Source organism: Sus scrofa, chromosome 8 (genome assembly GCF_000003025.6).
Source record: "Sus scrofa isolate TJ Tabasco breed Duroc chromosome 8, Sscrofa11.1, whole genome shotgun sequence".
Classification (NCBI taxonomy): Eukaryota; Metazoa; Chordata; class Mammalia; order Artiodactyla; family Suidae; genus Sus; species Sus scrofa.
The window spans coordinates 2,789,609-2,928,608 of record NC_010450.4 but is presented as its reverse complement, the minus strand read 5'-3'; the positions used below and the strand labels follow the sequence as shown (position 1 = coordinate 2,928,608).

Genomic DNA, 139,000 nt, shown 5'->3' with positions numbered 1-139,000 from the left:
CAGCGGGGGCCAGCACACACCCAGGATATATTTAGCCCTCCGCTGGCACCGGGCCGGGGGCAGGCATTCCCGCAGAGGACACCGCCGTGCAGACCAGCCCCCGGCTCCTCGTCAGCCACCGTGGAATCTGCTCCCGAGCAGAAGTCCCCTGGTCTATAACAGTGGACTAAATTACCCCAGGAGCATGCACACACACACACACACACACACACACACACACACACACACACTCACAGGCTTAGCTCCTCTGTGAATGTCCCCTCCCAAGATAGAGAACGCCAGTCCGGGAGCAGGAGCCGGCAGGTGCCAGCGGGTCAGACGGCTGCTCTAATCAAGCCTCTTGAGACCCAGTACCGAGCAAAATCCTGTTGCCTGCCCGTCCCCAAAACAGAGAAGCAGGGACATAAAAATAGCCAAGCATCAGGGGAAAGGGCAGGGCTGCCCATAACCCTTGCATTTCAATGTATTTTCTTCCATTGAGTTTTTTCTGCCTATTTTGCAGGAAAAAAACGGCATCAAATTGTGTACGCCACTCTCTGTCAGTGGCAAAGACGTGTGCATCACCCTAGCTGGTCACGGTCAGTGCCAGACTGCCTAACACGGCAGCTTTTATCACCAGTGTCAAGTGCAGGCTAGGAACCCCGGGGTCCCCCAGACCCGAGCAGGGCGCCAGCGGGGTCAGCGCCGTGTTCATACTAAGACTGAGATGTTACCTCCCTCCATTCACAGAGTTTTCTGGAGCCAACGCGTGTGACAGAACGCAGGGCTGGGTCTGCGTTCCAGCCGCATCGGCTAAGCCAGCCCCTAATGAGATCTTCCAGACGCAAAGCAATGCCACTCTGTGCCCTGAAGATCCTCTTAGGTTAACAAACAACGGGCGTTATGCTTAGTCAACGAATGAAATGCTTTGCAAGTCTCCATCTGAGCCTCCGCGACACTGAACATCAATGAATACAACACAGGTAAACACAAGCTCTTTGGGGGTCCTGGGTAAAGGGGTCCTCGGAGGTGGAGAGCTGCTGCTCCGGATGGATGGCAACTTACGGACCCCACGTCTGTGGCTGGACAGTCCCTTTGCAGACCAGGGGACCCCTGCAGTGACCGACTTTTTACACACAAATCGTAGGTGTTTCAGAGCCCTCCTTCGGAAGGTTCCAGAAAGCTGCCTTCTTCCACCAAAGGGTATGAATGAGTTTACGGGCTCCATACCTCTTGCCTAACTGTCCCCTAGAGTCACGCACGCTGACAGCCATCCTGAGGGCACCCAGCTCAGGGGACGCGGGCTGTTCCATTTAGTTGGCTTCAGAGTAATATTTTCTGTCCTAGGAGAGTTCTCTCAAACGCTCAGCTGTTCAGGAGACCCCACAGGGAGGGGAAAAGGTCTCGGTCCCAGAAACGGAATGTGGAGTTCCCGCTATGTCGCAACGGAATCGCGGCGTCTCTGCAGCACCAGGACGCAGGTTCAGTCCCCGGCCGGGCACAGTGGGTTCAAGGATCCGGCGTTACCACAGGTGCGGCGTAGGTTGCAACTGTGGCTTGGATCTGACCCCTGACCCAGGAACGCCATATGCCACAGGTGGCCAAAAAAGAAAAAGAAAAGGGGAAGAAGAAGAAATGGAATGTTCGAGAAGCTGCCTGGGGTATGCTGAATAATCGCCCCCACCACCAATAGAGCCACACCCCCATCCCCAGGGCTGGGACTGTGACCCTGTATTTTATGGTTAAGGGGCGGTCTTTGCAGATGTGGCAGAGGGACCACATCCCTTGAGATGGGGAGCTTGTTCTGCATGATCCGTGTGGGCCCTACCTGCAGTCAGAGCATCCTTAGGGAGGGGGACCGAGGGAGAGCTGACCCCCCCACACACACGGATGGGATGGAGATTTGAAGATGCTGAAGACGCTGCGCCTTGAGGTGGGGGTGAGGCAGCCCATCCAAGGAGCGAGGTGGCCTCGGGCGGCTGGAAAGACAAGGACGGAGCCTCCCAAGAGCCTCTGGAGGGAGCTCAGCCCTGCCAGCGGGGACAGGGACTCTGGACTTGGCACCTCTAGAACGGTGAGAGGATAAGTTTCTGCTGGTTCTATGGCACAGCGTCACAGCAGCTGCCTCCCATTGGCCACCCCGGGGGTGGGGGCTGACCCCCCCATCAACTCCGTGCCCTCTCCAAGGGCCCACAGGGTGCCTCCACCGAGGGGCCCACTGAGGACGCGCTGTGGATGTGCTGCCTGTCATTTTAACTCAGTCCCTTCAAAGGCCACTGGCTCCTGCGCTGTGCTCCACAGGCTGCTCTCAGAGAAGGAATCTGGGGTGCTGGGAGGTGGGGGCCGATGGAGGAAGGGGAGTGGCTGCGGCGGCAGGGGCAGAACACGCTCTCGAGGGGCAGCCAGCTCGGCGGGGGGCCAGCAACACTGAGGTCCCCTGGGCGGGGCGACCTGTCAAGGATTCTGGAGACAGCTGGGGGGGCGGGACACTGGTCGGGCCACCCTCCGTCCTCAGCACTCAGACACACCCCAGGCCCTCTCTGCACCCCACGCCCTCTCTGCGCCCCACGCCCAGTGGAGCTGGTCAGGGAGGCGCCCGGCTGGACGCTGGGCTTTTGCACACATATCGCATTTCCTGATTTCCAGGCACGTCGGGGTTTCTGTTCGAGGGAAACGAAACTTGTAACCCTGCACCCCGCAACTGTTGTCCAAGCGCTTGGCAGACGGGGCCGAGTCTTGAGCTGGAGGAGAATCCTGGGGTCAGGACCACCAGCGAGCAGGCTCCGGGGCCCAGGGGGCCCATGTCAACGCAGGCTTGGCCAGAGCAGCGGCGAGAAGGCACGGGCTGCAGGTGCTGGGCCACCGTTAGGCTCGCGCCCACTCCCCCGCCCCGACGCCCCCTCACTGCCCAGGCTGGTCCCCCCACCCTGTGGGGCTCGCCCCCTTTGGGTGAGACCGGGCCACCTGAGCTGGCGGAGGGCGTGGTTCCAGAACCTGCAGGAGTGGACAACAACTCAAAGCTCCTTGGGTTCAGACGCGGATTCTGGGAACAGCAGGAGGCCATGTGGGCATTGGATCCGCCTGCAGGCCAGGCTACAATCCTGCTCCAGAACACATCCGAGTCCAGCTTCGGTTTCCTTTATCAGTAAACTGGGAACAACCAGGAGACATTCAGAAAATCCACTAGGGTTTGCGCGCACCCCCCTCTCAGAAGGGGTGCAGCCACATGGTGTGTGCCTGGCGGTCCCCAGCCCAGCGGGTGACCCCACAGCCCGGGGGGGGGCCTCCGTGGTACTGTCTCCTCTGCCCCAGCACGCGCTCGTTCAAGCCCCCGGAGGCAGAGGCAGCCTGTTGGAGCAGGAGGCCCCACGGCGCAGGCATCCTGAAATGACACCAGGTCACGTGGCTGAGTAGCTCCCAAAAAACCTTCCATTTGCAAAATAAGGCCGCCTGCCCGTCCTTGGCTCAGGGCGCCTCCCTGCATCTGCAAAGCCAGCAGTGCCTCTGCTTCCACCACGGCATCCGCTTGTCTCTGACTGCACCCCACCACTGCCGCCTCCCCCGAGGGTCCCTGAGACCACGTGGGCCCCACCCCACAGACTCCCATCCCACAACCTTTAACTCGCTCACATCCCAAAGCCCCCTTGCCATCGAAGGTGACACGTTCACAGGGCCTGGGGATGAGGACAGGCACAGCTCGGCGGTGGGGGGCTCTGTCTGAGATGAGGGGTTTCAGAGGGGGCAGGGCCTTGCCCCGGGTCACACAGCAGCCAGGACCAGGCACAAGGTCTCTGCAGGAAGCCCCCCCAACCCCAGTCCTGAGGAGGGCGGACCCTAAAGGGCTGGAGTTGAGTCCTGGGCGGTCTGGGTTCGGGTGGAAAGGCCTGAGAGTTAGGAGGAGGCACCCCAGGACGGCGGAGCAGGACGGGAGAAGGTGGCAGGAGAAACACAGCAGCTGTGTTGGGGCGGTAGCGAGGCTATTACCCCGCACACGGCCAGAGCTCTGTAAGCAGCTGCTGAGGGAGTAAACATTCTAGAATAGCTGTGAGCCCTCCAGGGGCCGCTGGTGGCTGGGGACAGAGGTGGCCCGACCAGACTGAGGCTGCACCCGTCCTGGGCCCCCTGGGGGCTCTGTAGATCCTGCGGCTGTGCAGCGACACCCACCCTCGCTACGCCCCTAGGCTCCCCTGTACGGCTGTGGACAGCTGCACAGTACACAGTGGGGGTTCGGGACCCCAGGACCAGCCTCTGCCCAGGATGACAAAGGCACCAGTGCCCCATCAGTTCGGAGGTACACTCTGCCCGGTCCCCCAGCAAGACTGAGCCTCCCAGCCCACAGTACCTGACCACCCATCCAAATACTCCCTTGGCTACCCCTCCCCGACTTGTGCTTCCTGGGCCCGCCTCCCAGGTGGGCCACCTGCACCCACATCCTCGTCCCTGAGAGTGGAAACGGTGACAGCTACAGGTCAAGGGGGTTGGACCATCTTCAAGCATCTGCAACTCGGCTGCCAAACTGAGGTGGGGGCCACGAGGGGTGTCTGCCATTCTTCTTCTTAGAACGTCACACCCAGCCCCGCCACCAGCTGGGGCCTGGGGGTTGTGGTTTTCCAGCACGACCCTGGGGCTGCTAATGTCTGGGGAGAAGGAAGAGGTCAGAGAGCAGCCTGGCTGGGAGCCCTCGACGGCGGGGTGAAAAGGCCGACAGACTGAGCGTGAGGCAGGGACCCGAGCTCCGTCAATCCTGTCCTCTGCCGGATGGCGTGCACGGAGCACCTGTCCCGAGGCAGCCCGTGCAGGTTCCAGCGGGTGCACACAGCTCTACGCAGCCCAGCCCTGGGCCCAGAGGCCCGGCGGGGACAGCCGGCACGTTTCACTACAGGGACACGGATGCTGGCTTCTGCTGTGCTGGCTGGAACCGGATCATCTCTCCATCCCTCGTCCTGTGCGTGATGAAACCCAAGCCCCAGGATGCTGTGGCGCAGGGTGCCTGCTCCGTGCAGGAGGCCGGGCGGGGCACCGCAGGGCACGTGGTGAGGATGGCCGCGCAGGAGGCAGCTGCCAGAAGGCTCCCAGCTGGGGCCAATCACCAAACACCACCTCTTGGGAATCACACGGCCGCTGATACCCGGGGCAGGCAGCTCTCCTGGCCCCGGGCACCGGGCAGGAGGTGTAGACAGGACTGGTTGGATGGGGCAGGGGTGGGAGCAGAGCAGCAACAGAGGAAGAGCTGTGAGCCGATGTAAGCTGACGCCACGGCGACCTTGCAGGGCGCAGCCTCAGCTTTGCCCCGAGGCCTGGACAGCGTCCAGCTGTGATGAAAACCAACCCAAGCCCTCGACAGCACAGCCCATGAGCAGGCCTGAAACACAGGTGCTGTTATCTCTGCCTCTGAGGTGGGGAAACGGAGGCAAAGGGACATTATGTGATCTGGACACAGGGACACAGGTGACAGGGACATAGCAGCGGGTGTCCTGCCCCCAGCGCGACAGACTGGACTTCCCAAGCCATCAAGACGGCCTCCCTCGTTGCTTAGAAATTGTCCGCTCAGGCAACAGGGGGCATGAAAACCCCCAACGCAGCATTTTGCCACAGAAGCTATTGAGCACGTGCTGGCTCGCCACCAGCCTGGGGGCCCCGGGCGGGCAGAGGCGCCCCGCGGGCCGAGCTGCGGGCCGAGTCAAAGGAAATCAAGCAGGGAATTCACAGCACACCTTCCACCCGCCCAGTCCTCCCCAAGGCCATGGACTCAGCCGCTCTCCTGGCCTGGGGACCAGGCAGACAACCACAGATGTCACCTCCCTGCCCGGCTGTGGAGAAAACCCCTTTTACAGCAGGACCCTCCGCGTACCGGGCAGATTGCCTTGGCCGTGAACTCGTCAGATGAGGTCCCTGGTGCTGGGGCTGTGGGAGACCCCTCATGGCCACCATGCGTCCTTCCCTAAAATGATGGCTGAGCCGCAAAGCGGATGATCCATCTGGGGACAATGGGGGGACCGGGTTGTCAGAAGCAAGCAGGTCACACCCCGGATGGCGGTGGCCCACGTTGTTACAGGCCCAGAGAGGGAAGGTGGCTGGCCCAAGGTCACACAGAGGTCTGGCAGGTGTGTGGGGGGAATCCAGGAACCTTGGGCGGATGGGGCTGGAGCCAGAGGAACTGGGGACAGCTGCCTCCCAGTGGGAGCAGTCAGCTCTGGAAGGCCCCAAGGGAGGGCTGGGCCAAGGGTCAAGGTTACAGGGAGGCAATGGACCTGAGCTGGTGGCCCGAGCTGTCTCAGGGTGCATCCTGGGGGCCAAGCCATGATCCGGCAGGAGCCCCATTGGAGGAGAGGGAAGAGCACGCACTGGGGCAGACAGAGCTGGGCTGGGTCAGGGTCTGCTCTCCTGGATGTGCCAGCAGGCGCCAGCCCTGGAAATGGGAACAGGTTTCACGGCTCAGGGCAGAGATGGGCTGTCACACACACCCCCCCGCCACTGGAAAACATTACATCATGATGGCCCCGGTGGGTCAGGCCTTACCCATCCCGACACTCAGCCATGTGCCGCCACGTTGCCATCACAGCCGGTGGGGGGGCAGTGCCAGAGTTCAAACACAACTCTGTCATTCACACACGGCACCACGTGATGCCAGGCACCCGACGGGCCCTCCTGGGCACCCCCGTGCCCATCTGCGGGAGGGGACACCCGAGCGGCTCTGAGACGCGCTGTGGGGATCCCAGGAGCACCAGGCCCAGGGCCCGAGGGAGCCTCCTGCGAGCCTGACACCGAAGCAGGGCGCTGCCCAACACCCTAGCGACCTTGGCAATGGAAACCTCCTGCGTAAACAGAGACGCCCCACTCGGGTTGCTCTGCCCGCGTCAAGCGGCAGGAGGCCCGCGCTCGGGGCAGCCCAGCTCGGCTGGCACTGATCTGACCAGTCCCCCAGGCAGCTTGCGGATCCATGCGACCGCAACAACGGGCTCATCATCAAAACGTATGAACACCACCTGCCTTTTCACGACGATTCTAACGGCTTTTCCAGCCTCTCCTGCCAGCCAGGCCCTTGGCGCCCTCGGCCCCTACGGAGACCCCAGAAGAGGCGCATCAGAGGCACAGGGAGGCTTGACGACCCTGCGCTGGCAGATGGCAGAGCTGGGAGCTGGGCCCAAGAGACCCAAGTTCAGGGGAGGCCTGGGCCTCCTGCCGAAGCCCCGGTGCCTACAGGGCAGGGGCTGTGTGATCTAGGCTCAGGGCCCCGGCAGCTGGCCTGGCTCTGAGGACCAGGGCGACCCCTCCAGAGGCTGGACCGCCCCCCCCAGCCCCCTCCTTCCCCACCGACTTGCCCATCCATCTCCTCTCACCAGCTCACGGCTCTCTCACGACGCAGACAAGGCTCCGGGCCGGTCAGGGTGTTGGACAGGCCACTTCTCCACAGGGAGGGTCACGCTCCCTTTCCTGGAACTCCTTCCAAGCGCTCAGCAAAGTCAGGGCTTGGGTCTAGAAAGTACGCCCTCTCCTCCCAAACTACGTCATCTGTGGAAGCCATAAAGCATCCGAGGGTCTCGGGGGGCAGGTTAGGAAGTGACCACGGACAGGAGGGCCACAGTCTGGAACTGGAGAGCACCTGCTGCCTCCTTCTCATACAGCTTCGGATCACTTTCTGGGTCAGGATCATTCGCCTTCGTCCGCACCAAACTCAGGTGGAGTCGAACACGCGGAGACCAGCGCCACCACCTATGCTGCAGCCCACGTGCTGCCCACTGCCACCTCGTCCCAGCCAAGGACGGTGGCCCCTAAGGATGCAGCCATCCGGCCCTCACCGAGGCACGGATTTCCAAACAGCACGGTCCCCACCTCAGGTCCAGAAGCATTGCCTTCTTGCTACAGGGGATTTCTCTTCAAAGAAGAAAAGCACATACAATGGAGAAAACTGCGAAAAGAGATGCAAAGTATCAAGAGGCGGGGCTGGGGGGAGACATTACTGTGTAAAATAGATGATTAAGAAGCACCGACTGTCCAGCACCAGGGGTCTACTCAGTACTGTGCAATAACCTACACGGGAAAAAGTCTCCATATATGTCTACGTATGACCGACTCATTTCGCTGTTCACCTGAAACAAATACAACACTGAAAATCAACTCTACTCCAATACAATTAAAAATAAAGAGGCAGAGGAGGGCTCACCGGCTCTTTCACCGCCTCCAGCAGAGGTGGACACCACGGACATGTCCACATACTTCCTTCCAGGCTGCTCTCTCCTTCACTGTTCTGTGAGTCGGGTCGGAAGGGATGGACAATTTTGGCCTCAGCTGTTCTCTAAATTAAGCTTTTCTGAAGCACTATCTCCTAACATGAAGAACTCCCGACACACCATCACCGAGAATGTTCCCGCCACCCCCAGAGGGCACGTTTCAGGAGGATGAGGGTGCTGTTGGCTCTTGTCTGTGGCCACCCCCCACCCCCACCCCCGGAGCAGGGCTGAGCACACAGCAGGTGCTTACGAAGCGTCTGTGGACCGGATGAATGACACGTGTCTAATATCCCACCGCCCCCTCCACATTTAGCCGGTTTCTGACATTCCACTGTTGCTAAGAACGCCAAGGTGAACATTTCTGTGGCTCCAGCAGAGCCCGTGCTTGGATTAGAAGTGCGTCTCTCTGTTCCAAATGCCGGGGCTGCGCCAACCAGAGCCGGGGACCGGGGCTGTGTCTGCCGCACACTCTCCTGGACCCCGGACAGCTGCCTTTCCTTCTCCAGGCTATGGTTTCTCCTCTTTGTGGGTGGGTTTAGACCCCTCCCAGCTCCGTGATCCTAACCCAGCAGTCGTGGGGCCAGCCAGCTCTCCACCTGGCCGGGCACGCCTGCTTTGGGCAGAACTGCATCCCCCCAAATCCATAATCCAATGACTGTGTCCTTATAAGAAGAGATAAGGGCACAGACACACACAGACGGGGATCATATGAGGACATACAGGGAGGAAACGGCCATTTACAGGACAAGGAGAGGCCGCAGAAGAAAGCAAGCCTGCCCACACCTTGATCCCTGACGTCCAGCCTCCAGAGTGTGAGAAGTTAAATTTCTGTTGTTTAAGCTGCACGGTCTGTGGTTTCTTTGTCACGGCGGCCCTGGATGACTGGTACACCCCACCCCCCAACAAACCTCCGATGACCTGGGAGATCTTAGCTGCCAGACCCACAGCCGCTGCGGGCAGACACACAGGCTCAGAGGGCCCGTGGACCTGGTGCCCAGTGGGGGCAGAGCTGGCCCTGCAGCCCCTCCCAGCTCAGGTGTTGACTCTGCCCCCACTCTGCCCAACCCTGACCATGGGGGCTGTGATGTTACGAAGCCACCACCAGACTTACCATCATCTACGGGGCCCCACCAAGCGTGGCCAGCACTGTGCGCAGAGCTAAAGGATTCCCCCCTGCCCCCCACAGTGGGGAAACCGAGGCACGAGGTGCTCACAGCTAGCGTCCGATTTGGATGCCGGCCTGTTTGATACAGAGTGTCATCTCCTTCCAGCTGGCCACGGTACTGCTTAAACAAGTCCCTGACCACTGGACGTTGACAAGCAACGAAACAAGGAGGCAGCTGCGTGGACCCTGATGCCACACCAGGGCCATCTCAAAGGCGTCCTGGGTTAACAGACTGAAGGACACATGCTGGGGAAGCCTCCCGCCCGGGGTGGGTGTACAGGTCGCCTCGGCCTCTGACCATCGGCTTGTGTGGGCAGCTGGAGACTGGACCACATGAACCCAACCACACCTGCCAACGCCGCGCTCCGGCATGATGCCAGGCTTCGTGGGGAGGGCCATCAGGGGACGTGCCCTCGACGATGGAAGCCCCCTGGCCCGCCAGATGTGCACAGTGGCTGGACATTAGAAGCCTCGTGCCAGGCACCAGGTACCACCTGCCCTCCCCCACTGTGCCCGTGGGTGAAAATTACTGCTCTGCAAACCATCCATTGGAGGCAGGGCCGGGCCAGGAGCGACAGGTGGAGGGGGGAGCATGCCCACTGGCGGGTCAGAGGGGCCGGATTAACTCAGAAAGGTTAAGGTTTACTGACCACCACAAGCTACCAAAGGAGGACCTCCTACGTGTGTCTCGCCTGGCCCTTACCCTCTCCAGGGAACCGCATCGGAAAGCCGAGTTCAGGCAGGTGCCAGGGTTGTCCAAGGCCATCAGGGGGTCACTATGATGCAAAGCCCAGTCTCCTCGCTCATTCCGACCATGGTCCCTCTGGCTCCTGGGGGCCCCCATACCCCTTCTCTAGGGACAACCCCCAGTGAGGAGGGGGAGATACTGCGCTCCTCTCTGGGCTCCTGATTACAGGAGAGACCGGAGGTTTCAATTACGGTCAAGGAGACCCTAAAATTACCCCAGGTGCACCCCTGCCATTATCCCCACCTGCCATGAGGTAAATGCGTCTGGAGGTTCTGCCAAGTCTAGGGGTACCCTGCTCCCCAGCCACCTCCATAGAACAGGTTGGCTATTTCAGAAACCCTCTTCTGGAGAATTCTGCCTCCCACAGCCTGCCATTTGCTCTCAACCACTCTCCCCACTCCCACTGCCAATGCGATGGCTCCTTCCTCAACTGGGAGGGGGAGGGGACAGCTTCCCCCCAGGAGGAAGTCCCTGGAAGCTACACTCCCAGCACCAAGCACACAGGAAGTGCTCACTAAATGCACGGGCTCTCCCAGTCCACTTTGCCCTCCTGGGGAAACGGCGGTCCCCACGTCCCCACTGGTCTCTGCACCATGGCCAGGGGCCATACCGCAGGCTACGGCAAGACAGGCTCAGGGGAAAGAGCACAGAGTCAGAGAGCACCAGGTTCGAATCCTGGCCCCTCTGCAGGAGCTGAGCCAGTGACTCATGCCTGGTAAGCTTTGGTCGCACCCTGAAAAATGGGGTGACGGCCTCTCCCCACCAGGGAATGTAGGAACAAGCTCTCAGCCCAGATCCGGGCCCCAGAAGACTCTCAAGATGGGGCTCTGTTGGCTCTCGACTCCCCAAGAGCCAAGGACCCCAGTTCTAGGCCTCAGTTTCCCCAAGCGCTTTAGACAAGGCTGGTTTGTGGCGACATAGGATTTTCCAGCTCCTCACAGAGGCTGTCAGATCCGGTGGGTGCGGCGCCAGAGGCAGCAGTGGGGATACGCAGAGTGAGGCGCCAGAGAGAGGCCGCGGGCAGATCCCGGCGGGTCGCACACACCTGCGGGTTCCGCGCCCCCAGATCCGCCCGTGGTGGGCCCAGGGCGCCAGGGGGTGGCCCGACGCCCCCGACACAGGCGATGCGGAAACCGCGCAAGGGCGGCGCCCCCTGCTACAAAGGCCCCCATGTCACCACCCCTTTCCGTGGCAGGGTCTACCTCGGCCCTGCGCCCCCCGTCCGGACCCCGGCCACCTCCTGCAGCCTGCGGCGACACCGGACGCTACGGAGAAGCAAAGGAGTGGCGCCTTCCAGACAGCCCAGCGCAGCGCAGCCACCCCGGCCGGCGCTCTGGGAAAGGGGTTCCCAGCCCGCGCTGCAAAGCTAAGCGCCCGGGTCGCAGGGTCAGAGGGCTTCGCGCGGGACCCTCGGGATTGCAAGACCCTGGAGTAAAAGTTAGGAGGAGCCGCTGGGCGGTTTCCCCCAATCTGCAGCCACCCCAGCCCTTGGAGCGCCGCGATCCAGCTCGGGGATGCGCCGGTCCCTCTGTCCCCACACTCACCTGCGCTCATCTCCGCGGCAGCTGGCAGTCGGGTCGTCGGAGCTCTGCGGCAGCCGGATGCTTCTGCCCGCAGGTGCCGCGCCTGCCGGGGCGAAGGTCCACCCTTCCCTCCCGCCTGCGGGTCCGCCGGTCGGCGTCCGCCCGCAGCGCCTCCGCAGCCCTGGAGCGCCCGCCCCCGGCCCCGCCCCCGAAGGCCCCGCCCTCCAGGCGGCCCCGCCCGCCCCGCCCTCACCGCCCCTCGGGCCGGGAGCACCCTGGGAAATGTAGGCGATGCGTCCCACTCTGCTCCACGTTAGGGCCCCAGCCTCCACAGGGTCGGACTACAGTCCCGGCAGGCTGCACGGCCCGCGCATGCGCAGACGGGAGACGCCGCTGCGGCCTCCCGCAGCCACTCGTGGGTCTCTGCGGAGCTGTCACCGCGGCCTGGCTGGCGGCCTGGCTGGCGGCGGCTCTCAGGAACCCGGGAGTGGCAAGGAGAGTGAAAAGCAAGCCTGGTGCAGCTCTTGTGGAGTCGTTGAGCTGCAAAGGGCCAACCCGCTCCGTTCCCAATTTGCAGAGGGAAACTGAGGCAGGGGCGAGGGGCAGCCGGATTTGCACACGTGCCGGGGCGAGGTTTGCGCTCCTGACTCCAGGTCTAGGGCTCGCCGGCGGCTTCCAAAGCGCTGCACCAACTGGGCCTTGGTCGGTCTGGCCCCGGCGGCGGCGCTTTCTGCGGCCACAGAACCCCTTCCCTCCCCACCAGTGGCCAACTGCCCTCTGTGACGTCAGGCGCCCAGGACAGGACTTGGGTCCGCGTACAGGAGAGGGAAAGCCCCGGGGTGGGAGCGGACCCCACTGGGCCGCTGCTATTGACGGAAGGGGACCGCGGGTGTGCGGAGCGGGGCTGGAGGGGCGTTCAGGAGGCTAAGTCCCCAGATCCAACCTTGCTTGGGGAGGGAGGGGCCTGAGCTGGAGACGCTGTCAACAAGGGAGCGAGGGCTGGCTGCAGAAGATGTGGAGCAGACACTCTTCCCTGGGTCCCAGCAGCACCCCTCTACCCCGAAGGGGGCCAGGAGCAGAGGCCAAAGGATAGTGGCTCCTGGGCATACCTAAAGTCCTGCAGAAGCAGCCATGGACAAAGCCCAAGCCCCATGACGCACCCTAGAATCCCAGAGGCCTGGCTGGGTGGCTGTCCTGCAGCTGCAGGATGCCAATGCCTGTCCTCTGGGGCCTTTTGCCCAGAACTCAAGTGGGATGTGATGATGGAAGGAGCACTAGAGGGGGTCCCCTCTCGGTGGTCCCTTCCCTTCTGTGGGCATCAGGGCCCCATCCGTAAAGTGTCTGAGTGAAGGACCCACCACGGCCGAGAGCATTAACATTGGGTAGTTAGTCCTGGCTGGGGCAGAGGCAGGCCGCTAGGGGAGGGGGCCTGGGGGTCTGACCGCCTGGCGGAGAGCCTGGCTTGCAGGTGGTGGTGTGTCACTCTGTGCCTTGGCACGCATCGTTAAACTGTCCCGGCCTCTCAGGATACTTCTGAGGATCCCATGAGCTAACGCGTGCTGTGCCCCGGCATGAGCTGAGATCAGTGAATGTCTGATATTATCAACCTGTTATTATTCTCAGTGTTATTATTCTAAGGGCCTGGCACAGGATGGGCACTCCACGGATGTCTGTTGAATAAAGGGAGAGACGGATGGAGGGAAGGAGAGAGGGTGCCAACCCCCAGCACCTGGCACCTCCGGGCCATCACCCTGGGCAGCACTCACCCGACATCAGACCACCCCTGCCACCACTCGCCCACTTTAGGAAGTTCTGCGTCAGGCTCCCACAGCGTCTGTGGATGGGCACCTGCTCCCAAGTCCCTCTGAGTCAGAACGTGGGCGTGGGTCACCTCATTCCTGGCTGGTCCCAGAGCTCAGCCTGCTGGGGGTGTGGGGAGGCGTTCCAAGGCCTCCCGGTAGAGCCAGCCCCACCTCTCCGAGCAGGCACCTCCAAACAGGGCAGGACCCCAGGGACATGTGGTCTCAGCTCATTCATTCACGAGGGCAGAAACTAAAGCCCAAGTAAGTCCTGCCAGAGTCACCCCGCAAGTTAGTGGCAAGGGAGGAACTTGACCTAGGTGTCGATAGCCACACTCTGCCCCCTCTGCCAGGCTCGGGAATGCCAAGGGGACCAGGCCTGCTCACTGTCTTCTGCCTGCACAGAGAATGCCCGTGGAGACTGGCTGATCTGGGTAGTGGAACCAGACTCGGGGTGTCACCCTTGGTGCTGTGAGCCAGGCGTGACCTCGGGCAGCTTGCTCACCCTCTCTGTGCCTCCGCTTCCTTATCCTTCCAACAGCCTCTGCCCCATTGTGTTGGGATCACACGAGGAAAACGAACACCGCACTTCAAAGTGCAGAAAGCCAGGGCTCCATGAATGATAGTTACTGTATTTGCTAATGAAACAGACCAGAGAGCAGGATGTGCCGTCACCAGCCCATAAAGCCTGTCGTCTTTTCTTCATCTGTCTCCCATCCGGCCGGCCATGCATCCATCCATCACGTATTCAACACCTTTAAACTGGGCGCTGTTCTAAGGAAGAAAACGGACACGTCTGTTTCATGAGTCATGTGACTCCTTGTAGACCATGCTGCCACCTGCTTTGCACGCCGGCTTTGAGGGCAGGGTTATCAGAGGGGCTCCTTGACCCAAGGAGGTCCCAGGCAGGCTAGCAGTCCAACCGAGACCCCTTCAACATGTATTAGGAGTGCATTCAGGAGTTCCCTGGTGGCCTAGAAGTTAAGGACTTGGCATTGTCACTGCTATGGCTCAGGTTACTGCTGCTGTGACTTGGGTTCAGTCCCTGACCTTGGAACTTCCTCATGCCACAGGCATGGCCCCCCCAGAAAGGACTGCACACGGATATCGAGAGGAGCTGCTGGGCTTTGCTGGCTGAGATGCGGAAGGAGGTGGCACGAGGCAGCGGACTCTTCCCTTGAGGGCCCCACCCTTCTCCTCCTGCCATGCTGACACCTCCTGCAAGTAGACGGGACACAGAGTAGGGGTCACACCTTCTCCTCGCCACCCCACCCCACCTGAAGCGCTTATCAAACGTTCCCGAGAGCATTTCACGGGGTCCCTCCAGCCCCTCGCAGGTGGGTGCCCCGGCAGGGGCCCCGCGGCCTCGGCCCCATCATTCCTGCCTAAGGGCTCACAGATTTCCTTTGGGTGAGTCCCTCCACGGCCCTTGAACCAGGGCTGGGTCTACCCTACAGGCGGGGAGAGGGGACGGCGAGGCCTCACCCGGGGAAGCACGAAAGGCGGTGGTCTCCCCGAGGCCCTGGCGCCCCAGGTCCCCCGCCTCCAGCCTGCAGTGCTGGCCATGGCCCTCCCGGATGGGCCTCGGGGGCCCAGCCTGCTGCCTCGGGGGCTCTCGCAGCCCCCTTTGGGATTGGGCACTTCCACGTCTCCCTTCTCTGTGACCCGGTGCCCCCTTGTCCAAACGTGGGCTCCAGGGAGGCAGAGGTGTAATCTGGGGTGGGATGCCCGAGGCCTGGGTCATCCGGGAGGGGTGTGTGCCCAGTGCCAGCAGACAGGTGCCAGGGAACACAGGAGGCCAGGTGCTTCTGGGAAGAGCCCAGGTAGGACCCCAGAGAAAACGTGGGGTGCTCCACCCCCCCACCACCTCCTCTAAGTTTCTGGAACCCTTCTTAGGGGCTGTGGATTGTTCTGGAGGCTGCAGAGTATAGAGAGTGCAGCCTCAAACCCCTGGTCCAGCTGGTTCTAGCATCAAGCCTCCTACACCAAACTCTGCTTCCCTGTGGGCACCAGGCTCTGATTTGAAGGTCCCATTCCTGGTAACCCAGAGATGATTGGAAAACACAAAAATGAATGCAAACAATATCACTTCTATATGGAGTCTAAAATTCAGCACGGGAGTTCCCATCGTGGCTCAGTGAACACAACTAGTATCCATGAGGTTGCAAGTTTGATCCCTGGCCTCGCTCAGTGGGTTAAGAATCCAGCGTTGCCATGAGCTGTGGTGTAGGTCGCAGACGTGGCTTGGATCCCAGGTTGCTGTGGCTGTGGTGCAGGCCAGCAAGCTGCGGCTCTGATTCAACCCCTAGCCTGGGAATTTCCATATGCCACAGGTGCGGCCCTAAAAAAAAATGTTTATTGCCCTTTTGTGGGGGCTGAAGTTCTGGGAAAACACAGGCTGATGGGCAGTGGGTGGGGCTGGCACAGGCCAATGCAGACCCAGTGGCAACAAACATGACCAGCACGGGCTGGGGCAGCTGGGGATTTGTGTTGGGTTTCATGAAGCTGGGAGGGGCTGGGAGGGAGAGGGCCCAGCGACTGTGGGCCAGAGGGCTGCTTAAATGGGGCCGAAAGCCTGGGTGGAGGGGTTTGGTCCGACCCTCGGGGGAGCAGCCTCAGGCTCGGGTCGAGGGAACCAAAGGATAAACACAAAACCACACTGAGGAGAAGGTGCAGGGCCAAGCCCGGTCAGATGGGGCAGTCACGACCCCGGGGCCATTCTGTGCCCCGAGTCCTCCATTCTCACACCCATTTCACAGATGGGGAGATCGAGACTTTAGCTTTGCCCAAAGGCGTACCATCCCCAAATGGAAGAGCTGGGATGCACACCCAGGCCCTTCTGCAGGGAGAGCCCAGGGGCTTGGGCCTCCAACCTTCCTGGACCTGCGATGCCTGCAGGGCACCGGGCAGGCTAAGTGACAAGTCTGGGGGCACTGAGCCGAGGATGAGGAGCTTGGCCCAGGTGAATCTGTCCCTGTGGATGCAGAGCATGCCAGGCCCTCTGCCCCCCATGCTAAGGGGATGCCTGTCCTCACCTGAAGGCCCAGTCCCACCCACTGGACTCCCTCGGGGATTCTGACCTTGGAGAAGACTCCCTGAACGCCCAGCTAAACCAGGGGCCCCCTTCACCCCCAGAGGCCTTGATGTCTCTTGATAATCTCGCCATTTGTCTCCTGACTCTCACCAAACATCAGGCCACTCGGGCAAGGCTGCGTCTGGCTGATCAAGGGGTGTCCGGCACATCTGGGGTCTCCAGGCATGTTGGGGTCTCCAGCTCGTCTCCAGAGAGTCCCAGGGCCTCAGAGCCCCCTGGGGTCTTCAGCTGGAGGAGAGCAGCCCTGAACTCCAGGGTGAGCCTGCATCCTGCTGCTGTTCCCTCTGACACCTGTCACTTGGCGTCACAAAAGGGGCAACGGAAGAGCCCCCGGAGCCCCGCCCTCCGTTCCTGACCTTGAGCCGGGGCAGCTGAGGCTCCCCTCAGTTTGCTTCTCACGGAGAGTGTGTCGCGTGGCTGGGCTCCCCTGGGGCCTGTCTAGAAAGGTGTCACCCTGAAACCCCAGCCTGCAGGCACCTGGCAAGTGGGAGGCCCACGGAAGAGCTGCGTCCAGGGGCCCCGGGTCACCGGGCACCTCCAGGCAGTCTCCCTTCAAGTCTGCGGGTGGCTGTCCTGTCCTCACCTCCAAATACAGCCCAGAAATTGATTCACTTAACAGCCAAATGGAGGAAACAAATGAAATATGATTTCATTATGGGATCTTTCCAGCCACTCAATAATTTAAAAACCAGGCCACATGAAACCAGGAGCAAAAATAACATGTGACTCACATCTTGGAACCTCGCTTCCTCGAACACGGGTCCACACACCTGGATTGTCCAGTGGATTCGGGTCCAGCCTCAACATTGCACACCCCCCGCCCCCCGACCCCGTTTACCTGCATTCTCCCAGCAGGAGGGAGGGGAGACCTACCTCGCATCTCCGTAACAGCCGAGTCTATGCCACCATTTGAACTGCCCGGTTACCTGAGTAGGATCCGCAGACCTGCCAACATTTGCTGTCACAGAAAAGTCGTGAGAGGGGCTTCATTACAAGGGTTGGAATGAAGTGAGCTGCAGGGGCTGCGTCTGGAAAAGGCACATACCAGGCCAGGCTTGGATTTTTGGCTGGTGATCACAAAGCCACTCCTCTAATTAAATGTTGTGCCTGGTGACAGAAACAGACCCGAGGAGTGAGGGGTACGTGACTCAGAGAGACAGTGACAGGGCAGGGCCAGCTCAGAGGTGGGCCAGGCATTTATTGAGCGCCTACTGTCCTCCAGCTCCTGCACTGGAAATAAGAGATGAAAACAATGGGAGTTCCCTTCGTGGCTCAGCGGGTGACGAACCCGACTAAGATCCATGAGGACGTGGGTTCGATTCCCGGCCTCACTCAGTGGGTTAAGGATCCGGCCTTGCCGTGAGCTGTGGTGTAGGTCACAGATGAAGCTTGGATCCTGCGTGGCTGTGGTGTAGGCCGGCAGCTGCAGCTCCAATGAGACCCCTAGTCTGGGAACTTCCATATGCCACCTGTGTGGCCCTAAAAAGCAAAAATAAAATAAAATAAAATAAAAAAAGATGAAAATGAGCTGGTCTGGGTCAGGGGTCACTAGAGCGTGAGGTGGACAAGCATCCTGGGACCGTGTGACAAAGGACACGGAGATTTGCTCTCACTGCCTGGAGGCCAGATGCCCAAGGTCAAGGTGCTGGAGGAGGCTCCCGGCTCGCCTTCCTCTAGCCCCTGGCAACTCCTGGCCAGCCGTGGTGTCCCTGGGTTGGGGGCGGCAGCACCCCAGCCTCTGCCCGTCTTCTCCGTGTGTCTCTCCTCTTCTTAAAGGGACCCTGGGGCAGGGACCGTGCTCCACGGGACTCCTGACTCCAGTTTCTGAGACAGTGCAAAACTGGGCGTGTACACGCTCCCCGGTTTTATAGAGAAAAGCTTCGTGTAGCAAAGCAGGTGGGAAAGCTGGGGCAACAGAGCAGGACACAGGGATGAGCAGAAGGGAGCGAGGGCAGCAGTCCGGCTCCCAAGCCCCGCCCAGGGTGGGGACATGGCAGCCCCACTCCGCCCCCGCAGAGCCGGCTCTGTGTCACAGCATTGAAAACAATTGCTGAAAAGCGCCATCCCTGACCCCGACACTCTGGGAACCGGCTCCCTGTCCCCTGGGCTGAGGCGAGCCCGGCTCCACCCACGGCCACAGCGTCCACCCCAGGGCTGCTTCCCAGAAACGCCCTTCCTGTCTGTCCCTTTGTGTGGCTGGACATGGAGGCCTGGGCGCGGACCGTGGGTCCAGGGCACGTGGCAGGTGATGAGCGAATTTTCCTAAAAGGATCTTAGTCATATTAGCCAAGACGCATATTTTTAAAAGGAAGGTGGAGTTCCCGTCATGGCTCAGTGGTTAACGAATCCGACTAGGAACTATGAGGTTGCAGGTTCAATCCCTGGCCTCACTCACTGCATTAAGGATCTGGCACTGCCGTGAGCTGTGTGTCGCATAGGTCACAGATGCGGCTCAGATCCCACGTTGCCGTGGCTGTGGTGTAGGCTGGGGGCTGCAGTGCTGATTAGACCCCTAGCCTGGGAACCTCCATACTCCTTATGCCGTGAGTGCAGCTCTAGAAAGCAAAAAAAAAAGGGGGGGGGAGTTCCCGTCATGGCGCAGTGTTTAACGAATCCGCATAGGAACCATGAGGTTGCAGGTTCAATCCCTGGCTTTGCTCAGTGGGTAAGGATCCAGTGTTGCCGTGAGCCGTAGTGTAGTTTGCAGACGTGGCTCAGATCCCTTGTTGCTGCGGCTGTGGCGTAGGCTGGTGGCTACAGCTCCAATTAGACCCCTAGCCTGGGATCCTCCATATGCCGAAGGTGCAGCTCTAGAAAAAGACTAAAAAAAGAGGAAGAAGGAAGGTAACATAATTACATGGAAAAAAACCGCTCATCACCCACACTTCTCCGGAAACTGCACAGAGCAGGAGCTTTATTTGCGCAGCAGGGCCAATCAATCTCTTTCCTTCACTGCCCCCAGGTGGTGGAGCCCTCTCATTACAGGCGTGCTTCCTAAGGAGCGCCCATCCTCCTGCCTTTCCAGCCTTGTATTTATTTACTTTTTAAATCTTTTTTCTTTTGTCCTTTTAGGGCCGCACCTATGACACATGGAGGGTCCCAGGCTAGGGGTCTAATTGGATCTGTAGCCGCTGGCCTACACCACAGCCACAGCAAGGCAGATCTGAGCCATATCTGCGACCTACACCACAGCTCACGGCAACGCTGGATCCCTAACCCACTGAGCGAGGCCAGGGATCGAACCCACACCCTCACGGCTCCTGGTTGGATTCGTTTCTGCTGTGCCATGACGGGACCTCCATTTCCAGCCTTTTAAAAATCTGTCTTCATTTTAAAAAATGTTTTCTCTAAGTGTGGTTGATTTAGTGTTGAGCCCGTTTCAGCTGTATGGATGCACATATCCATTCTTTTTCGGATTCTTTTAGGTTTTCTCGAAGCACTGTTGGCTTACAGTGTGGGGACCACTTCTGCTGTACGGCAACGTGCTTCCGCTGTGCACGTACACACATGCATTCTTTTCCAGATTCTTTTGCCGTATGGCTTCTCACCCAGTATTGCGTGGATTTTCCTGTGCGACTCAGCCCATCCCCATTGACCATCCATCCCATATACCATAGTGGGCCTATGCCAATCCCAAACCCCCAAGCCACCCCTCTTCTCCCCTTTGGTAACCATAGGTTTGATTTAGACATCTGTGAGTCTACGGGTTCGATCCCTGGCCTCTCTCCGTGGGCTAAGGATCCAGCGTTGCCATGAGCTGTGGTGTAGGTCACAGACACAGCTCAGATCCTGCGTTGCTGTGGCTGTGGCATAAGTCAGTGGCTACAGCTCCAATTAGACCCCTAGCCTAGGAACTTCCATATCCTGTGGGTGCAGCCCTAAAAAGACAAAAAAAAAAAAAAAAAAGAAAGACAGAAAGAAATCCGTGAGTCTGGTTCTGTTTGTATCCTTTGTATATTTTAGGGTCCACAGGTAAGTGCATCATACGAGATGTTGCCGGCTTTTAGATCCAGCCCGCGACAGGAGTGCAGACGCTGCTCTGGACGTAGAGCCCTATTCACCTGCCTTCAGCAGGCGACACAAAGGAGAGCAAGACAGGTGCAATTTCTTGTCAGCCTTTAGCCACCCCCGCACCCTTTCCTGATACCTGAGGTCTCGGCTGCAGAGGCCGCAGGGTCTGCCGTCATGCTCTAACGCAGCACGTGTGCGTGGAGAGGCGGGCCAGCCAGTCTGCGTTTCCTTAGTCTGTGTCTCCTGACTGGTGTTTAGCTAACTCACCTTTCTCTTGCTCCCTGCTCTTTCAGAACACCAGAATTCTGTTCAGAATCCACCATGCAGCCCCAGGAAGGAGACCCCATGGGCTTCCCAGGAAGCTGGCCCCAGCTCAGAAGGTTCTGGTGCGTCTAAGGGTGGCCCCATTCTCTGGAGACAATGATCTGCTATGCCTGGACATGGGACTTTCTCCTGGGATGGCATGAGACCCAATTGAGGCCAATGGGATGTGAGCAGGGTCTGGCTGAGAAATGCTGGAAAAGGTATTCCTTATCATTAGGGGAAAGCTCCAGAAGACCCCTCTCTTCTAGGCTGGAGGTAGTGGTGGGGGATGTATTACAATTTTGTCCTCATATCAACAGTCAGCCTGAGAATGAAGGCACCACCAGGAGGAAATCATGGAGAAATGAGGCTGGAGCTCCTGGATCAAGCCAGATCTGAGACCCACACACTCTTGGATTCCCACGTCCTTGAGCCGAGAAAGACCTTTTTGTTTGAGCACATGGACTTGAGTTTTTTGTTATTTATGACACCCTCAAATCCCCTAAGGCATTTGTGATGTGGTTAAAATGACATTACATTGAAGTGTCCTAGGCAGGATCTCCCTCTAGATGGCGTGGTGCATGGATTGCTCCCAACTTTTGTGGACGGATAGTCCAGGAAGCCCTCCCTCACCGGCTTCCTGGCCTGGCAAGCGAGCTGGGGGAGTTCCTGAGAGCCTCCGGCTGACCTGGCCCTTCATCAGGGCTAGAGAGGAACGTGGCACCTCCCAACTCTTCTCCAGATGACTCAGCAAGAAAAGAATGTCCGCGGTGCCTCAGGGCCACGCCTTGGATGTCAGTCAACCTGCCGAGAGCTGGAGGCACATGCAGCGTGGAGTTCTCCCTGGGTCTCCAGTCCTCCCCAGGGGGCCGGGCAGGAGGTCAGTGTTCAGTCTGCGGACAGCAATGGGCAATATTGTCTACGTAGCCTCCTCAGGAAGAGGCCTCTGACCAAGGGTCCCATTTTACAGCAAAGGAGGTGTGACCTTGAGTCTGGGACCATGGGACCTGCCCGGAACATTTCTGGAAGCTGCCAGCCATAGACGAGGTGCCCTGGGGGTGGGGCCCTGAGTTCCCGAATGCAGGACAGGCTCTGAACCAGCAGGTGGCGCACGTGGCCGGACCCAAGGGGAAGGCGTGCCTGGCCCTGCCCCCCTGGTCCTCGTGACCTGCTCAGCGCTGCAGTCCTGCGCCGGGTGGACTAGCCATCCCACTTCAGGGTGGGCAGGGGAACGGTGGTGCTTCCAGCAGGGCACAGAGCAAGGGTTCCATCAAATGTGAAACTGTCTGCTAGCGGGGACCTCAGACCAAGGGACCAGGAGGCAGAGCAGCTCTTGTTGGGGGCCGGCGGGGGACACTGACCCTGACTATGGGAGGAGCTAGGACGGTCCTACAGGGTGCGGGAGGAGAGGACCACCGCAGCGTCCCGGCTCTTCCACCCCAGGGTGGCCGCCCACCAGCCGAGTCAGGAGGCTTGCGGAAGGCCCCCAGGAAGGCTGGCGAGGGTCTGGGGGCAAGAAGTGCCGGCCAAGGGCGGGGGGAGGCGGAGCCGTTGGGCGGGGACCTGTCGCGATCCCCTGACGGTCCGTAGGACGGCCTCAAGGTCTGGCCTTGCCTGGGACGTGCGCAGAGCTGACGCTGGCCACTGCCCCGCAGAAGTCTCTTCGATTCTGCCCTGGGCTTCGCTGACACGTGACAGGGGTGTCTGCAGGACTGCCCAGCCTGCCATGACAGCCAGGCCTCTCTTGACCAGGGGCCACCGGCGTCAGGGCCCCCCCTGCCCCTCGAAGGATCAGATGGGCATCCAGCCCCAGGCGCCTGCAGGGGGACCAACGTCCTGATGTCCCTTCACCGCGGTCCCCGCCTGTGGCCCTCCCCCGCCCCTAGAGGGCGCTTTCACAGTTAACGTCCTCTTCAAAGCCCTGTCCCCTTTGGCGGGGGGGGGGGGGGGGTGGCTAGGGAGGGAGGGCCAGGCTAGGACAGGGAGGGACCGACAAGCAGAGGAGGAGGATGCTGGGGCGGGGGGGGGGGGGGTGAGGAGCCCCAACGCCAGTGCAGACCCCTGGTGAGGGGGTGGAGGCGCTCCTGGAAATCCCAGAATCGAAGCAGCTGAATCTTAGGCCGAGCTGTTCGAGTGGCTGTGACTGTGGACTTGACCTACGGCAGGAGAGAGGGAGAAGGCAGGTCACAGTGTAGGGGTGGGGGGAGGGGGAGAGGACAGAGAGATGGGGGGGTGCGTGGGGGAGGGAGGCAGGAGCTGTGTGATGGGCAAAGTAAATACAGAAGCCTTTCTCCAGCTGAAGTTCCCAGGCCAGGGATGGAACCTGTGGCTCAGCAGTGACAATGCCGAATTCTTAACCTGCTGCACCGCCAGGGAACTCCTCTGTGGCCGAGTTCTGTACCGGGGACTCAGCGATTCATGGGCTGTTTTCTCTCGGGGGTTGTTGAGCCCAGGACGTTCCAGAAGCACAGGGTAGGGCTGAGTGTGTGTGTGTCTGTGTGTGTGTGGTGTGTGAGTATGAATTCGTTAGCACGACAGGTGCCCGAGGGCACCAGAGCTCCATTTTCCCAAGGATCCTCCACGAGGAGGAAGCCTGAAGGGAAGGAAAAATCAAGAGCTTAGCTGGGCTCTGGTTCTGGAGGCCAAGGCTTGAAATGGGGCCCGTTGGAGAAAGGGCTCAGGGGACCCCATCGAGGCTTGGTCATGGAGAGTCTTGTTCATGCATACGCAGGTCGGCGGCAAATAGCCCCTCTGGAGTTCCCGCTGTGGCTCAGTGGGTTAAGAACCTGACATAGTCTCCATGAGGATGCGGGTTCGATCCCTGGCCTTGCTCAGTAGGCTAAGGATCCGGCGTTGCTGCAAGTCACCCTCTCTTGTTCACAGTGGGGACAGACAAGACTTCTCTGGAAGGAGCTTCTTACGCAAGGCTCCGGCAGGCAGGATTTCTTTCTCAGGTTTTAATTCCTAGTGCAGGCACATTCTTCCTGGCCGCTGTTGTCAATAAAAATACCTAACGGATATTAGGAGCTGAAAACTGGTCATCCTTCTGCAACGAATACTTTCCAGGAGGCAGCTCGGCTCCGGCATTGCCACGGCTGTGGTGTAGCCTGGTAGCTGCCGCTCTGATTCCAACCCTAGCCTGGGAACTTCCATGCACCACAGGTGGGGCGGTAAAAAAAGAAAAAAATAAACAAAAACCAAAAAACAAATAGCGGCTCGAAGCCTTCGAAAGCTGAACTGACCTGGGGACCGCTGTCCACAGAGGCGGGACCGGGACGCAGGGCCCAGGCCACTGGCTTGACCGCCTCCGGGTAAAGCAGTGCATGCGGAGTTCAGAGCGGTTAGAAGAGGAAGAAAATAGTTTTGTATTTTTGTGGGGCAATTACGTGCATTAAAACTTACAGAAACAGACACCAGAAAAAATTATACTGTATATAACATTTGTAAAAATAATAACAGCAGAAACGAGTGCCCCCGCCCCCGACGTGCTGGGCATTCTTAAGCTTTATAATAAACCTGTGTCACCTCTGTGCCACTATGGATTCACCCAGGCAAGGAAACAGGCTGTGAAGGGAAGGGCCTGCCCAGGTCATGTGGCAAGGGGTCAGGGCACCTGAAGACCCAGGACCCCCCGGAATTCTGTGAGGCCTGGCACACAGTAGGTGCACAGGGCTGGGCTGGGGTCTGGAGTGGTGGCCGAAGTCCGTCCAGCTGTCCAGCCGTCCAGCCCGTCCACTGTGCAAGCAGGGTGCGCCTGCCAGCTGGGGCCTCATTCCTGCTCTGTGGCTGGTCAGCCAGGATGCTCTGTGGTAGCACTTACCTGGCCAAAACCGGATCTGCCCGTGGCTGCCCCCTCGGAGATGGAGGCTGAGAGCAGAGGTGCCAGCCGGACTGGCAAAGTGGCCAAGAGGAGGCCAGGCTACAGGGAGGGAGAGGGGCTGCCACCTTCTGGGGGTCCTCTCTCCCCAGCCTCTCTCAGGTCTCCCGGGCCCCTGTCCTGGGTGCCCAGAAGGGGTGGTTCTCTGGGTGTCAGAGAACCAGGCTCCACCCGGCTGGGCCACTGCTGAGCTGTGTGACCCGGACGAGTTTCCAGATCCTGCAGAGCCTCCAGGGTGGTGGGGGAGGGGCGTGGATTCTGGGGAAGCAGCTCCGCCCGCCTGGACTCGGTCCCCAGAGCAACGGGCACCACGGTGCCCCCAGCAGCCCCCGAGGTTGCCAGCTCCACTTCACAGAGAGGACACAGAGACCTCCCCCACCATCCACGGGAAGCCAGCAAATGGCAGGTGGATTGGTGCACAGCCCCCCGTGTGGCCGATGGCGCCGGAGCCACCCCCTCTGCCTCCTGTCACTCCCTCACTGAACCACAAACAGCCCTTCTGGTGTCTGTGTGCTGGGCGGGGCGTGGGCTGAAGAACCTTGGGATTTTTAGTGGTTTACAACTGCAAACATCTCTTTTTTATTAGAGTATAGTTGATTTACGATGCAATTTCTGCTGTACAGCAAAGGGACCCAGTCACATGCATACCTTCTCCTTCCCGTGTTATCTTCCGTCATGGTCTGTCCCTGAGCTGAACAGCAGGACGGCCTTGCCTATCTGTCTAAATGGAATAGTTGGCACCTGCTAACCCCACACTCCCCGACCAACCCACTCCCTGCCCCTTGGCAACCACGAGCCTGCTCTCTACGTCTGTGAGTCTGTTTCTGTTCTGTAGACAGGTTCATTCGTGCCATATTTTAGAGTTAGTTTCTACATGAAGTGATATCATACGTATGTGTCTCTCTCCTTCTGACTTGCTTCACTTGGTATGAAAATCTCTAGTTGCTTCCATGTTGCTGCAAATGGCATTCTTTATTTTCTTTTTCTTTTTTCTTTTTTTTTTTTCTTTTTTGCTTTTTAGGGCTGCACCTGCAGCATATGGAAGTTCCTAGGCTAGGGGTCGAATCAGAGCTACAGCTGCCAGCTTACGCCACAGCCACAGCAAAGAGGAATCTAAGCCAGGTCTGTGACCTACACCACAGCTCAGGGCGATGCCTGATCCCCGATCCGCTGAGCGAGGCCAGGGATCAAACCTGCATCCTCATGGATACTAGTCAGATTCATTTTCACTGCTCCACAGTGGAAACTCCCAATATTTCATTCTTTTCATTGCTGAGTAGTATTCCATTGTGTACATGCACCACATCTTCTTAATCCACTCATCTCTCGATGGACACGAAGGTTTTTTTCCATGTCTTGGCTGTTGTGACCAGCGTGTCTATAAACCTGTGGGTCCATGTATCTCTCGGAATTATAGTTTTGTCCAGATATACCCACAGGGGTGGGATTGCTGGATCCTATGTAGTTCCACAAACATTTCTCACCCCAGTTTCTCTGACTCAAGGGCTCTTGTGAGTCTGCAGTCAGGGCATCAGCGGAAGCTGTGGTCTCATCTGAAGATGTGCTGGGGGATCACTCCTGAGCTTGCTCACATATGAGCCTCATTTTCAAGATGACCAACCTGAGGCTTAGAGAGGGGAAGTGTCTGACTCAAGAAAATGCGGCTGGAAGCATCAGACCGGACATACTTCTTTCTTTCCACCCACGCTGCCTCCTCTGAAAGGTGGGTGCAGCCAGGACGAGCCCAGTCCTGTCCAGGCGGGAACGGCACCTGCAGTTTCCGAGGGAAGGACACCTGCTCTGGGTCTGATGGCGGCTCTCCCCTGGGGCTCACCCCTGCTCCGTGGATATTGCCGCTCTGAGTCCTGGCCTGGTGGCTCTTTCCCATCCTACCCCAACCTCACGGATGCTACCTCGGCTGGGAGGGGGCACCTGCTCTGGGTCTCGCCAGGGGTCTGGGGGCAGAGGAACTGGGACGCAGCCCAGGTCTACCCACTGAAAGCCCCTGTTCTCCCTCTCCATCAGTCAACTCCCTGTCTGGACTGGCAGAGACGGCTGAGAGCTAGTGCAGGGCCATCACCTAACCTGGTCAGCTGATGGCTCCCCAGGCACAGGCCACTTTGCCGCTGGCCACAGGTCCTGCCTATGGGATCAGGACCCCCTGCCATACTGGTGCTCACCCCACTCACTGACTGGGTGCCCTTGGGCTCACTTTTAGCTCTTCACTCTAAGCAGGACACCCACCTCCTAAGGCTGCTTTGGGGTTCCCAGGTGAGTAGTGACCAAGTTAGCGCAGGCTGGGGACAGTGGCGGTCACCACAAGCCATTACTCTGCGTTATCTATCACAAAATTCTTAATACTAGTTTATGACGAAGAATCAGGAACTTAACAGGGAGAACCAGGTGACCCCAGCTCAGCACTTCCTGGGCAGCCACGTCCCTCTCACCGTGGAGGGGCGATTATAGGAACACAGCCTGGGGACACTCCTACAGAGGCCACCGGGCAGGTCCCAGAGAGGTGGTCAAGGCGGCGCTTTGTCATCCACTAGAGGGCAGTGGTGGGCAGGGGCCGCCCCAAGGTTCGGACAGACCTTGAACTTGGTGACCTGCAGGGATTTGGTCTGAGTCTAGAGAGAGGGAACCAGAGAGGAGGGAGCTGCTCGAAGCCGCTCAGGGAGAGACTTGCCCCCACCCCCGGCTCCCTGGGGCTCATCCATGTGCCTGTTCACAGTGGGAGTTTGGGGGAGACACACCGGGAGCCGGTGACGACGACACCTTAAATAATCAAAAACTGGAGGGAGGGGTCTGGGTTGCGGAGCCCAGGGCCGCTGAGCGCAGAGGCTCCAGGAGCCTGAACTGCGAGGGCCTGCTGCCAGAGCGCCCGTGTTCGGGCTCAGAGACGCCTTCATTTATAGCCGCCAGCCTGCACCAATGCTAGATCTGAGCCACCTCTGTGACCTGCACCGCAGCTCACAGCAGCGCTGGATCCTTAATCCTCTGAGCGAGGCCAGGGATCGAACCTACCACCTCATGGATGCCAGTTGGGTTCTGAATCCGCTGAGCCACATGGGAAGCCTTGGCTTTCGTTTTGTTAAATCAAGATTTCCAAAATGGTCTTTAAAATGTTAAGGCAATAAATTTAGGACGTGAGGGATTTGTTTTTAAGTGAATTCCAGGCTCCACAGTGCCAGTTCCATGGCGAGATGGTTTGACACCCCACGCACACCGGGAAGCCCTCGCGTTTCTTGTTCCAATTCTGAGCCCATCAAATTAGGTTCAAGACGGCTGAGGTGAGGCTGCTGTGTCGCTGAGGGAGGGAGAGGTGTCAGCTTCCCCGCGGGCCCAGCCAGCACGGCCTCGTGGGGCCAAGAGGAGCGGTGATGCCGGCGGCCTGGCGGGTGGGCAGGTGTCTCTCCAGACCCATGGTCCCCAGAGAGCTCCCAGCCTGGCCACTTCCCATTTGCAAGTGGGGAAACTGAGGCCCAGAGAGCTGTGTGTTTCCTGCAGTGGCTCCAGGGCTGAGAATGCAGGGCTCCTGACACCTCGGCCCTGTGGGAAGAACCCCCGGGCCAGGGTGAGGGCAGCCTGGGTGGTGGGAAATCCTGCAATGGGACCCGCAGCTGGAGGACTTTCTGGTTATCAGGTCTGGAGTCCAAGCTGCTGGGCCGCTCTGGGCTTCGGTCCCCACGCCCTGGAAACAGGCACTGGCTGGGGCAGGAGTCCTTGGAATCCAGGCCTGAGCCAGGTGCCAGGCCCGCTGCCCAGCCTGAGGAGGGTGGCTGGGACCAAGCCACCTCTAAGCTCCTGGATTGGTCCCCCATCTAGTGACCCGCACCCTCCACTGGCCACTGGGTGAGCTGCAGCCGGTTAGCCGAGGCCTGAGAGCTCGGGGTGAGGGCAACTGAGATTTCCAGGCTGCCAGGCAGGTTCCTGGGAACTAAGCCACCAAGGCTTGGCCGCTGGGCCCCCACTAGGCCCTGAGAAGCAGGGTCACAGCTCAGGGCCCCCAGGGTGCCAACGCAGGAGCCAGTGGAGCCCTGGGAGCCGTGGCCTGGGAGCTGGCCCTCCAGGCAGGGGCAGCAGGCCCTCAGCCTTCTGGGGATGCTGGCCGGTGCACGCAGGCTTCCTGACTTTCCAGCACGGCCAGATCTCTGGTGTCAGTGGGCAGGAGCTCCCGTCAGTTACTGAAAAGGACTCAGAGGGCTTTACGCCCTCCGTCTGGGGGCTGAGGGCAGCTGACAGCCTGCGACAGTCAGGAATGCGAACCCTAAGGCCTGAGCTGTGCTCCACGCAGAGCCCCAGGCCTGGAACAGGGTGGACCAGGTGAGCCTGAGGATTTGAGGAAGAGAGCCCAGGTTTCTGGACTGAAGGGAGAGGGTAAGACCAGCGTGGCCAGGCTCCCGGGGCAAGAGCGGGCGGGCGGGTGGTGCGGCGGCCTAGGCCGAGCTCTTGAAGCAAAAGCCAAGAAAGCTGGCAGGTGCATTGTGCCTCGTTCGTTCATCCGCAGGGGTGACGGGAAGGGCGTGGCCAGCGCCTGCCCAGCCCCAAGGCCAGTTCCCTCCCCGTGACAGCGGGAGCACCTCGTGTGGCTGAGTCAGAACCACCAGGACACCGGATAAAAATGCACACCTGGAGTGTGAGTGCATGTCTGGGTGTGTGTGTGGATGTGTGTTTATATGTGCATGTGTATTTGTTTGTGTATATATTTGTGCATATGCATGTACATACATGTGTGTATATGTGTGTGTGTATTACCTGTGTTTGTTCGTGTGTGTGCATGTGTATGTTTGTAAGTACACGTGTGTGTGTATACGTGTGTGGGCGTTGTTTTGAGCCCTCAGCACTCACTAGCTCACTTATTTCTCGCAAACACTGGTGAGGCGGACCAAATATCTAGCGTTCTTCCATTTCAAAGACAAGGAAAGGGGGCACAGAGAGGTTAAGACACTAGCCTTGAGTCACCCAGCCAGTTCTGGCAGCAGGGGCCCCGCCTCTCATGGTTCAGGGGTCTGTGGAAGGGCAGGGGAGCTGCGTCTGTCACAGGCCCGGGTGACCTGCCCACCGATTAGAATGTCGCCAGACGGAAGTGCCATGTGGGACAGAGGGGCTCGGACTTGTCTCATGACAGGGGCCGCTTGGGACCCTGTTAAAAATCCAGGTTTCTGGGCCCTGTCTGGGGTGGTGCTGACACACTTGGCCCGGAGTTGGCAATCTGTAATTTTAAGGAGGCCCCAAGTGACTGGTGAGGAGCTAATTTGAGACAGATGATCTCTGGACCCCCTGCGAGACCTGCTGCTGGCCTCACATGGCACAGCGCACAGCGGTCGCTCAGCGAATATTTGCTGAGCTCCCAGCTGCAGAAACCGGCCCCAGCAAGAGCGGCCGGCTCTCCTCAGCCCAGCTAAGGGGTGGCCCTGGCGGCCGTCCAAGGACCAGCCTCCTTCCTCTCTCAGGCACGGGGACCACGGCAGTGGTGTCTGTCGCTGGGTGTCCCCACGTCCCCCGGCTCACAGGCCCAGTCTGGGCGCCGGGCTCCTGCTCCTCCCAGGCCGGCAGCCCCTCCCCGCCAGCTCAGCCGGGATGGCTGACTTCTGATGGCAGATAAGGAGGAGGAGGGTCTCCGAGGAGACCAGCCGGCCAGGCAGGGTGGCTTGGCCTCAGGCTGACTTCTCAGGCCTCCTGATTGGAGCCTTGGGGGCTGGCTGGCTGAAGATGCGTCCTTCCCGCCCTGCACAGGCATTGCATGCCAGGACCAGCCTGAAAGGCCGGGACCCGGTGACAGTGGTGGCAGCAGCTGGCGCAGGGCCCTGGGAACCTCCCTCCGTCCCTCCCTTGGCAGGTACGTTCCAGAGCCCGGGTGGCTCTGCCCCAGAAGGAGCTGTCCCTGTGCGGCATCCCCAGCCCCATGCTGAGGCTCACCTGTTGGACAGGTGAAGCCAGGGGGTGGGGTGCATGGACAGAGGGTAGCGTTCGGGTGGCTAAGGAGGAGAAGCGGTGGTGAAACTGGACCTTGTCCAGGTGGCAGTTGTGACCGGAAGCTGCCGCTCCGCAGGTGGGGGGAGGGGAGGGCTGGTGAGGGCCGGGGGACCACAGCCTCCATGCTTCCGATCCTGACTGAGCCCCCGGCCTGCGAGTAAGTGACCGCCCGCTGAGCCTCTGTTGGTCCGTCTGCAAAATGAGAGCGTTTGAGCTGGGGCCCAGCAGTGTCCACGGGGGGTCAGCAGCTGCAGCTGGCCCTGGGGAGCAGGAGGAGGCCTGGGCGTGGGGGTGGGGGCCTGGCATCCCCTTGCCCCCAAGGCTGTCCTGTCCTCCGTGGACATCAGCGCGGGGGTGGGGGGTGTCTCTGCAGCCCTCCTCACCCGGCCCCCATCCCAACCTCCCAGGCGCCAGAGTCCCCACCACCCTGGGGCCAGCCCCTCTTTCCCTCTGTGTCGGGCCTGAGAGTGTTTTGAATGGGGAAGGGGTGACGGGGACAGAGAGAGAGACGGGGCAGAGGTGGGGGCGCTGAAGGTCCCCCGGGTACCGTGCATTTCTGCACAGACCGAGGGGGTGGGGGGGCGGCCGTGTGGCCCCGGCGAGGCCTTGCACCTCTGACCCTCAGCCGCGAGCCTGGCCCCCCTCCTCCGCCCCCATGGGGACTGTGGCCCCAGGCAGGGTTTTGTTCAGGGGACTCTCAGCTGACGAGGAGGGGCCTGTCCTCACGCCCGATTCACAGAAGGGGCACAAGCAGCCTGAGATCAGGCGGCTGGAACTGGGGTCTCCTCCAAAGGCCCATCACAGGTGTCCCAGCGCCTCGGGACGGCAAGGGGAGCCAGGCTCGGCCCCTCTGCACCCCCCCTACCCCCCAGTGCAGCTGAGGGAGGCGTGGCACAGAGAGGCTCCTGAGCTGGCCCAAGGCCACACAGCACTTGGGCCCGGGACGTCCCCCTCCCACCAAGTCCCCTCGGTGTCTTTGCGCTTTAATTGTTCTCTCCTCACGACCAGCTGTTCCGCTTTACTGGGCCTCTAAAAAAACAAAAATGGATTTAGGGCTCCAGTCGTGGCTCAGTGGAGACAAATCTGACGAGTACCCATGAGGATGAGGGTTTGATCCCTGGCCTCGCTCAGTGGGTTAAGGGTCCTGTGTTGCCGTGAGCTGTAGGTCACAGACGTGGCTTGGATCTGGCGTTGATGAGGCTGTGGTGTAGGCCAGTGGCCACAGCTTCCATTCGACCCCTAGCCTGGCAACTTCCATATGCTGCGGGTGTGACCCTAAAAAGACAAAATCAAATCAAATCACAGATTTGATTTTTTAAGAACACTTTGAGGCTTAGGGAGTTCCCACTGGGGCAGCCCCAGGAGGCAGGTTCCACCCCAGCCCAGCACAATGGATTAAAGGAGCCCGTGTTGGTCGAAACGCTGGCTCTGATCTGATCCCTGGCTCAGCAAGCCCATATGCCCGTGGGGCAGCCAAGGGGAAAAGAAAAGAGAAAAAAAAAGAACAGGTCTAGATTTACCACAACCATCGCAAATCCAGCGCAGAGTCCTAAGCCCCGCCCATCCCGCACATCCTTGGAGCAGAGCCTTGGGCGCTGATTTGATTTTTTTTTTTTTTTTTTTTTTTTGAAATTTGGTTGGGTGTTTTGCAAAACGTCCCTCCGCTAGGCGGTATCTGATTGTGTCTCGTGACAGACAGGGGTGGCGGTTATGATCTAACGCTGATGGGTTTGGTTGTCCAAGTTCTCCCGGCTTTGGCGCCTGGGAGCCCTTCCCGGTGGCCCCGTGTCCCTCTGACACCCCATCACTGGGGGATTTCACTCCCTCCTCCCCTCATGCATTCATTCTCTCACTCATTCGTTCCTTCCCTCCCTCCCTGGTCCATTCATGCACGTCCTTCCTTCTCTGCCACGGGTCGGCCAGCACGTGTGTCCCACCCCAGAGTCTTCCCATTTCTCCGAGGGTCCTGAGTCCTTTCTGGGGCTTGGTCTTAGGAACCAAGATCTGTCCGCCGTGGGCGTGCCCGCTGCTGCCTTTTAAGACCTCTCGGCTGACGGAGCATGGGGTTATATATGCGTGTACAAACCTGTGTATAAATACACACTATGTGCACACTCACGTGTGTGCCTATCCATGTAGATACACCTGGTGGTGCAGTGGGATCTGGCACTGTTGCCGCTGTGGCTCAGTCACTGCTGTGGCGCGGGTTCCATCCCTGGCCGGGGAACTTCTGTATGCGTGGGTGTGACCCGTCACTTGTGACAAATCTACCCATCATAGCAGAAGATGCCCGTGATGGGAGAAAGTGGCTGTGGGTAAATGGGATGCGCTGCATTGTCGTCACAACTTTTCTGTAAATTTAAACTATTTTACATTGAAAGGTTTTTGTTAAAAAAAAAAAAAAACCCCAACAAAACAGCAAAAGAGGAAGAGCTACTTAAAAAAAGTGGAGGAACTAGGAGTTCCTGTTGTTTTTCAGCAGTAACGAACCTGACTAATATCCATGAGGTTGCGGGTTTGATCCCTGGCCTTGCTCAGTGGGTTAAGGATCCAGGGTTGCTGTGAGCTGTGGTGTAGGTCGCAGACATGGCTTGGATTCCACGTTGCTGTGGCTGTGGTGTAGGCTGGCAGCTCTAGCTCCGACTTAACCCCTAGCCTGGGAACCTCCATATGCTGCAGGTGCAGCTCTAAAAAGAAACAAAAGGGGAGGTCGGAGGAAGGGACTAGAGTCTCTGTCTGCATCTGCCTGGGCTCAGACCTGAGCCCAGAGCCTGAGGGCCTGCTGGCTCCGTCCATGTGTCACCCAGAATTTCTCTCCAAGAGTCACGGCCACCCACGCTCCCATCTGAAACCTCGGCTCCATCTCCTACATCGGACTATTGCCACATTTCATGGATAGAACGACGGAGCTTGAGAGAGGTTAAATAACTCACCCAAGCCACCCTGTTAGCAAGAGGCCAATCTGGAATCAGGGTAAAAGCCAATGAGACGTCGGCAGAGCACCCACCCTGAGCCGGCGTCAGGTTAGAGTCTGCATTGTGGCTGGCTCGGATGAAGGCACCAGAAAGAATGGAAGATTCCAAGAGCACCAAGGGGGAGGGGGAGGCAGTGGGAGGGTCGGTGCCCACAGGAGGCAGGGGGCAGAGGAAGATGCAATTCATGCCCCTCTTCTGACCCCTCCCAGAGTGGGAGAAATCTGGGAGGGCTCCCAGAGGAAGTGATGGTCAAGCAGGGTTTGGTAGGATGCGTAAGAGTTTGCCAGGCAGCCCAGGGAGCAAAGGAGGCATTTGGGTCCTGGAGCAGCTTGAGCCACGCCCTCCCGTGAGAAACGGGTGAATGTGTTGTTGTGTGGACTGCTCCTGTCTTCCTGCTGCCTGGCCCAGCGTGTGTGTGGGGGGTGATGATGGGAGACCCGGAGGCAGGGGTGGGGGTGGTCCCGGGCCTCTCCTGGCCCCCCTGGGTCCCTGCCCCTCTGGCAGGGATGTGTGTTTCCCGTGTCGGGAAACCCTGGGGCCTCGCCTGCCTCTCCCTCAGTTCATGATTAGACAGCAACCAGCCCTCCACTTTGAGAGGAGCCCAACCGACCTCCCATGAGCCCGCTCCCCACCCTCCTGGTCCCTGAGTTCATCACCAGGGCCCCCAGCCTGGAGGGCCTTTGTCCTCCTTTGGTCACTGTTGCCCAGGTGTGGCCTGTCACCCCATCCTGTCACTCGGTGCCCTCACGGGCTCGTTCCTCTCTCTTCCTGGTCAGACCGCAGGGGCTGGCTGGGCCGGTCCTTCTTGCCATGGCTGTCACCTCCCTTCCCACCTCCCAGCTGATCTGGCCCTGCTCTCTGCCTCTTTGCTTGTGTTGGCACTTCTGCCTTGCTTGCTCTGACACCCACCTGTCCTTCAAGGCCCTGCGCAAATATCACTACCTCCAAGCAGCCTTCCTTGACTGCCACGCCAGTTAATCTCACCCTTCACCCCACCCAGCAGCCACTCAATCCGAGTCCGAAGTTCTTCTCATGGTGATTCTGGGGGTGCGGGCTCAGGGAGGAAGGCCTCGTGGGCAAAGCCCTCTTCTCATCTCAGCCCATTAAGGACACCCGCTCCTGACACGGCCTCTCCCTGTCCGTGTTGGCCGTGATCCCCTGGCTGAAGCTCCCCTGTGAAATTACCCTCCCCTCCTCTTCCCTGCAGTCCTCCTGCGGCACCCCTGGGGCAGGGGGTGTGGGAGCCCCTCCAGGAGGGCAGGGTAACTACAAAACCTACTGGGAATTCCGCGGCGGCGGGTTCATCTCTTCCTCCTTCACTGAGTTATGAGCCTTCTGCTTCAATCACTGTGAACTTGGGGCTATTTTATATCTGAGGTTACAATCCAATAAGGCTTTATTTTATTGCTCAGATTTTCTGCGATTTGGCCATCGGGAGCTCTTCAGTCAGCCCCTGTGTCCCTTTGACAAGTCTCATCATTGTGTGTGTGAGTCAATCAGTTTATTAGCTCTCCATCTATCTATCTATCCATCCATCCATCCATCCACCCATCCATCCAGCCAGCCAGCCTTCCATCCATCCCACTTTTTACTTCCTGACCCTGCAAGGTGCTCCAGGCTCATCGTGTGCATTTCCTGCCAGAGAATGCGTCTCGCATGCCCAGGCCTGGCTTGCAGCCCCTCCTCAGGCAGCCCCCTGACCATCTCCAGGCATCCCTGGGGCTGTGTGGTGGCCTGACCTCTCTGCTGTCCCCATGTCACAGTTGCTCCCTCTGTTTCCTTGCTGTCTGTACCTCTAGGCCGAGTGCTCCATCGGGCAGGGCCATCTGATTCACCCAGGTCCCCAGGGTCCGGCACTGGGCCCGGCGCAGGGTGGGGCTGGCAAGGCTGTGGCTGGGCAGTGCTGCCAACAGCCAGGTCCCGTCCCCATCGGCTGTAGTCATCGCTCTCCTTTGCAGGCTCCCCTGCCAGGTGGGTGCTGGGTCTGGGCAGACAACCCAGGATAGAGTGGCAAAGTGCTCACGGGTTCAGGCCTGGGCAGAATCTGCTCTTGGCCACCTCAGCTCACACTGTACGGGGTGAGTGTGCTGCGGGCAGGACTGGCCTGTGAGGAGCCAGGACCACAAAGCTGCCCTTTGTGAGGGCAGGAGGGCTTTGAGGGGAGGCACCTGCAGGCCATGCCCACCTGCGCAGTGACGGGAGACACCGGGCTCACACCTGGGCTGGTACCAAGTGGGTGGGTCCCCAGCCATGCCCCCCATGACGTGGCCTGTGAAACTACAGCTAGGTGGCCAGGCCCGTGAAGGGCACAGGTGTGGAGTCCACCTGCTGTGGGCTGCTGCTCTGAGTCTACAATGGCCCCATGGGTGTGACCTGAGAGGGTCCCTACCCCCAGCTGCCACCCCAAGAGCCAGGAAGAAAAGGCGGATGACCAGAAATGGGGCAGGAGGAGAGGGGTCAGCGCCTGGTACGGCTCTGCCCGGTTCGAGGCGGTAACCCGGGGGCTGCCCCTTCTGCGTGTCTGGGGCAGGCGGGGTCTGGGAACATGGGTTCAGGTTGAGACGGCTGTTTGTTAGTCACTTAACAAACACTTGCAGACTGCTTGCCGGTGCCCTCGAGGGTCCTTGAGGGTTAACCTGGGGCAGCCTGGGCGGAGACCGCAGTTGCAGTGCAGACGCGCTCAGGGCCTTGGGGATGGAGAAGGGCAGTCTTGACTGCGTTAGCAAGGCCTCACAAGGAGACAATGCGGGGACTTTCAGGGGACAGACAAGAGTTGAGGTCACAGCCTGGAGGAGAGGGTGCCCAGGAAGAGGACATGCTGACGTAGGGTGTGGGGGGCACAGTGGGGTCAGGGAGCCCCGGGGCGCCAACCATCAGGGAATGGGATCGCCAGGTGTGACAGGTGCGGGGAAGTGGTGCCGTATTACTGAGGTTCTGGGGAAGGAGGCGTGGGGGGCAGGCAATGGGGGGAAGCGATCCAGCACCCCGCCGAGCGGAAGGCCCAGTCGGGGTGGGGCGATGCTCACACCTGAGGGCGGGTGTAGACAGAGCCGTGTGGCCGATGGGCCGGTGGGGGGTGGGGTCGGCTGGGCCGAAGAGGGGCCGCTGAGGGGCCAGTGAGAGGCATCGCATTTAGCATCATGGAAGGTGCTGGTGGCCGGCTGAGGGCAGTTTCTGTAAGTGGGGAGTGCGAAGGCCGGGGCAGAAGCCTCTGGAGGTTTCCTGGGAAGGGAGCAGAGATGGCAAGTAGCCAAATAAAGGAGGTGGGGCTGCACCCCCTGAGCCAGCATCACCCACGCGCCATCCTGGCACAGCTGAGAGCGACGCGGGGAAGGGGTTCCTGCAGAGATTCCCCCGGGCCCTCCTTCCCCGCCCTCCTGCAGTGACCTGGGCCCCTTTCCAGGGAGCGGAGTCTTGGCTGGGAGCACTCTGGCTCCCCCGAGGCCTTTGGGAGGTGTGTGCGGGGGCCAGGTTAATGTTTGCAGAGCCAAGTTCAAGACCGACCTCGAGAGACTTGGTCAGAGAATGTCCAGAATTCCAGCAGTGTTTCCACGCCCTGCTTCAGGAATGCTGGTGCTGTGGGGAGCGAGGGCCTGTGGGGCTGGAGTGTCCTGGGGTCCCATGAGTAAGCTGGGTGACTTCCCCAGGCTTCCAGGGAAGACAGCAGCCATGAAGCCCACGGCTAGACCTCCTAGTCCCCTTTCCTCTGGGATCCCTGGGGGACCGGGGCAGCCTGTCCTGTGATGGGAGGAACCTCTCAGACAGGGACACTGCCAGCTACATGGCCACTCAGAAACTTGTCCCCCCACCTTTTTTTTTTTTGGCTGCAACGCTGCATATGGAAGTTCCCAGGCTAGGGGCTGAGTTGGAGCTATAGCCCCTGGCCTATACCACAGCTCACAACACCACCGGATCCTTAACCCACTGAGCAAGGTCAGGGATCGAACCTGTGTCCTTCTGGGTACTAGTCAGGTTCATTACCACTGAGCCACCGTGGGAACTCCATTGTGCCTCATTTTGAAGGAGGGGCCTGCTTGGAACTGGCGGGTACTGTGGGGCCCCACTGAGGATGTGACGAGGAGGCGTACCGGCCCGGGCCTTGCTCCCACGTAGGCTGTGAGCCTCTATCCTTTCCCACCAGCTTTCTCGGAGGGCCCAAGTGCGATTGGGTGTGTTGACAAGGGAACGCCCGTTTCTGAGGGCGGAGGAGTCTGGCCAGCTTGCAGAGTCAGCAATTCCTGGGCCGAGGGTGACACCTGCCTGGCCAGAGCCGGACAGGCCAGGGCCGTGGCTGGTGGGGGTGGGGTCTTTGGTCCACGGGAACTGCTGACTGCTTCCTACAGACCTTCAACCCAGCCCGGGGGGGGAGGGGGCATCCGTCAACTGGAAAGCCTGTTTGGTCCCGATAGCCTTGTTTTGCAAAGAGCAATTCCTGAAATCCCAGGGAGCCGAAAGCTCTGCCCATCTTTGATCTGGGCTGGTCGCAGCTGCTGAGGCCAGAAACAACAAACGGCCCTCCTGAGCGCGGGCACTGTCCTAGCCCTCCTGGCGTGGCCAGCAGCTGCCAGTGGATGCCAGCCTCCCAGGCTGCCCCTGTCCTCAGAGCTGGGTATGCAAAGGAATCAGCAGGAAGGGCGTCTCAGGCCGGTTGCTCCTTGGCCCCCGGGAGCGGCTCAGGAATGCAGGGCCAATCTCAGAAAGAAAGGTGTGTCTGTCTGAGATTGCTTTAGCCCGTCACATCTGCTTCTTACAGATGTGGAACCAGAGGCTGGGAATGGTGACAGGTGTGCCTGGTGTGGACCCTGTGAACACTGGGTCACTCCTTCCTGTGACCTTGGGAGGGGCTTTCTCCTCCCAAGTCTCTGTTCCCGTGTTTTTAAGCCTAAAGGACCTGAGACGTTGCAACCTGGCTGCCCAATCACTTGTCCCCCAGCCCCCTTTTTGGCCACACCCATGGCATGCAGAAATTCCTAGGCCAGGGACTGAACCTGCCCCACAGCAGGGACAAGGCCAGGTCCTTAACCCTGCTGAGCCACAGGAAACTCCCTTTCACCTGTCTTTATTGGGAGTGCTTTAAGAGTTGGTTCTCGGTAATCCTTGGCAATTGAACTCTGCATGTGCAGTTACAGTCCTGCCCAGTGGGAGGAGGGAGGGGGGCCTGGCTTCCCGTATCCTGAGCCAGCATCAGGCACAGACTGTCTTCAGCCTCTGCTCCCTGCTGCCCTCTAGGCTGCCGGTGCCTAAGCCGCTCCCCCCACTCCCTGCTTGGATGGTGTGCTACTGGTGAAGCTATGCATCCCACTTCCAGGGTGGTGGGACGCCTTTGTGCTGACTCCTTCCTGCACTGGGGAGAGATCCTGAGAGGCTTTTCCTAGAATTTCCACCCCGCCCCATTCCCCAGAGCAGGGCCCATGCCCAGGGCCAAATCCCGCCCCTGTTTTGTAAATAAGGTTTTACCACTCATTTATCACCCAAGCCTGTTTCAGGCTGTATGTCGCAGCAGGGTCCTGGCGGAGGCTCTCAGGACGGCCCAAAAATCCAAACCTATTTGCAGCCTGTCGCTTTACGGAAAGCAGCGGCTGCCTTGCTCTGGAAACAGCTGGACAGTTGGCTTCTCCTGCCCAGGGCGGCTGGAGTGACCTGGAGGGGAGAAGTCCTGTCCCCCCACCCCTTCCCCAGCCTCTGCATTCCTGGGATTCGTGGCCTGTTGTTGTAGATGAACCCTCAGGGCGAGCGTGTGACGGCCTCCTGCCTCTGCAGCCCGAGGGAGGAGGAGGCTGCGGGAGGCCCAGCCAGCTGCATTCCTAGCGCAGGCCAGGCTTAGGTGCTCCGCGCCCTGGCCCTGTTCCCGGGAAGACCTTGACACCCTCTCTTGGCCTAATTCCCTTTCCTCCGAGACGCTGCCTAGGAGCCTCCGCCTCCAGGAAGACTTCCTCAGTTTCGCGCTCTTTGCCTGCCTCTCCAGGTTTTCCTCCGTGGCTGCTGCTCCATCCCAGTCTGCTCCCAAATCTGTAACTCCCACTGCTCTGAGCCCCTTGGGCGTGAGGACCTGAAGGCAGAAGTGGGGTGGGGGTGCCCAGATGGCTGGCTGCAGCGGTGGCTCTGAGCCCCAAAGCGAGGAGAAATTTCAAGCAGGGGGTTGGGGGGGTGTCCAGCTGGAGGCCGGGCCACGCTCCAGGGAGGATGTCCAGGGGATCCCAGCTGGGCCTGGGAGCTGGGCCAGGTCGCCTTTCCTGCCTGAGACTGTGCTGACACAGCGCCTCCGAGTCCCGGAGGATCGGAAGGGCTCTAAGGTGACAGGACAAATGAGAAACTGCCTTTTGTCTGTGTAGGACCACAGAGTTGCCATTTGCCCCCGTGAGCTAAAAAATAAAAAATAAGCAGAGGGCAGGGAGTTCCCATTGTGGCTGAGTGGGTTACAAACCTGACTAGGATCCATGAGGATCCATGAGGGTTCGATTCCTGGCCTCACTCAGCGGGTTAAGGATACGGCCATGAGCTGTGGTGTAAGTCGCAGAGGTGGCTTGGACCCCGCGTTGCTGTGGCTGTGGTGTGGGTGGGCGGCTGCAGCTCCGATTGGACCCCTAGCCTGGAACCTCCAAATGCTGCAAGTGAGGCCCTAAAAAGCAAATTTAAAAAAAAAAAAAAAAAAGCAGAGGGCAGAAGGCAAGGCACCCTCAGCCCCTGTCCCCCAGCTCTGGATTGCAGCCTGGGGCCAGGGTCTGTGGTCCAGAGGTCAGCTGGGAGCTGGCCTGGGGGCTCAGCGGGAAACTCCACCTGCAATGGCAGAGCACAGCTGGGCCGAAGGTGGGAGGGGGCCTCCTAAGACCCTCGGAGATGGTTAAGCAGCAGCTGGGCTGCTGGTGGGAAGGCGGGGCACGGACTATCCTCTAGCTTTGCTCACACCAGAGGGTCAGGGGTCCGCCTTGGCCCCGGGAGGCCCTGGCATCTGCCTGGCATCACCTGGGGAAGACCCCCTCCCCAAAGGCCCCTCACTATTCTGTCCAGTGGGAAGGAGGAGATGCACTGGGAGGTGCAGTCCCTGGATCTGAAAAGTGGTCATTGGATTTGACCTCAGCCCTGCGGGGATCAGAGCTGCGGAGCTGGGAGGGGGCTTGGAGACCTCTGTGCCCAAGGCCACCATTTCAAGGGGGGGATTGAGGCCCAGGGAGGGACCGTCCCCTCAGAGGCACCCAAAGGCGGGGCTGGGGTTTATTTTATGTATTGTATTGTATTTTTAGGGCCGCACCTGGGAAGTTCCCAGGCTAGGGGTCACATTGGAGCTGTTGCTTTCGGCCTACACCACAGCCACAGCAACATGGGATCCAAGCTGCATCTGCGACCTACACCACAGCTCATGGCAATGCCGGATCCTTAACCCACTGAGTGAGGTCAGGGATCGAACCCGTGTCCTCATGGACACCAGTCGGGTTCGTAACCACCGAGCCGGAGCAGGAACTCCTAGGCTGGGGTTTAAGCCAGACTCTTGCAAGCAGGGCTGTGTGGGGCTGCCCGGTCCCCCAGCCTCCAGGAGGGACCCCTGCTGGGAAAGCCCCAGACCCGAGGTCTCCTGTTCTTCCTCTGGAAGGCTAATTGGGTGCCCTCTCAGAGTGGGGGTACGCTCTGAAGTTGGGGTGCTCGGTGCAGAGTTGAAGAATGCTGGGCACAGTGGGGGAGGCTCTTGGAAACCCCCCTGGCCTTGGGCCAAGAACACAGCTGCAGAGAAAAACAGGATACGGGGTCTTGGGCCTCAGCAGGGACAATGGCCAGGAAAGGAAACGTATCCGGACCCTTTTATGGATGTGGAGCCTGGCTGGGGCCTCTTTTCGCGTTATTTCCAGGGAGTTCCCGTCGTGGCGCAGAGGAAAAAAATCCGACTAGGAGCCATGAGGATGCGGGTTCGATCCCTGGCCTTGCTCAGTGGGTTAAGGATCTGGTGTTGCCGCAAGCTGCGGTGTAGGTTGTAGACACAGCTCGGATCCCGTGTTGCTGTGGCTGTGGTGTAGGCCGGCAGTGACAGCTCCGATTAGACCCCTAACCTGGGAACCTCCCTATGCCGTGGGTGCAACCCTAAAAAGCCAAAAAAAAAAAAAAAACCCATACTCTTTCCAGAAAAACAAAGGGAGAAGAAGCACGTAGAAGGTTCTGAGCAGTGTGGAGATCCAGGGAGCTGGCTGGAGACCTGGGGCCCAGGGCACACTGTGGGTGGAGAGGGAAGCCCTGTCTTTCTCCCCAGTGGCAGCAGGGTGCCCGGGCCAGGGGACAGCGGAAGTGCTGGCCTTGCCAACACATTGCCCCTTCTCCGCTTTCTGGGAGCGCCATCCCCAGCTCTTGGCAGAGGCCTCAGGGGCAAGTTGGGCACTGGACTCGGCTTCCCAGTACAGTTAGTTGTGCCGTGTGGTCTGTGGGAGAATTCCTGCATCCAGTTTAATCCCTGTGATGGCCAGAGCAAGACCCCAGAATAGCCCCCCACCCACTGAGGACTTTCCGAGGTCCATGACCGGCCCAGCAGTGCTGGTCTTCAGGGCGGTGTCGTGGACAGGATGCTGCTGGCCTGCCGGGCTCCGACCCTGACAGAGTGGCCTGTGTTGGAGATGATGGGTCCGGGGCTTTGCCTTCTGAACAAGATGGGGCGTCAAAAGGCAGTGGCGGGGGGCGGGGAGGGTGGATGAGGGCCATCTGAGGGGCTTCCACAGGGTGTATGATGGGGTGCAGGGCAAAGGGGGGCGTGGATGGGGGGCAGGAGGGTGGTCCCAGCAGCGGCAGGTGCAAGGAAACCCCAGCTTCCCGAGTGCTATGGCCAGCAGTGGGGACCTTGCCAGAGTTGGGGGAAGGACCCAGGGGGAGGTGGGGGGAGCTGGACAGAGGACCCTCCCACTGGGCTGGACCAGAGTGGAGGGGCCGGGGAGGTGGAGAGGCGCGTGTCGTGAGAAAGAGGGTGGGCGAGGACCCGTCTGGACTGGACCTGAGTGATGGGCGGAGGACGTGGACCTGGAAGGATGGCAGGTCGCTGAGGCCGTGGTGGGGGATGGGTAGCCTGGGGGGAGGGCACCGTGGGCAGGCAGGCGGGCACCCAGGATGGTACTCCCGGGCGTCCAATGCTCTGGGAGGGAGGATGGAGGGTGGCCCCCATAGGTGTCTCCGCCAGGACCTCTGAAGTCACCCTGGTTTGGAGAAGGGGTCCGATGCAGTTCATGTAAGGATCTCAAGACGGGACGGTGCTGGCTTATCCACGGGCCCTAAGTGCAATGTGTCCTTATAAAGGAGAGAAGAGGAGACACGCAGAGAGGGGACTGCGTGACAACAGAGGCGGGGGTCCAGGCGATGCGTCCCCAAGCCCAGGAACACCTGTGCCTCAGGGCGTCTGGCCCCGTGTCACCCGGATTTAGGCTCTGGCCTCCAGACCGAGAGAGAATAAACCTGCTGTTTGGAATCGCCCAGCCTGCGGTATCTGTCCGGGCGGCACCACGACACAGGGACCAGTGCAGCTCCCCTGCAGGAGAGACTGCTGGGGTCACTCCACAGAGGGGCGGCCCAGACAGAGCGGGGGCGGCCACACCCCGGTGGGAAAGCAGAGCTGCTGGCAGGAGCAGCTGCCTCTCTGCTCTGGGGCCGCCTGGGTCCCTGGACCCATGGGGTGGGGAGAAATCCTGCCGTTACTCAGCAGGATTTGGCCACCGGGAGCCTCAGATTCCTGCCCCGTCGTCACCGAGCAAGTTGGTGTGCAAGGGAAGACCTGGCCAGCTGGGGTGTGGGGAGCTGGTTCTGGTTCTGCCCGCGAGCTGCTGGGCCCCCTTGATGTGTGGGCGAGTGGCTAGTGCCGCCTGGTGAGGGGCTTGGTCCCATCGCTGGCCCTCGATGGGGACCTTGCTTGTGTGAGGTGACCACGGCCCTCCAGCCGCCTGGGCTCCGGCCCACTGGGAGGGGAGGGGAGTTTGTGTCTGGGGGGGCAGCTGTGCGTAATGCAGGGGGCTGATCAGAGAAAGGCAGGGCGTCACCCAGAAATAGCTCGGCCGAGAGGGGTGCTCAGCCTGGGGACAAGGGTCTGGAGAGGTGTTTGGTTGTCACAGCCGTGGTTGGCATCCAGTTGGCAGAGGCAGTGCACATGGCAGCCCCCCTATAAGAGATTGCCTGGAATGTCAGCAGTGCCACAGTTAGAAGCCAGGGCCCAGGAGATTTAGCGATTGTCTGGCCTGGTTCTGGGCTCATCTTCTGCTTGTCACTGGCCTGGGGCAGACCACAGCCTCTCCCGAGCCTCAGTTTCCCTGTCTGTAATACAAACAGGCGTATTACCACTTAACTCGGCAATGGCTCCCGGTCATTCAGCCGGGCCATGTGTGACAGCCCAGCCTATCGCAAGCACGGGACAGCAAGGTGGCCTCCCGGTCTTCATTCACGGGTCTGGGCTGGGGCCAGGGGCCAGATCCCGAGCCCTGCCTTGGTGAGGGCCTGAGCGCAGGTGGCACCCACCCCGGTTCAGTTCCTGCTTCTTGTTCCAGAAACAGGAGCCTCAGTTCTGGCTCCGCAAGCGGGGCGGAGATTCCTGCTCTCCAGCCCACGTGGGTTCTGGAGCCAGCGGGAAGGCAGAGCGGGAAGGAGCACCGGTGGGCAGCCCCCGTCTGTCCCTGTGTGTGTCTCCGTTGAAACGGGCTGGAGCAGCGGGAGGGAGCGGCCCACAGGTCTGTGCATGCGTGTGTGTGTGTGTGTGTGTGTGTGTGTGTGTGTGTGTGTGTACAGTAAGTGGAAGAGGAAGAGAGAGCCGAGCTGAGGTTGGCAAGGCAGCTCCTGGGCTTCCCCAATCCCAGAGGCTGGGGCGGGAGCCTGGGTGGCCCGGCCTCCACCTCCGAGTCTGGGTGCCCGGCCGTGGGCAGGCGGGACGGGGCCTGGAGCGGGCCCAGGACGGAGCTAATGATCAACCAGCCCTCAGAGGCGGTGCAGCAGCGTGGGGCCTGCCTCCCGCCAGCGGCCTGGGCGCAGGGAGGAAGTGGGGCAGGAAGCAGGGGCGGGGGCGGCTGCGGTGCCGTCAGCGGGCTGTGGGCGGCCGCTGCCCCTGGCCGGCGGAGACCAGGGTCAGAAACAGCCACCTGGTGCCCGGGGTCCTGCAGCTGGTGGCCCGGGGGCGGCCTGAGGAGCTGAGCACAGGTATGGGGCACTGGACGGGCGGGCGAGGGCTGCGAGCAGGCTTGTCTGCTGAGCTGGGTCTTGGCAAGGTTGGATCAGAGTCGTCTGTCGCCTTTCAGTTTCTTGGGGACTTCTCTGGCCTTTTGGGATCGGAGAGAGCAGAACTGGAGTCTGGGAGGCCTGAAGGCTGAAGGCACGGGTCAGGGGACCGGCTGGAGCTCCGGGAGCTGGCCTGTGACGGGACTGATGGCACTGCCGCTCCCCTGGTCTCCCTTGACCCCACCTTCAGGAGGGCTCCCAGCCAGGGTGTCCCGAGGGTCTGGTCAGGATGCGGGGATGTCGCCAGCAAGCAGGATTCCAGATCCAGGGGGCCTCAAGTGGGCCCCCACCCCGGGCTGTCACCCCCTCAGGCAGACACCATGAGTGTCCAGCCCAGGGTGTCGCTATAGCTGTGACCCGGCCACTCTGAGGTCACCACCCAGGGGCCGCCTCTCCATCAACAAATGGAACGAGCGACTTGGCCAGGGGCCCCAACCCGAAATTTCTAGGGGAGACCCAGACCCAGGCCTTTTAGCACCAGGTCCTGGCCTGGGCGTGTGGTCCCAGAAGAGCACGGACCCCGTCCCCCGCCTGCAGTGACCCCTCCTCGATCCCCAAGCCCCATCTGAGGGGGTTTCCGAAAGATGACAGATGGCAAAGTGACGCTGGGGGAGCTGGTGTTGCGGTCGCTTGGGGTGTGATCCCCAACCCTGGAGGGCATGTGGGTTGCAGCTGAACTGGCAGATGGAGGCAGGGTGGGGGCCTGGGTGGGGTGTGCCAGGCTTAAGGGTGCGTGTCGTGGGCGGAACTCGGACCCACCTGGGCCCCAATCCCACCAGGGCCCCCAGCTGGGCGGAGTCAGCGCAGCTGCTCACTGAGGCTTGACGGCCCTTCTGTGAAATGGGCTCAGTCACACGGGCTCAGGGCTCCGTGTGGACATAGCCCTGCTGGGCAGAGTCACCCACGTCTGCTGCCTGAGGGCCCTTCGTCCCCTCGCAAAACAACCACCTCACAGCAGAGAACATCAAGGCGTGGGGACCCCGGGGTCCCCCACAGTCCGGGGCTGCCCTGACAACCCTGGAGTGGGCGGGGCTGCCCCCAGGGGCTCCTGGGGAAGGTCCTTGGGCTCCTGGCGGCTGCGGGTATCCCGGGGTTGTGTGTCTCATCCCTCCTCCAGGCCAGCAGGCCCCCAGCCCCGGTCATCCACAAAGACCCTATTTCCAAATTAGGTCACTTCTGAGGTTCCTGGTGGACAGGAATCTGAGGGTAACCTGGCACGTGTCACCTCAGGACAGTGGGCCACCACGACCCTCAAGACGTGCTGCTTGGCCAGGTGGCCGAGGTCTGCATTCAGGACGGCTCCAGAGACAGCTCTGGCCAGACCGCCCCCACCCCTCCTCCCTCCCCAGCCATCATTTATTAAACGCCGCTGTAAGCCGGAGCCCGCCCTCCCCCCCCCCACCTCCTGGAGGGGTGTCTTCACTCTCCTTCCCCGGGGGGTAACCCGGGGCCTGGGAGGCCTTCCGCCCACTGCCCTCTGGTCTCCGTGTTCTGGTGTGAACGCCTGTGCCCTGGGGCTGGGTGCTGGCTGGGCTCCGGGCCTGTGGCTGATCCACGAGGCAGCGCTTCGGTGAGCAGAGCAGAGGAAAAAGGCCGGAGAGGAGCAGCGTCTCTGGGTCTCCGCCGGGCTGCCCCCGGGCACTCGGACACCCGCTGGCCTGCCGTCTGGGCGCCGATCTGCAGCCAGGATGGGGAGCCTGCAGGCTGCCCCACTGAGCAAGACCATTTCAGGACCCAGCAGAGAGGGACACTCTGGAGGACACAGAGCCCCCTGCGTCCTGCAGGCTAGCTGTGACTAGAAACCCCAGGGTTTACTGCTGTCACCGGCAGCCCTGCCTGGTGAGCAAGCCCCTTGCTGAGCAGGTGGGAAGTCCCCTGAGGCCTGAAGCCTTCCCTTTTCTCAGGAAACTGTCTCCGAGCTGCTGCGGGCAGGCCCGTGGGCCTGGGACGCATGTGCCAAGGGGCCAGTCCTGACTCAGAGGCCGGGGGGCGGGGGAGGCAGCCGCTCTGGCTGCAGCGAGGGGAGGGTGAGGCCTGGGATGGGGGCCAGAGACCCCACAAACGGGACCCGGGCCGGACCATGGATGCAAGCATACTGATGTGCCTCGGAAGAGCGGCACTAGGGGATAGTGGCCTGGCCTCGAGGCCCGTGCTTCCTGGTCCCAGCGCCCATCCTGGCCAGGCCCCGGTGCCCTGATGACAGGTGCAGGGAGCGCTGCTTCCAGAATAAGGAGGGGAAGGAAAGAGACCCCGGTGTGGCTGGGGGCTGGGAGGGCTGGACAGATGGAGCTGCATCCTGAGACGTGCCAGGGGGTCTTGGAGCGTGACAAGGGCGGGGACAGCCCCTGGGGACGAGGGAACAGGAAGTACGAGGCCCCGGGGCTTGAAACAACCCTGGACATTTAACCCGCCGGTCCTCACTGCTCCTCCCTCTGCAAAACGAGCCTTCTCCAGCCTGCTCCCTCCTCCCTGGGGCGGGGGTTGCCTAGAAGGGCGCCAGGGGCCCCGGGGGGCCTTGGGGTCAGGGGCTTCCATGCCCCACCCACCCCCAGGACCTGGCCCTCGCCCTCAGGGGTGGTTGGGGGACGGGGAGCGGGTCACACCTGAGCAGTGGGCATGGATGGGGCTCCCCGAGGCCACTTCACCGCTTCGGGCTGCCGCCTCCACAAGCCTTGCGGGCCCCTGGCTGCACAGGCCGTGTCGGTGCCCGGGGAGGAGCAGACAGGCCGCGTCAGCCCGTTTTCTCCGTGTCACGGGGCTGATAGGGATGGAGGCCGGCAAAGGGGGACCGGGTGGTTCCTGCCAGAAACCTGGCCTTTCTGACTTTGGCGTTAAATCCATCACACAAGGAACGCTGGTTCCGGAGAAAACGGGCCCAAGCGAGCTTGGGACGCAGGCCTTCACCACCCCTGCCCGGGGTCTCTCACGTTCGGATGGGAGGAATGGAGGGTCCGAGGGGCAGGGGCCCTGGCGAAGCCCCTGTGGACCGAGGGTCCCAAGGTTGCCGGGAGGTGAGTCAGCTCCCTGAGCACTGTCTGAGCTGGTACCACACGCGTGACCTCTGGGGCCACCCGCCGGGCTCATGCGCAGAGGCTTTGGGGATGAAAGGGTGGAGTGAGTGGCTGGGCTGGGAGCATCAGGTGCAGGGCTCGGACCTCTGAGCACGGGGAGCCGGGTGGGTCACAGGCCAAGCCCCCAGCCCCGTGCCGAGCGCCCGCCCAGCAACACAGGAGGAGCGATGGGGGGCAGAAAGGGAGGGCTGGGCCTCCTCCCCCACGATGGAGAGGTTCGGAGTCTGGGGTCTGGGCCTCGTCCTCTCTCTGCGCTGCCCAGCTGTGTGCCTTTCAGAGGTGCCCACGCTTCTCCAGTGCTGATCCCTGGGGATGGTCGCAGGCCTCAGGCTGCCCCTCGGCTCTGCCCTGGACGTGCTGTCGTTGTGTGGAGGGCTGCCCCCTCCCCATTCTCTCCACGTGCCTCCCTGTCACTCAGGGTTCCTGCCTCCCCCCGGGGGCCTTCCTGGCTGTCCGGCTCCCTTTCCTCCCCGCCCGGGGCTTAGGGGACCCTCCCTTCCCTTCCCAGGACTGGCCACGCGGAACCCACACTGCCCCGCTTGTATCCAGACCCTCAGTCCCAGCAGGCCTGCCGCCCTGGGCAGAGCGGGCCACCAGGTGGGGAGGCGTCCGCAGAGTTTGTGGAAACAAACAAAGACTTTAGAGTGTGGGGCCCACCCCCACCCCCATCCTGTGGGCAGAGGTGATGAGGAAGGTGTAGGGGCCCAGCCCCCAGTGGAGCCAGCTCAAGGTCGAGCCCAGCACCCCGGGGACAGTGTCCCTCAAGGGGTGAGGGCCCAGGCGGCACCCCTGCCCCTGCCCACCCTGGCTCCCCCATCTGGGTGAGACATTCCTCACCCCACACTGAATGCCTTTGAGGGAGGCTTGGAAGCTCGGGGCGCACTGGGAAGCCTCACCTGGGAGGAAGCTCCCGGAGGCAGGAGCATGGCCATCAGGAGCTGGCGGTTTGGGGTGCGAGCTTCTGTGTCTGTTTGCCTTTTATTTTTTATTTTTATCATCATTATTATTTTTGTCTCTTTAGGGCTGTACTCTCAGCATATGGAGGTTTCCAGGCTAGGGGTCTAATCGGAGCTGTAGCCGCCGGCCTACACCACAGCCACAGCCACACCAAATCTGAGTAGTGTCTGCGACCCACACCACAGCTCATGACAACGCCAGATGCTTAACCCACTGAGCAAGGCCAGGGATGGAACCCACATCCCTAGGGACACCATGTCGGGTTCTGAGCCACAGCGGGAGCTCCCTCTTTGCCTTTTACAATAAAGACCTTGGGCTTCCTCCTTCCTCCCTCCCTCCATCCTTTCTTCCTCCTTCTTTTGTTTTTTGTCTTTCTCTCTTTTTAGGGCTGAACCCACGGCATACGGAGGTTCCCAGGCTAGGGGACAAATCAGAGCTACAGCTACCAGCCTACGCCAGAGCCACAGCAACGCCGGATCTGAGCCACATCTGCGACCTACACCACAGCTCACGGCAATGCTGTATCCTTAACCCACTGAGCAAGGCCGGGGATCGAACCTGCAACCTCACGGATCCTAGTCGGGTTCTTTAACCACTGAGCCACAACAGGAACTTCACCTTCCTTCTTTCTCTGTTTCTTCTCTCGCTTTGCTTCTTCCGGGCAGCTGGAAGTTATTTTGGTTTAAGAAGTGAGAATTGACAACTAGAGGAAGTCAAAAGAGAAGAATAAGAATTGCTGGAGGCCCAGGCTCTTCCCTCGAGAACCCTTTGATGAGCTCCGTGGCACCAGCATGTACGCAGGGTCTGAATGCCGGCTGTGAGGTCAGACTCGGGGGTGCTGGTGACTTTCTGGCAGAGCATCGTTTCAAGAACAATCCTGAAACTCAGGGAAATGTAAAGGTCCCGTCTCATAAACTTCTACAGCGGTGGAGTCGAGTGTAACATTGGAATGTGAAAAAAGTGCTTTAAAAACAGTTTTTTTCTAGTTTGGGGGAAATTGTTTCTTTCTGCAAAGAAATATTTTATTAAGTCGAATCATTATAAAAGCTCTATGGCCATGAGTCGCCATGGCATTAAAACCATATCTGAGAGGCAAGCTGTAAGGTGTCTGTGCAAAGCTCACGGGCTGACTGCTGATTTACTATTTCATTCTTAGGCGGAGGATTCTGCACACTCATGTTTATAGTCATTTAATTCAGACCATGGATTATTCTCACGTGCAAGCTAGGGAATTCATGTGGTTTGTAATGGCCCCAATGCCAAAGGTGTTGGAAATGGAAATAAATTAGAATTGTTTATGGTTTTGGAGTCGTTAAAAAAAAAATAAGGACTGTGGGCATGTATGGGGTGTGTGTGTGGGGGGGTCCCCCGGTTTCCTCATCTGTAAAATGGGGGGCTTGCTCTCCCCGCCAGCTGCAGTGAACTGCTTCTCTGAGGCACCTGGTACCTGCAGGTGGTGGCAGATGCTCGTGTCTGAGGCCCTCTGGGGGCCTGTGGAGATGCGCCACCATCCTGGGACCGTCCTGGGTCCGTCTCTGGTTCTCAGGCCGGGAGCCTGGAAGGAGGATCTGACTCTGCCGCTGGCCCCCTGCGCCCAGTGCCGCTGGAAAAGTGGGGGGCTCGAGGCCAGCCCTGCTTTTCAGTGTGCAGTTTTGTCCCCAGGAAGTGGGCTCAGAGGGGGCTCTGCTGTCTCCCCGTGTGAGCTGCTTGGTGCAGAGGCAAACGTGCTGGCCGCCTCTGGGTTTGGGGTTGAAACCTCGCAGCTCAGCCTCAGGGAACAGTGAGACCTGAAGCGAGGGCTGATTTGCACGGGCTTCCGGGCCTCGATCTTGCCCCCGCCTCTGCCATGCCTCCTCCTCCCTGTCCCCAGGTGGAAGCTGAGAGGGACACGGTTGACACCAATCTCGTGGCTGCAACGGGGGTCTGCCCAGGCTGTGCCCACTCTCCCTGTCCCCCGTGACCGAGGCGGACTCTGTCCCGTGTCCTTGCGTCGGTGACAAAGCCTTCACCCCATGAGCACCGTCTGTCCCGTCACAAAGGCCCTCCCTCACCTCTGACCCCAGGAAGGAGGGGTGCACAAGGACCGGCTCCTGGGGGAAGGCCCGAGGGCGCCCCGGATGTGGGGAGCAGTGGCCAGTTCCTCTTTGCCTGCCCACGGCCCCGGCTCCCGTCCCTCCCGGGCCGCCTGGGACCTGACCCATTTCCTGTAAAACTGCACGGTGTTCCTTCCGGGGACACTGCTGAGGCTCAGGCCTCTTCCCGTCTGAAGGAGCAGCGGGATCTCCTGGGACTCCCAGGCTGGAGCCCCAGCCCCACTGAGCCCCGGGAAGCAGAACGGGATGGGCTTCTCAGGAGATGCGCTCTCTGGGGGTGGGGGTGGGCCGACTCCAGCCCTTGCTGGGTGGGACACGTGGTGGGCTTATCCCTAAACCATGGTCCCAGGGTCGTCCCGAAAGGACACTGCCCTGTGCCCTGTTCCCACACTGCCTTTATGCGCCTGTGTTGCCCAGGGGTCTGTTGATGAGCAGGAATGGGCCCCCTGGAGTTCTCACTGTGGCTCAGCAGGATCAGTGGCGTCTCTGCAGCGCCAGGACGCAGGTTCATTCCCCAGCCCGGTGCAGTGGGTTCAGGGTCTGGCACTGCTGCCGCTGTGACATAGGTCACAACTGTGGCTCTGATCTGATCCCTGGCCCGGGAACTCCAGACGCAGGGGAGCGGCCAAAAAGAAAAAGAAAAAAAGAAGGACACCCCACCTGCTACAGGGACTTCCAACGGGGAGCAGACGTTGGGGTGTGTCTGCCACGTGCCTGTCCCAGGGGACTTGGGCAGCTTGGAGAGGGCGTGGCTGGTGAGCGAGCCCTTGCAGGGTGCTCAGAGGCCCCCCGGCAAATAGGAGGCGCTGTCACCCCTTGACCCCACCTCTGGGGCAGCATCTCTGCGGGCTCCCGCCGACCGTCTTCCCGGAGAGGCTGTCACTGCTGACCGCTGCACTCTGCTCTCTCTGCAGGGGCCAGCCCGGCATGTCCCGCCCCCGGCGCTGAGGCCACTGAGGGTCATGGAGGGCCCGGTGGAGGTGGCCGCTGAGGAGCCGGCCCCGACAGGGAGGGGTCTCACGGGGTCTTCCGGAGGCAGCGGCGGTGGCAAGGTCCGGAGAGTGGCCGTGAGCGCCTCGGTCGTCTGGGAGAAAGCAGGTCCGGAGGAGGCCAAGGCCGCCGTCGGAGAGGGTGAGTGAGGCCCGCGTGTCCCCGTCCCCCGGGTCAGAGCTGGGCTTCTGCGCTGTCAGTGCGTGTGCTCACGGAGGGTCCTGGGCCAGAGAAACAGGGCCCACCCCGTGCTTCTCCAGGGTCAGGGAGAAGAGCAGGACCTGGGACTTCTGGAATTGCAGCCCTGGACGAGTGTCCCGCTCCACGACCTGGGTCCCCTCAGTCCTGCTCAGTTCTTGGATGAGAAGCCCCCAGATTGCTTAGGACAGGGCGTCTCTCGTCCCCCAGGAGGCAAGCTGAGGCCCAGGGAGGGGGCGGACCGGTGCCCAGGCCAGGCCTTGGGCAGGATCCCTTCCTGGGCAGAGGAGGGCGCGGGGTGACAAGGGCAGAGAGCCCCCAGCCGACCAGCCCAGGCGTGCGCAGGAGAGGGACCTGGCTCTGACCCCGGCTGTCGCTGGGCCACTGCTTGACTTGGGCCTCAGTTTCCCCACTGGGGAACCTGCCCGCTGGCCGAGGTGACCTCCAGGAGCCCTCTCCTCACCTCCTTGGATCCTGGGGGGGTGGGGCGAGGTCGGCCCCGGCCCCTCTCTGAGCCAGGGACAGCCCGTCCTCCCGTCCCTCCTCAGGCTGCCCATCGTCACGTGGTCCACCTTCCCCGTCACCTGCTTAGTTGCCCACTGGGGCTCTAGGACTTGGCAGACGGCAGGTGCTCAGTAAATATTCGAATGATGAACCATCGCCGCCTTGGGAGGGGAAATAAACTTTCCTGGGGCCTGGGCGAACACAGCGGGCTGTCTCCGAAGGCCCAGTGGCAACACCGTTCAGGTATTGCTGCGTTTGGCCCGAGGAGGGCTGGTCCACTTGGAGACGAGCAGACACTGAGCTGAGGGATGAACTGGGATGCAAAAGGAAGCAGCTTTGAGGTCAAGCACACAGACCACGTGGCGTCTCCAGCAACCTGGACACCCTACAAGGATTGGCCACGAGGGTGCATGGGGATCCAGCATCACTTTCGGTGCTGAGGTCTTGCACCATCCGATGTCCCCAGTTGGCTGAACACCTGGCAGCATAGGGGTCTTGCCCAGAGACTGACCGGGCACCAAGGGGCCATGTTTCAAGAATTTATCCACTAAGGGTGTAAATCATTTTTGTCTCCAACTTGGTGGCAGAGTGGCTTTCGTTGGGAGAGCTGACTTCTGGACTAAGGCTATATTTTACAGGCTGGACATTTTTCCAGCCTTCCGAGGGACTCCCGTGTCCTACGCAGGGTTCGTGGCTTGTAGAACACGGCTGGCAGTGGGCACACATTCTCCAGCTGGTCTTAGAGTCAAGATGAGGGGCTGCTCGGGGCCTCCTAACCCATTATGGCCCCGAGGGGGCCCAGGAGGTCTTTCCCCAGTGGTGGGGGTAGGACACTCAGGCACAACTAAAAAGGGGTGTGAGCTCAAAATCTGTTCAAAGCATCACGTGAGGGGCCCCGTGAGGTCACGGGTGTGGGTTTTCCATCACTACTGGTCACGGCGCAGCTTGTGGAAGAAGGATGTCCCAGCATGAGAAATCAGAACAGAGTACGTGGCTCCTGCATCCGCTGAAACATTAATTTTCTCACCTGCCACATCATGGGCCACCCTGGGGCTCGATAGAGGTGGACTTCTCATGGTGGCGGCGGGGGGGGGGGTCCCCCTGGCTGCCTCAGTCGCTCAGCGTGGCCATCTCAGGCGCGGGAGTCCCCTTCCCCTTCGGGACTGGGGACAGTCCCATCTCCAACGACCTGTTGGTGTGCCGACTGGGCGGGGACCAGGGGCTCTTTCTGGCGCTTGCAGGCCCAGTGCCGGCTGACGTACATCTGAAGCCTTCCCCCTCCCTGGCTTTCCCTCGAGGTGGACGGTTAGGCTGCCTCGGCCCCCTTGGGCTGTCCTGAGGTTGCCAGGCCTGGCTGGCAGCAAAGGCCATCAGTCTAGCGTGAGCCCTGGCCTGCCAGTTTGCACAAGGGGCCCTCTCTTCAGCATCAGCTTTACCTCTAAGAGTTGGGACACAGGGGTTTGCAGACCTAACTGTAACCTTTGGAGTTTCTGCCTAACTTGGGGGTGGACTGGCTGATAAAGCATCGTCCCAGGGAGGTATCAAGGTGGTACATTTTTCGAAAAGCGCCCCCCAGCCGTCCCTGAAAGAGGGCTGGATTTTCTTTTTCTTTTGGGGTCACTTCTCTCCCCTTTCCGTGGTTCACTGACCTGTTGACACACTCTCTCATCCCTTCTGACCCACGCTGGGCCACGCAGTCCCTGGGCTCTGTTTCCTCCCGGGAATCGTGCCCCGGGGCTCTGGATCTGGGACTGCGTCTCCACCCGCAGCAACCCTGGGGGTGGTCCCCGGCGAGCTGGTCACCGCGCCCCTGGGCTGCGACCCAAATTCTCATTTTCCTCGGAGCTGTGACGAGTACAAGCCTTCCAAGTGAAATCGAGGCCAGCGTGAGGGCCTGAAACCTGTCAGCACGCCTACCACGTCTCCAGAAAACCAGCCCACTCTCTGCTCGCATTGGGCTCAGTCGGTTAACGAGAAGGGCACGTGTGCCCTAGCTGTCCCTTCGCCACGTCCCACGTCCCTAAGAGGGCGTATCTCCCCGATCCTGGGTGACAGGAGGGCCCACAACGAGTTACCCCCTTGGGACTCGTCTCCCCCTCCTGGGGCCACAGAGGAGATAAAGGGACATAGGAGGCGGAGCTGGGACCGGCAGAGGGATCCGGAGAAGCAGTGGCTCTGGGGAAACAGGTGGCTCCCCCGAAGAGCTGGGGGAGGTTAGACGAGAACCATTTAAACTGTTGGGAGTGTTTTCTGGTTCCCCGGCCTTTTGATTACAGGAGCTGCCCAGAGCGGGGCTTTGGTAAAGGAACACGAAGGCTGGAACACAGGCAACCTCTCTGTCCAGTTTCCCATCTAGTGACAGTAAAAATACAAAGGCAAGATGGGATTGTAATTTAGAGACCCATTTTCAGGCCAATTTCCTCCATTCCTAACTTACAGAGAGGCCAGGTAGTGTTATAGTAGAGTTTTTAAGTTTTTCCATTTTCAGCCTGTCTGCTTTGAAAATTTTCCAGTTTTCGAGGATACATCCCAGAGGCGTTTCTTGGCTTAGAAGGGGGTCCTCCTGTGTGAAGTAGCCCGCAACGGAGAAAGAGGACTCCCAGGAATGAAGCCACTGTCCCCGACACGTTTTGCAGGAGGCTTTTGTCTGAAGGGGGTCAGAGTGCCTCCTGAATTCTCTTCTTACCCGGTGGGATTTCGAGGCTCCTCTACTCTCCTACCCCCTCACCAGACGTCTCTGGTCCAACTGGTCCCTTGTGCAATGGGTCCCGGAGAGGGGGACGTTTGTGCCAGTGAGGTGCCAGGGCTCTCCTTGGGGGGATCTGTTTCTGGAGTTCCCACTGTGGCACAATGGGATCTGTGGCTGGGACGCAGGTTTGATCCCTCGCCCCACACAATGGGTTAAGGATCCAGCGTTACCAGCTCTAGCTTAGGTTGCAACTGCAGCCTGGATCAGATCCCTGGCCTGGGAACACCATATGCCGCTGGGCAGCCAAAAAAAAAAAAAAAAAAAAAAAAAAACTAAAAAAAAAACCAACAAGTTTTAAATGCCCAGTCAGATAGGGTCATAGATGGCTTTGAAATAATACCTATTCCTTGAGCTAAGGTGAAAAAAGAAGATTTCAAAAGTAAATACAGATCATGTAAAGCCACAGAAATACACAAGATCTGTTATCAAAAGCAATATTCCAGGAAAACTTTGTTCTGAGAGAGAGAAACCCAATCCAGTCTTGCATCAGCCTACTCTTAAAATCCATTTATCTAATCAAATTTGATCCAATCCCAGAAATCCTGACCCACTGGGATGGACTGGGAGTTTGGGGTTAGCAGATGCAGACTACTGCTTGGAGTGGATAAACCATGAGGTCCTGCTGTACAGCCGGGGAACTCTATCCAATCACTCGGATAGAGCCTGATGGAAGATATTACTAGAAAAAGAACGTATATATATGTATATGTATAACTGGGCCACTTTACAGTACAGCAGAAATAGAACATTGTAAATCAACTATAACAAAAAGAAAAAAAGGAGTTCCCGTCTTGGCGCAGTGGTTAACGAATCCGACTAGGAACCACGGGGTTGCGGGTTCAATCCCTGGGCTTGCTCAGTGGGTTAAGGATCCAGTGTTGCTGTGAGCTGTGGTGTAGGTTGCAGATGTGGCTCGGATTCCGAGTGGCTGTGGCTGTGGTGTAGGCCGGCGACTACAGCTCCTATTGGACCCCTAGCCTGGGAACCTCCATATGCCAAGGGAGTGGCCCTAGGAAAGGCAAAAAGACAAAAAAAAAAAAAAAAAAATTAAATTAAAACAACAGAAAATCCTGACCGCATGCAAGACTTGTTTCCCAATGATCCTTTTCTACAAACCTTTTGCAATTTTCTATATCTGTGTTATTGGGTCCCTAGTCTTATCCCATCCAGAGACAACCAGCTCTGGGACAAAATCACCCTTTGTCCTTTAGCAAAACGCACCGCCACCCGCACAGCATCTTTCCTAAAAACACACATCCTACTTTCCCTAAGCAACCGTGACCTGTCTTTCACATTCAGCAGATTGGCAGAGCACAGCTCGGGGCGGCACCAAACATTTTCAGTTTCTCTCTCATAAGACAGGAGTAGGTACATTTAGACCTGATTGGTCATGAATGTCCCAGTCTGTCACCCTATTTGAAATGGTCGGGAGAGTCCACGGATTCCTAGCATTTAACTTAACTGAGTTTCCAGTCACCCAAACTTGGAGAGACTATTCTAGATGACTACTTCCACGACACATGTCTTCCTCTAGAGTTTCTACCCCCGAAGCTCTTACCTCAGTTACATTTGCTTAAACATTTAAGCAGACCAGCTTAGTTTCCTGGTCGACTGATTTTATAACAGAAACAACATGTGCTTTTTGACTCTCGGTAACCCTAGAGACAGTGCAGGTATTATCCTTAGGCTGATGGCTCTAAAGACAGGTCTGTATTAACTGAACCCACAAGCTTAAACTAGCTGTAATACAGACATCAATTCAGGACAATTTCCCAGACCAACCCTGGTGAGTTTCTTTTAGATTTCGAGAGTATGTGTAAGCACTCACTTTCCTTTAAGCCAATTAAATACAGCTCCTTTACAGGTTAATTTTTACCTAAAGACAGACAGAACCAGAGAGCTCAAAGTTTTCCTGCTTGAATTTTAAAAAGTCTCCTCCCCCACCCCAACACCCAGTCTGGAAGTCTGCAGCTGGATCAGACCGTTCCTGAGACCCCAGGCAGAATAGGTAATTGCAAAGGCAGAGAGGGCAGATGGAAGCCTCGCCTCTCCTTCTCTCTCTATCTCCCTCCTTCTCTCTCTCCCTCTCCCTGTCTCTCTCCCTCTCTCAATCCCTTTCTCTCTCCCTCCCCGCCTTGCTCTTTAAAATCCCACTGAGTAACCCAAGGCTGGAGTCCCAGGCAACGTGGGCTATGTTTGTATCTCGAGGCTAAATGCTCCATTGTGCCCACAATTTTGGCCGAGACTTGCAAGAGCAGTTAGACAAAGATCCCAATGATGGAAACTTAAAGATGCACATGAGACGTCTTCAGGATAAAGGGAAAGGAACGCAGGTTTAAGGCAAGGGGAGGCCGGGTGGAAAAGCCTGAACGAGAGCAAGAGGTGGCGGGTCAACGAAGGGACGATACAGGGACGATCGGACCTCCAGCCGCTGCCCGACGTGGAGGAGGACCCTCTGCTGGGCAGGGATGTCTCTTCAGGGCTGCAGATGAGTACCTGGAGCAGAAATGTCCGGAGGTGTGCTGTCCCTCTCAGGGCCACCTCCGGGAAGCCACGACGTCCACGTGTCTGGTCCCTGGTGACGCTCACGCCTCGCGTCGATCACTTGATTGAGGGGACCATCCCTGTCAAAGCCATCCCTCTCCCCTTTGTCCTGAGCACGGAGCCTGAGGGACGGTACCCGGGGACCGCGTGATTCCCCTGCTCATCTTCAAACTCACAAAGCATAGGTTGCATCCCGCGAGACTCTTGGCTGACATCCCGACTTGGCGACGGTGGCTAACTGGGGACTTTCGAAGGCTGCGTCCCTCCTGTACTCATCGACTTCCCACGGTGAGGAGGAGCAGCCTCCTCCAGCTACCCGCTTGGTCATTGTAGTGTGGGCTCAGAGGGCTTTATTTCATTCTCTGGACGGTGTCAGGTGCCGTCATCACGTGTTGGGCTCGGATGGCCTCAGATGTGGTTTGGGCGGCATCTCCATCGTCCTGAGAGCAGCCCTCCTTGCTGGGGCCCAGGACTCTCACAGCATCTCCACTCTCGCTGCCCCAGCCCTGGACTCGGCCATTCCTCCAGGAGCCCTGGCTTCTCAGTGGGAAGGTGGTGCTTAAAGCCCAGTCTTGGGCGCTGGAGGCTCGCGTGGATTTGACAGGCATTCCTGAGACCCCGGCTCAGGAAGCAGAGCCAGCAAGTCCTGGGGAGGGGCTCTGACCACGCAGGTGACCACAGGGCATGGGGCTGGTGCACTGTAGGTGGCTGACAGATGCCAGTGGGGAGAGAGCAGAAGTGAGCCCGTTGTGAGGCTCCGTGGTCCAAGGCCAGTGCTGTACCCACAGCTCTGAGCAGGGCATCCCCGGGGTCGTGGCTGAGATTCAGCGCCCTCTGTCCGAACCACGGGTGTTTCAAAACAAGATGCCCCTTGACCCTAATGCCCAGACGCGCATCCCATTTTACAAATGAGGAAACCGAGTAGGGCAGAGACGGGGGGATGGGAGGTGGGTTGTGGGTGGTGTCTCGGATCAACATCAAACTGGGAGCTGCTCTTGAGGCTGAGGGCCGGGTCTGGGATGCCCAGAAGAGGACAGAGCTGCCACTCAGGGTTCAAGAGCCTGTCCTCTGCTCCGATGCTGTGGGAGCCCCATCTGGGCCTGCACTTGGGGTGTGTCACTCGGCCTCACCAGGCGGTGAGAGGGGGACCTCAGTGGGCCCGGAGGGCACATGGCGCCCCCGCCAGTGGTGCGGCCGGATCAGGGTGCAGCCTTGTCTACTCTAGACCCCGGGTTTTTCTGGGCCGTCGCCTCCCCGCTGTGGTCAGCAGAATAAAGGCCCCCGAACAAGGCCACCCTCCAGCCCCCAGACCCGCTGCACACACACACGTCACCTACAGCAAAGTCGCTTTGCGGAGGGGATTAAGGATCGTGCCGAGGGGAGGTTATCCCGGGCTCAGAATCTGAGGGAGGCTGAAGACGCTGCGCTGCCGGCTCTGAGACGAGGAGGGGCCGTGGCTCAGGGGACGCGGGCATCTCTGGAAGCTGCAGAAGCCAGGACATGGGTTCTGGCCTGGATGCCCCAGAAGGAAGTGGTGCTGCACTGAGATTCGGGCCTGGAGACCCTGCTCAGACCCCAGGGCAGCAAGACAACACCGCGCTGTTTCAGAAGCTCCTAGGCCAGGGTAATTCATTGCAGCACCATAGGAAACTCACAGCCTCCCACCTTGCTGGGCGCTGTGACCCTGGAGGGAAGGTGTGAGCGGTGTTTGGAAGGGTGGGAACATGCCTTTCCTCCAGAAATACCTGGGGGGTTGGTGCCTTAATTACCGGAAACTTCTCCTCCTCTGTTGCAGATGCAGCTCCCAGCCCTGGTGCCTCTCAGCCGGCTGCCGGACCCTCTCCTGGCCAGATGGGATCGTACCCCACAGGTAGCCAGGGCCCCGTGGCAGGGTTAGGTCTGGGCTGGGACCTGAAGGTGGGACCCCTGGGCGTCCCCGTCCCATCCCCTGGACCTCTGACTCAGGAACGTCTAACCCAGGCTTCTCTCTCGTGGCCTTCAGAGCACCGTGGGGGCAGGAGGGCTGGTTGAATGCAGATGCCCCGGTCTCGAGCCCAGGCTCTGGTGCAGAGTCAGGAGTAGGCCCAGGACTCTGCGTTTTCACTCGGGGATCAAGGGCTGGGGCTGGCCTGCACTGCAGAGGGCCTCCCTGGACTCTGCATTTGCATCTGCCCGCAGAAGGGGGCATGGCCCTGGAGGCCACGGCAGGGGAAGTGAGACCCCGTCATCCAGGGCCTGGGGAGGGCCCCCAGGGAGGGGCTCTGAGGACAGGCCGGGGGCGCTCCCACAGGGCGCTGATGGTGAGGGGCAGGCTGGGTGGAGGGGGAGGGGCAGTAGGCAGCCCCTACCCCAGGGACCCCACGGCCAAGCCCCAGCCCTGGGGACGCGGATACCCCAGCATCATGGGCGGTTCTCCTTTGCCTCCAGACTGCCTCCCCCAGCGTTTGCTTGGGGCGGTCAGTGCTGCCCGTGGTCACTCGGGAGGCTCAGGACAGTTGAGCAATGAGGCAGATTATTTCAGGATTGAAAATACAACCCCATCCTCTTTCTGGAGTCGGAGGGGCCGTCTTAGAACTGGTTGGGAAATTCGGGGTGAGGCTTCGGGGGGAGGGGTCTGATTCCTCCCAGAAGTTTCCTCTCTGCTCTGCCCTGGCCCTGCCCCCAAGGGGGGCTGTTTGCTCCAGGCCCCTAGCTAGAAAGTTCCGAGGCTGGTGCTGGGCTGGGGGGCTTCTCCCTCCCTTCTGCGCTCCCCTCTTTCTTCCCTTCCCCTTCCTTTCTCCCCTCCCAGCTTTGGAACCGCCCACCCTCTGGGGATCCCTGTGGCCAGGCCTCTGGGGGGGGGACAAGGAGGCGGGGAACAAGGGTGGGGTGGGCAGGGGGCGTTTGAGCTGAGATCTGAATCATAAGGCAGCCAGCCAGGCGTGGGTCTGGGAGAGGGTGCTTTAGGTGGAGATACAGTGAGTGCAAAGGCCCTGGGGTAGAGTAGGGAGGGGTCGGGAGTTGTCCTGAGGACTCAGGGCAGCAGAGAGGCTGCCACCTGCTGGAAGGGAGGGAGAGGTTGGGGGGCGCGGGAAGCCAGAGGCTCAGGGCGGTGCTGTAGAAAGGTGGGAAGCGTTCAAGTTTTATTCTCCCTGGAATGGGAAACCACCACGGCAGCTGTGCTATTTAGTGCAGCAGCTACATTGGCCATTTATGCTTAAATTTAACTTAAATAAAAGAATCCGGTTCCTCAGTTACACTGTCCACACCTCTAGACCTCAGGGCCCGTGTGGCTGGCGGCCACCGTGCAGGACGTCACAGAGAGCAAACACGACATCACAGGAAAAACGTCTAGGGAGATTGGGGGTGCGGGCATGCAAAGGCAGGGTGGTCGGGAGGGGACCCCCTGGCTGGGCCAGAGAACTGTCTGGAGGGACGTCAGGGCCCAGACGCGACAGACCTGTGGGGAGGGGCCAGCAGGGCGGGGTCCGCCTGGTTTTGCAGGTGACCTGGGTGGTGTGTGGTGGACGAAGGGGTCGCTCCCCCGCCTGCAGGGCTGGGGCTGAGGGTCTTTTTGGAGGGGTGTGGGGTGAGGCATCTCAGGAGGTGGGACTGGAGTTCTGGGTGACCCACGCGGTGTCTGCTAGAGGTGGGGTGCTCTGGGAACTTGGCGGTGGGAGAGCTCTGGCTGGAGGTCGCCGTGACGGTGACTCGGGAACATTTGCTAAGTGCCTGCTCTGAGCTGTGGCTGTGACACGGTCCCTTCCTCCCCTCCCTGTGAGACGCGGGTCACACGTGGCCCAGTTACAAGGAAAGAAACTGGGGCTGGAGGGAGAGGAGCCGCCATGCGAGGTGTGCACAGGCCATGCACGTGGGGCGTGAACCCGCGTCTCTGCGTGTGGGCTGGGGGCTTGCGGGGAGCACCTCCCCAGCTGCCCACCTGGATCTGCCCTCTTCCAGACCTGACCCTGCAGCTGCTGGCCGTGCGCAGGAAGAGCGGACTCCCGGACCCCGGCCTGCAGCGGGCCCTGCGGGGCCGGCTCCGCCTGCTGGAGAACGACAGCTGGGAGGTGGCCCGCGCCCTGGGGGTGAGTCTGGCCCCTCTGGGGGTCTGGGTGGGCCCGGGAGCCGGGGCTCCACACTGTGAGGGGTGGAGAAGGACTGCTGGGAGGAGAGGGCGGTGGCCCCAGCAGGAGGAGGGTCTGTCTGCAATGATGCCCAGGCCTCCTGGGACCAAGGCCACGGGAGGGGGAGGCCACCCCTGGCCTTGCCTGGTGGTGGCCCTGAGACTTGTCCCCCTCTGCTCTCCTGGATGTCTGGCTCCAGGGCACCACCCATCACACGCTGCAGCCCCAGCCACATGTGGGCCACCACGTTCCAAATGGCCCAGTCCCTTTCTGCAGGGACACTTTCAGTCTCTCCTTAGGGAGTAAAAAGGACTGTGGGTGGACCTTGTCCCCTGATTTGTTGATGACTGGCCCCTGCCAGGACGTGCCGGCAGGACGTTGGTGGAGAAGGGGGCTGAGCTGGGTGGCCTCCCCACAGCAGAGGTCCTGGGGTCACCATCTGACCTTGCACTCTGCCCGGCCTGACCTTGGCCGAGGCCCCTTAGCCACTGGAACGCAGCTTCCTCAGCCACATACTGGGGATGCTTAGAAGGATGACTGCCCAGAGCTGCTGTGAGGACCTTAGAACAGCAGACATGGAGCACCCAGCACCGTGCCCTGCCCGGGGGTGGCCCCTGCAATGCCAGGCAGGGTGGTCCTGGCTCCGTGCTGAATCCTGGCGGTGCCGCTCACAGAGGGTCAGGCTTCCGAGAGCGCCCCTCCCCAGCCCACTTGGTCAGTGTCAGCTGGTGTTCCTTTTGACACACCAGCCCCCTCAGGAGTGTTCACAGGCTGGATATTAGAGGAGAGGGGAGGCTGGACGTAGGATTGAAGTCGAGGCTGCAGGCAGGGACGGGAGGTGGGGTTGGGGTGCACGGGGGCAGGACCTGGTGTCCCTGGGGTGTAGGACTGGAGGTGGGCGGAGTGGAAGAGGGCGCAGGTGCAGAGAGTGGAGGCCGTGCCTGCTGTGGGGAGGAGCGGGGCTTGGAGCAGCACTGGGGAGCCACAGCGGGCTCGAGAGCAGAAGAGGGGCGGCCTGGTGCCTGCTGTCCCCGCCAGGGTCGTTTCTGCGAGATGTTTCCGACGTGTGCGCGGCTCCACCCTCCAGATGAGCAGATGCCCAAGGACACGGGGATGGCTTCTTACTTCTCTCTCTTCCTCGTAAGGAGCTGTCCGCCAGGCTGCTGTCCATCCACAGCGACCAGGATCGGATCGTGGTGACGTTTAAGACTTTTGAAGAAATCTGGAAGTTTTCCACCTACCATGCTCTTGGTAAAGCGGTGACCCTCCCAGAACCGGTTATGGGGTCGCCCCTTGAGGAGACTTGTCACACACCAAACACTTTATGTTACCACTCGGGGCTCTAGACTAGGTTAGTTCGTGGCGCTCCCCTGTTCTCCGGGAGGATGGAGGTGACGGGCGGGGCTGCAGGTGCCCGGGGCTCGGGGTGTGGGCAAGACTTGGCCCCAAGGGCAGCACAGACCAGCAAACCTTTGTTTCAACCTCAACCCAAGTGCTTTTTGTTTGATTTTATTTTTCACTGTTATTTTAGTTGCTTTACGGGGTTGCGTCCGTTTCTGCTGGGCAGCAGAGTGACTCAGCCGTACACATCCAGTATGTTCCTTCTCGAAGACTCCCTGTTCTGAGGGAGGCTTTGCGGTCTTGGTGCCTCTCCCTGGGGGCCTGGCGGCCACACCCCGTCTGAGGCCTGAGGAAGTGGGAAGTTAGGCTCAGGGTGACAGTTGCCTGTGCGCCTTGCCCAGGGCTGTGCCAGCTCCCCCAACACACTGTCCTCCTCGGATGATCCTGCCCCATCTCAAACAAGAGGAGGCCGACGGTCCTAGGAAATCACTTCCCAGGGCCCAGGCAGGTTGTCCACGGTCACAGCTGGTCCACTGGCAGCCCGGATGGGCAGACCCGTGGCCCGCCTGGGTAGTGGATGCTGCTGGGAAGCCTCAAGGGCAGGTGGACGTCTCCCCGGGCCTGGTTGGTGGCCAGCCCCCGACCAGGAGGGCTCCCCTGCCCCCGTCCGGAGCCCACTGGTGACCAGGCCGTCTGCTCCCCAGGCTTCACGCCTCACTGCCTGGAAAACCTGCTCGTGGACCAGACCTTCTGGCTGCTGGCACCGGACGAGGACGAGGAGACAGCCATCCAAGTCCACGTGGACGAGGAGGCCTTGAGGCTGACGCACGAGAGCCTGCTCGTGCAGGAAGGTGGGCCCTGCGTGGGTGACGGGGACGTGGGCCAACTCCTCGCTGCACTGGGGACGCCTGGGGACACAGGCAGCAGGAAGGCTCTGGAGGCGAGGAAGCCTGAGGGGCCTTTGGGCAGAGTATAGAGACCCTGGTCCCACCCCCCCGCCAAGGAAGTCACAGAAAAGGGGTTTTTGCCAACACCTACTCCGTTCCCCCGCCATCAAGTTCCTGACCTGGCTGTCGCTCCTGGTGCCACGGTGGCCTCAGAGTTGGGCTCCAAGCCTCCTGCTGCACGTCCTTCCCAGAGGAGGACAGAGGAGGCGGGCTGTGGCTGACTCGCTGGTGGGGGTCCAAGCAGAAAAGGCCCTTGGGCTCACACACCTGGCCCCTCATTGCACAGATGAGGAAACCGAGGCCCAGAGAGTGTGAGCCCGAGCCAGGCTCCCGGGCAAGGCCAGGTGGAGCAGGGACTCCAGCCAGGTCCAGCCCCCGAGTCTGGGCCCCTGGGGAGGCCGAGGGTGGGAGTGGGGACCCCTGCAGGTGCTGCCTCATGGGGAACGGGTGGTCCCACCTGCAAACGAGAGCTGCCCTGTGTCCGGTCACCTGCGTGACCACCCTCTGCCCCTTCACAGGGCCCTTCTTTGTCCTGTGTGCTGACCACCACGTGAGAGTGGCCACTGGCCCCCAGCCCCCCAGGCGGGCTGCAGCGGGTCCCCACGCTGAGGCAGCCCAGACAGTGGACTCATCGGCCCCCCGCCCGCGCACATCCTCGGAGGAGAGGGCAGCAGTGGCCACTCCTGAGCCTTTGATTCCGTTCCATCAGTAGGTACCGACCTTTGTTTCTCTGCTTCCTGCGGGTCCTCTAGGAAACTCTCCCAGGCCCTGGTCCATCCCAGGCCAAGGCGAGTGGGTGGGGACAGTGTGAGCCACCTGCATGACAGGACACTGACACCTCCCCAGCCAGGCGTTCCTGGGATGAGATGGCCCAGGAGGGTGCAGCATGGGGCCCTGGCCTTGTGTTCTGGCTCATTCTGGAAAGCTCTGGAGAGAGCTGCCTAACCTGAGCGCAGAGTAAGGGAGCACGCAGGGATCCGTGCAATTTAGAACCAAAGCAGGGAAAGCCTGGGGAGGCTAGGGCAGGTGCATGTAAGCGCCCACTCCTGTGCTAATCCTCAAGCATAAACTGGGCTTGGAGCTTCCCGGCAGCCAAAGCAAAGAGAGAAACTCGATTTCCTCGTGTTCAGGGTCTGTGGCTGAGCAACCTCCCTGCATAATGGAGGGGTGTCCTCAAGAATGCCAGCCTGAGGGAGGGCAGGCAGGAGGCACCTGGCCTGGGGGCACAGACCTCGGGGCATGGCTGGGCCTGTGTGTACACCTGTGCATGCCTGGGGGCGTGGATTTTGCTCAGGTCCCTGGGGAATGCTGAACATGAGTTTCAATCTGCCCCATATCTGAAATCCTTTCTCACCCCACTCCAGGTGGGCCCTTCGGGTGCCCTGGGACCCCATCAACGACTCCATGGGTGGACCTGTGACGCTGGACATCCAGCCGATGGGTAAATATTCCCACTGCCCTTCTTCCCCGGGGAAGAGGCGGGTGAGGAGGGCTGGACACCAGCATCCTGGAAGCTTCTGAGTTCGCCCTGAGTCCTCTCCAAGGCAGAAGAGGTAGCTAGACACCTCTCCATTCATGGGGTGATCACAGAGGCTCAGAGAGGCCGGCTGGCTGTTTCGGGCTCACCCAGCCCACGGTGAGGCCGGGCCAGGCCGGGCCGGGGTGTCTGGTCCCTCTGCCTCTGGAGTGTGACCGCCGCACCCCGTTCGACAGAGCACATCCTCAGCCCCTGCTCTCCCCGGCTGCGCATCAGACCCCAGGAAGCCCCTCAGAGGTGGGGGCTCCGGCTGAGTTCACCGTGTGCACTGAGGGACCAGTGTGAGGCGGGGTCTTCTTCTGGGAAAGCAGCTTGGGCTCCTGGTCCAGGGCATTCTGCTGTGCCCCGGCCTGGCTGGCCTCTGGGTGGCCTGTGTCCCAGTCCTGCGGACGTAAGGCCCCACGGGAAGACCTTTCCAGGTGTATTGCCTCGGGGGGCGGGGGGGCACCTGGGCCGACTTAGTCACTGTGTCCAGGCTCTGGTTTCTTATCCTCAGTGAGGGATAAAGCCCCCACCCCCCGAGGACCACGTGGCCATCCAGCCCCTCACGGGGTCCACCTGGCTGTCATCTACACGGGGCCTCAGCAGCCTGGCCGTGTGCTGGGTGGAGCCCTCAGCAGGGCAGCATGCTCCCTGGCCAGGGACACCGACCGTGTGGCCGAGGGCCACCCTCCTGCCCGCCCAGTCCCCACCGGCCCTGCCCCTGGCGCTGACCTGTGACCTCCTTTCTGCAGCCGTGGGCATGGCCTCGGCCGTGGCAGACTGCCAGGGCTCCGCGCCCGAAGAGATGACCTTCCAGGGTGGTGACCACATCGAGATCCTGGGTGCCCAGGTGCCCGGCCTGCCGTGGTGTGTGGGCCGGCACGCGGCCTCCGGCCAGGTCGGGTTTGTGCGGACGAGTCTCATCCGTGTGCAGGGCCAAGCGTCTGAGTGAGTGGCTGAGGGCCCCCCTTTCGGAGCCCACCCCTCTGCCCTCTGGGGACCCTGCCTCATCCACCTGCTTCCCTGGTGACACATGTGACAGTGTCCTGCCCCTCCCACCCCTCCTTGCCATCGTGCCCACCTCCATCCCCAGGGCCTGACCGCAGTCCCCGTCTGGACCCTCCTGCCGAGGGCTCGGGGGTTGGCCCCTGAGACACAAAGTTGTCCACGAGTGTCCTGGGCTGTGGGGACAGCACCACAAACCCAAGGCTTTTTTTTTCCTTTCTCCTCTTTTAGGGCCACACCCTCGGCATATGGAAGTTTCCAGGCTAGGGCTTGAATCAGAGCTGCTGCAGCTGCAGCCACAACACTGGATCTGAGCCGTGTCTGCGACCTACGCCACAGCTCATAGCAACACCGGATCCTTAATCCACTGTGCGAGGCCAGGGATCAAACCCTCAACCTCATGGATACTAGTCAGGCTCTTAACCTGCCAAGCCACAGCGGGAACTCTGAGTTTTCCTCTTTTGATTAATGAACAAACCAGTGGCTATTCCTTTTTATTTTATTTTGACATTATTTCAGACTTAGGGAAAAGTTAAATTTAACTTTTATTTTGTTTTGTTTTTTGTCTTTTGTCTTTTGTCTTTTTAGGGCCACACTCGCGGCCCATGGAGGTTCCCAGGCCAGGGGTCAAATCAGAGCTACAGCTGCCGGCCTGCACCACAGCTCACGGCAACACCAGATCCTTAACCCACTGAGCGAGGCCAGGGATCGAACCTGAGTCCTCGTGGATGCTAGTTGGGTTCGTTTCCGCGGAGCCACGAGGGGAACTCCAATGTTAGCAATTTATGACATTTACTTTCTCCTCTTTAAAAAATGTTTTTTTCTTCTCGATTCCTTGGGAGTGACTTGGAAACCTGTCCCTTAACCTCTAGATAATGCAGCACGTGTTTCTGAAATCAGAGCAGCCTTGACCACAGCGCGACTCTCAAAGTCAGGAAACTAACAGCAGCAGCAGCCTGTTATCTGAGGGCCTTATTCAGATTTCGCCGGTTTTCCCAGTAATTCCGTCTCTAAACAAAGAAAATTCCAGATCCCATGCTGCTGGTTATTTGGCTCTTTAGTCTCACGCGCCTAATCTTAGACAGTTCCTGTCTCTCTGTCCTGACATTTTTTGAGGAATACAGGCCTGTTTTACTTGTACTCTGAGATTTTCTCTTTTTGTTTTTTTGGGGGGGTTTGTTTGTTTTTTTAGGGCCTCACCCACCCGCAGCACATGGAAGTTCCCAGGCTAGGGGTTGAATTGGAGCCATAGCCGCCAGCACACGCCACAGCCACAGCAATGCAGGATCCGAGCCGCGTCTGTGACCTACACCACAGCTCATGGTAAGGCTGGATCCTTAACCCACTGAGCCAGGCCAGGGATCGAACCCACAACCTCGTGGTTACTAGTCAGGTTCGTTTCCGCTGCGCCACAACAGGAACTCCTTCCCTGATTTTCTTTAACTTCCTAAAACAGCTCCAAGTTCCAGAGTACATTTGAATATTTCATATTATGCTGGTAATTTAATCCTGTAAGCAGAAGTGGGCCCCTCCTCCTTCTTCCTTCCCTCTGTTTCTTCCTGTTTTTCCTCTCTCTGACTTTCTGGGGCTCTGTGTTTGTCTCGAGTACGTCGGAAGAGTACCGGCAGAGGTTGTGCGAGGGGCTCTGGAAGCTTATAGTCTGGAAGCTTACAGTGTGGAGGGATTGAGTCTGCCTGCAGCCGTTTTGGCTGGCCTCGCAGGGGAAGGGGCATTTGAGGTAGGGTTTTGAAGGCTGTCCAGGAGCTCACCTTCCCAGGATGCTGGGATCCACTGCCTCTGTTACAGCTTTTCCTGCTCCTGGGCATCTGCCTTCAGCCAGAAGGAGCATCACTGAGGGCAGGATCTATTTTGTTTTTATCTTGCTATCTTCACCACTGGGTCCAGGGTAGGTGTGCCGTGGCTGGCTGGCAGACAAGGACATGGGAAAGGGTCTTTGCGTGATGCGTGTACGTTGGCAACCTCCAATCTAACGTGTGCTTTATTTTTTTCCAGCTTGGAAAATGTGATTTTTCTCGATGAAGAGGAGAGGTCTTTCTTCAGCAGTGAAGGACGTTTTTCAGAGGAGGACGCCAGGCAGCTCCTGAGCAGGGTGTCGGGCAAGGACGTCTGTGCTGTGTACAGCTTGGGTAAGTGGGGGCTGCGGGTGGGGACGCGGCTCCTCGCACTCCCCCCCCCCCAGCATGGCTGCAGCAGCATCACCCTACAGCCCAGTTTTTTTTTTTTTTCCTGCACCTGCGGGATGCGGGAGTTCCCTGGCCAGGGTGCAAACCCGCACCACAGCAGCAACCTGAGCCATGGCAGTACACTTCACCTTCTGAGCCACCAGGGAGCTCCCTACAGCCAGTGATTTAGGACAGCTTTCTTGGGGTAGGTTCCGGGACGAACAATGAAGGATGCAGAGCTAAGCCGCTTTCCCACAGGGCTGAGCTGCTGGTACATGTTAACCTTGTTTCATTGGCACTGGGCTCGGTGAGGTTGCACAGTCATTCAGGAGAGTGCTGGATGGTTCTGGCTGCATCTGCCGTTTACAGCAGCAACTCTGTCCACCTCACCCGCTTCTTAGATCAGCTGCTGTGTAGTCGACAGCACTTCACGTTCCAGTGTCTTTTGACTGCTCTTTCTCTCCTCTGGTTTCTATGGCAACGCGTGGGCTGTTAGTGTCAGCCCATTTTCAGGAGGCGGGAACTGAGGCGTGGGGCAGTGCTGGCAGTGGGATGAGGAGGGGGGTTAATCCCTGGGAGAGCCAGCGGAATGGTGGTGGGGGTATGTGTGTCCTTTGTTCCCAGAGGGGAGCTGCAGAAGCTGACAGCCTCTTGGGGAGGATGGAGTCGTGCAGGGGTGGGGGCCCATCCTGGAAGATGGGGCTTCTCCATCAGCAACCCCCATCCCCCGGCCAAGGCCCCCACCCCTTCTCGCTCTGCCCCCCGCCCCAGAACTGGTGTCAGGGTTGTCATATCCTGGGGCCACCTCCACCTGACATGGCCCTGGACCCAGAGGGTACTCGCTGGCCCAAGGGTGATGGCTCCCTGTCTCCCTTTCCAGACACAGCAGAAGACGCTGAGCTCGAGCAGCAGTAAGAACTCGGTAAGTTCTTCCCACACGGCCCGGGGTCCCTCCGGTCATGGGGCTGGGCCTTGGGGTGGCTCCGGGCAAAGGACAGAGCCAGGCATGGGTGGGTGCTGGCGGCAGACTCACTCCTGTGGGGAAGGGCTGGTGAGCGAGGAGGCCATCCCCGTGGGGGGGCTGGATAAGCAGTGACAGTGCCAGATCCTTAACCCACTGAGCCACAAGGGAGCTCCAACCACGCTTAACTTTGAAAATGCCCAACCTTTACAGACCAGCAGACAGTTTTGAATATATTTTCTTACAAGGGAGCTTGAAACAGAAGAGTCTTTAGATCCCAGTTTACTCCTTCCAAACACATGCCCGTGTTTTTCCAGCAGGAAATGTAGCTTGTTTGCTCCTAGAGGCTGGACCTGCCTCTGCGCCCTGAGTCCATCCAAAGCCAACAGTCCCTAGGCGGGCAGCTGGGGGCAGCTCCTTGTCCCCAGATTCACCATGCTCTTTTTTTTAACCCTTTAGCAACCATTGCCCTCAGATTCCCAGACCAGCCAAGAAGAAGAGGGCGGCCCGGGGTCTGAGAGCTCTTTGCAATATTTCCTGTTGGGTTGGCCCCGGTGCTAGAGCTGGACAGGTGGACACAGACGCCGCTGTCCTCCACCGTGGCTGCTGCTATCAGTTCTGCGGGTGCTCCTGAGCCCACGCTGCTCAGTAGCTCTGCCTGGCTGTTCATGGTTTCCTGGGGATTCCGGCCCTGGCCGAGCAGGTGGGACCAAGAGAGGAGGGGCGTTTGGTAAAAGCTTGGCCAGCCGCTCCATGTTCTCCCAGCAGCCAGATCTGCTGTGGCCCCGCATATGGCCAGCACTGCCCTCGGTGCTCCACGCAAATCTCAGATGCTCAGGGCGGCCCCTTGGGGAAGGCGGTGGAGACACTGCTGTTCGGGGAGAGACGCCCCCAGCCCAGCATGACTCGGATCAGACCCTAATCCATCTGGGGGATTTGCTGATTTGCAGAAACGTCCACACCCTGCCTGCACCCGGAGCCGCCTGAGACTCTGCAGAGGGTGAAGAATGTTCTAGAACAATGCAAGTCCTGCCAGGGCCTCCCCGAGGAGCCAGGGTCCTGGGGCGTCCATAGAGCATCCAGTGGTTCGAGCTCGCCGGACACCGAGGAGCCCTCCTTCCTCCTGGACACCGGGGACGCCTGGGCCGACCCGGAGGCCCTGGGCTCGCTGCTGCGGTTCCTGGACGCGCCCGGGTTCGAGGCCCGCTTCCGTGGCCTGTACAGCCTCTCCCTGCCGCGACTGAGCAGAGTGTTCTGTGGCTTCACTGATGAGGAGGAGCTGGCCGGGCGCCTGGCCCAGGCCCGGGGGGCGGCCAAGAAGGCCGAGCTGCCCATGGCGCTCGCCAGGCTCTGCTTCCTCCTGGGACGGCTGTGCGTGCGGCGGCTGAAGCTGTCCCAGGCCCGGGTGTACTTCGAGGAAGCCCTGGGGGCGCTGGGGGGCCGCTTTGGCGACCTCTTCCTGGCAGTGGCCTTGTACACCAACCTGGCCTCTGTCCACCTGCGGCAGAAGAACCGGGAGAAGTGTGAACAGCTGGTGCCCAAGGCCTTGGCCCTGCTGCTGGGGACGCCTGGCCACGTCGGCACCGAGGCCGAGGCGGGACTCCTGAGGCTGGCCCTGCGGCGGGCCATCTGCGGCCGCAGCCTGCAGGCCGAGGCCCGGGCCTGCTTCCTGCTGGCCAAGCACCACACCTGCCTCAAGCAGCCCGAGGAGGCCCTGCCCTTCCTGGAGCGGCTGCTGCTGCTGCTGGGGACCTCGGCGTCCCCGCGCGCCTCGTGGCCCATGAACTGCTACCTGCTCCTGGCGGACGCCTACAGCCGCAAGTGCCTGCCGCACCTGGCGCTGGGCTGCGTCAAGGTGGCCTCGCTGCGGGCACAGGGCTCGCTGGGCAGTGCCCTCTGGAGCGCGGCCCTGGTCCTGCAGAACTGCCCCCGGCTCCACCGCCTCCCCTCCCAGCTCGCCCACTACCTCAGGCAGGCGCTGGCCTCCCCGGCCTCGGCCCCGGAGCGGACGCTGCACGGGCCCCTCTATGCCAGCCTGGCCCGGCTGCACAGCCAGCATGGCCAGCACGGCAGGGCCATCGCCCTCATGACACGGGCCGCGGAAATGGATGCCCAGACTGGCGGCCGCAGGGTCGTGGACCACCTGGTGGCCCTCGCCTGGCTGCACGTGCTTCACAGGCAAAGCCCGCTGGCCCTGGCCATCCTGGAGTCCATCCTGGAGGCGGCGGCGGCCACCCTGGACCAGGAGGGGGTGATCGCCAACATGACAGCCATCGCCCTGAAGAGGACAGGCCGGACCCGCCGGGCGGCCGAGGGCTACTACCGCGCCCTGCGTGTCGCCAGGCGCCTGGGCCACGCGCGGAACCAGGCCGTGGTCCTGGCCAACTTCGGGGCCCTGTGCCTGCAGGCGGGCGCCGGCGGACTGGCCCAGCACTACTTCCTGGAGTCTGTGAAGCTCTTCTCGCGGCTGCCCAGCGGCGAGTGCGGCCCCGACTTCACGCAGGTGCTCCTGCGGCTGGGCCAGCTGTGCACGCGCAGGGCCCTGGCGCGGCAGGGCAAGTGCTACTACGAGTGGGCCTTTCTGGTCGCCGTGGAGGGGGACCATCTCGAGAGTAAGTGTCGGGCACCCTGGCTTCCTGGAAAGAAAAAAGCAAGTTTTCTTTCCATCTCTGCTCAGAGCACACCTGGGGTTTGCAGATCAGAGGTGAGGGGTGGTTTTTCCGCTGAGCATGCTGAGCAGTGGAAACCACAGATGCTTGCAGGCGCCTCGAGAGCCTCCCAGGCCGGGCCCGACATCACCAGGGCCACCCACTCGTCCCCATTTGCCCGGGACCCTGCTGCTCTGTGCACTGAAAGTCCCAAGGCCGGGAATCCTGGCCGTCTCGGGGAAACGGGCCGTGGGTGACCCTGGACGTAGCCCAGGCCAGGCCAGCCCAGCCGAGGGGCCGGTGGACCCTGCGCGCTGGGTGCTTTCGCTGTGCTGCCTCCTGGGCCTCTCCCTGCACAGATGCAGGGCAGTGTTGCATCCAGCAGCAGCCCGTGTGGGTACACCAGGCTCTGCAGGGCTCCCCCTGCAGGCAACACCTGAGTGGTCTTCCCTCGGGGCAAACAGACCCAGGTCACGAGAGCCCCAGAGGCGGTGCTCATCTTGGTGGCAGCTCCAGGCCCTGCCTCGTGGGTCGGGGCGTCCGCTCGGTCTGAGGGATGAGGACAGAAGGAAGGCTGGCAAAAGGAGCGGCCTGTGCAAAGGCCCTGGGGCGAGTGAGCTGGGCTGTGCAGGGAGGCACAGTCTGGAGTGAGTGGATCAGGTGCAGGGGCCCAGGAGGCAGACTGTGGTTTGGTACTTTTCCTAAGAGCGCTGGGGAGCCATTGAAGGATGTAGATCCCTCACCAAGGCAGGAAGAGGACTGTCTAGACCTCTAGGAGGAATCAAGAGATGGGTCCCCACCCCATGACCTCGGGCAGGTCCTTGGCGGTGCTCATCAATGGCCTGCGGTCCCCACGGGCCTCTCAGACACCTCCCGTGACCACCCCCACCACCCCGGGCGCGGGAGGATTCCGACCAGGGAGAGCTGAGCTGGGGGACCCACCGGGTCTCATTGTTTCCCCTCCCCCACATTGGAGGGTAAGGAGACTAAAGGCAGGGGGTGACACCCAAGGGTCACCCAGGGCTTGTTCTGGCTCCTTTTTTCATCCATTTCGGTAGTTTGCGTCCTTGTAGGATTTATCTGTTTCATCTAGAGATCAAACCTTTTGGTCACTTACACCTGTTCATAGGATCCCCTTTCCTTCCGAGAGGTCTGTAGTAATGTCTCCTCTTTCACGCCTGATTTTCGTCATTTCCATCCTCTTTCTGTTTTTTCTTGATCAGTCTAGCTAAGAGTGGTCAATTTTGTTAATCTTTTCAAAGAACCATCATTCGGTTTCATTGACTTTATGGTTTTTCTACTCTCTAGTTTATTATTTTATCATTTATGCCCAAACTTTTGTTTTTCCTTCTTTTGGTTTGTTTTGAGTGTAGTTAACTTTTCTTTTTCTAGTTTCTTAAGGGGAGGCGTTTAGGTTTTTTGTTGGAAATCTTTATCCTTTTTTTAACATCAGCATTTCTAGCAGTGAAGCCCCTCTAAGCCCTGCCCCTCTGCGTCCCCTGCCCCTCTGCATCCCCTGCCCCCTCTGCGTCCCCTGCCCCCTCTGCATCTCCTGCCCCTCTGCATCCTCTGCCCACTCTGCATCTCCTGCCCACTCTGCATCCCTGCCATCTCTATATCCCCTGCCCTCTCTGCATCCCCTGCCCCCTCGGCATCCCCTGCCCTCTCTGCTTCCCCTGCCCTCTCTGCATCCCCTGCCCCTCGGCATCCCCTGCCCTCTCTGCTTCCCCTGCCCCTCTGCATCCCCTGCCCCTCTGCATCCCCTGCCATCTCTATATCCCTGCCCTCTCTGCATCCCCTGCCCTCTCTGCTTCCCCTGCCCTCTCTGCATCCCCTGCCCCTCGCATCCCCTGCCCTCTCTGCTTCCCTGCCCCCTCTGCATCCCCTGCCCCCTCTGCATCCCCTGCCATCTCTATATCCCCTGCCCTCTCTGCATCCCCTGCCCCCTCGGCATCCCCTGCCCTCTCTGCTTCCCCTGCCCTCTCTGCATCCCCTGCCCCCTCTGCATCCCCTGCCCCTCTGCTTCCCCTGCCCCTCTGCATCCCCTGCCCCCTCTGCATCCCCTGCCCCCTCTGCATCCCCTGCCCCCTTTGCATCCCCTGCCCTCTCTGCATCCCTGGGTTGTGGTCGGTTGTAGGCTGATGCTCACTCAGCTCAAACACCTGGTTTCTGCCGTGACTTCCTCCTTGCCCCCCTGGTTATTTAGGAATATGCTGTTTATTTCTACAGATTTGAGAATTTCCCAAACTCCCTTCTGTTGCTGATTTCTGATGTCATTCCGCTGTAGCTGGAGACCGTGCTCCTGTGATTTCAATGCTTTTACGTTGATGAGGAATAATTTTGCAATCCCGCCCCTGGTCTGTCCAGGGGGCCCGGAAGAACGTGGCTTCTGCTGTTCCGGGGGCGTGTGCTCTGGGGCCCATTAGGGTTGGTTGGTTGCCAGGGTCGTTCATCCTTCTCTTCCCTGTTCCCAGCCCTCTGGTTTTAGGAAAGGAAAGTAGGGCTGTGGGCTTGGAGCCTGGCTTCACGAAGGCGCATGGGCCCCGGGATGCTGGTGCCGGAGGCCCCAGACTTGGTACTCGGCTTTGGCCTCGGCGCACCCGTCTGCATCCTGGGGGCGTCAGTGCTCCCTGCCTGGTCAGCTCAGTGTGAGAACAGCTGCTGTCTGGCCGGGAGGAGCTTCGTGGAGCAGAAACGGTGTCCAAATGTGGGAGAGCCTGGCCAGAACCGCCCGGCTGGGGAATAGACAAGTGGTTGGTGCTGTCTCTTGGGCACTCGTGACGTGCCCTGCCTGTCCCCTCAGATCTGGGATGTCACTTTGCACCTCCCTGCCTTGTTCCCTCACCCCAGGACCTTTGCACAGGCTGCTCGCTGGCTGTGTGACCTTGAGCAGGACAGCCAGCCTGACCCCAGTGCGATGACCCCAGCTCACAGAGGCAGGCACAGAGCAGGGGGCCTCTGACCCTGCAAGCGTCTCTGCAATGCATGATGGGGCCTCTTCCTTTTGTCTCCTCCAGGCCAGCTGCAGGCCGTCCAACGGCTGTGTCACTTCTACAGCACAGTCATGCCCAGCGAGGCCCAGTGTGTCGTCTACCACGAGTTCCAGCTCTCGCTGGCCCGCAGGGTGGCCGACAAGGCACTGGAGGGGCAGCTCCTGGAGACCATCAGCCAGCTCTACTTGTCCCTGGGCACCGAGCGGTAAGGGCCGGCCTGGGGGAGGGGAGGGCGAGAGGATGCTGGACCACCATCCAGGACAGCTCCTCCTCGGTGGCAGACGGGCCCTGAGCCAGCAGCCTGGTCTCGTCCCCAGGAAGGGCAGAGCCTGGGTTCTGGGCCGTTCGTCCTGCCGGGGTGGCTTCTGGAAGCTGGCCCCTGGCTGCCCTGGTTTCGTCCACTGGTCCAGCTCTGGGCCAGGTTGCCTGGTTCTCGGCTGTCTCCTTGGACACAAGGACTGCAGCCATGTGTGCCCGGAGGGGTCTCACCCACAGAGGCAGCTGGCTGCACCCGCGCCTCCCCAGGGCAGGGTTTCAGGGTTGCCTGTGCTGTGCGCGCCTGCCTGGAGCATCCTGAATGAGGATGGGTGACAAACAGCCAGGCCACACAGCTCACAGGCCACCAGAGTCTCATTACACCCCTCCAGGCGGGGTCCCTGAGAGCAGGGAGGGAACCGGGGTCCCCAGGACTGGGGAGATGGGCCAGTCTTGGCCTCCGCCCCTCATCCTCGGGCCTAGGTTTCCCGGCAGGACCAATGCGCCAGCACCCTAGATCCATGCTCCTCAAAGTGGGGCCCCTGCCCAGCAACGTCCACACCCCCTGGTGCTTGGGGGAGATGCACATTCCCAGGCCTGGCTCCAGACTTCCTGAGCCACCTGCGTCCTGCCTTCGAACAGCCCCCTGGGTGGTTCTGATGCCCACTCTGTGTGAGAACCTCCGGTGTGGACAAACTCTAACTCCTGCTCAGCGGCCACAATCCCAGCTGTGTCTGGAGGCACGTGGGCCTGTGTTTGGGGAAGTAAGGCAGAGACGCCCAGCCCGTGGTCCCCCGTTTCCCTCCCCGGGGCTTCTGTCCTCTTTGCTGGCAGGTGTTCATCCGATGCCATCCCGCCCCCCGGCCTGGGCAGCACCAGCTCTGTTCCTGCTCCCGCTGTTCCAAGCCCACCGTGGCCAGACCAGCCCCAGGGAGGGCCCGGTCCATTCCACGTGCGGCTCTGACGGTCGCGCCTAATTGCAGGGCCTACAAATCGGCGCTGGACTATACCAAGCGCAGCCTGGGGGTGTTCATTGACCTCCAGCAGAAGGACAAGGAGGCACAGGCCTGGCTGCAGGCGGGGAAGATCTACTACATCCTGCAGCAGAACGAGCTGGTGGACTTGTACATCCAGGTGCGTGCGGGGCCGGGCACCCTCCCCCAGCATCTCCCATCTGAGCTCAGGGCAGAGGCGCGTGCCCCCACACACCCACCTCCGTGCTGGTACACAGCAAGCGCCCCGTAAGTGTGCCAGTGAGCCCCTCGGCCGGCCGCAGGCGGCATCGCTCCTTAGAAACCACAAGCATCACATGAGCTCCGTTTGAGGTGCTTTTTCTCAAACACGACGTGGTCTCCAGCGCATCGAGGGGGCCCTGAGCCCTGTGGGTTTCTCCTTTCTGAGCACCTGCTGCAGGCGTCCCCTGGGCCAGGCGCCCAGGCCCCCAGATCGGGAGCTTGCGGCTGAGGCGGGCAGCCTCCTCAGGGAACAAAACCAGCCAGGGTGGGGGCTGCGCCCAGAAAGGAGCCGAAGGGTGAGCTCAGGTCGGCCTGGGGTCACGGGGGCTGTTTGAGTGGCATGGCAGGGGGCAGTGCCCACCTGGGCAGGGCTGCTTCTGCGCTGGGGCTCTCAGGGGCAAAGCCCGGAGGTGCAGGGGGTGTGACTGGACTGGGGGCCAGGGCTCGTCCGCTCGGTCACTCCCTCAACCGTGTTTGCTGAGCACCTACCATGCGCCAGGCACATGCAAAGGCCTGGATGACAGCTCCGTCCTCCGCGGGAGAGACAAGTGGGTGTGTGGTCAGGTGTTGCCGAGGGCTCGGGAGGAAGGTGGTGGGGCCGGGGGTCAGGGTGCGGGAGCCCCCGGTGAAGCCGAGCGGAGAAGTGGCCAGCGGGATTCGGAGGCGGGCTCTGAGCTCCGTCCCAAGCGCCGCCCCAGCCCATAGCTGCGGGCCCCTGGGGCCTTGGCTCTAAAGGCCTCCTCTCAGGACACAGGGCTTGATTACCGACTTTCACCCGGGACGAGGGCCCCGACGCACAGGCACCGAGAGTGAGGGGAAAGGACCCCCGCTGTCGGTGCAATCGAGGGGTCCCGGGCGGCCGAGAGGTGGCTGTGACGCCCCCCCCCCAGTGGACTTGGCCCCCTGCCAGGCATGGTGGGTCCCCTGAGAGTTTCTGTGTCCCGCAGGTGGCACAGAACGCGGCCCTGTACACCGGGGACCCCAGCCTGGGGCTGCAGCTCTTTGAGGCGGCTGGCGACATCTTCTTCAACGGGACCTGGGAGCGTGAGAAAGCCGTGTCCTTCTACCGGGTGAGAGGGCCTCAGGGGCGCAGGCGTGGTGGACAGAGGCCTCCCTCCTGGAAGCAGGACCCCCCCGCCCCATGGTTTCATCGGGGATGCTCTCATCCCTGCACCTCCCAGGGAGGGAAGGAAGGAGGGCACGCATCCCAAAAATCCGGTCACCCTGGGCCTCAAGGCCTGTCCCCATTTTGCAGATGAGGGAATAGGCTCAGAGAGGCACAGGGGCATGGCCAAGGTCACACAGCGCATCAAGGGCAGGGCCCAGACCGGGGCCCAGGTCCGCCTGTGCCTCCCTGCGGCTTCTCCCTGCTGTCTGCCCAGCTCACACGCACGGCTCAGCCCAGGGTGCAGATGGACGTGGCATCTTTAGAGCCCAGCGGGGTGTTGGATGCCCTGGTCAAGGTCTCGTCGCCCAGGAGGAGCAGGGCTGGTCTGGGGCTGTGCGGTGCAGCCCCTTGTTCACGGCCCAGGGGCCCTGGGGTTGTCACGACCACTGAGCCGACCTTTCTCAGGGCAGAGCTGCGTAAAGCTCCCGTGGGATGGGGGGACATGGGGCATTGCCGGGGGTACCAGTTCTGGGCTGGCCTGACCCATCCACCTGTGCTCACAGGACCGGGCGCTGCCCCTGGCCACGACCACAGGGAACCAGGAGGCGGAGCTGCGGCTGTGCAACAAGCTGGTGGCACTGCTGGCAGAGATGGAGGTGCCTCAGGAGGGCCTGGAGTTCGCCCACACGGCCCTGGCGCTCAGCATCACCCTGGGTAAGCCACCCTCTGGCCGCACCGGGGCTCCGTCTCCGGGGTCTGAGGGCGGGAGCAGCAGGCGGAAGATGGCTGAGCATGGCTGTGGGTCCTGTGGGCCGGGCAGGCTGGGAGGGCAGCATAAAGCCCGCTCTGCCCGGGGTCTCTGGAAGTGCCATGCTGGCTGTGGGTGGACTTCCATCACCCGCTCTGCTGCTCCCTCCCTGCTGACCACAAGGTGGGCCTGTATCCCGGACACTCCTGAACCTGCCAGGCGGGGCCACCCTGTGTCTTTCTGCACGCTGTCCCCTCCTGTTCTTCCGTCCCCGCTCCCAGCCACCCCTGCTGTCCTCCAGCCGGCCGACTCCCAGTCACGTTTCCAGAAAGCCATCCCTTCAGGCCTCGCATCCCTCTGTCCACCATACACTGCTCCGGGCCGTCTGTCTCCCCAAGACTCAGAGCCCAAGAGGGCCGGGCACACAGTAGGTCCACAGCAGGGTGTGCCTCGGCCAGCGTCCTGGAGACAGCAGGGCCTGGGGACTCCGTGACGACAGGGTGGGGGCTGCTGACAAGACAGCAGGGGGGCCGAAGGTTGTGTCTGCACATCGACTGGGAGCCCTGGTGCCTGCAGGTGCACAGACCGCGGGACTGTCGTTCTCGGGGTCAAAACAGTAGCCAGAGGTCCCGGAGCGGGGGCATCCTGGTCCAGGCCTGTCGCATCCCTGAGCCGGACCTGACGCTATTAGGCCCCCTTCACAGACGGGTGAGGGTCTGGGGACGGGGAGGGTCAGGCTGGAGCTTTGAGAGGGCGCTGTCCCCAGAGCTCCCGGCTGGCCCGAGCCCCCCGCCCCCGGCCCCACAGCCGGGTCCTCACTGTCCCCCCTGCGTCCCCAGGGGACCGGCTGAACGAGCGAGTGGCCTACCACCGGCTGGCCGCCCTGCACCACCGGCTGGGCCAAGGCGAGCTGGCCGAGCACTTCTACCTCAAGGCGCTCTCGCTCTGCTCCTCGCCGCTGGAGTTTGACGACGAGACGCTGTACTACGTGAAGGTGTACCTGGCGCTGGGCGACATCATTTTCTATGACCTCAAGGTGGCGCTGTGGGCACGGCCCGGGTGGGGGTGGCTCCAGCCCCGCGGTCTCCCTAAGCTCTGGCCCTGGGAGGAGCAGGCGACGACGCGGTGGACCCTGCTGAGCCCGCACGCCGGGGTCCGCGGGGGAGGCTGACGTGCGAATAGATGTTGGCAGCCTTTGGGTAAAGGACTAACGGGGGCGTAGTCCGCAGGGCGTCCTGGAGGAGGTGCCTGCAAAGCTACGTCTTGACAGCAGGAGTGACCCACGTGGGAGGGGGCTAAAGAGATGCCTCGGGCAGGGAAAGGGTGGTCACTGTTCTCGGAGGCCCACGTTGCAAGGTGCAACCCGAACTCTGGCACCTCCTCCAGGAAGCCCGCCAGTCTTCCAGACGGGAAGCCTCATGACACCCGAATGGAGACGGGTCTGGCTCATCTCATGTCACAGAGAAGGAAACTGGGATCCTGGATGGGGTGTGACCTGCCTGGCGTTTATCGCAGGGACGTCACTCAAGCCCCTGGCTGGGCCCCCAGCTGTCGGAGTCTCGGGGGTGGGAGCTGGGGCCTCTTTTCCTTCCATCTCTGGGCCCCGCAGTGGACGCCCTCAAGGGCTGAGGCTCCCTCCTCTTCCTCGCCCCCCCTTCCCCCGCCCCAGGCAGATGCCCCATCACCCCCACTCCAGGTCTGGCATTGCACCTGCACAGCATCCTGCTTTGTGTCAGTTGAGGAATGAGGGTGCCCCGGCCCAGGGACTGAGTTCTCCACCCCCGCCCACAGATGGCATCTAGGAGCTGGGGCGCCAGGAGAAGACCCCCCCACACCCCACCACTGGCCTGGCTGCTCCCTGGCGACAGCTGGTGGTCATAATTAGTCAGTGCAGCCTTCTGTGAAGTCTCAGCAAGGCAGTGCTGGGGGGGTCCCATGGGCATTGGTGACCCCCACAGCTGAGCCCCAGACCCTGTGCTGTCCAAGCTCTGTGCTTTCCAGGCTCTGTTCTGTGCAGGTCCCATGCTGCCCAGGCTCAGTACGGTTGAGGCTCTGTGTGTCCAGGATTTGTGTGGTTGGCTCTTTAAATGCTTTGAAGAGCTGGTGCCCGCACAGCACAGAGCTGGGGGGGGCGGGGACTGAGGCCAGGCATGGTTGGCCCATTGGGGTAGGATTGGGAGCAGTGCGGGGTTGGGGGGGCGCTTCAGTCCTGGGACCTTGTGGGCATAGGACTGAGACCCCGAGCCTGTGCCTCTGGGGCCCTGCCACCCTGCTCACTCCCCGAATCTGTGCCCCCCTCTCCCTGCACGGGGCTGGGAGCCTGGGTGTGAAGCAGGGCTGGGCTGACCTCGCCGGAGCTCTCTATGCCCAGAGCCCTCTGCCCGGGTTGTCTGAGGCTGGGGCCACGCCGACACGACCGCAGCTGGTCAGTGAGCTGCGTGAGCTTCTTCAGCTCAAAACAAGAAGGGGAAACTTGAGGCTGAGGATGTGGGCATACTCGCCCAAGATGGGGGTGGGGTGGGGTTGGGGCAGGGCCAGGGGTCAGCTCCAGGCCCAGGTGTCTGATCAAGGCCAGGCCGAACGCTCCTTCACCCCTGACCCTGGCACGGGCGCCAGTCTCTCCTCCTATCACCCCTGGAGTGGAAGGAAAGGGCAGGGCTACAGCTGAGACAAAGTTCCCTTGGCCGGGCAGGCGCCTGGGGTCAAGGGGCAGAGAACTCCGCTTCCTTCCCAAAGGCCTCCCAGGCCATTCCCGCCCTCAGCCTCGCCATGACCTTGACCGTGACTGCTCTGCCTTCACCTCGCAGGCGCCTTGCAACTCCCTGACCTCACACCCTCCTCCACGTGGCCAGGAGGGAGAGGGGTCCCCTCAGGCCCTGCGTGCCACGCAGACTCCCCTGCGTGGAACCAGGGATGGGAGGAGAAAGAGGGCCAGACAGGACCCTAGGGGACTCGCTCCATCCTTGACGGGTGTCTCTGAAACTGGGCCATCTTCAGCCTGCGCCTGGTGTGTCCCAGCTCGAAGGGTGGGGCTGGGAATACGACAGGTTTGGGTGCCAAGTCTGGGTCTCCACCTGTAGCAGGTGGGATGCAGCCTTTGGGGACACCGCTCGGAGAGCCCCACTGTCCCCCTGGGCGGAGCTCTCCCATCGGTCACACCCCATCTCCCCTCCAGGACCCGCTGGACGCGGCCGGGTACTACCAGCTGGCCCTGGCGGCAGCCGTGGACCTGGGCAACAAGAAGGCACAGATGAAGATCTATACGCGCCTGGCCGCCATCTACCACAACTTCCTCCTGGACCGCGAGAAGTCCCTCTTCTTCTACCAGAAGGCCCGGACCTTCGCCACCGAGCTCAACATCCGCCGGGGCCACCTGGCCCCTGGGCGGTGCTGCGGGCGGGCACCCTGGCTGGTCCCCGGGCCCCCGCCCTGAGCCCTGAGAGCCGTGGTCTCCTTCTGTGCCTGTGTTTCCAGCGGGACGCGCCTCCTGGGAAGAGGAGGCATGAGGGCAGGGGTCAGATAGTAATAAATATTTTTGCAGAAACCTGGGCTCGGCAGGCTTCCCTCCATGGGCTGCCTCCTGGGGAGATCTGGGCATCAGGTCCCTGGGGGCCACCTGCTGCTGCCCCCCTGCCCCTCTGGGTATGAGCAGGCAGGCCTGGGAATCCAACAGCCCCAGGCCAGGTCCCCCGGCTGGTCACTCAGAGTGCCTCCCCCACAAAGCCATCAAAGGGGAGACGGCCCCCCCCGGGCTCCTTCTCTGTCCCTGGGTCCTCACCACGGCTCCGGCACCGCGCTCTGCCTTTGACCCACAAACCGCCCTGCGAGGTCAGGACTATCGTCTCCATTTACAGTGGAAGAAACAGCAGCACAGAGAAGTTAGGCGCCTTGCCCACAGTCACACAGCAGGTAGGTAGGGGCAGAGCTCCAGAGCCCAGCACAGCGCCCCTGCCAGCCTGCCTCGGGGGATGTGTCCCATTAGGACCAAGGGCGAGTACATGGTTTCAAACCTCTGTGCCCCTCGGCTGTGTCCTGAAAGGGATGGTGACAGGAGAAGGGGCCCACCTGCTCCCCACCTGGGGTGTGTGTGTGTGTGTGTGTGTGTGTGTCCTCAGCCTGACCAGACCCACCTTCAGCCCCTGGTCAGCCCTTGGGCACCTGGTGGCCGGGCCTCCAGCCCCAAGGGGAGCCCACTGCTGCGTGTATGCAGGGGCGTCTCTGTGCCGCCTGCCCCTGCCTCCCCTCTCCACTCCCCCACCCCTCCAGCAGCCAGCCAAGCGCCAGGAATCAGAGCAGGTGGGAACGGCCCCCAGTTTACACACAGCACGCCGAGGCTCTCACACCGCATGACACTATTCCAGGCTTCTCTCTCTCTCTCTCTTTCTTTCTTTTTTTTTTTTTTTTTTTTTTTTTTGTCTTTTTAGGGCCGCACTTGCGGCATATGGAGGTTCCCAGGCTAGGGGTGGAATCAGAGCTATAGCTGCCAGCCTACACTGCAGCCACAGCAACGCGGGATCCGAGCCATGTCTGCAACCCACACCACAGTTCACGGCAATGCCGGATCCTTAACCCACTGAGCGAGGCCAGGGATCAAACCCGCGTCCTCATGGATGCTAGTGGGATTCATTACTGCGGAGTCACGACTCCACCGGCTTCTCTTAAGGAGGTACCCGGCCCTCCCAGGCCTCCCCACCAGGGGGCAGCAGAGAGCTTTCCAGAACTGGCTCCTCCCAGGCAGGAGGGCGCAGGTCCCAGCGGCCCTGCCTCAAAACGTCTAAGCTGGACGCCTGGCGGCCTTCTCTGCGGGCTGGGTGGGTTTGGAAAGCGGGGCGGAGGCTGCACTGTGGTTGAGGACACGCAGACGTGATGGCCCGCGCTGGACCAGCAGAAAGTGCCGTCACCATAGCCCTGAGGACGCGTCTCTGAGGTCACCAGGCTGGGCCTACAGCCACGCCACGTGGGGTGGGGTTGGTGGCCCAGTCACTCTTGGCCACCACCTGCCCCAGCATCCATGCCCTCCTGACCTTCCACAAGCCGTCATCACTCTGCCCCCGCCGCAGGGCTCACTGGGGGCTCTGGCCTCCTGGGACCCCCTGCTCTCAGGCAGCACACCTGGAGGTCTAGGCGAGGCTCTGTGGTCCAAACTGTGGGTTCAAGTCCCAGCTCCCCACTTCAGAGGCTGTGGGGCTTAGGATGAAGAGAGGTAGTTGTCTGAGCCCAGTTTGGTCACAACTAGAACGAGGCTGGTAATCGCCAGCTCTGGGGGTGACGTGAGGATTCGGGCAGCAGAGGCTCAGCTTGGTGCCAGTGCCAGAGCCGCTGGTCGCCTGTTTCCTGTCCCCGTGCCCATTACCCGGGAAGAGCTCCAGCGGCCACAGGCCACAGAGCCCTGAACCGAAGCTGAGTCACTCTGATCAAGTTGCTCAACCCCTCAGACCCTCTGTGTCGTCTGCATCTGTAGCCCAAACCAAACCTTACCTCTGGGTTCTGAGAACGAAGAGAGATGGGGTGCTGGGCATGGAGTGGGCACACGGAACAGGGCAGCCCATGCCATTTGTGCCAAGGGGAAGGGCAGGTGGCTGGAGGCCAGCACTTGACCGGCTTGGGCCCCTGGCCAACTGGGCTTGGGTCCTACCCTGCTCCTTTGGTGGCTGGATCCTTGGGCAGTGAGGCCCCAGGCTCCTCTTTCGGCAGAGTGGGTGAGAGACGGGCACACACCTGACACATCGTAGGCACACAGCCCACTGCCGCGGTCTTAGAATGTCCCCAGTGGGTCCTCACTCAGGTTCACTGAGCACCTACTGCGTGAGCTCCGTTAACTTCGGCGGACCAGGCGCAGGGTCAGGGCGTGCGAGGATGGGGACAAGTGGCCCCTCCTTGTCGCCTGGGCCTGGGGATAAGATCACACTACTTGCCAGAGTGCGTCCTTGAAGACTCCCATCCCTTCCCAAACAGAGAAGGAAAGCAACCTACCCAGGGTCACACAGCCCCCCCACATCCCAACCACGAGGCCCTGGAGCTCCCCGCCAGGGTCACACAGCCCCCCAACCACGAGGCCCTGGAGCTCCCCGCCAGCACAGGAGACAGTCTTTCTCTGCACTGGCTTCATCTGAGGGACAAATGTTGACCCAAGTCCAGGTTGGCCCCGATGCTCAGAGAGGGATAGTGATTATCTCAAGGATGCACAGCATCTGTCATTTTCATCATCCTATCACCCTCCAAACAAGGGGAAGGTGGGAGCTGCCGGAAGCTGCATGTGCCTCGGCATGAAGCTGAGTTCTTCAAAGATGAGAGAGCACATCTCAGCAAGACGAGAGCGCTCCATCAGCAGAGGAGTCCAAGCAGGCCACAGAGGGCCTCCCTTGTGGGCAGAGAGCTGCTAGGCAACCCTGGGTGTCTGTGGGGGACATAAGAGGCCGCTGGGCCGAGGGTCTGCACCATGTGTGACCCCACCGGCATTTGGGGGAGCTTGAGACCACCGGCTGCTTCCTCGGGTGTCCAGGGCCTGGCCGGGAGGGGTGCCGTCAGCCACAGGATGGGCAGGGGGTGGGACCTGCCTGCGGGGAGCCGGGAGGGGGCTGTGCGAGACCAAGTCCAGGCTCAGCCTCTCTGAGTCCCGGTGTGACCCGGCCCCAGCAGGAGGCGCCCTCCGTGTGCCGGCGTGCCTCGCCCTCCGTGGGCCCAGGTGTCTCCCCTGTAAAGGGGGCAGTTTCCTCGTCAGAGTGTCACGACAATTAAGAGCAGCATCAGCACCCAGAATTTTCCCCTGGGGCTTGTCAAGGTCACCAGGGTTGATGTGAAACCAGGAGTGACGAATCCTAAGAGGCCTGGAGGTCCCTTCCCCTGGAGTGGGACTGAATGTGACGGGATTTCACTCCCACCATTCGGTTAGGTGTGTGCCAGGGCGGAGATTTTGCAGATGTCACTGAGCCCTCTAATCCGCCGCCTTTCAGGTACTCAGACAGGAAACGAGCCTGGTGGGCCTCACCTAAGCAGGCGAGCCCTCAGCGAGGGTCCGGCCTTCCTTGTGGGGGAAGCTGTTCTCGTACAGCCTCGAAGAAGCAAAGAGCCACGGTGTGAACTTCCTACGGAGGGGCCATGAGGCCGGGAGCTGAGCGGTCCCTGGCTGGCAGCCCTCGGGCACATGGGGACCTCAGGCCTGCCGCCACAAGGCACTGGATTCTGCCAACACCCGCGTGGCTGGGAAGGGGCCCCTGATTCTCCGATGAGCTCATAGCCCCACGGACCCCTTCATTACCATCTGCCGAGACCCTGAGCTGAGAGCCTGCCCGCTCCTGACCACAGGCAGTGTCGGATAATGAGGGTTTTCAGCCCCACTACACACAGAGCCACAGGATGTGCTTACACATGTGTCACACGTGATCACGTATGATCACGCGAATACTGAGGCCAAGCCCCAGGTGTCCCTGGAGCACCCAGGGTCCGCTGCAGGCCTGGGCGCCCTCCCCGCCACCTCCATCCCCACCTGCCTGTGCTCGCCAGGCTCCACCGTCCCCCTGCGCAGCCTTGAGGCTCAGCTCCTGCCGCAGGAGTTAAGGACGGAGCGGCAACGGAGGCTGGGGTGTTGAGACCCCAGGCTCTCCGCCACCCCCAGATGCGGCCCCAGGGCCTCCTTCGCTGCGCCCGGGGCAGTCTTCCAGGGCAGGGCAGGTCCCAGGCCGAGGACTCTGCGGGGCATCGCTCCCCCCACCAAGGGGGTGCTTCTGGCCCTGTGCAGCCCTGCTCGCCCCAGGCTGTGTTCCCCAGGCCCGCCCTCACCCTCCGCCAGGATTTCACAACCTCTGTGGCTCGGGGCTGGGTTTGCGCCGTGTCCCAGAAGGAGGGTAGAGGTGTCTCCAGGAAATGGGGGTGTCCCTCCCGGAACACGCAGACAGGGTGGGCCCTGCGTCTGTGACGGCCGCGGGAGGGGGCCTCTCCAGGGTCCTACCCACCTGGGGAGGGTGAGGCCGGGGGAGCCAGGGCTGGGACTCCACGCCGACAACACTGGTGTCTCAGGCTCCAGCGGGCCCGTCCCTCGAGGACGCAGCAGGGCTGGCAGGTCCCTCAGCCGCCCCGGCACAGGCCCAGGAGGGGCCCCTCCACATCCCCGCATCGCATATCCCACCCTGAGCTGGCTGCTACCAAGCAGCTGGGCGGCGTCCTTGAGACCAGCAGGCCAGTAGGGAGGACCCGGCCGAACGTATCACAACGCTACATACCGCAGGCCTCTGTCCAGCACGAGCAGACACACCCTGTCCCGACTCGGCCTGGATCCCGGGGCAACTGTGAGGATGGGCGGGCCTGGACATCTGCTTTCCTGGACGCACCCAGAGGGCCTGCCTGGGCTGGGTGGCCAAGGAGACAGAGCCCCTGGGGGACACTCCTCCCTCTGTGAGAAGGACTCTGGCTGGAAGAAGAGGCCAGAACCTCCCGCCTCACCCACCCCCAGCCGACACTGTGCAGCCAGGCAGAGGACCCCCGGAGCCGCTGAGCCGGTGCTGTCCTTTCCCCCCGACCCCATAAGCCCTCTTAGCAAACCAGGAGCAGACCCCTCCTCAACCCGAGAAGCATCTTCCACTGCATTTAGTGGAGCCTAAGACGTGTCCCCCATAAGTGCACGGAGGAGGCCAGGCAGCCCCCACAAATCCTGGTCAATATTGCGCCGAAAGTCCTAAAACTGCTGCAAACCAAGAAAAAGGAAAGAGGGTGAAAGGCTGTGAAAGAAGAAAGAGCGTTCACCCAAGACGGGGTTGTTCACGCAGCAAACCCCACGTGGGCCTCGGGACAGCTTTTAGGATTAAGAAGAAGCCGGCTTTCCTGGGAAAAGAGTGAACGAAAGGCCATTCTCTTCCTACGGCCCAGCAGCGAGGAGTTAGGCGACGTCTGAGAAACACGCAGTTCAGAACCCTCGCCCTGTGGGATCCAGTGTTTACGATGAAGTTAGTTCACGGGGACAGGTAGGGCTGGGCTGGGACCTAATAAATAACTACGGGGAAAATCAGAAGCCCGGCCCTGGACCAGCCGGCGTGTGCACACAGTATAAAGCACGAAAAGTTTCATAGCCACCGAGGGTTGCTGAGTTGCCTCCCCAGGAGCAAGATTAAATGGCTGTTGTGCAAGGGCTGGGGTGGCTTGTTACACAGCAAAAGCTGACAGATACAATGGAAAACCTGAGACCTCCTCCACGTCCACTGGCAGAACTGGTTCACCGTGGTCTGGGCTGTGAAATGCCGTCAGGCGTAGAACTTGGGCCGTTCATGGAGGAACCGCACAGATTTTGGTTATAGACGAAAACAGCAAACGACCAGCCGCTTAGTCTGCCGACACCAATAGGAGGTTTGTTATCTTGAACCCTCCCAGCCCTGCCCACTCTGGCCACACCCATGGGGTCCTGTCCCGCAGCCAGAGCCTGTCCCTGTCCCCACAGCACCCCTCATCCCTTCTTTCCGCCCCTCCCCTCCCCTCCGCAGGGCAGCGTGTCTCCTGGCCTCGTCCAGCAGTGGCGGCGGCCGGCTCTCCTTGGCTGGGGCAGCATCGCTTTGATCTTCTCGGCAGCATCTTCACACCCCTTCTGTGTGTTTCTCGAAACTCTCTCTGCCTCCCTCCCATAGACACGTGTGAATGCACGCAGGGTACCCAGATCATCCAGGAGAACCCCCCATCTCAGCATCCTTAATTTAACTGCATCTGCCACGCAAGGTCACATTCACAGCCCGAGGTTAGGGAGTGGACATCCGGGGCTCCACCGTCCTGCTGCTCAAACCCTCTAGAGCAGGTGAAGGAGAAGAGGAAGCAGGTGCAGTCTTCAGCAGGCCCTTGGCTGGGCGTCCCCCCTCCGCAAGCGCCAGAGGGAAGCGGGCGGGAGTGCGGGACCCTCTACTCCAGCAGCCCAGGACGGGCAGTCTGAGTTCCCCAGAGGCGGGCAGAGAAGGTGGTCTGGAGCCTGGGAATGCGGGTCCTGTGTGGGCACCACTGGCCCTGCAAGAGGCAGGAAGCCAGGCGGGGGCTGGCGGGTCCTTCTGGAAGCCGTGCATGAGCCTCTTTGCCCTGGAGGGCTGCTCTGATCTGGGTCTGGGGTCTGGATTCTGAGAACTGGGTTTCTTTTCCTTTTGGGTGTGTGTGTGTGTGTGTGTGTGTGTGTGTGTGTGTGCACGTGCGTGTGTCAGGGAGGGAGGTGAGGGGGAGAGCATGAAGCCCAGTGGTGTCCCCACCCAGTTCAGCCGGCCCCTCCGTGAGGGCACTGACCTTACCCCTAATTCAGAAAGGAGCATTCCTGAGAAGTGCCAGCCTAAAGTGACAGGTGGACCCCAGAAGGGAGTTATTTGGGGGTGTCAGGCACTTTTGACTATCACACAGGGCCCTTGAGGGACCAAGGGCCACGATGGGAGTTATCCAGGGTCACACAGCCCAGAGGGGTCCCCACTCTGATGCTCAGAGCTACTCACCTGTGAGCAAGTCAACCCCTTTGGAGCCTTGGTTTCCCCATCTGTAAAATGGGGATAATGCTGCCAATTTCAGGGGTTACTGCTAGGATTCTGTGAGGGTGTGTTTTTAAGGTACAAACCTTCAATAAACAGCATGATTCTTCTCATCTTTTACTGGGAAAAGCCTTGACAGCAAAGGCCAACCTGTGCTGCGCCATAAGCCACCCATCACACCCCCTTTGCCCATGTGTGCTCCCTCCTCTACCTGGTGGGCTCCTACTCACCCTTCAGAACCCACTGTGAATGGCCCCTCCAATAAAGTCTTTCCTGGCTACTCAGCCTGCTTGCTGGGCCCCCATCTCTGTCACCACACCTCTCTGTGCAGCCCTGTTCACACTACGTTGTCACTCCTGTTTGCCCACCGGGGTCCTGGTCACTGTGAGGCCTGGGGTGGGTCCACCCCCCAGTTGTGCCACCCACGCCCAGCACTGGGCCAGCTCCCAGGAGGCTGGGTGGGCATGAGGCCTCCTGCTAAAGGCGGGTCAGTGAGGAGTGGGCCCGGACGGCTGTCAGGGAGAAGTCTCCCCTGGGGGCTTTGGGGCTGTCTCTGGGCCTCCCTGGGATCCAGCAGCAGGTGAATCCAGAGAGTCGAGAAAGGGCTTTGAGCGCACGTGGAAGGAGATCGGAGAATTTCTGCACAGGACGGAATGTTCTCATCTCTTCTCAGAAATCCCTTAAGCTCTTTCCTGGGCCGTGTTTTCCACCATGAGATGCTGTCATGTATTTTTTCCACCGAGGACGGGCCAAGCAGCTATCTGCTGGATTTCCTGCTGCGAGGCTTTGCCAGGCGGCTTCCGTGGGCTGTGCATTGCACGAGCGCAGGTGTGGAAACTCCTGCTCTCAGCTACCCCACGCGTCCCGGAGGACGAGCCGAGCGACGGATTTTTCAGGATGAAGTGCCTGCAGAGACGGCATGCCCGCAGCCCCTTCTGGAGGCCAAGGTCCCAGGAGGCCACGTGTTGGGAGGGACAGAACCCAGAGCCAGCTGGAGCTCCCAGCTCCCCCAGCCTGCACCCAGGGTGCTGTGTCCCGGCCACCCCCAGAGTGGTCGGCCCCTGGGGCGGGCTCACCCTCACAGGGAGGTGGGCTGGAGCCTGGACAGAGTCCGGAGGGGCTGCGGCATGTCACAGGTCTCCCCTTGCCACCTGCGTCCTTTTGACACTTGGCTTACCCCACTAAAGGTTTATTTATTTAGCTGTTGCATAAAGGCCCTTGACCTGCAGCTGGTGGAACAAAATGATGCTGGGATTCGGGGTCAAAAATTTAGTGGCAAGTATTACATGTCTACTGGCCAGGCTGAAAGTCTAGCTCTGAACCCCAGGAGGCTTGACGGCTCAGAGGAGGCTCGCCTGCTGTGGCCCTGGAGTGGGTCCCGAGGCCACAGGTGGTGGGTAAATAGTGTTCTCCCTAAACTCGCATGCACCCAGAACCTCCAAATGAGACCTTGTTCGGAAAGAGGGGTTTGCAGATGTCATTAGTTAAGGGCCTGGAGACGAGCCCATCCGCGTTATCCAGATGGGCCCCAAGTCCAGTGACCGGTCCTTGTGAAAGACAGGTGAGGCGGAGGTTGGAGTGACGTGGCCACAGCCCAGGAACTGCCGGGACCCCTGGAGCTTTGGGAGGGACTGTGGCCCTGCCAGGACCTTTGCTTTAGACCCCCGGCCCCCAGATCTGAGAAAGCAAATACATTTTAAGGCCCAAATTGTGCTGGTTCATCTTGGCCAACAGCGAGGGTGATGGCCAAGCCCAGTCTGCTGGACTCTCAGGGCCGGTGAGCCTGGCCAGGGCTCCGGGGGGCCGGGGGGGAGATGCTAAGAGGGCCATTGGCAGTGGGGTGGGGGGAACGACGGGCGATGGCAGAGCTGGTCCGGCCTCCGGGGCCTGATTGCTGGGCTCTGGTTCATCGCGTGGGAGACATCAGAGGCAAAGCAGTGGTGATGGAAGAGAGATAACTCCGGGCAATTTCGTGTATTGTTATCACCCTTTTTGTTGTTGCTGTTTTGGCCTCATCCAGGGTGTGTGGAGGTTCCCGAGCCACAGCAGTGACCATGCTGGACCCTTAACCTATGGAGCCACCAGGGAACTCCTTTTTACTGCTAACCTTTTCAAGGTGTGCTTACGGCATCAGATATTGGGGCATGGTGGTCTCAGGAGGAGAATGAGGGGCCCTAGGGCTGGTCACCACCTGCTTCTTGACCTGGTGGGTGGGGTGACACGGGAGTGAGTGTCGTTTGTGGGAAATCACCCCGCCGTACACCTAGGACCTGTGCCCTTGGCCGCAGCACGATGCTGAACTTCAACGAGGGGATGCTGTGCCTCACGCGCGCCTCGCCAGTCCTGGGCTCGGGGCCCCGACTCTGCAGGAGCCAAGCGTGGGCCCTTCCCTCCTCTGAGCCTCAGTTTACCCCTCGGACCTGAAGGAAGAGAAGTAACCCCCCCACCCCCAGCAGGTGGGGAGACCAGAAGTCTGACCGCCAGGTCAGGGGGTTTTGAGGGGAGCAGCCTCTGGCCTGAGCCCGGGCGTCATCCTGGAGCACAGGTGACCCACTGGCCTTCTGTCCTGGACGGCCTCCCTCTGACACCTTCAGAGGATGCTCGCCCCGCAGCAGGATCTGGGCTGCAGCGGGGACCGCGTGGCAAAGATTTTGTAAAGGTTAATGCTCCGTGACGGCAAAGGGGCACCAAGACAGCCCCCCCTGCTGGCGGAGGAATAACCTTCTAGAAAGCAAGTTGGCCATCAGGGCCTGGTCTTAAAGGGTTTATATTCATGACCCCGCAGCTGCTCTTAGAGGACCGCATCCCGAAGTAGCCATCCCGAGTGCGTGTGTGTGTTTCTGCGTCACTTCATCACAGGGGCACATTCATGCGACCAGCCTGCGATCAGAACACAGAGCTGGTCCAGCCCCCCTTGTCACCTTCTCCCTCCCCCGGGCACCCATGAACCCCTTCTCCATCTCCGTGACTTGGTCCTTCCAAGAAGCTTACGTAGATGGAGTCACACAGTGTGTGACGCTGTGACATGGACAATTTCCCTCCGCAGGATGCCCTGCAAGCCACCCAGGCTGTTCCGAGTGTCACTTGCTTCTTCCTCAGTGTCGGGAGGGGCCTCCCGAGCAGATGGGACAGACAGACACACGGAGAGGACACTGGCCCCCGCGTGGGGCTCCCCCGAGGAAGCCGCTCTGAAGGGTTGCGTGCAGGATTTCCATGGACACAAGCCTTCATGTCTCTGGGATGAAGGCCCAGGAATGTGACAGCTGGGTCCTATGGTCCCTTAGCATTTTTTTATTTTTAAAGAAACCGCTGGATTATGTTCCAGATGGGCCGCACCGTCTTACACGTCCGAGAGGCTGTGAGCAAGCAACGTGCGCGCCTAGGAGGAAAACACACACACGATTGTTCTCCGTGCTCGACCTCGTCAGCAGTAATTGTTTTGTTTTTGTTTGTTTGTTTGTTTTTTGTCTTTTTAGGGCCGCACTTACGGCATAGGGAGGTTCCCTGGCTAGGGGTTGAATCGGAGCTGTGGCTGCCCGCCTACACCACAGCCACAGCAACGCGGAACCCGAGCCGCATCTGTGACCTACACCACAGCTCACAGCAATGCCAGGTCCTTAACCCACTGAGTGAGGCCAGGGATCGAACCTGCGTCCTCATGGATGTAAGTCAGATTCATTTCTGCTGCGCCACGACGGGAGCTCCAGCAGAAATCCGTATTTCCTACGAGCACGTCTCTGTGCTCTTCAGCTTTTGGGACGTGCACGTGTATTTTGTAATCAGAAAAAAAGGGAATTTTTCACGAACTTGGCGAATAGACTTGTGGTTGCCAAGGGGGAGGGGGAGGGAGTGGGGTGGTTGGGGAGCTTGGGGTTCACAGATGCAAACTGTTGCCTTTGGAATGGATGAGAAATGAGATCCTGCTGCGTAGCGCTGGGAACTATGTGTAGTCACTTATGATGGAGCCTGACAATGTGTGAAAATAGCATGTGTACGTGTGTGTAACTGGGTCACCACGCTGTACAGTAGAAAAACAAATATATTGGGGAAATAAGTATTAAAAAAAAAAGAAATTTAGTAGAGCAAAAAAAAAAATTGCTTTAAAAAAAAAGAAAAAAGTGAATTCTGTGAAAATAAATGAGAAAATTGTCAGGAAATTGTGTTTTTTAAAATGACGCTACTGCCAGGTCTGTCCGTAAGCCGTTCACAACATCTCCAGCTGGCACACATGCACACGTCGCAGGACTGAGGCCAGAGCACAGCCCCCCATGTGTCAGCAAGGACCCACCCTGACGGCCTGGGTTGGGGCCGACCTTCCCTTCCCGGGCCTGCCGTGAAGCCCCGCCATCCTGCGGACGTCATAGAAATGGGTCCTCCTGCCTCCCCGAGCGCCAGAAGTCCAAGCAGAGCAGCCACAGGCCCCTGCGGAGGCTCAGGGGAGGGTCTTCCTGTCCCCTCCACTTTGGCGGGGTGGGGTGAGGGGTCCAGGTGTTCTTGGCCTGTGGCCCCATCACCCCGGTCTCTGCCTCCTCTGCATACGTCTCTTGCGGGTGCATTTATCTCAAGATTCTTATCCTAGGAGTTCCTGTCGTGGCTCAGTGGTTAACGAATCTGACTAGGAATCATAAGGTTGCGGGTTCGGTCCCTGCCCTTGCTCAGTGGGTTAACGATCCAGCGTTGCCGTGAGCTGTGGTGTAGGTCGCAGACGCGGCTTGGATCCCGAGTTGCTGTGGCTCTGGCGTAGGCTGGCAGCTACAGCTCCAATTAGCCCCCTAGCCTGGGAACCTCCCTATGCTGCGGGAGCGGCCCTAGAAAAGCAAAAAAAAAAAAAAATTCTTATCCTAATTGCACCAGAAAAGACCCTATTTCCAAATAATGAAACTCACAGTCACAGGCTCTGGGGGTTAAGACGTGGGCAGAGCTTTTTCGGGGCCACCATCCAACCGACTGTGAGGGGGTGGCTTTTAAAAATCTCTGCAAAATCTTGGCTACTTCCTAAATTATCCGTCACAATATTTTACTACCAGAAGCAATCCGTAGCAAGAATAACATGAATAAGAACTGAGTTGCATCGTGAGAACACTTCTTTTTCCCATTTGAAAGAGAGGCAGAAATAGAGAGAGGGCCCATCGCCTCCCTCCCGGCCCGGGGCCGTGGCTGAGGGCTGGACACCGCCTGAGTGAGCCCTGTGTCAGCTCGTTGGGGGCGACAGCATCAGCCAGGCATTTCCCGAGGGTGCAGGGACAGGGAGCCCAGGAGGATGGGGACCCAGTGGGGTGACGCAGGATGTTGAGGAGCTGCAGCCGGAAGGCCGTGAGCGAGGCTGACTGAGCCCTGTCTGGGTGGCACTGCGGGGACCACCACGCCGGTCACCCTTGGCCCTGATCTCGGAGAGACCGCCGTGCGTGATGGCTTGAAGCCAGATCTGAATTCTCTGCTCAGGAGGGGAACCTGGGCAGCCTGGGTGAAAACCAGGCCTCCTGGCGACTAGCCAGCTGGAGGCTAGAAGCAGAATTGCCCTGCTTCTTGCTCCCTGTCGAAAGCAAGAATGTTTCCAGGAGACAAACGAGTATAAAAACAGGTACAACGTTTGATGTTAGGGACAGGACAACACGTGGGGGAGCGCACGGAGACGCGGTCTGGTCATCTAAGGCAGAAGCAGGACAGGGACACACACCCCAAAGAGGAGGGCGGGTGCCGGCGTCCCCCGGGATGAGAAGCGTGCCAGGGAGGTGACTTAAACTGCTTTCACAGCACAGCTCTTCCGGGTCTTGGTTGTCCTTTGCCCAGTCATCTCGTTTCGTTTCTCACACCTGACCGGACCCAGGCCGCGCACTGTGGCCAAGACGGATGCCAGAGCAAAGGATGCTGGTAACAGAGGATGCTGGCGCCCCCTCCCTCTTGACCCCTAGGAGACTCTCTGCGCATGTGTAGTTGGGGAGGTCTCCTTGACCCGGGGACGAATTGAAATGGTCATTGTATTTTTCTGCTGCTCCAAGAGAGTTCAGCTCCTGCCATTAACTTCCTCCCTGATGTGTCAGGGAAGCGGGGCCCAACATACGCGGCCTGACAAGTCCCAGCCGGTCTCAGCCCCGGGGCCCACCTCCCTCCTGCCTCGGCCCCACTGGGTGAGGCCAGCCGGGTCACTCTCATTTCCGGGTGAGGAGATGGCCTCTCGGACAGTCAGATGGTGGCTCCAGGCGGGGGGCTGGTGAGCAGCAGGGCTGTGAAGAGGCATCAGGCCTCAAGGACACTTTCCAACGCAGACTCTGGCCAATGGAGACGGGAAACCTGCCCTCTTTGCCTGTCTTGGTGTATGCAGTGGTGCCCAATAAATGTTCCTGGCCCCCACCTCCTCGAGGGCAGGGCTCCTGTCTGCTTTGTTCCTGTGCATCCAGCGGCTGGCCTGAGGGGGTGGCCCTTGGGGTGGTGGCCGTAGGGCTGCCGTGCTCTGAGCTGCGAGTTGGCATTGCCACCGAGCCACTGGCTGGCTCTCCATTCAGGCAGGCTTCACGCCCTCCCTGGGTCTCAGCCTCCCACCTGCACGCCAGAGGCAGCTGCCTTCCGAGATCCTGCCAAGCTCTGCTTCTCTGGTCTGTGGGGACAAAGCGAAAAGCTAGCCTTTGTCCCCGGGAGGCTGGCCTTCTGGGAGCCAGAAACAGGACGATAGGGGCTGATGCTGGTCATGGGGTGAGGCCCTTTATTGTTGGTAAAGGAGATTTGGGGTTTTAAATTGTGGTCCAATAGCCGTAACGTAAAATGAAGCCTTTCAATCATTTTTAGGCGGAGGGTTCAGGGGATCAAGTACATACAAGATGCTGAGCCACTGCCACCCGCCTCGGTCCCCGGGCTGAAGGTCACTGCACGGAGCCTGGCAGGACCGGGAAGGAGAGGATTGGGGACTGGGGGGGCCCCAGGAGCTGGAGAGGAGGCGGCCTGAGCGGCACCCTGGGGAAGCTCCCTGGCCTGGCCCAGCACTGAGCTCCAGCCTTAGTGGGAAGGGGGAGGGGGGCAGGCAGGGCCATGCCTCCAGGGTGAGGTCACCCAGGACAGGAGCCCAAGTGCTGTGTCTGCACAAAGTCCGGGAGGGCTGGGGGTGACGGAGCTGGCCAGGGAGGGGCGGGCACTGGGGCCTCACAGGGGCAGGGAACCGCGGGCCGTGGGGTGGAAATTATAGCGGACCCGCCACACTGGGTGCTTAGGTTAAAGGGGCAGTGTGTCTGCCACTCGAAGTGGCCCAAAAGTGCTGAGCCCAGAAGTTCCCATTTGGCTTAGCGGTAATGAGCCCAACTAGTCTCCACGAGGATGTAGATTCGATCCCTGGCCTGGCTCAGGGGGTTAAGGATCCGGCATTGCCATGAGCTGTGGTGTAGGTCGCAGATGTGGCTTGGATCTGGAGTTGCTGCGGCTGTGGTGTAGGCCGGCAGCTGCAGCTCCGATTTGACCCCTAACCTGGGAACTCTCACATGCTACGGGTGTGGCCCTAAAAAGACAAAAAAAAAAAAAGTGCTGAAGCCCAACACTGGCACTGCTGGGACACAGCCCTGCTGGGCACTGTCCTCTCTCAGCCCTGCCTGGCGCCTCCACCCACACCCTCCAAGGACACATGGCAGCTCACCCCCAGCCCCCCGGCAGCCCTCACTGGCTTGGAATCTTTGACCTGAGCCCATCTCTCCCTCCCACGTTTCCTGCAGGGCCCCTGCCCACCCTCCGGCCACAGAGAGCCACCTGTGGGCTCCTCCACAGAGTGGGAAGTTCAGGGTATGCTGAGCGCCAGCTGGCGGGGACATGCCTGCCCCCAGGGCCGCCCAGCTGGTCTGAGAGGCAGGACCTGCACCCAGTCCCAGGCTGCCCAGCCCCAGCCCCAAACGCTCTGCCCAGCATCTGGTCCTGGGAGACAGCCAGCCCACCACTGCGCCTGTGCCCTGAGAGCAGGCACCACCTCTGCCCCTTGGCTCTCTCGCCCAACATACAACAGCCACCCAACAGCCCACAGGCAGAGCACCGCCAAGTAGGAATATGCAGGTGTGCGTGGGGGTGGGGGATCCCTGCCCATCAGCCCAGTGACACTCGTCTGCCCCAGAGAAGAGGTTGCCTGCCCAGCCCCCATCCTGCATCCCTGTGGCACAGCTGAGCTGGACTTGGATCTGTGTGGAGATGGAGGGGTGTCCCTGTGCCTAGCGCACAAGGGGACACAGGGGTCAGAGCTGCACGGCTGCACCTCACCCTCAACAGACCAGAGAAGGTGTGTGTGTGTGTGTGCACAGGAGACGGAGAGACAGAGAGAGAGATACACACAGAGACAGAGGGAGATAGAGACACAGAGCTAGACAGAAAAACAAAGAGATCCACAAAGAGACAGAGACAGAGAGACACTCAGAGAGAGACAGAGATAGACAGAGACAGGGAAACACAGAGAGATAGAGAGATACACACGGAGAGACATACGGAGACACACAGACAGAGACAGAGAGGAACAGAGACACAGAGAGAGACACACACACACAGAGAGACTCAGATTTGCAGGGACTTCCTGAAGAATGGACACTAAGATCTGAGCACCCCCCTCCCTGCCAAGGAGGGGGAGGAAACCCCGAGGACAAATGAAGTCAGCCTGTCGTCTCCAGGGTGAGGGACTCAGAACTGCTGCAGCCGGCACAGCACATGGCAGGACCAACGACGGACAAGGTGCTGTCCGTGGGCTGGGGGCGGGAGGGGAGAGGGTGCAGGTCCCTTCAGTGGGGAGAGCAGAGCCATCATAGCCTTAAATAAATGATGCTGGGACCATCGCACCCACACGCAGAGGAGTGAAGCTGGGTCCCTACCTCACACCATACACAAACGTTAGCCCCGAATGGGTCACAGATCTAAACCTACGAGCTAAAGCTACAACACGGAGAAGAAAATACAGGGATACATCTGTGGCCTTGGGTGAAGCAAAGACTTCTTAGACGTGTCTCCCAACGTGCAAACAGCAAAAGAAAAAATAGACAAATTGGACTCATCAAAATTAAGTTCTTGTACTTTGAAGGATACCTGTAAAAAGAGAACCCACAGAATGGGGGAAAATATTTGCAAATCGTATATTTGATAAACGGATTTTATCCAGAATATATAAAGAACTCTTACAACCCAATAATAAAACCAAGACATGTAACCCAATTGAAAAACAGGCAAAGGATCCGAATAGACATTTCTCCTAGGAAAGCATCCGAGTGGCCAATAAGTACAAGAAAAGATGCCCAGCACCACCAGCCATTAGGGGAACGCAAATCAAAGCCACAACGAGGAGTAACCTGGGGGCTCAGCAGGTTAAGGATCCGGTGTTGTCACTGCTGTAGCTCGGGTCACGGTTGTGGTGCAGGTTCGAACCCTGGCTGGGGAACTTCCACCCCCTCCCCCCAAAAAAAGAACTGTAAAAAATCACAATGAGATACCACCTCATACCTAATAAGACAATTACACTAATTTCTTGTAAGACAGAAAATAACGAGTATCGACGAGGATGTGGAGAGATGGAGCCGTACACGCACAGCTGGTGGGAACATGAACTGGTGCCGTCACTTTGGAAAAGAGTCTGGCAGTTTCTCAAATAATTGAACATAGGATGCCACATGACCCAGCAGTCCCATCCCCAGGTGGGTGTGCCAGAGAACTGTGCCCGTATGTCCACACAAAACTTACATAGGAAGGTTCATAGCATTTTGCAGAATAACCAAAAAATGAAAACGACCCAAGCATTGATGGATGGCAGTGGGTTATCAGTGGATAAACGATACGCGGTCTATCCAGATGATGGGATATTCTTCAGCCATCGACAGGTTGAAGCGATGATACAGGAAGCAACACAGATGAACTTTGAAGATGTTATACTTGGCGAAAGAAGCCAGTCACGAAGGGACTGTGTGTTGGGTGATTCTGTTTATATGAAATGTCCAGAATAGGCAAATCCATAGAGACGGAAAATGAATTTGAGGTTGCCAGAGCCTGGGCAAAGGGAAGCAGAGAGTAACAGCGAATGGGCACAGGGGTTCTACTTGGAGGGTGAAGGTGTTCTGAAACGAATCAAGTGAGGCTTGTACACATCTGTGAATACGCAGACCCCGAGCCGTGCCCCATAACAGGGCGAACTGCACGGCACGTGAGTTATATCCCCACAAAGCTGCGTCATCTTGTAAAACCGAGGGGGATTGTTAGAAGCTGAGATTTCAGAGGTGGAGAAGTTTCTGGTGAAACAAGAGGCAGGGTGTGGGGTTGGGACCAAGCGGGGGATGGCGGAGGAAGTCCCTGCGGTGAGGGGTCCTGAGAACAGGACCCGGGATGTCCGGTCCAGGCAGAGCCACTCGGGGGGTTGGGGGGCACTGACATCCAGAGTTGGGGGGGAGGGGGTTGGGCTGGGGGATGGGGCGAGAGTCAAAGAGCTGACAGGTGGGTGGAGGGTTGTGTTTTAAGCTAGAGACCACCCTCCGTGGGGGTGGGAGGGGCAGGGTGCCTCGGCCCTGAGCACGTAGAGGAGGTGGCGTTCAGGCTGAGAGGTGGCGGGGGGGGGCATTGCCACCTGGTCACCGCACGTCAGCACGAGAGAGCATGTGTGCCCATTTCAAGGAGGAGGAAAGCAAGGATCAGAGGGGAACGGGCAGACACGGTCACACAGCAGGATGCGGTGGAGCCTAGCCCTTGTGTCTGGAGCCGGCTGCGTCCCTGGGCTGGCTCACGGTCACACCATGTGCTGCCTCCCAGAGCACGAGGCACCGGCCACCCCCAGGCCTCCTGCAGAGACGCCCAGGGCCAACCAGATGCTCCCCCGCCACGTGCAGCACGGAGCGTGCCAGTGGACTTGCCAGGGTCGCCAGGCCAGCGGGGCCCTGTGGCCTCCCTGGTCCTAGATGTCCAGTGGGTCAGGCTCTGGGCTGCAGCACACAGGCTGCGCCCAGGGAGGAACTGCCAGGGGGAGAGAACGGCACGGGCTATGGATCAGATAAGTTCAAATCTCAGCCTTGGGTCATTCTTATTCTCAGGTCCTAGCTGCCAAAGGGGAACCTTGTTGTTGGGGCATAAAAGACTATACCCAGCACAGAGAAGACATTCTAAAGTGGGAGGCCCATAACCTCCCCACTTGGCTGAGTCCATCTTGTAAATCTACGTTTATTGTCAAGGTTGGGGGGGCACAGACTCTGTACAGCAATCTGAGGAGCAGGTAACCACGGGAAACTCAAATCAAGCTGACTTCAACATTATAGAGGATTTACTGGCTCAATTGACTGAGAGCTTAGAAATAACAGCTTCAGGCATGGTGTGATCCAGGCTCAAGGCCAGGTTACTTTCTCTCCTTTTCTCAGTTCTACTCCTCAGGTGGCTCCATTCCAAGGCAGACTTTGTCCTCAAGTCATAATTTTCCTGGGTCCCACACTGAGGAAAACAGTCTGAGCAAAAGAAAATGTGTCTTCCTGACAGTGCAGGGAAAGCTTCTCATGTGGATTGGCTCATTGGCTAAAAGATCCACTCTGAACCAATCACCATGGAAAGGGGTGGGATATGCTGATGAGCTCAGCCATCGGGGCTCACTCTTGAATGACATGGGGTCTCAGCCCCACTGAGTCTCAGGATCAAGGACAGGAAGCCAGGCTCCAGTTGACTGGGGGAAATGGAGGGCAGTTCTAGAAAGACACCAGGATCTGCCCCCAGGGTTGATGCTGCCACCAGGTGGGTGCCAAGAGGTCTGCCCAGGCCCAGGCTGAGAGACCAAGGTAGCTTGGGGAGCCTAGCTTGGCAGGAGAAGCATGGGGAGTGCGGTCGGCCAGGTCAGGGAACAACACGGGGTGGGCTGCCCTGGCGGGTGAGTGGGAGGGGCTCCCATCTCGCAAGGGGAGTGAGCCCACCAGGAGGATGCTGGGTGGGCCTTTAGCCTCTCCTGGGGGTCCCCCTGGCCAGGAGCATCTCGTCTCAGCTTTGCACCGTGTGACCTCAGCCTCCAACTGGCCACCCCACAGATCAGGGCCAAGTGTGTGGCCCACTGATCAGCACCCAGCCCTGCCTGGCTGTGTGACCCTGTGCAAGTCACTTCACCTCTCTGAGCCCGTGACATGGAGATGGTGGGAGTTTCCCCACTGGGACCCCATGGGGCTTAAACCACACCTGGGCACTGAGCATGGTGGGACCGGCTCGGCCTTAGGACCATCAAGGGGGCAGGCCTGGAGAGCACCCGTGTCCCATTAGCAGCATGGAAGCTTGGACGGGAGCCCCAGGGGCCAGCAGACGGCCTCCTGGCCCACAGTTCTGAAGCACTTCCTCTCTGGCTCACCCTCTGTCCAGAGGGCCACTGGGACCACGTGGACACAGCCCAGGAGTCCAAAAGAGCAGCACGGCTTGGGGGCAAGGGGACAGGGATGCCAGACGCCTGTCCATCACTCCCGCCCTGACACCCCGGGTGGCCAGAGGCACTGTTTCTGGGCATAGAACTGCCCCGGGCACCAGCGGGGATGGAGAAGCCTCGGGGCTGGACGACTGGCGGCTCTTCAGAGGATGGACGGAGGCCGAGCTGCCTCCAGGACAGCTGCACCATCAGCTGGGGGGGCTGGCCATCCAGGGAGGGCCACCAGGCCGCACAGGATGTATCCTCCGGGGGGGTTGGGGGGGTGGGCTCTGGTCCAGGGGCGGTTTCACATCCAGCTCCTGTCAGGGCCAGGGTGGGTGCGGTGATTTCCAAGAAGGGCTTGGGCCACAGGCTGTCAAAGCTGAGAAGTATTGTCTTTAAAGAAGCGAAAAGGACCAAGCCCTGCTGGCCTGGTGGCCCTGATTCGTCATTTCAATCAGCCGGGCCCTTCAGACGCCTGCCACTCCTCCCTTTCTTGTCTCCGCTCTCCTTGCCTGAGCCTCTGCGTCAGCTGGTTCCTAGCCAGCTTGTGTAGGACAGCCACGTTACCTGGCTTCTGATCCTGATTTGTAGCTCCCTCACTTGCTGTGAGACCTTGGGCAAGTCACCGAACCTCTCTGTGCCTGGTTTTTTTCATCCGCAAAGTGGGCATGTCAATGGGAGGGCATCTGGAGGATGCGGTGAGGATTAGACACAATTTGTGCCAATGAGTGGTAGAGGTTTTGTTATCAATTAGCCAGCGTCTCAGCAACCACCTCCCCTTCTTGGGCCTCAGTTTTCCCTTCTATAAAATGGACATGGAATAAAAGTGTAGTGCTGGGGAAAGAGCAGGAACTTGGAGGTCAGACCCAACTATTTCATTTTTCTTTCTTTCCTTCTTTCTTTCTTTCTCTCTCTTTCTTTGTCTCTCTTTTTCTCTCTTTCTCTCTTTCTTTCTTTCCTTCCTTCCTTCTTTCTTTTCTTTCTTTCTTTTTTTGCTTTTTAGGGCCACACCCGCGGTTCCCAGGCTAGGGGTTGATTCAGAGCAGCAGTTGCTGGTCTATACCACAGCCACAGCAACACAGGATCCAAGATACACCTGTGACCTACACCACAGCTCACAGCAATGCCAGATTCCCAACCCCCTGAGCAAGGCCAGCGACTGAGCCTCACCCTCATGGATACTAGTCAGCTCTGTTACTGCTGAGCCACGGTGGGAAACTTCCCAACTATTCTCTCATCCTGGGTCCATCCCCTTGCCTGAGCCTATGCGTCTTTGGGGCCTTGGGAAAGCCGCCTAACCTCTCCTAGCTCAGTTTTCCACCACCACAAGACGGGTCCAACTAGCTCCTGCCTGATGGTGTCATTCCTGGAACCTAAAGAAACTCCCCAAGAAAGGGCAGAGTAGCCAGCCGGCAGGGCTCAGGAATGGCTAGGACTCCCCGGGCTAGGACTTGGCCTCAAGGTGCAGTGGGTGCCTCCCTTCTCCAGGCCGTTGTCCCCCACCACTCTAGCTGCTTCCCCTGACTTCTTCCCCTGTCCCCTCAGTGTTAGCCACCCGCTCACTCAGTCCTCACCTCCTGTGTTTGTTTTCTGTGCCTTGAAACAAATTGCCACAGACCTGGTGGCTTGAAACCACCCACAGGGATTGTCTCGGGGTCTCTGTGGGCCAGAGCTTGGCAAGTTGTAGCTGATCCTTGTTGAGGGTCTCACAGTGTGTCTGGTTGCTGCACCCCTGACTGGAGGCTCAGTGGGGGAGCTGTTTTCAGGCCTTTCAGGTTCTTGGAAGCATTCATTTCCTCATGGTTGTATGACTGAGGTCCTCATTGTCTTGTGGGCTGTCAGCTGGGGACCGCTCAGCTCCTAGAGGTTACCCCAAGTCCTGGCCTTGTGGCCCTCTTCAGGTCCCTCATATTTCCAATCTCTCTGCACCTGATTAGGCAGGCCCACCCACCCTCAAGGCGAGGATGGAGGGTGCGTACACCAAGGGCAGGACCTTGGAGGGTATTGTACAGCTCTGCCTACTGCCTGCTTTGGTCCTTAGGAACCCCAGGAGGAGGTTTCCTTCTCCAGATAGATGGAAAACTGAGGCCACAGAGAAATTAATAGAGAAGAAAACAATGGGAGGAACAGCCTCTGAAATTTGCAGCCTTCTTCCTTAGAGAAGGGAATACACGTTTCTCTACAGCTTCCCGGGGTCTATCCAAGTCCAAAGGTGGGAGTTACAGGGGCAGCATTTAGCCCAGTGGAAGGAAGACCATTCCAACAATGGAAAGGACCACCTTGATGAGTACTGAGCACCCCGCCAGCAGAGGTGTGCAAGCAGAGTGTGCAAGCCTTTGAAGGGAATGCCCAGCTCAGCTGGTCTAAGGAACCGGGCCGCTTCTTTCAGCTCAGTCTCTGAGACATATCTTCTGCCACCTGGGACTTTCAACTGGTTAGAAAATCCTGGTCCCAGCAGCCCGGGTCCACGTGTTGCTCTGTCTTGGGCAGGCTGTGTGCCTTTGGGCATGTTGCTCTACCTCTCTGGGTCTCGGCTGCCTCACCTACAACCTGGGGATCATAGTCGCTATTCCACAGGGTCCCTGGAGCAGTCCTGAGCGCTGCCTGCCCCTCCCTCGGCCCGGCGGGGGCGGGGCCAGGGAGGACACGGGGTGGGGAGGGCGTCCCCCTCTCAGAGCGGCGAGGACCGAGGGCAGGGGGCGCTTCAGGGACAGCGTGTCCTGCCCTCCCTGACCCTGAGCAGGGGGCCCACCCTCTGAGTCATCCACCATTGCGGGCCGATGAGTCTTCCTGCAGGCCGAGGTGTGGCCAGGGATGGTCTTCAGAGTCCCCAAAGCGACATAAGTCATGACCTCATCCGACGTGAAGCCCCAAAGTTCAGGTCAAGGGGCAGACACTGCCCAAGGCCTGGCTGTCCGTCAGCTCTGTGAAGAGATGGAGGCCTGGGGTGGGGGCGCCCGAGGGCCGTGGACCCTGGCCCGGCGCAGATCCCGCCTCCATTCCCAGCAGTGTAAGTGACGCTGGCGGATGCCCAGCATGGCCAGTGCTGGGGAATGAGACACGGCCCTTTCCGCGAGGTGCTGACATCTGGAGCGGAGCTGGCACGACCCGGAGGGTGGCTGTATGGTGACAGCAGCCTGGAGCAAGGTCACCTACCTGCAGGGGCAGGACTGAGCCCCATGGAAAGTATCCCCTGGGCCCGAGAATTTGGGGGCGCTTCCTGGAAGCCCTTCTCCTGGGCTCACAAGGAGGCGGCATCTGCAGGGAGCAGGGCTGCCAGGGCTGTGGGTGGTCGAGCTCAGACTGCTGGGCAGCCCCCATCCCCCACCCCCAGCTTCGGGGAGATTGCCTGGGTCCCTTGGGCTCTGTTTGGTTAGAGGGTCCCAAAGCAGAGTTGGGGCCCTCGTTGATGGGGTTCTGGCAGCCTTCAGTTCCCACAGCCCTCTCCCCTCTTCTGGGAGCTTCTCGCCCTGCTGCATTGTGTCACATGGGATGACACGTCCACGCACGGACCAAAGGCTTGTGGAGCCTCTCCCTGTGGTGGAGGGTGCTCTGGGGGAGGTTCGGCCTGGGATATGGCATCCTCGTGAGTGAGTGGGGCCAGCTCTTACCAAGTTGACTATTGCCTGCCCCTGCTCCTGAACCAACCCCAGGGAGTCCCTCCAGCCGGGGCACTGCTGGAGAGCTCCCCCGGGGCCAGGCCCAGTCCCACTGCTAAGGAATGGAGCTTCCTGCGGGACCCGAGGCTGGCCTGCCCCCCATTCCCACTGAGCGCTCTTTCCTGGGGAGCCTAATGGGACCTGCTGTGGAGGGTGTCAGAACACCCCAAAGCATCTTTGGGGACACCTCTCTCCTCTTAGCCATGAGAAGTCGGGCTTCCCTGGAGTAACGGCACGTTTCTGTCACATGGGCATCACGTTTCCATCTTTGCCATGGCCACCAGGAAGCTGGGACAGAAAAACAGCATCTCTTGACAAGACTTTGCACATCGGCCCCACCTCTGGCTTCCTCTGATTTTCCCGCTGCTCTTCTTGCTCTGCTTGATTTCACTCCTTTTTATCTTGTTCTGATGTGTCAAGGGCCTCAGCGTTGAGGGGACAAGGGGACCACTATCACCCCATGGATGGCAAGGAGGACTCAGTCCTTCGCCTTTCCGCAGGAGGGGCAGGGCCCAGGGGGACTCAGAGCCGGCGGGGCAGGCCCTGAAGGCGCCCGCTTTGCTGAGCCCTAAGCAGGATGGAACAGGAGCAGCAGGGGCTCACTGCTCCCTCCATCCCCCCTGCAGCTGCCCTGACATCTGGAAACCCATATTCCCTTTTACCGACAGAGCACTCTGGGCCTTGGGCCAGCCGTGCTCCCTGCAGCCTCTGTGAGCCAGCTGGGCCTGCCCGTTTTAGACAAAAACAAAGACCACCCCAGGGGACCACACCGCAGTTTCAGAGGGGGAGGGAAGCTAAGAATGGGGCGGGTCTTTCACTTTGGGCCTCAGTTTCCCCTTCTGTACAAGGGGAATAAATAACCCCTTTGCAAGAGGCTATAAAGGCCAAATCAGGGGACTGTTGGGGGCAGTGTGGTCTCAGAAAGAACACAGCCTGAGTCCCAGCCCGCCACACGCTGAGACCAGCGCCTCCCGGAGCCTCCGTCAGGGATGGCGATGCCACTTCCCAGGGTGGCCGTGAATCTTGCATCAAATCAGGTAAACCCCTGAACAGCCTGGGGCCCAGGGAGCTGCAGGTGTTGTCCTGTCCTGTGTGAACCACAGAGGGTCTGCAGCCGGCAGCCCGGGAACTCTCTGAGACCATTCCCCCACCTGCAGAAGAGAGGTTTAGATGAGCTCTTGGCCCTTCCCAGGTCTCTGCTTTTCTGTGCCCTGGAGAACCCACGCAGGGCTGGGCGTTGGCAGTCCAAGGGGCCTGCTCTGGGACCTGGGGCCCCCACGATGTCCTGGGCCCCTGGGCCACTCCCTCTGCCCCTTCACAGAGAGACAAACCAGGAGCCCTGGCCAGGGTTGGGGGAGCGGAGGCCCTGGCATTCCAGGTTATTCCAAGAAGGCCTGTGATCCTTCACAGCTTCAAAGCAAAATGAATTTCCAGTTGTGGGAGGCGCAGAAGGGCATGTCCCAGTGCCCTTCATCAAAGGGCCTCTGAGAAGGGGAGGTCCAGGCTCCTCATGTCCATTTCCCTGGTGACCTTCAACCCCAAGCTCACAGCCAGCCCTTCCGGGCCCCCAGCTCCCCCTTTCTGCCCCACCTGGCTGGAGCCACTTCCTCCAATGCACCTGTCTGTAGGGCCACGCCTTGACCCCTCCGGGTACCCAGCCCTTCAAGGGTCCTTCAAGGACACCAGGGCCCTCAGGGACTAGACTCAGTCCCTCCCCCCTCCCCCAGCCTCTCCCCCTCCCTCCCGGAGCCAGAGCTTCCTAACCTGGGTGCCTGAAAACCTCGATGAAAAAAAAAAAAATCACTGACAGCCTCCCCTTGAAGGCCAGCTTGTCCTTCCGCAGAGAAGTAGGCCCACGCCACAGTGCACCTGTGCCCCTGTCATCGCAAGGGAGCACAGGTACCCCCCACAGCCTGCGGCTGCTGCGGGCACCTCCAAAGCCCTTTGAGCTCCGCACTGCTTGGAAATGTGGACAGAGATCCCAGATCTTCTCATTTACGGGGTTCACAAAGATGCCGTGTATGCCTCGTGGATTTATTCGTAGCTTTATATACTTTAAAAACCGTGTGAATAATCGCATTGCTTCTGCTAGTGATGCTGCAAGTCTGTTTTATGCGTTTCAAAGCCATCACTCTGGGAGGGGCGCCCCAGACCTCGCCAGGCCTGACAGAGCGGGTGTGGACCCCCAGCCCCAGGGCTTGCATCCCAGGGCTTTTTCGACTGAACGAGTGGCCACTCTGACTTGCCTCTGCTTCCAGAGCCCTTGACCAGGTGGGGATGAGCTCCTGGCTCGTCCCCTGCCAGCACGCAGGCCCACTACTGCATCCTTCCCCTACACCCTCTTGAGGGTCACCTCCGAAGGAGGGCTCTGCCTACGTCTCGGTGACCAGGCTCTGGGCCCTCAGGACGATCTGGAGAAAGGAGCAGCCCCCAGTCCTGCGTGCTGACCACGGGCCACCATCCACTCTGTGGGAGTCTCCCTGCAACCGTAGGAGGCAGCAAAGCGCTACTCTTCCCGCTTTCGGGGAGAGGAACCAGGCACAGAGCAGTAAGGTGGCTGCCAGGGCCACAGGGCACTGAGAACTCGGGCTGGAACCAGACAGACCCTGTGCAGAGCCTGTGGAAACACGACCTGCAAGCTCTAAAGCCCCGCGGACCATGGGAGGGGGGCACTCTGCGAAGCTTTGTCCCCAGTGGAGTTGGGAGCCAGGAGAGGTGACATCCATCCTTGCCCCAAGGTGGACCGGCCCAGGCCTATCCTTCGGGCTCCCAGGCTGGGGAGGAGAAGGGGGCGCAGGGAGGGGAGGGAGAGCAGACAGGCTGGGAGGAGGAGCTGGGACGGGAGGACTTGGCCGTTTCTATGGAGGCGGAGGCCGGAGCCCAAGGTCGCTGGAACTCAGACATGAACTTGGCAGGCGCCCGGACTCCCGGGGTGCCAAAGGCCTGCACCCCGGTGGCGCCCCATCCCCAGGGCCCTCGGACGGGGTTAGAACACCATCCACATGGGTCTCCCAGCCCAGGCAGGCCCGGGGTTTTGGCTGCCGGGCGGGTCTGCGCGCCGAAAGCCGAGCAGGGGCGACTGGGCCGGGGCGGAGCCGACGGAGGGACCGCCCACTTTCCGGGGAGGGCGGGAGGGCGGGGCCGCGCCTTTAAATGCGGCGGGGCCGCTGCCCCGGATCGCTGGCCTGGAGGGAGCGGGCGCCTCGCCGGTCCTCCGCGTCCCCACGCTCCGGGCATGTCCTTGCGGTCCCGGCGCCCGCCCGCCTGAGCTGCCGGCGCACGTGGCCGCGCTCGCGCCCGGTTCCCTCCCGAGGGGCGTCGGTGCGCCCCTGGCCGGTCCCCCCGCGCTGCCGCCCGCCGCCCGCCCGGCCGCCATGCAGGCACGGGCGCTGCTCCTGGCCGCGCTGGCCGCGCTGGCACTGGCCCGGGAGCCCCCGGCCGCCTCGTGCCCCGCGCGCTGCGACGTGTCGCGGTGCCCGAGTCCCCGCTGCCCGGGCGGCTACGTGCCCGACCTCTGCAACTGCTGCCTGGTGTGTGCCGCCGTCGAGGGCGAGCCGTGCGGCCGGCCGGTCGACTCGCCCTGCGGGGAGAGCCTGGAGTGCGCTCGCGGCGTCTGTCGCTGCCGCTGGGCGCACGCCGTGTGCGGCACGGACGGGCACACCTACGCCAACGTGTGCGCGCTACAGGCGGCCAGCCGCCGCGCGCTGCAGCTCTCCGGGACGCCCGTGCGCCAGCTGCAGAAGGGCGCCTGCCCATCGGGTAAGCGCTCGGGCTGGGGCGGCGACCCCGCAGAATGCAGTGCTCTCGGGGGGAGACAGGCTCAGAGCCAGGGCGAGCCTCGACGACGTCCGTCTTCTCTGAGCGCAAGGGATGGTTTCCTTTAGAAATCATCTCACCAGACTTCCGCTCTTCCAGGTGGGGAAACTGAGGCCCAGAGAGGTAAATTGCCGTCCCCAAGGTCGCAGAAGGGGTTCACAGTGAAACCCCGTGCCCTCCTGACCACCCCCAGGGCCTGATGTAGCCCTGCACCTCTCCAGCCTCTGGCCTCATCCAGACTTACCTGTCTTATGTCTCATTTCTGCTGGTCCTGGGTGTTGTCTGCAAAGCAGTCTTTCCTGGCCTCGAATATCCAGTCTGGATATTTAAGTGACACCAGCTGGGGGACACGAGGTGTTTTCTTTCTTTTTGCACTGCATTTAAAAATGCATGTCTCTGGGAGTTCCTGCCTCAGCGGAGTGGGAGCAGTGGCGCGTTTCTGCCTCACCAGCATGCAGGTTCAATCCCGGGCTCCGCATAGTGGGTTACTGTATCCCATGTTGCCACGGCTGCGGTGTAGGTCACAACTGCAACTTGGATCCAATCTCTGGCCTGGGAACTCCATGTGCCGCTGGGTGGCCCAAAAAGTAAAAATAACAGACAAGAAAACGACCAAAAAACGCATGTCTCTGAAGGGCCGTTGAGGAACGGTGAGCAAGCGTGGAGGGTCTCTGGACAGCCTAGGGCTCCGGGGACAGGCTGTTGGGGTAGGAAATGTCTCCGTCCCTTCAAACCTTAGAACAGCCTCCTGTGGAGGTGGCTTGGGGTTGCTTCTTATCACACAGCTTGACCCTGTGCATGGGAGAAAATGCTAGAAGACCCTGCTGTGCCCTGATTTGTTTGGGACACTTCTTGGAAGGCAGGCTCTGGTGTTGGTTCAACAGGTGCTCTGACCGCAGCCACCTGCACAGGGCCCGGAGTTCATGGCCACTGAGATGAGTCAGGCCCCGTGTGTGCCCTCAGCCCTCAGCAGGGGGAGACGCTAACAATGGCCAGGACAGGCTCTAGGGGCCTGGGGGTGCTGTGGGGTGCACGGCTGCCTGGAGTGCCGGGAAGCCTTTAGGGGACAGAAGCATCTAAGTTGAGTCTTCAAGGATGGGGACACGTCTTCCAGGTGGCAGGAGGGACGGGCTTTCTGGGAAAAGAGGACAGTGTAACCCACCAAGAGGAGGCCCTGCGTGCTGCACGGCGAGCTGTGCTGGGAAGAGCAGGGAGATCAGAGCAGCTGGTGTGCGGGGATGGGGCGTGTGCGCGCGTGTGTGAGAGGGAGACTCCCGAGCCTGGGCAGGGTGGCGGCCCATAAATGTCGTGCCTTAGACGCCATGCTCTGGGCCGGGTTCCCGCATCACGTCTGGGATTCAGCGGATCGGTGTTCTGTGGCCCCCAAAGCCCAGGACAGTAAACACTGCTCTGCAGAGGGGAGTCTCACCACGCCTGAGCCTGTCAGGGCTCCCGAGAATGCCTGCAGCAAAGAAAGAAGAACCCCCACAAAATGATAAAAAAAAAAAAAAAAAAAAAAGGGTTTCCCAAGAGAACTTCAAGAGAGCGCGTCCCTGGCAGAACCCACGTGACCTCCTCCTGGCACACCAGGGTTCCCGGGAGCCCCGTTGGGGAAGCGTTGCCTGGACTTAGCCATGATTGCAGGGGCCAGCTGTGGAAGGTTTTAAGAGAAGTGAGGGTGATGTGGTCAGACGCGTGTTGAGATTGTGCCCCGGGGGCCAAGGGCTGGAGTGCAGTGCCACAGGGCGTCACGGAGATGGCCACTCTCCTTTACCGCACCCTCTGGCTTGGGGTTTGGAACCGGCCGGCCTCAGGCCGTGCCAGTGGGTCTGGGAGGCAGAGGGCTCAGGGCAGGCCTGGCGCCTGGACACTGCACCTTGGTTGTATCCCTGGCCCCCTCCCCAATGCCAACGCTCCCAAGTAGTGGGCACCACTCGACGAGGGCTGGAGGGCCCAAGGGCTGGCGGGGCAGGGGGTGGTTAGAGGTGGTCCAGGCATTTTGACAGCTTCATTCTTGATTGATGGAGTCCACGTCTGTGAATCACCTTCTCTGTGTGTCCTGCTGGCCCTGGGCTGCTTACAAGGCCGCTGCCGTGAGACAGACCCCAGCTGTGTCCTGCAGAAGCTCAGACGGGACGGGGGGGGGGGTGCGTGGGAGACTGAGAAGAGGACAATAGCCTGGTGACCACAGACGGACAGAGGGCTCAGCCAGGGGAACGGCTGGCGCGTGAGGTCACGGCTGGGGCTGTCCCTGCTCCTCTTACTGATGCGTGGCTTTCACAAGTTCCTCGCCTCCAGTTTCCTCGTCTGTAAAGCGGGGTGACAGTGGCAGCTCTGGGGGGACTTGTTGCGAGGACAAAGAGCCAGGGCACGCAGGCATGTGCCTCTAATGAGCATCAGGAGACTGTTTCTTCTTTGGTGTATTGTTACCGTAATTACTGCTCTTCCCCCAGGCAGGGGCGGGGAGGCTCCCCCGAGGAGGCGCTTGGAGCTGTGGGAGGTGACAAGGTGACGAGGGGCCCCCGGAGGGAAGGGTTGGGGGGTGGGGAGGAGGCAGAGGGATGGGAGCCGAGCGGAGGCAGCTGGACGGGCCAAGCAGGCTCAGGCTCCTCAGGCTCCCACAAGCCCCGCTGCTGCCAGAGCTGGAGGCGCGGGGTTGGGGGGCGGGGGGTCCAGGTTCTCGCGAGCACTCTTCACACGGTGGTCCGTGATCTGTGTGCGTCACGGGGACCTCACACACCTGCCGTCTGGGGGGCTGCACGTGCAGAATCCAGCCCCTGTGGAGTTGGTGCCGGTACCAGGCTCTCCTCGCTCGTGCTCCGCAGATGTGTGCACAGAGGCAGGGCGAGGCCAGGCCGTTGGGCTGAGGTCGCTCGGCCGGGAAATGACCGAGTCGGACCTGGCCTGGATCCCACTGGCTTTGCTCATTGTGCTGTCACGGCCCCTGGCTTTCTTCTCCAGGCAGGGACAGCAGGGTCCCCGAGGTCTGGAGTCAAGGTCAGGCCTGGGTCTCCAGCTTCAATGCGCTCAGCCTCCCAGAGTGTCACTGCCGCGTCCCCCGCCCTGTGGGGGGATGCCCACACGTAGCAGTGGGTAGGATTCTACCTTCTCTGGGCATTTCGCCCCGGACAGAAGTCCTGCCAGCCCTGCCCTCCCCTGCCTTCACCTCCCCCGGTGCTGACAACTCGGGGTCCCGTCCCCAGCCCCCAAACTCCTGGCCTGGCGCCCTCTGTCTCAGCCGGCCGTGGCCTTCAACCAACAGGACCACCCTGCAAGTTCACGTCAGAAGCCTTTGCCCTCTTTGCCTTCACGTCCCCTCCTTCCTCACCTCCCGTCGGCGGGAGAGTCCTCAGCTCGACCTTGAAACGTCCCCCGGCGGCCGTCTCTCCTGCTTGCCCCGCAGTGGCCCACACCTTGCCTCCCTCGTCCTCCCTCGGTGGCTTCTTCACACCGCAGCCAGGGCGACCTTGAGTAATGCAGGGCGGGTCCCCCTGACAGCCCCGCACCGCTCGCCCTGACCACGAGGCCTGGTGCCGTCGGGCCGTCCACCCTCCGTCGCCATCTCCTCCCTGTGGTCCAGCCACGCTGGCCTCCTTTCCACCGCAGGGCCTTGGCACATGCTGTTCCCGCTGCCAGAAAGTCCCATTCCCTCACCTTTCGGGGCCAAGTCCTCGTCCTGCCTTGGCCTGGAAGTCCCACCTCCCCGAGCTGCCCCCAGGGGGTCCCCTTCATTAGCCTCGTGAGCACACCCCGGGGGCCCCTCCAGACCCTCACGCCTCCTGCTTGACGGGTGGGCGCCTCATCTGCTTCTTCCCCAGGCTCTGAGCCTCACGGGCGGAGGTCTGGTCTGCTCGTTCCCTGCTGAGCCTGGTCCGGTGCCCAGTGCCCAGTAGGCGCTGTGGAATGAAAGGCTCGCCCACCTGGTGGGTGACCCTCGCTACCTCCGGTGACAGGCTCACCATCCATCCCGGGAGCTCGTGTTTTGTCACATCCACACCAGGCAGAGCTGCCCCACGGCGTGGATGAGTATCTGGGGTGGGGGGGGGAGGCGGGCTGTGAAACCTCCTCCGTGCAGAGGGTCTGCCCAGAGCAGCCCGTTCACCCCCCAGTCTGGGGATTCTCACGGCCTCTCTGCCCACAACTGCAGACGCAAAGGCCTTCCAGCGCGCAAGTAATTCAGATCTCAAGCCCTGGGCAGCTCTCAACGTGGCATTTAATCACCAGCTTTGATTGTTGGCCCCAGAGCAGGTTCCAGCAGAATCTCAGGGCTGTTTATTTAAGAGCTTTGCTGGCTTTTGATTTGTGATCCTCTTAGCGGCTTCCTGGGGCCTCGCAGGTCCCAACTGCTGCGTTCAGGACTCATCAGGCCTCTGTCCCCACGCCTCCCGCTCCCCCGCCCCGACAGACAGCGGGGCTAGGCTGCAGCATCTGGCGGTTTCTGAGGACCCGTGAGCCCCCAGCGCCGAGGCTGCCGGGAGCCAGAAGCCCAGCCAAGAGGAGCTTACAGCCCCAGGCGCTGTGCAGCTGTCTTTTCCCCACCAGGGCCCGGCCTGGGAAGCACCCGCCACGCTCCCTAAGCTGGGGGTCCCACAGCGCCCATCTGGTTTGTCTCCCCCAGGCCTGTCCCCTTCCCTGGTGGCCCTCAGGGGCGGGATGAGACTCCGCTCTCCCTGCCCAAGGCCCCGCTGTGACCCCCACTGCCTTCCAGACCGAGCCTGACTTCGATGCTGCCTGCAGGCTCGGTGGTCCAAGTTTGGGACAGGGCAGCAGATTCCTCCGTGACCTGTGAGGCGGATGGAGCCGCAGCCCCACCCAGCCCAACTCCAGGTCTGTCCTTGCCTCCAGGTCCACATCCAAGGGCACCCAGAGCAGACACCCAGCCACTTTGGGGATGTGAGCGTCGTGCGGGGCAAGCTGGAGCCAGGACGTGCCAGGCTCTACCCACCGGCTTCACCCACCTGGGCTGGCACATCGCCCTCGGCTGCTGGGAGTTTCCTTGGCCTCCTGGGAGGCTGGACTTTGTGCAGACTGGATGAAGGAGTGGGCAAGCGGTGTGTCCTGCCAGAGGGTCTGACGCCACCTCCTCCCGAGCCTGCTGTAAGCGGGAGAAGCCACCAGGTTTTAAGAGGGTCAAGTCGCAGGCCTTGCGCTCTGGGCTAAACACACAGCGTGGCCGGGTGTTTTTGTCATGGCCCTTTATAAGAAAAGACTCATTGAGGTGCAGGGGGCTGCCCAGGGTCAGCAGGTGGGGAGGGGCAGGTGTGCCTGAGCCCAGGTCCCCCTGACTTTCCATCTGGGGCTCTGTCTGCCGGGCATGCATCCAGCCCCCTGAGGAAGTAGCCTCCCAACTTGGTTTAGATAAGGGCGTTGAATAAACAGGTTCGAAAGAGAATAAAATCACAGATCCCTTGTCCTCAGGGTGGCAAAGATGTGGTCCGGGCGTGCGGGGGTGTATGTGCCCCAAATTGAATGCCAGATCTGGTGCGGGGGAGCAGATAGACTACTGGGGTTGTGCAGTGCACAACTTTCCCAGCTGTATGCTCTTGTCCCTCAAGCACATAACAGGCAGAGCCAGAACTGAGACCCGCTCAGGGCTGAGTCCCGGCTCTGTCACTTGCCAGGCTGAGACCGTGCGTGTCTAAGCTCTGTGCACCTGTTTCCTCATCTGTGAAGTGGGACCAACAGAGAGAGGCACCCTTCTTGGTGGGTCCTTGGACAGTCAGTGAGATCATGACTGTGAAGTGCTGTGCACAGCCTAAGCGCTCCCCGACGTTAGTGCAAAGCTCAGCAAGGACCCCTGGCTGTTTCTCACTCAGATGGAGTTTGTGCGAGGAGGGAAAGGAGCCTGAGGCACTGCTTTTGGAGGGACTGCCGGGGGCCAAGCCCCGCCCACAGGCGGTCCACTCGCCTGGTTTAGTCCCCACATCCCAGCCAAGGAGTCCCAGGAGTCACTGGATGCACCAGTCAGGGCAGGAGGGCTTCCTGTAGGAGGAAGGCCAGGGGGTGACCTCCTTGGCTTCTGTGGCTTGGGCAAGCCTGAGTCCTGCCCGGCCTGAGGGATCCCTTTGATAAAGCACCAGCAAGCTGGTGGCAGAGCCCTCTCCTGCACCGGGTTGGCTGCAGGCCCGATGGAATTCACAGCCAGAGGAGCCAGGCAGGCCCCAAGCTGAGGACCGGCCAAGGCTGGACTCTCCTGGGGCGGGACAGCTGGTCGCATTGGCCGAGGACCAGCATGGAGTGAGAGAAGTGCCTGGGGTGGGGGTCAAGGGACCTGGCTGTGGGCCCTGGTGGGTCCCCCGACCCCTCTGAGCCTCTTTCCTCCCGCCTGGCAGACGCTGTGGGAATGCACTGGTGTAAGTGCCCGGAGCCATGGCCGTGGAGAGGGAGGCCTGGGCTGCAGCCCGTGGCCCTGCAACCCAGGGCCCAGAGCCCGGCAGTCACAGACAGCAGCGTCACCCCCCGGGAGTCCCAGCGGCAGCTGAAGCCACTGTCCCTGGCTGGGGGCAGACAGTTCATTCGGGGACAGGCAAGTTTTCAAGAGAAAGGAAAACACAGGCAGGGAGCCATCCTGGGAATAATTCGACCCGGAAGTGGGCTCCTGGGGCTTCAAAGGCTGCCCCAGGAGTGCTGGGACCATCCGCCCACTCACAATTTGCTCCTTCCCCAGCTGCTCTCTGCTCACCGCTGAGGGTCCGAGCGCACAGGCCACAAGGACAGTCGCAAGGGACAGGTTGGGGAGGGGTCCCGAGGTGCCTCGGGCCCCGGACAGAGAGCTGGGTCCCTGAGTGTTGGCCTGGACCCGGGGGGAGAGGGAAGGGACATTCCTGGGAGAGGAACTCTCTGCAAATGAGGGGGACATTTCAGACCACACGTGCTTGGGAAACCAGAGCTGATGGGACAGCCAGGTCCCTGAGTGCCGTGCCGAGAGGTAGCCATCTGGCCTGCAGGCAGTGGTCAGAGTTATGGACAGATGGGCACAGCCTGGGACTTCGTGGGCATCTGCTGAAGGCCCCTCTGTCCCCAGCTCTTAAGTAACCACTGGCGATTGGGGGTGGGGTCTTCTGATTGCAGGAGGCAAGAGAAGAAGGGGCGGTGACCTCGGAGTTAGAGGGAAGAACTGGATCTCAGTCCTGATTCCGCCCCGTGTGTGCGGGAGCGGTGATGTGTACAGTTGGGCAGGTTGCGCACTGCATGAGTCCGAGGGAGGCAGACAGGCTGTGATCTGTGTTAACACTGGTCCTGGAGTTACGCAGTGCACAACCTGGGCAGCAGTACAAGTGACCCTGTGGGGTGTCTGGGCCAGTCACTTTCCCACTCTGGGCCTCCGTTTTCCTGTCTGTTCCATGGCATTGGTGTCTGTCTAGAGCCAGCACATAGTAGGTCCTCTTTCAGCATCAGTCGCTATCCCTTGGCCCTCCCGGAGGCGCTGCCACCCAGCAGTGTTGGCGGTGGAGGCCCGGCCCCGCTTGGCTCCCTGCTGGCTCTTCTCCCGTCCCCTTCCGCCCCGGCTGTGCCCCTTCCTCCCCCGGGAGGCGCCGCCGGACACCTGGCCTCGATTGCTTTGCTCTGTGTCAAGTTCTTCCTGACGAAACCTTCCAAGGCCTGTGGATTACAGTTTATTTTTGAAAACAAACAAAAAAATGCTAACAGCTGAATCTGGTCAAGACTGACTGTTGACTTCAGAACTTTGGCTCCAGGACAGGCTGAGGGTGGGTCCAAACCCCCACATAAACAGTCGCCTCCCAGCCGCGGGGCCCGAGGTTTTCATGTGGAAAGAGGCAGTGGGAACCTTCTCTTCCCACTGATTCATGGGGTGATTCATCCGAGTGGGGAGGAGGCGCAGGAAACAGGCCCCATCCCTCCTGCCCCCACCCCCACCTCGGCGGCTTAAAGGGACAAGGCCCGGTGGGGCCTGTGTCCCCCGCTGGCTGACCCAGGAGCACTGCTGGTGAGCCCCAGGCCCTGGGGTCAGGAGGGCTCAGGCAGTGAAGTCCACGGGACCTGAGGCCAGGGTCAGGCCTGTCTCCACCCTGAACCATGCGTGCCTCCAGCCCATTCCCTGGGACACAGAATGGGCCACAGATGCTGCTCGTGGGAGGCTACTAGGTGAACAGTCTGGACCATGTTCTTGGTGGTGGCATTTGCAGGCCTACTGTGTGCTGGGTGGGCTGGCGTTTGCAGGCCTACTGCATGCCGGGTGGGAGCCTCCCTCCCCGTCGGGGGCTGCCTTGGGGCTTGCCTGTGCTGGCTCTTACTGAGCTGTCTGGGGAACCAAACGTGCCCGTGCCCCCAAGGAGCTGGTGCCAGGGTGGGAGGTGAGCCCCACCCAGCTTCTCCTCGGAGCTCCTGCAGCCCTGCAGCCCCCAGGGCCTCCTGCCCGCGGGGGTGGTGGGAAACACAGCCGGCCTTTGGCTGGTTCCCGCCCTGGCCCAGCTCTCAGCCCCCGCAGGCTCCACTCTCCTTGCTCTGTTTCGTCTCCGTCTCACTTGCCTGTGGAAGAACATTTGGAAATTTCGTGGAACGGAACCACACATAACTCTCCCTCTGCCCCAGTTATCCATCAGGGAATATTTTGATGTGTTTCCTGCCAGCCTTTGACCTATGAATGTTTTACCCAGGTTTTGTTTTTATTTATTTATTTAGGTCACACCCACGGCATGTGGAAGTTTCCGGGCCAGGGATTGAACCCACACCACAGCAGTGACCATGTCACGTCCTTAGCCCACTGAGCCACCAGGGAACTCGAGTTTTTGTTTTTAAATCCTCCCATGTGAAATTGACGGCAGCCTATTTTAAGTGAGCTCTGGGGAGACCACACTGGAAAGAAAAGCATTTGGAGAGAGGCCACTGTGCCGTCCAGATCTCCTGGCGGCCGGGTCCGCTTGTCGGCAGCTTGGGCAGCTCAGGGGTGCGCTTAGCCCGCAGGACTGGGCCGGGTCAGCGTGGGGGTGGACAGATGCACCCAGGGCGCTGGAGCCTCTGAGCTCCAGGAGGGTCACGTGGTTCCGCAGCCTCTTCTGACCCCACTCCCCCGCCTGGTTCACACGGGCCCAGCTTGGCGTCGGCCAAGCGCGCCTGCAGCTGCCCTCGTGTTGTGTGTCTTTGCATCTCTGTTCAGGGCGCTCTTCCAGGCCTGGCTCAGGGCGCCCCTGGACTCTCCCACCTCACCCTGGGCCGCCCTCTGTCCCCCTGGGTCACACAGTGCCGTGTCTGGCTAGTCACTGGCCTGTCCCCCTGCAGGGGGTGCACACATAGAGGGGACTCAGCGTACACAGATTTGGCGGTCCCTCCAAGAGCCAGTGCACTGGGGGAGGCGTGATGCTGGGAGCGCTAAGGAGGGCTGGGAGGAGCCTGCCGGGGGGGCTGCCTGGAGGAGGTAGCATTTGATCTGCACCAGCCAGGCCGGAGCGTCACGGTGGGGAGGACTGGGGAGTGGTCTCTGCGGGTGAGGACAGAGTGGCGGGTGATGGAGCAGAGACTGGGGGTGACACCTGGCCTGTATTTACCCTGCCAGCTCTTCTTCCCGCCTGGGGTCCTCTGGGGCCCTTGGTGACATGGGGACCACCTGGCAGAGGAGCCTTTTCTCAGAGATCGGGACCTGGAAGGGGCATCAGAGGCTGGCTTCCTTCCCTTTGCCTTGAAGGTGGAGCGTGAATGCAGCTTCCCAGGGCCCTTGAGGTGGGGCAGGCAGAGCTCGGCTTGACCCCCACAAGCTAGCTAACGGGTAATTTCTCCTCCAGAGTTTTGGGGGTGGTTAGCGAGCCCTGTGGAAAGAAGCATGCAGCCACCTGTGTGTGCTGGGAGCAGCAGAGCCCTGCCCACGACCGTGACCTCTGAACCTCCGACGCCACCCCTCCTCCAGGAGGAGGGCTGCCGGCACGGTGGTCCCTGGCAGCCCACGGTCTGATCACCGAGGAGCCTCGAGGCGGCCGGCAGTGGGCCACCTTTCCCAGCCAGGCTCTGGCCACCCCGGACAGACAGCCTTTGATTCAGGCTGGCCGCTGGGGCTGGGCCCTCTGTGGCTGGTCCCCACGGGCTGGTTGAGAGGCAGACATCACAGGATCAGTGGCATGGGCCCCCCTCACGGCTCCTGACCGCAGAGCCTGAGGCAAACTCTGCTCTGGGCCCTGAGTCCCATCTCAGGCTTAATTCATGGTCAGGGCCTTAGGGGACCCGGGGGTGGGGGGCGCTAAGGACGGAAGCCCTGCCGCCCCTGCCCAGAGCCTGGCTCTCCTCGTGCCAAACCTCCGCTGCCCTGGCCTTTGGAATGGAGCCGATGACCCCTGACCTGGCTGCCACCCTGGAGAGCTGGGGAGACCAGTCAGGACGTGGACGGGGCCTGCATTTGTCTGCAGATGGCGTGGGGCATGGACAGGGGGCCTGAGCCCTGCTCCCGAGCTGCACCCCCATGCTCCTTCCTGTCCCTTTTTGGACAATCTGGAAACCCAGAATTTCACTAGATCCTAACGCTCGGTCACTTCCTAGAGACCATTAAGAGAAATATCAGCTGCAAAGCTGGACTTTACAGACCGAGCCCTCTGCCCACCACAGAGTGAAACGGGGTGGGTAGGGGGCTCCCTTCTCCTCCCCTGGGCAGGGGGCCGCACGGTTTGCAAGTCACAGGCAGTTCTCGAAGCTCCCTGGGGAGCGGCGACGGAGAGGCAGCTTCAGTCTCACAGTGCAGGTGCGAAGTCGAGGCCCAGAGCCGGTAAAGTGGCTCGTCTCAAGCCACACAGCAGGGCCTTGGCAGTTGTCAGTGCTTTCTGGCCCCGGAGCCACTTACAAGCAGTGCGGGCAGCACGGGTTCCAGATAGCGCCAGTCTCTGGGGGGACCTGGGAGACCCGGGCACCCTGCCCAGCATGGAGACCAAAGGGGTGTGGGTCTTGTGCCACCCACCGGCCTCAGGCCTGTGGTCCTGGCAGCCGGCAGCCCCGCTGCTGATGGAGCAGAAATCTGAGCCGGCGAAGGTTCCAGGGAAGTTCGTGAACCGCCTGGCAAGCCGGGCGGGGGCCTGGCCAAGTTAGACACAGATGGGGGCCCTGGCGGCTCAGACATGGGCAGCCCAGCGTGGTCCAGGAGGGGGCCACATACCATGGCCAGGCGGGGGCGACTCAGACGGGACCACCCAGGGCCTCTTGTGCTAGAACCTTGTCTGGCCACAGCACTAGCCCCAGGCCTGGAGGGACAGGCCAGAGCTGGCAAGGGGAAGCACAGGCTCCTTTTGCTGGGGCCTCTCGGTATATGAGAGAAGGGGCAAGGGCCCAGGGGCTGGCCCAGATCCAGCCTCAACTCCCCTGCTGTGTGGCCCGGGGCAAGTGTTCCTACCTCTCTGAGCCTCCTGGCTGGCCCGGTGATGTGAGGTGAGGAAGCTCAGCATGAACCATCCTGGGGGCAAAGGCAAAGGTCTGGCTGTCGCTGCGCTGCTGAGGGTGGGGTGTCCCTGAAGGGCCCTGAATGCCGGGCGGGGGTCTGGCGGCGTCCGGGCCTCACGGGCGCACCTGGTTCTTGCTGCCAGCGCAGGTCTCCACCAGCTGACCAGCCCACGGTACAAGTTCAACTTCATTGCTGACGTGGTGGAGAAGATCGCGCCGGCCGTGGTCCACATAGAACTCTTCCTGAGGTGTGTGACGCCCCCCTCCCCCGAGCTTGTCCCCTCTCTGCTGGATTCTGGGGGTTGGGGGTGGGGCAGCGGAAACCGGAGTGGGCTGGGGTCCAGCGGGCCTGGCTTAGACAGCCAGGCCGCTCCCGCCCTTGGGGGGAACGTCCCCTCCCTGAGGCTGACCTCCTCGCCTAGGGAGTCGCGACTGCGCCACGGAGCGCGCAGGTGGGTGGTGGTGGTGGCTGCGGGTCACAGGGACCCTCTGAGCTGGCACTGCCGCCCAGCAGATGGATGGCTCCTGTGGCATCTGGGGTCTCTCCCCAAATCGACGTAGCCCCTCCAAAGACAAAGACATGAACAACGTGACTTTCCCAAAGTTAAAGTGTTTCTTTGTTGTCTTTCTTAACCTTTGGGCCCCTGTGTGGACGGGGTGGGCAGCGGCCCAGGTGAGGCCCTCAGGGCCAGAACCCTATTTGGTCTTATTAGGAGCAGGGGGAGCCAGGCCACCCAAGGGGACAGTCTCCAAGGCCTCCGCCGGGACCCTGGGCCTTGCTTGGCATCAGAGCTCTTTCCCCGAGCGGGGCAGCCTGGCCAGCGCCATCCTGTCCACTCCGAGGCCCGGGGAACTGCGCCAGGCTCAGAGCCCAGGGCCTTGGACCTCAGAGCTAACCCCCCACTGCCCTTTCCGTGGGCCCCAGACCCCGAGACGTGTCATTAAGGAAATTACCACTGGACGTCTGAATGGCGTGTCCCGAGCTTTGCAGGTGGTTTAGAGGAGGCAGCGTCTGTCCAGAAGGCCCCAGGCACAGACCCCAAACCTGCTAATTGCTGACCGCAGCCTAGCGAAGGCCAGCTCCGAGGCCATTTCCACACCAGCCTCCGAGGCTGATGTGCAGATGGGGGGGTGGGGATAAGGCCTTGGGGCGAGATGACACCCCAGCACGGGTGCCTTCGGCTGTGACCCCGGAGCCAGTGAGGAGCCCGGAGCCTGGGGGGCAGGGCCTGTACATGGCAGACCCCGAGGGCTCAGGTGCAGCCGCCACCCAGGGGCCCCCACAGAACTGGGTGGGGGCAGAAGCTGGTCACAGACGTGAGTGGACAGGTGCTGCCAGGTTCAAATCCCCACTCAGCCCTTTGGCTGGTGGTTCATATCGCCGTCTCCCCACCTATAAACTGGAGGCCTGCCTACCTTGTAGGGCAGCTGTGAGCAGCAAAGGACTCGGGTCCTGGCTCAGAGGGAGCTCTTGGTGGTATTAGTTGTCCCTGGTCCTGCTGGCGGGGGCGTCCAGGCCTTACACTGGGGGCCCAGAGCTGACCCAGCCCAGAGACGGTCTCGAGCTGTGTCTGGCGTCCCACCTGTCCTCTCCTGGGCGCCAAGGTTCCTCCTCAAGGGCCTCGGCACAGTGTTGTCTGTCCCAGCAGGGAAATGACTCCAGCCCCACTCGGGCTGCATGGCCCACTCCCCGCCAGCTTACCACGGCAGACACTGAGGCCAAGGTCCCCGTGCCCCTGAGCCTGCCCTGGCTTGTCGGCACCTGGCTTGGAATTCACAGAGCAGAGTCCTGCCAGCATCGGGGGCTTCCACGCTGACAGCAGAGGGCATGCGCCGGGCGGGGGCGGGGAGCGTGTCCCCTTTACACCCTTCCCCGCACAGAGGTTGGGACGCTGACCTTGCCGAGACCTGCTCTGCACACCCCTGCATCTGCCCTGTGATGGGAGCAGCCTGCAGGCACCCCGCTCAGTGGAGCAGGTGTTGTCGGCCCCTTTCCTGGATGGGGAGACTGAGGCTCTGAGGGGCAAGCCACCTGCCCACCCGCAGATGTAGACGGGGCTGGACTTGGGGCTCGAATCCTGGCCTGTCCGGCTCCTGCTGTGTTGTCGCGCGTCTGACCTCCATGAGCCTCCTGTCTCATCCTCGAAAGTTGGGAGTCACAGACGTGGTCCCCTCTTGGTGGCTGTGAAACGGGTCTAGACTTAATGACCTGCCGGGGCACAGCCAGGAGGTGGCAGAGCCAGGAATCGCCCCAGGCCTGGGGGATGCCCAGCCCAGGCCCTGGGGCTGCTCTTCCCCCCACCCCACCCCTGCCCGCGGCGGCTGCCCCCTGCCCCCATCCCGACCGCCACCCCACCTGCCTCCCCGCAGACACCCTCTGTTTGGCCGCAACGTGCCCCTGTCCAGCGGCTCGGGCTTCGTCATGTCGGAGTCTGGCTTGATCGTCACCAACGCCCACGTGGTGTCCAGCACCAATGCTGTCACAGGCCGGCAGCAGCTCAAGGTGCAGCTGCAGAACGGGGACACCTACGAGGCCACCATCAAAGACATCGACAAGAAGTCAGACATCGCCACCATCAGGATCCGCCCCAAGGTGAGTGGCCGCAGGGGCGGGGGGAGCGCCTGCCCGGCCCGGAGCCCGGAGCCTGGAGCCTGGAGCCTGGAGGGACGGAGGCCACGGGGCCAGCAGTGCATCCCCAGTCAGACCGGAGCCCACATCGCTCCCACACGGAGGGGCTCCAGTGCCCAGGACACACCCACTGCCCTCCCAGGCGCAGTCCTGGGGGTGCAGCTGTTTCCTTGGGGTGACGAGCCCAGTGGGGAGCGCTTGGGTCCACACCCCCACCTGTCACTGCGCCTCCACATCGGCCCCCACCTGAGCCGGCGGACCTGTCCTGGGCCCCCGTCCTGTGCTGTCACCTCCACTGGGGGGTGCCCAGGCCCGCACACCCCCGAGTTCTCACCCCCGCCCCCGCGGGAGGGGCGCCAGGCAGGGTGCTGCCCTTTCAGAGGGGAAACTGAGGCTGGGGGAGGCAGGCCACGGCCAGGGTCTCGCTGACCGGGTCGGGGTGGCCGGCTCGGCTGAGTCCTGGCCTCCCTCCAGTGTGTTTCTTGTCAGCCGTGTTGTGGTCACGATGCGGTGGGGCTGCCGCGGGCTCACCTATGGTGACCTGAGGCCTGCCCACCCCGTGAGGCCGTGGTCCAGCTGGGCCGCATGTGAACCTGGCTTCTGCTCTTTCTAATAAAAGTTGCCAGCGTTTGAGAGGAGCCGTCTTTTGCAAGGGTTCTTGCCCCATCGGAGAGAAAAAGTTTAGTGGCTTCAGGTAATTATCTTGACGGGGACCCTGCCCACTTTCAAGCCCTTTCACAGTGGCTTTTGAGTCTGGGGACACAGTCTCTATTTTATTTTTTTTTTAATTTTGTTTTACTTTATTTTTTAAGGCCACACCCATGGCATATGGAAGTTCCCGGTCTAAGGGTCACATCAGAGCTGTAGCCTTTGGCCTGCACCACAACCACAGCAATGCGGGATCCAAGGCACCTCTCTGACACATCACAGCTCACGGCAACACCGGATCCTCAACCCACTGAGTGAGGCCCGGGATCGAACCTGCGTCTCATGGATGCTAGTCAGTTCTTAACTCACTGAGTCACAAGGGGAACTCCTACCTTTACTTCTTTAATGATAGCTGCTGTGAAAAACAGAAAGGAGAAGTTCTTTTGACGTGGTGACGCAGTGCGAAGGAGAAACTCCTGCGTGGAGGGGAGGGAGCCGGGGTCCGAGGGAGCGGCAGTCCCGAGGCTCCGAGCCACAGGGTCCTGCCCACCCTCCCCCCTGCTCCGTGAGCTGGGCACGGCCGCTCCCTGCTTCTCTTTCTTTTCCTTGCGTGGTGAGAAGCTTTCCTGCCCTCCGCCGCCAGCAGGTGGATTTTGTATCAGCTCCCCTGGGACTTGGCTTCCCGTAGATCCTTTGTCCCTGACACGCCTTTGGTGGGGCATCCCCGGCACTTTTTCTTTACCTATTTGTGGTCTTTTTAGGGCCACCCCCGTGGGGTAAGGAGGTTCCCAGGCCAGGGGTCAAATCAGCCCACCTGCTCCGGGAGCCCCCGTGCCGGGGGCTGGCCGTGACCTGGCTCTGGTCCCACCAAAGGCCCACAGCGCAGCTCCTCCCGTGTCCTCCCCAGAAAAAGCTCCCCGCGCTGCTGCTGGGCCACTCGGCTGACCTGCGGCCCGGCGAGTTCGTGGTGGCCATCGGCAGCCCCTTCGCCCTGCAAAACACCGTGACCACGGGGATCGTGAGCACGGCCCAGCGGGACGGCCGCGAGCTGGGCCTCCGGGACTCGGACATGGACTATATCCAGACAGATGCCATCATCAACGTGAGTCCCCGTGCGGCCCCCGGCCCCGGCCCCCATCTCGACACGCCCCCTGGCGGGACAGTCCTTCTCCTGCCTCCCTGTGACGTCTCCCCAGGGGTGCCAGCGCTGGGGGGTCGAGGCTGCTCTTCTGACCCAGGACAGCCCTTCGGAGACGTGGAGGCTCAGCCAAGGCCACTGAAAGTCTGCCCTACGTACCCCGTGGCCCACATTTATTATTACTCTTACTAGTATTGTTATTCTCGTCACTATTGTTATACTGGATGGCAGCTTTGGCTTTCATAAAGCACTTTGCCCGGGCGCCCGGCGTCCGCCTCTCTGGCTCTGCCATGGTTGCAGCCTTTCTCCTGGAAGCGTTAGTCTCTGAGCCTCCTCAAGGCTGGTAGGATGGGAAATCACGCCCCGTCCGGCTTCCATCCGGCGTGAGTGGTGGGGACCCGATGCGAGGCTGGAGGGAGCCTGTGAGCTTTGTCTGGAAAGCACTGGCCAGGTCAGACCTTGCTCAGTCATCAGGTGGCCGTGCCCTTGGCCTCTGTGGGCCTCAGCTTTCTCATCTGTGAAGTGGGGGCTGGCCATGAAGCCTTTCAGCGCCATTGCGAGATGGAATTCAATTCATGTTTCTGTGCTGGTTTGAATGGTAGTTGGAAGAAAAAGCTTTGGAAAGCTTTAGGGTGGGGGACGCTCAGGGCACAGCTAATGCTGTTTCCTCTCCCTGCAGTACGGGAACTCCGGGGGACCGCTGGTGAACCTGGTAAGTGTCCCCTAGAACAGGGCCTCTAGTTTTCTGGGGCTCTGCTGACAAAGGGGAGGCAGAGCCTCCAAGCAGGGATGGGACCGGATGTGGCCTGGTACCTTCACGCCCAGCAGCTGGAGGCCCGGGAGGATAGGCCGGTGGTCAGGAGGCTCTGCGGGCGGTGGGGTGGGCCATCAGCCCCCCAGAGTCTCCCCCTTGCAACCTCTCCTCGGCTGGTCCCCCTCCCTCGAGGCTCCCTCCCAGGAAGCAGGTGGGGACAGCACTGGGGGACCAGGCAGACCAAGTGTGCCTCTGTCAAGGTCCCCAGAGGGGCCCCTGCTCTCAGGCAGCCCCCGGCCTGGGTGTCCTGTGCGGATGTCCCCCCGAGATGACCGGAGAGCCGGCGCAGGGGTGCGTGCGGGCTGTGGGAGGAGCTACGTCCAGGAGTGTGGCTCTCAGGTGGGGGGCAGGGCAGATTAGGGCGGGAGCCCAGCTCTAAAGGGACAGAGACAGTGGGGATGCTGGGACCTGCCCTGGCCCCACTTGTCCCCACCCTGCTTCTAGAAGGAGGGGGTGGGGGTCCCCCAGGCCCCCTCACGTCCGTCTTGGCTCTGGCCCCTCAGAATGCTGCCCAGGAATGCCCTCGATCCGTAGGTGCTGCTTCTCAGGGGCAGGCTGCAAGCTTCCCCGGTAGACACTCTCCGGAAATGGGGGGGGCAGGAGAGGTGGGGGTCCCCGACCCAGAGGTGATCCCCAGAGCACCGTTTCGGAGCTTCTCAAGGAGGGCGCTGATGACCGGGCCACCTCTGCGGCCGAGGGCTGCCCCGTGACCACCTGCTCTGATCTCCCGCCAGGACGGCGAGGTCATTGGCATCAACACGCTCAAGGTGGCGGCCGGCATCTCCTTTGCCATCCCCTCGGACCGCATCGCGCGCTTCCTCACCGAGTTCCAGGACAAGCAGGGCAAAGGTAGGAGCCCCCGTGCAGGCAGGAGCCGGGGGACCCGCGGTGCTGTGTGCGGTGCTCCCTCTCCGCCTGGCCGCCTTCCCCAGACCTCCCCCCGATACCTCAGATCATCGTGGCACTTCGTGGCCAAGTTGCCCCCCCGCCCCGTCCCTCCAGACCGCCCCCTCTGGCTGGGGACCGCCGGGCTCACCTCCCACTCCCAGGGGTTTCGGGCCTGGGCTCCACTTGGCTGGGCGGCTCTGGAGCTGCCAGAACCCAGTCCCTCCTTCCCTCCCTCCATCCCCGCCTCCCCATCTTCCTCCCCCCACCCGGCCACGTCGCTCCGTGTACACTCCACCCATCCATCTACCCACCTGTCCGTGCGTCTGTCCGCCTTCCTTCTCCCTTCCGTTCATCCGTCCATCCAGCCACCCCTCCTTCCTTCCGCCACCCCACGCCTGCCCAGCCCCAAGGCCCCCTCTTGCAGCCCTCTGCCCGTGCGCACTGCCAGGCAGGTCGCCTCTCCTTCAGGGCGCGGAGCCCAGGCCCTGATCCTCTCGTCCTCTCTCCTCCCCCGTCCAGACGCCGTGTCCGGCCTCCCCGCCCACTTCCAGGGGCCCGTAGGCATCCGTCTAGCACAGGCCTTGACAGAGCCGGGGTGACCCTCCCGTGGGGGCAGGCCAGTCACTTTCCTAAAGTCAGTGGTCACAGCTGCTTTGGAGGGAGCCTTTCCCGGTGGCCTCCACCTTCCCACCTTTGTCCCCAGCCCGGGTGATGTCCCTTCTTGCTGTTTTTTTCCCATGCTCACCTCCTGGCCAGCGCCCAGACCTGGCTCAGCCCCACTACTCACACCGGGGAGTTGCCCCCCATCTCATCCAGCCCCCAGGCCGGCGGTCCTTGAGGCAGGGGGCTTCGTCAGGCTGGCCACACCCTGACCAGTATCGCCAAGACCAGTGCTTAAAGGACCACAGTTGAGGCTCCTTGTTCCTCAGTGTCCCTTGTGTGAAGACAGTCTGGAGCCAGGCACAGCCAGTCTTCCTGAAGGAAGCGGAAGCCTTCTGTTGGCCAGGGCGCATCATCCAACCTCCTGAGCCCTTTTCTCCTTGGCTACTAGGAAGCTCAGAACCTGATCCAGGGCTGCACATTTTTCTTGTCTGTACTGCACTTGGGCTTTTCTCTAATAACCAGGCTCTTCCAGTTTAATTTCTCTCTGGCTTTGCCATCTTCCTGGAGGTCGGTGGAGCTGTGCTTGGCACAGGCTGGGCTGTGAGGTGCCTGTCCTGTAGGAAATGCGGTGATGGCGTCTTCCTCCTTGTCTCTCTTCCCCTCCTCTCAGGCGAGACCCACTGGAGCTGGATTTGCTTCTTTGTTGTTCAGGGACTATCCTCTTCAGCACTGCCCTCATCCCAGGCCCCGGGAGACACTTATCCCCTGTCCCCAGAGCTGCCACCTCTCCAGGGACATGTGGGCTAGTCAATGAGCCCGGTAAATCTTAGCTGAATGACTGAATCTATCATTTAAAATCCAGCTGAAATTGGCTGATATGCATTTTTAGGGTTTTTTTTTTTAATGAAAATACCAATTCAAACTCGATCTAAATTTTTTTAAGATAAACCATCTGTTCGTTAAACCGAGGGGACGTTAAGGCGCACTTCTTGTCTCCGTCTAGGGGCTGGGCTCAGAGGCCTCTGGGGGACTTTCAAGGTCAGAGTGACCAACGCACCCATCCTGGGGCACCTCGGCCTCAGTCCCCAGGACAGTCGGGGTCCATCCATCCTTAGGACTAGCACGTCTGCCCTGGGGTGACTGAGCTGGAGGGCTGGACCGTCCTGGTGTCTGCCCCTCTGTGCACCTGCAGGAGGTGGCTCCTCAGCTGTCATCTCAGCCTGGGAGAAAACCCCCTTCATCTCCTACCTGTGGTCTCTGTGGCTGGCCTGCCTGCCAAGCGGGAGCTGGGAGTAGCCCTGGAAAGAAAGGCCAGCCTCATGGTCACAGGCAGCCTTGGGGAAGCTGTGTGCTTGGGTGCTGAATCCTTCCAAAAAAGCTGAGAAGCGGCAGGAGGCAGCCCTTGTAATATCTGTAGAGTCTATAGTGATGTCACCTCTCCCATTCCTGATATTGATCGCTGTGTCTTTTCTCTTTTTTCCTCATTGGTCTGGCTAAAAATTTATCAATTTTATTGATCTCAAAGAACCAACATTCGGTTTTCATTTGTTTTCTCCACTATTTCTATTTTCTATTTCCTTTATTTCTACTCTTTCTTATTTCTTTTCTTCTTCCTATAATAAGTTTTAGTTGATCTCTTTTTTTTCTAGTTTTTAAGGAGAAATCTGGAGATATTTGTTGGACATCTTTCTTCCTTTCTAATGTGGACACTTGAATACTATTAATTTCCCTCTAAGTACTGCTTTACCTACATCCCACAAAGTTTTGTATTTTCATTTCTATTTGGTTTAAGATGCTTTCTAACTTCCCTTTTAACTTATTCTTCAAAGATTGCTTATTTAGAAATGTATTATTTGTTTTCTAAGTTATTGGGAATCTTATAGATACATTTCTATTATTGATTTCTAGTTTAATTCCATTGCGGCCAGAGAGCATTCTTCAATGATATGACATTTTAAAGTGTCCTGAGACTTATTTTATGGATCAAAATATGCAAATGTTGTTTCACCGTCTAAAACACATGCCAAGTCACAGGCTGGAATAGCTAGGGGGATAAAGCTGCCACCTAAGCATATTGTGTGTATAAGGCTCCAACCAGATGGCCTGTCACATGGTTAATGTTCACTGGGCTTTATCGATTAATATTATTATTTATGGAAGAGGCAAGGATGGTGATGAACTCAGATCAGAGTAGGACAAGTTTGGGGAACCTGTGGGATGGAGGCTGGAAATGAGAGCCCCACTCTCCATTGGGGTTTGGGTGTGGGGCTCAGCAGGATAGCAGGTGTCAGAACTGATGTGGTTGGATGGTGCCTGAGGGTGAGAGTGGGCACGAAGCCACCTGATTAGAGCAGAGAGGGGACAGCAGAGGCTGGGCTGGCCCAAGCAGGGTGGCTCATGCTGCCTTCTTCCTGGTGTAGCGGGCAGGGAATCCTGCCCTGCCGGACCCCTCACTGAGGTCAGAGGCCTTCACAGTGGCTCTAACCGAGTCCCAATGTGCTCTGTTTCTAGACTGGAAAAAGCGCTTCATCGGCATACGAATGCGGACAATCACACCAAGGTGAGTGTCTGGAGGACACTGCCCCCTGCCACCCCTCCACTCGTCCCTTGCTCTGACCCTCCTCCCAGACCCCGACCCAGACATGCCTGACTCCCTGCAGCTGCTCCTGCAGACCAGACACTCGGGCTTCTGGGCCTTTGCTCTGGCCAGTCCCTCTGCCTGGAATGCCTTTCCCTCTTTGCTTGATAAATTCCTTTGCCTCCTGCAGGAAGCCTCCCAGATTAGTTTCCTGTGTCGCCCATAACAAATTACCACAAACTTGCTGGCTTAGAACACCAGAAATTCATTGTCTCTTGGTTCTGGGAGCCAGAGGTCAAAGTCAAGGTGTCGGCGGGGCTGCCCTCCACTGGATGCTCCAGGGGAGAAGCCCTTTCTGGAGCTGTCTGCCTCTGGTGGTTCCAGCCGTTTCCTGGGTTGTACTTGCGTCACTCCAGGCTCTGTCTTTCTCATCACGTGGCTTCTTCTTTCTGTGTGTCTGGTCCCGTCTCCCTCTTCTTTCTCTTCCCCAATTACCAGCCACTGGATTTAGGGCCCACCCTAGGTCAGGCTGATCTCACCTAGAGATCCTTAACCAACCACACCTGCAAAGACCCTATTTCCAAACAAGGTCACATTCCGAGGCTCTGGGTGGGCGTGAATTTGGGGTGGGGGTGGGGGCACTGGGCCGCCTTCCTGGGAGGGGCCTCCTCTTCACCTGCGGGGCTGAGCATTCCCCCCACCCCGCTGCCAGCATCTCATTGGTCCCATGGTGTCAGAATTGCCCGCCCCGACCTTGACCATGAGCACCTTGGGAACAGGGGCTGACCTGCTCCCCTGTCTGCGCCCCGCCCCCACCCCTGCCCAGGATCGGGTCTAAAGGGTAGATGCCTGGAAATACTGAGTGAGTGAAATAGAGAAGGGGGCGGGGAGGGCGGGGGGAGGGAGGAAACAGACGCGAAGGAACTGCAAGGTCAGGTCCAGGGGTCTGAGGAGAAAGAGGTCCCTGCCCTGGGAGCCGGGCAGCACGGAGGCTCTCCTGGAGGATCTCCTGACAGACTCGCCCCCACTCATTCCCTAGAACGACCACTCCTCCTGTTCAGCCGCTGTCCATCTCGGGAATAAGTCGGAAAGCAAGTTGGGATCAAGACCAATATACCGATTTATCTTTTTTTTTTTTTTTTTTTTTTTTTTTTGGCCACGCCTGGAATTAAACCTTAGCCCAGCAGTGACCTTGGCCATTGCAGTAACAATGCCACGTCCTCAGCCACTAGACAACCAGGGACCTCTCCAACTTATCTTTCAATGGTGTTCTTTCTCTCTCTTCCATCCATCCATCCGTCCGTCCGTCCATCACACCACCTGTCCAGGCTGTCTCTCCACTCCATCGTTCACCCACTGTCTGTGCACATGCCTCCCGTCTGTTCATTTATCCATCCTTCACTCCTTCCATCCGTCCCTCCGTCTCATTGTCCATCCCCTGCCTTCTCGTCCTTTCTCCCCTCCTCCCGTCTGTCCGTGACCCTCCGCTCAGCACCTCTAACCGTCAAGGTTTCTCTGGAGGAGCTCATGTTGGGGCAGGGTGGGGGGGGGACACAGACAAGAACCAGTGACAACCCAGAGGGGTCAGTGCCCGCACAGGGCAGTGTGGGAGCCCAGAGGAGACTCCCGTGTGGCCTGGGTGGTGGAGAGGACAAGGCAGCTTTGCACTAAGGACTTAGTTCAGAGGCTCAGAAAGGCCTGAACCGTGGAACTGCCTTTTCAGTTTGGTGGAAGAACTAAAGGCCAGTAACCCAGACTTCCCGGCGGTCAGCAGTGGGATTTACGTGCAGGAGGTTGTTCCAAATTCACCTTCTCAGAGGTAGGCTCCACGGGGGAGCAGGGAGGCCGGGCGGGAGGGCACGGGGCTGGGCGGGAGGGCACGGGGCTGGGCGGGGCTTCACCGACCTTGCATGACCTTGAGCTTCCTGGCAACATGACCCCACGTGGAAGGGCCGGTGGGATTCTGGCCGGTCCCCTAAGCTAGGGGCAGGCTGGGGAGAGGGTGGCCGTGCCCCTCCGTGGCCCAGAATGTCCTTTTCTCCGTGTCTGGGGAGACTGGGTAGCAAAGGACCTCCTGAGCAGAGAGTCCTGCTCTCACCAGCCTAGTGGGCTGGCCTGGGTCTTTCTGGGCCAGTTTGCTCATCTGCAAAATAGGCATGATTCAGCCTACGCTGCCCACCCACGAGGCGCTGTCACCCAAGTAAGATAGAGCCTTACTGTCTCGGAAGCCACCCAGTACTAGAGAACGGTTGAATGTTGCCACAGGGTGAGTGAGGAGTTTCCGTTGTGGCTCAGCGGTAATGAACCTGACTCATATCCATGAGGATGTAGATTCATTCCTGGCCTCCCTTAATTGGCTTGGCTCCCACGTGGCTGTGGCTGTGGTGTAGGCCGGCAGCTGCAGCTCCAATTCCACCCCTGGCCTGGGAACTTCCACATGCCATGGGTGCGGCCCTAAAAAGGGGGGAGAAAAGCAGGGTGAGTGAAGAGGGACAGCAGGCCATGCGGTGGGAGGTGGCACGCTGGCGCGGCTGAGCCAGTCCCCTAGCTGGCTCTGAACAAGCCCTGCGCCGCCTTTACCCCGGGCTCCCTCCTGCAGCGCGTGGGCTGCATCAGCTCCTCCTCCCTGGAGTCTGGGGCTGCGGGGGCCGGGCGTGGATGGAGAGGAGCGGGGCAGGCAGGCCTCCAGCCGCCTTCGACCCCGCAGGACCCCTCCCTCTGTCGGGGGTGCTGGGCTGCTCGGAGGCTGCGTGGGAGGCTGCGGGCCCGTGTCCTTCTGCCGTGAGCACAGCGCGTGTGCTCAGCCCGCAGCCGGCCTGCAGTGGGAATTGGTGAAGTACAGATCCATGAAGCCAAAGGATGAGCACCCACTCCAGCTCTCTCTTTCTGGTTGCTACGCCCCACAGCGGCAGCCTCGGAGAGCGGCCGCACGCAGGGCCCCCCAGGAGCCAGAGCAGGACGCTGGGTGGTGACGGTGGCTGCTACTGACCGAAGCTGCCTTGTGAGCAGGGCGTTGCACACACTGCATCCCGGGAGCCGCGGGTCGCTGCTCTCACCCCCATTTCACAGATGGGAAGGCTGAGGCTTGGGGGTCACCCCCCTGAGGTCACACAGCCTGCACGTGTGCACCTGGGCACGGTCGCCCATGCATCTGACCAAGGTGCCACCTGCCTGCCTTCTGGGTTGAGGGGAGGGTCACGACGAGTCCGGTGCAGAGGGAGGCCCACCCACCCAGCTCACTCTTCCGCTGATGTGAAAGCCTTAGGATGTGCGGTAGCCTGGCCATCGACCCCCTGGACCTCGATATAATCTGCAGGGTGTGTTCCCACGTAGGACTGTGGATGTGGAGCCCGAGGCTCAGAGGGGCAGCGTACCTGGCCCGAGGCGGCCCCATGGCGGGAGCCTGCAGCCAGAACTTGACCCCAGCCCTTCTGGGGAGTAGAAATAGACGGACAAAGCGCTAGCCCGTTAAAGGACAGTGGCTTCCGTCTGGGGCGAGAGCCTGGCCGTCACGGCCCTGTTCTGACCCGGTGAAAAGACTTTCCTTAACCCGCTGCTGCTCAGACCCCCTTGGCGGGGCTCGGCCTCACAGGGACGTGCCCTGACCATGCATGTCTCCTGTTGGCAGAGGGGGCATCCAGGATGGCGACATCGTCGTCAAGGTCAACGGACGCCCTCTGGCCGACTCGAGCGAGCTGCAGGAGGCCGTGCTGACCGAGTCCCCGCTGCTGCTGGAGGTGCGGCGGGGCAACGACGACCTGCTCTTCAGCATCGCGCCCGAGGTGGTCCCGTGACGGCGGGGCCGCCTCCCTCCAGCCGACCGGCGCCTGCGGCCCAGGACAGGGGCCAGCAGAGTGGTTCTGTCCAGAGCCACCGCCTCCCTCGGGGTCAGGACAAAGGACCGTAGTCGGTCCTCAGCGGAGCCAGCGGCCTCGCCCCGGCCGTCCAGGGTTAGAGCCACAGGCTGGGCTTGGCCAGGCGTCCACATCCCAACTGGCGGGGAGCACTGGACCCCCCCGCAGCACAGGGACAGCCAATGTCCCCCCAGCAGATGCTCCCGAGGGCCCTTCCAGGCTCCCGGGTCTAGAAAACTGTTTCCCAGAAAGTCCCTCTCCTCTCCCGCTTCCTGCCTCTGCACCTGTTGATTCGATCCCTCTGAGATGCCCGCTGCTCCTCCCCTGCCCCCTCCCAGTCAGGTCGCAGCCCCCCAGCCCCCTCCTCTCCCAGAGGCGCCTTCCCCGGCCCCCAGCACCCAATAGCACAGCACCCACCACATCAAATGACCAGTGCTGACCGCCCTTCCGGCCTGGAGTCCCTGGAGGGTGGGCCACGTCTGTCCCCTTTGAGGAGTCAAGGGGCAGGTCTGGCCCGGAGCCGGCACCTCGTGGGGGGAGGGGGGGGTTGCCCGGCGGCCCAGCCGAGCCCCTGGGGCTGGTGATGGGCCCACCCTCCCGGGCTGGAGACGAGCCAGCAGGGAGCAAACTGCATCTGCCCCCCAAAAGGCCATCTCGTCTCCCCCTCCCCCAAGGTGGCCGTGGGGCAAGGGCCGAGGAAGCTGGGATGCGGGGAGAGGGGTGGCAAGGACTGAGCCTGCTTCGCCTCCCGCGTGGTTCCGCGTGGAGCAAGGACTCGCGGCATCGCCCACGGGCCGGCGAGCTGCTCCCTTCTCGGTGGGAGGCTGTCCCCATGCATCTGTGAGCCTCACTGTACAGTCGGGTCCCCACGCTGCTTGTACTGTATGTTTCTCTACTGTATGGAAATTAAAGTTTACAAGCACACGGTCCTTCACGCCAGGGCGTTTGGGTCAGACCCCCGCTGCTCAGCTTCTCCGGATCCCGAGCTGACTCCTCCGTGGCAGGAAGACCCAGGCCCACGCCTGGAGCACCTGCATCTCCAGCACCAGCTGCTGGCCGTCTGGCCCCGGCCCCCCACGCCCCGGCCCTGGTCCCCGCAAGATGCCCCCCTCCCCGTGCTGCGGCGTCTGCCCCCAGGAGGGCCTGAGAACGCCCCTGGAGAGGCGTCCGGCCGGCAGCAGTGAGACCCGCCAGGCATGCCGTGTGTGCCTGGCCAGGCCGTGTGAAAACGCCCGCCCTGTGTCTGCTCTGTGTCCCCCTCCCTGAGACCACCCAGGGCGGGAATGAGGCAGAACCAACAAAGCTGCCGCCCCTGGGGACACTGCGGGTGGGGGGTAGGGGGCGGCCAGGGCAGCAAGAGCTCCAGCCTTGCCCAGGACAAGCTCCTAGGGTCGTATCGGGATGGGTGAGGGGTGCCCATCGGGGCTGAGAAGGAGACTCCAGCCCTGTGTTCCCACCGCCAGCCCAGAAGGACGGGGGCCCCTGGTCCAAGCCTCCCAGAGTGTCAGGGCCTGTCCCCTGCTGGCCTCTGGGCGGCTGTGCCACCACGGCCACCTTCTCCCTCGGGGGGTGGGATGGGGGGTGAACCGCAGACCTCAGCTCTTCCTGCAATTCAACAGGTCCAGACTTAAGTGACCGCCATGGGGCTAAGTTCAGGAGATGGCCTCAGATGGCCAGGGAGACAGCTGGGATCCTGCTCGGTTCTCAGAGGGGCTCCCAGGAGATGCCTGGACACTGGGTGCGGCCGCCTGCATACACTGCGGGCCAGCTGGCTGGATGGGGGAGGGGAAGTCAGAGCAAAGAGCCCCCAGCACCCACACCCAGAAAAGGACCAGAAACCGTCACAGGCGCCTTTTTCACCAGCCGGTTTCGCAATCCCAGGGCTCAGATTATCGTGCGAACCAAGCACCCTCCCCACCCTCAGGCCGCACCCAGGCCCCGCTGGGGAAGGAGGGGGCGGGCAGGGAGGGGACCCCCAAGGCACCTCCCAACCCCCACCACTGGGCCGTCCCTGCCACCCACCGGCCACCCCGAGCTGCCTTCCCATGGCGTGCGGGCCTGGACTCGGGCAGAGGGTCAGCTGGAAGCAGGGCCCTGAGAGTGCAGCCTTGAACCTGACCAGGCCAGGCGTCTGCGGGTTGGGATCTGGGGTCCAAGATCAAGGGGGTCCCTTTGGTTCTGGGCGAGGGACGCGTCCTGTTTCGCAGAGGCTGCTGGTGGCTGTGTGCACGTGGGGGCGGGGGGCTGGACCACTTCCTATGGGACACAATCCAGCACGAAGCCCCCAGCCTCGTCTAACCCTGCTCACCCCCAATGCCCCGCCTCGGGCACCTTCACTGGGGACGGGGTAGGGCTTCAGCGTGTGAATTCGGGGGATGAATCCCATCCTTGGGACAGAGACAGAGGTGGGAAGGGAGACGAGCTGCCCAAAGTCTGCCGTGTTGAGCTGGCGGCTCAGGGAACGGTGGTGGGTGAATCCGTCCAAGACCCTCTGAAGAGCTGCAAGATGAGCTCAGATACCCCTTGAGGCAGGAGAGCTGGGGGCCGTCACTCGAGGGGGCTGGACTAGTGGCCCCTGGGCTGGAGGGACCCTCAGGCTGAGGGGAAGAGGGATGCAAGCACCAGAGGAGCCTGTGACCAGGGGCCCAGAACGGTGTCTCACAGCTGCAGGGGACCTCAGAGGTGGGGACGCGAAGGGGATGCCAACGGCCCCTCCTCCCCGAGATTTTGAGAGACAGCACCCCCGCCCCCGGCAGGTGTCAGTGGGTCATGTGCCTGTAGTGGCCTGGTTAGGGCGCCGGCTCCCTCTGGGCATCCTGTGGAAGCTTCTTTGCCCTGAGGTCCAGAGCTGGGGTGAACCAGGCTCCCTGAGCATGGCCTCTGTGGGCGGCAACAGCGGCCAACCCGTCAGCACCCCTTTCTCCACAGCCACCCTGAACCCCCGGCTTTGGAAGGGGGCAGGAAAGGGCACAGCGAGGGAGTGGCTGCTGCCCAGACGGGGAAGCTGAGACCCACCAGATCCCTGAAGCGGCTTGGCTTCAGTAGGAGGTTCCTGACTCACGGTCTGGCCCCCAAAGAGCTTGAAATGTCACTTCACATCCGCTCGCTCCCGGCCACCAGCCCCCCGGGTGACAGGGCTGCTCCACCCCCTGCGACCTCAGTCTGTCTGCGAGTGAGAGGGAGGGAGCCCCGGGTCTCTGACTCTGCGTCTGCTGGGCCTGGGCTGGGGTCTCAGCCGGGGCTCCCTCTGGCTGACCTCCCACCCGGCCCCTGGCTCAGCACTTCTGCATCCAGGGGGGCCCCAGGTTGCCACCTCCTGGGGAGGAGGGACCCGAGCCCCGCTGCTGGGAGCTGCCGGCTCATCGCCCGCTGGCCCTGCAGCCGTGGCAGTGGGCTCTGAGGCGGTCAGGGCTCTGTCCCCTGCCAGCCGCTCAGGCCTGTCTGCCCCCACCCCCCGCCCCCCGGCCGAGCTGGCCTCCTGCTCCCGCTCCAGCTGCTCTCAGTGAAAAACAACTTTTTCAGAGCCCGCCAGCTGCCTCCCAAGCCACTGCGCAACCCCCTGGCTCCTGACACCACTCCCCACCCGGCCTGGTGGCTGGGCCCGCAGCCCACCCCACTCTGTGTCCTGGAAGCTGTAAACAGGGTGCTGACAAGACCAGCGCCCCGGCGGGGGCGCCCCTTCCAGCCTCAGGGCCCCTCCCTGAACACCTGGAGGCCTGGAAGGAGCACCACGCTTTCTGAGTTCAAGGAGCCCACGGCACAGAGGCCGGAACTGGGGCCCGGAGAGGAGAGGGACGCGGGGACCCCGTGAGCTGGAGGCTGGCCCGCAGAGGTCAGGGCCAGTAGGAGTGGACCGTGGCCGCCGCGGCGGCAGGACAAACACCCCGAGGGCCGTCCCCTGAGCAGCAGACCTGCGGGGCTCGGCACCTTCCTTCCTCGCCTAAGACCATGACCGAGGTCAGAAAGTCTAGAATGGGTCAGACGGGAGGGAACAGCCCAGAACCTGGCACCACCACCCCAGCCCTGAGCCAGCCTGGGGGAGCCCAGGCTGGGGCCCACATGCCAGCACTGCCCAGCTCTGCGTCTACATGTGGCAGGGGTCCCGCCTCCTGTCACCCCCTCTCCCCCACCCCGCAGGCGGCCGGACTCTCCTCGCCCCTCGCAGCCCCTCCGGCCGCCCTCATCCTGGTCCATGCTCACGGCCCTTTGAGGATCAGGCTCTGCTCCCCTCTCCCTCCACTCCGGCACTCCCCCCACCGTCCTCGGGGTGAATGGCTCCCACCCCCTGGACACTCTCCCAGGCCGCCCTGCACCTGCTTCTCCCCCACTGGCCATCCCCTCTGTGTCCACATCACACCCCCCAGGACCCGGAATGCCGCTTCCCGTGGCCAAAGAACCCTGGCAGCTGTGATCAGGTGCAGGGTTCTGAGAGCTCAGCTGGATGAGCCGGGTGGCTCCCACGGGGTCTCGGGGTCCTAATCAGAGGGAGGCAGGAGGGTCGCAGTCGGCTGAGTCGATGTGACAATGGACACAGCCGGTTGGGGTGACGTGAGCACGGGGCTGGAGACGCCCGGCGCCTTTAGAACGTGGAAAAGGTGGAGCTCCCATTGTGGCTCAGTGAGTTGTGAACCCGACTTGTATTCATGGGAATGTGGGTTCAATTCCCGGCCTCGATCAGTGAGCGGGTCAAGGATCTGGCGTTGCCGTGAGCTGTAGATGCGGCTCGGATCTGGCGTTGCTGCGGCTGTGGTGCAGGCCGGCAGCTGCGGCTCTGATTTGACCCCTAGCCTGGGAACCTCCACATGCTGCAGGTGCGGCTCTAAAAAGTAGAAAAAAAAAAAAAAAAAAAAAAGAAAGAAAAAAAGAAAAGGCGAGGAAATGCGTTCTTCTCTTAGCACTTCTAGAGGAACCAGCCCCGCCCAGGCCTGGGCTTCAGCCAGTGACACTGACCCTTGGAACCATGAGAGTAAGTACACTGCTTCAAGCCACTGCATCTGTGGTGACTCATGACAGCAGCCACAGGAATCCCAAACCCTCTCTAAAGCCCACCCACCCCCTCCCACCAGGAAGCGCAAATCTGGCCCCAACGGGACCCCAGGGAGGTCCCTACC

At 60.7% G+C, this 139,000-nt stretch overlaps 2 protein-coding genes across 2 annotated transcripts; both read left to right on the top strand.

The window, feature by feature from the left end:
• On the top strand, nucleotides 44,435-82,605 carry SH3TC1 (SH3 domain and tetratricopeptide repeats 1). Its single transcript, XM_021100954.1, is given in 18 exon segments — nucleotides 44,435-44,823; nucleotides 51,937-52,153; nucleotides 59,803-59,877; nucleotides 61,947-62,074; nucleotides 63,259-63,364; nucleotides 64,159-64,305; nucleotides 64,920-65,109; nucleotides 65,766-65,842; nucleotides 66,673-66,868; nucleotides 68,939-69,072; nucleotides 69,989-70,030; nucleotides 71,020-72,681; nucleotides 75,735-75,915; nucleotides 76,949-77,099; nucleotides 78,148-78,270; nucleotides 78,872-79,022; nucleotides 79,896-80,092; nucleotides 82,232-82,605. Coding segments are annotated over 17 exon segments (3,987 nt in total). The 5' UTR covers nucleotides 44,435-44,823; nucleotides 51,937-51,984; the 3' UTR covers nucleotides 82,490-82,605.
• HTRA3 (HtrA serine peptidase 3) lies at nucleotides 108,923-133,829 on the top strand. The gene is given in 9 exon segments (NM_001195343.1): nucleotides 108,923-109,307; nucleotides 120,886-120,985; nucleotides 123,108-123,330; nucleotides 124,922-125,116; nucleotides 125,832-125,864; nucleotides 126,701-126,815; nucleotides 129,969-130,017; nucleotides 131,759-131,854; nucleotides 133,664-133,829. Coding segments are annotated over 9 exon segments (1,362 nt in total).